General features: G+C 43.9%; 1 protein-coding gene and 1 long non-coding RNA gene across 2 annotated transcripts in view; one reads left to right on the top strand and one right to left on the bottom strand.

The window, feature by feature from the left end:
- Nucleotides 1-9,504, bottom strand: part of LOC121280953 — a 10,450-nt gene extending 946 nt beyond the window's left edge. Inside the window, exons 1-3 of the long non-coding RNA XR_005943774.1 lie at nucleotides 9,354-9,504; nucleotides 6,365-6,414; nucleotides 2,564-2,781 (exon numbers count right to left, since the gene is read on the bottom strand). This is a non-coding gene — a long non-coding RNA (uncharacterized LOC121280953). The remainder of the gene's footprint in view (nucleotides 1-2,563; nucleotides 2,782-6,364; nucleotides 6,415-9,353) is intronic.
- Nucleotides 9,505-65,147: 55,643 nt separating this feature from the next.
- On the top strand, nucleotides 65,148-143,925 carry pde6a (phosphodiesterase 6A, cGMP-specific, rod, alpha). The gene is made up of 22 exons (XM_041193610.1): nucleotides 65,148-65,615; nucleotides 81,211-81,363; nucleotides 89,931-90,020; nucleotides 91,875-92,015; nucleotides 92,123-92,197; nucleotides 92,281-92,345; nucleotides 102,500-102,566; nucleotides 102,717-102,764; nucleotides 103,996-104,145; nucleotides 104,224-104,367; nucleotides 104,484-104,549; nucleotides 106,949-107,095; nucleotides 115,168-115,275; nucleotides 122,562-122,671; nucleotides 122,770-122,857; nucleotides 126,875-126,975; nucleotides 127,098-127,205; nucleotides 127,496-127,559; nucleotides 130,686-130,760; nucleotides 130,968-131,051; nucleotides 141,756-141,912; nucleotides 143,628-143,925. Exons 1-22 carry the CDS (start codon nucleotides 65,148-65,150, stop codon nucleotides 143,684-143,686), a joined length of 2,568 nt encoding a protein of 855 aa, XP_041049544.1. The 3' UTR covers nucleotides 143,687-143,925.
- Nucleotides 143,926-144,179: the final 254 nt, after the last annotated feature.

The following is a 144,179-nucleotide window of genomic DNA, read 5'->3' as shown; positions in this document are numbered from 1 at the left end:
GTTTGAAAGGGATGCAGTCGCTAAAAGATAGACAGAATACAAAAGTGAATTGTGAAAAAGTGAAATGATCCAAATCAAGGAAGCTCTCAAGATCTACAGGCAAACAATGGACCAAACATTGTGATATCACAGGTAAAGAATACTTAGAAATTGATGAGTACAGGAAAAGCTCTAGGCATAGATGCAGTAACAACTGAATACCTAAAAGTCCTTAGAGAAACAGAATTAGAAGTGATAACAGAAATTTATACCAGATGATGCATTCTAAGTGACTGGAGGCATTCATTGTTCGTTAAGTTATCCAAGAAACTGAAAGCAATGGAGTGCAATCAATTTAGAACTGAGCTTAAAACGTCATCTCGTTAAATTGATCCCAAAAATCATAAAATTAAGCTAGCACATTTCTAGCACATCAGTACTTCTGGTTGTATTTTTTCTATTCCTGATGGACATGCTGTACTTAGAGCTTGAAGATCAACTTTCCTCCCTACAGTGATGATACCAAGCTTTACTTCTTGTCTCAAATCCTTGGCTACATCTATGCTGCCAGACAGCTCAACTCATATCAACTCCTGGATGGGTCATAACTTTCAAAAGTTGATCAGGAAGATCAACACCATTATCTTTGGTCCCAGTTACAGATGCTGCCCCCTTGCCACTGATTCCTTCTCCAGCCAAGCTACATTCTTTAGGCTGAACCCTGACTATTTGCATTCTTGACATCCTATTTGACCATGGACTGGACTTTAAATACTCACATGTAATATAAAAGAAACAGAAAATTCTGGAAAAACTCAATAGGTCTGACAACTCTGATTCTCTCTCCACAGATGCTAACGTTTCCAGTCTGTATGACGCTTCTTCAGAGCTAAAGAGAAGTAGAAATGTTATCAAATTTATACTTTTAAAAAGGGGTGGAGCAGGTAAAACAGAATAGAAGGTCAGCGATAGGTGGGGGCTAAGGAGAGATTGATAGAAAGGTCATGGACACAAGACAAAGGGAGTGTTAATGGTACTGGTAAAAGCTAAAGAAGGTGCTGATAGTGGCATAAAGATACGAAAGCAGAATGTGTTAATAACAGAACAAGGGTAAGCGCTCTGAAAGAGCAATATGGAACAAATAACGGATGGCCGTTTTGGTGAATGGGGAGGGGGGGAGGGGGCAGTGGTTGGGAAAAAAGGATAGAAAAAGGGATAAACAATATAAACAATGAATAAATATAAAAATAAGTAAATAAAAAAACAATTCAAAATGACCATGAACTCTCTCCTCAACCCTTTTTAAAATGTATTTTTTTTATTTATTCATTGTTTTATCCCTTTTTCTTTCTATTTTGTCCCCACAAATCGTTGACCTTCTATCCTGTTTTACCTGCTCTACCCCCTTAAACAGCATAAATATCATATTTCTACTTCTAATTAGCTCTGAAGAGTCATACAGATTGGAAACGTTAACTCTGTTTCTCTCTCCGCAGATACTGTCAGGCCTGCTGGGTTTTTCCAGCATTTTCTGTTTTTATTTCAGATTTCCAGCATCCGCAGTATTTTGTTTTTATCTTAGTGTTTAAATACTCACATCTTATTTATCATCAACACTGCTTTATTTAAAACATTGAAACGTTGGCTCATGAAGGGGCAAAGGCAGGTACTCTGCCACTGAAACCTTATGCAAGCCCTTTAATTTTGAAATAAATCTAAAAAAGTCACTCATTAGAAGGTGAAAGAGTCACCATCCACTCATTGGAAAATAGTTAACCAGCTGTCATTTGGACAAGCAACCAGACCTGTACCAATGATCAAATTAGAACCCAACATAAGAAATGTAGTTACAACTGATAAATAAAATATTATATGCTTTTAAGCTTTAGGTGGTTGGAATTTAACTCAATCGCAATGAATTGTTCTAGTTAAGAAAGGATATAATTGCTTTGGAAGCAGTTTAGAGAAGGTTCAGTCAGATTCCTGAGGTGAAGTGGTTATCTGAGAAGGAAAGGCTTCTATACACATAGTTTAAAAGAATGAGAGATGATCTTATTGAAATATACAAGGGCCTGAGGGCACTTGACAGGGTGGATGCTGAGAGGATGTTTGCCCTAATGAGGGAGTCTAGAATTCAGGTTTAAACATAAAGGAGGTCTCCCATTTAAAATTGAGATGAATTTCTTTTTCTCTCAGAAGTTGTTAATCTCTGGAATTCTCTTCCTCAGAGAGCAGTGGAGGCTGGGTCATAGAATATATACAAGACAGAGTTGGATATATTTTTCATCGACAAAGGGAAGTGTGCGCAGACAGGAAAGTGCAGTTGAGGCCACAATCAGATCAGCCACCATTGTATCAATTGACAGAGCAGGGATGAGGGGCTGAATAGTTCTGCTCCTAATTCTTGTGTTCTTGTTTAGACTGAGCTGTACTGGAACATTAGAACAAAATAATCTTTCAAGTCATGCCCCATAAAGCCTAAATACTTTGAGGCATATTGAAAGAAGAACATTTACAGTGGTTAATACACAGTTGCCTGAAATACAGTTGTCAGCTTGACCCAGTTGGTAGGTAGCCCTCTCACCTCAATCAGAAGCTCGTGGGATCAAGCGCCCATCCAGGATCCAGGCACTAAAATCAGGTCTTACACTCTAGTGCAATAATCAGAATGCTGCAATGTTGGAAAGTCTACCCCTTCAGCCTCAAAGCTCCATGCAAACAGTATAGATGGATGATGAAGGTTTCATGGAACAATTCAAATGATAGCATACAGCATTCCCAGGGTCCTGACCAACATTTCTCCTGAAAAGAATGTCACCATTTTCATCTCATTGCATAAATTGCTGAGAAGCAACGGTAATAATTTAAAACATTTACTTAGAAATTCTAGCAAGTACCCACATTACCAAATGTTCCTGGCTGGAGATAAAAACCTAACACTGCCCTAGTGTTTAACCTTCAGTTATATCTGACTGTGAAAATACTCAAGCCAAGAACATTCAGTAATGTTGATTGAATTTTGGACACGGACCAGGACAAGTTAATATTTTACTTTGTTACCACATTCTGATATTTGTACTCTGATGACATATTTTGCATATTGGAGATATTCCTGCATTCTTCCTTTTCATACAGACCTAATGATTTGGGTGCCAAATTCAAAGTCATTCTTTTCAGAGCAATTATCATTTTATATCCAGCACCAACAGTGATTTGTGTGTAATGCATCTGACTTGCTTAACTGGACAGGTTTACATAGGGATAAAGAATTTATCAATCTGGCAGCAAGTCATTAAATTAATGTATGATAGAAGTATGATAGCAATTGACTATTAACCATGAAACAAGTGCGATCTAGAAAATTCCATTTGTAATATTACATAGCACTTCAGTAACAGTGTACATTGATATATCTCAAAAAAGTCATAATTCTGCTTTTTCTTTGGCGACTTCAGTGTAAAAGAGCTAATGCATTCACAGAATAACTCTCCAGTTTACTAATTTTATCTTGCACCTTTTATGATGAGTCGTAACATGACATTGTGAATTTCTTACTAACAATACTCAAGTAACAAGATTAGCAAATGTCCAGTTATAAATCTTGCTAAGGTTTTGAGGGCCCAGTCTATATTAAATATCTAAAAAAAAAAGAAATTCCTTCTTTATACAGGCCTGGGATTTGGATTTGTAATGATGGCAAAACTGTCAGTACTTGCTGCCATTATGGTGTTCAATGAATCGCAATTTCTGGCATCTGCGCATGTAGCTTAACATGGAAATCTGAAGTCACTGTCAGTGATACGCTGCACCCCCCACAGGGTATGCTCTTGCTGTCTTCACAGATCCAATCAACACAGAACCAGTGAATTAATATTAAGCTCAACCTTTCTTTTCTCACTATTCCCATGGTTTTTCCTCACATCCCCCCAAACCTCCTGCCCCTCACCTTGAACTTATGCCCCCTTGTGACTGACCGTTCAAATACGAGGAACAGCTGCTCCCTATCCACCCTGTGCATGCCCCTCATAATCTTGTACACCTTGATCAGGTCGCCCCTCAGCCTTCTCTGCTCCAACAAAAACAACTCAAGTCTATCCAACCTCTCTTCATAACTTAAATGTTTCATCCCAGGCAACATCCTGATGAATCTCCTCTGCACCCCCTCCAGTGCAATCACATCCTTCCTGTAACGTGGCGACCAGAACTGCACACAGTACTGCAGCTGTGGCCTCACCAAGGTTCTATACAACTCCAACATGACCTCCCTAATTTTGTAATCTATGCCTCAATTGATAAAGGCAAGTGTCCCATATGCCATTTTCATCACCCCACTAATATGCCGCTCTGCCTTCAGAGATCTATGGACACACGCCAAGGTCCCTTCATTCCTCAGAACTTCCCAGTGCTATGCCAATCATTGAATACTTCCTTGTCAAATTACTTCCTCCAGGGACCCAGCACAGACCCCTGTGGTACATCACTGGACACTGGCTTCCAGTCACCAAAGCAGCCTTCTGTCATCATCCTCTATCTCCTACAACTAAGCCAATTTTGAATCCGCCTTATCAAATTACCCTGTATCTCATGTGCATTTTCCTTCTTTATAAGTCTCCCATAAGACTTTGACCTTGTCAAAGGCTTTGCTGAAATCCATATAAACTACATCAACTGCACTACCCTCATCTACACACCTGGTCACCTCCTCAAAAAATTCAATCAAATTTGTTAGGTATGAACTCCCTCTGACAAAGCATCCTGACTATCCCTGATCAAACCTTGCCTCTCCAAGTGGAGGTAGATTCTCTCCTTCAGAATTTTCTCCACTAGTTTCCCTACCAATGACGTGAGACTCATTGGCCTGTAGTTCCCTGGCTTATCTCTACAACCCTTCTTAAATAGCGGAACCACATTAGCTGTTCTCCAGTCCTCTGGCACCTCCCCCGTGGCCAGAGAGGAATTACAAATTTGGGTCAGAGCCTAGTTACAGGAAGAAAAGTTTAATTGTGGCTTACTTGGGTTTACTGATGCATTAACAAGTTCTATAGTCATGCTATAGATCACAAGTAATTGAATTACAAACCAACTAACTTACTGAAATGATCAAAACCATGGCAATTGTAAATACGATACACAGGAATAGTCAGCTGTAATCATCACAAGGTGGCAATACATTGTTGGAACTGCAGTTGGTTATGGTTGGGTTTTGTCTCAGTTTAATGTTTAGCTTTAATTTTAATTGAAGTTTTCCAATTAATTCAGTAGGTTATAAACTGTATTTTAATTTAATCATAAAATAATGCTCTAACTATACTACAAAATCTCTAAGCAGCAGCATCTGGATTAGCCTTGGCTCCCAGTGCTGTGGAACCACCCCAGTTATATTGCAGGCTGTTTCCATCATATCATTGGCAACAGACAAACAGCTGGACACGCCCATTGCTTAACAGTCAATTTTATTTTATGTTCACCAATCCTTTATTAATGGTTGAAATGATCCATATAGACCAGTGCTTGAGAAGTGAATTAGTGGTTGTACATCCCATCTGCCACCAGCATTCCCAGCAAAATTAATTTTGTTGCTGTTCTGGTGTTGCTGCCTCTTGCGAAGCAGACACCTTCAGGTGGGTCTGGTGCCCCTCAGAGACAGAAATACCACCTTATTAGCTTATGATTGCTTTGCTGCACTATGCATGCAAGCGTGTCCCTGCACCTTGTCTTCTTGTGTCATTCAGTCCACTGTTTGGGAACAATTAATCTAAAAATTACCTTGTTACATTTGATCTAACCCTTGGGTTGCAAAAATCCCAAAATGTTAGTGAATGGTTAAGGATGTTTCGGATAGAATTATAGCAACAGTTATGTCAGGTAAATTTGCAGTGAACAGCCAGCGGCTTGACAACAAAAGTATTAGAGATTATATCCTTTGATGGGGGGTTGGTTAGCCTAGTTGGCCAGACAGATAGCATGTGGATTAGGTTAACTCGGGTTTTGATTTCCATTCTGGCTGAGGTAGGCTTGAGATCTGCCCCCTTGCCCTACTCAGTTTGAAAAGAAAAAAATCACGACAGCTGCTGTGGTTCAACAAATAATTGCCAAAGGCCTGCCTTTGGGCCAAGAACTCGAGAAAAAGAAGAATACCCTCCAATGGCACACAGTCCTCCATAACACATGCAACTGAAGAAAGTTAAAGACTGTGGTTATTTGCTTAAAATATACTATTACAAAATAAACTTCAAAGGTTTTCAGGATTTACATATTCTATAAATTAATTGGGAGATTGAAAAGGCCCTCAATGGAAAATATTGGTCTAGCCTGATTTTCTGAAGCCATGGTCAGTTGTCTTTTACAGTATTACACAACAGTTGCCTTGATGGCAAAAGCTTACATTATTCTGGTTTGCACAAATGCTGGGATGTTAGCGGGACATCAGCAGGCCTGAAAACAAAAAATAGTTAGTGATATGACATGGGTGAGCATATCTACTGTGAAAATATTAATAAAATTTAGCAATAAAACAATTGCGTTAAACATAATATACAGAGCAACACAAACTTATTGCCTCAGCTGTGGTTCTTTTGGTAACATTCTCGCCTGAGTCACAAGATTCTGGGTACAAGTCCCACCCCATGATTTAAGCACAAAAATCAAGGCTAACTCTCAGTACAATACTGAGGGAGTGCTGCACTGTTGGAAGTGCTGTCTTTCAGGTGAGATCTTAATCCAAGGACCCATCTGTTCTCTCAGGTGTACATAAAAGATCTCCTGGCACTATTTCAAAGAAGATTAGGGGAGTTACCCCAGTATCCTGGCCAATATTTATCCTGCAATCAACACCACAAAAACAATTTATCTGGTTATATTTCACTTATCTCAACTAAACTGACTATTCCTGCAACCAGAAAAAGGTGCAAATGGTGTAGGCAGTGACTCAGTTGTTAGAACTCTCGCCTCTGAAACACAAGATTCCTGGTTCATGACACACTCGAGAATGAACACAAAAATAATTTGGGCTTAAATATGAGGGGCATGATTGGAAGATTTGCAGATGACACAAAAATTGATAGTGTAGTTGATAGTGAAGAGTATAGCTGTGGACTCCAGAATGATATCAATGGTTTGGCTTAGTGGGCAGAATATTAGTAACGGAATCCAATCTGGAGAAGTGCAAGGCATTTTGAGAGGGCAAAAAAAGTAAGGGAATACTCAATATACTGAAGGATATTGAGAGGGGTTGAGGAAGTAAGAGACCTTGGAATGCATGTCCACAGGTCCCTGAAGGTGGCAGGTAAAGTAGATACAGAATGCTTTTCTTTATTGCACAAGGTATTGAATACAAAAAACAGGGATGTAATGCTCAAATTGTATAAAATGCCGGTTAGGTCACAGCTGGAATTTTGTGCACAGTTCTGGTCACCACATTACAGGAAGGACATAAATCCCCTCTCTATTCTCCCCAGATCAATTACAAGAATGTTGCCAGGGCTTGGAAATTGCAGCTATGAGGAAAGATTAGGTAGGCTAGGGTTGTTTTCCTTAGAACAGAGGAGTGACTTGATTGAGGTCTACAAAATTATGAGGGGCCTAGACAGATCAATAGGAAAGACTGTTTCCCCCAGAAGAGAGATCAATTACCAGGGGGCACAGATTGAAGGTGATTGGGCAGAATTAGAGGGGATATCAGGAAAAGCTTTTTCACTCAAAGTGGTAGGTGTCTGGAATTAGCTGCCCAGATTGGTGGTTGAGTCAGAAGCCCTCTACACATTTAAAGAAGGTACCTGGATCTGCACTTAAAGTGCTGTAACCTGTAAGGCTACAGACCAGGTGCTGGAAGATGGGATTAGAATGGATGGCTAATTTTTCAGGTGGCGCAGATATAATGGACTGAATGGCCTATTTCTGTACCATAACTTTTCTTTGGTTCTATGGTTCTAAAAATGAAGGCTGATACTCCACCGCAGTAGAGGGAGCAGTGCATGGTTGGAGGTGCTGTCTTTCGGATGCTAAGCCAAGGTCCCACCTGCTCAGGTGGATGTAAAAGATCCATGGCATTATTTAAAAGAGCAGAGGAGTTATCCCCGGCGTTCTGGCCAATATTTATCCCTCAATCAACATCACAAAAACAGATTATCTGGTCATTATCAGATTGCTGTTTGTGGGAGTTTGTTGTGCACACATTAACTGCCTTGTTTCCTATATTACAACAGTCACCACACTTCAAAAGGTATTTCATTGGCTGTAAACTGATTATCACTTTTCATGACCCCAGGACGTGTACAAAGACAAGTTTTTTTTCTCTCCTTATGTCTGTGGATAACAGAGCAGCCTTTCAAGCATAGGCAATTGCTAGCTTTTCCAGAAAGTTACACCATTCCCTTAACAGCAACAGCCCTTCCCTTTAAACAAAGGCCAACTTTATTAACGTTATAAGATATAGTTCATACTGTAGGACCATATTCTCCATGTCCAACAAGCGTTCAGCTAAAGCCAGGCTTAGAATACAAATCACGTTTAAAATGCTTATTAAATATAAGTTTAGCACCATCAAATGGAAGACCAACAATTGCAGTACATCCCTTTAAAAAAAGCACCATTTGGGTTCCTAATTCCGCAAGGGTGCATGCGACAAAACTGCATTAACTTCAGCAATTAATTTGTTAGAAACCTTGTATCATCCTGCTTTAAGTGCACTGCAATATATAAAGAACCTTTATATGCTTCAGCCTATTGCTAAGGCTTCCAGTGGGGAAAGATCATAACATGCACACCGAGCTTCAATTCGCTTCCAATGGAAATGTCAACAGGCCAACCCGAAACTCCAACTCTGATGAAAGGTCATCGACCTGAACCGTTAACTGTTCCTCTCTCCACAGATGCTACCAGAGTTGCTGAGTATTTTCAGCATTTTCTGTTTTCTTTTAAAGGTTCCCTCTGGTTAGTTTCAATTTCACAGGGGCTCGCTAAAAGTTAGTTCGGAATTACCAACCACTTTCTCCTTAAAAAGGAGCCGTAAACAAAAATGCCAGAGGTCAATTTCTGGCAGCAAACCTCAATTAATGTCTCAAACTTTTCCTGTATAACAGGTACCTGCCACCTCACAAAAGAATCGACTGTTAAATATCACACCATCAAGCAGTTAGAGGGACGCCCACATTATCCTTAGCTTTCAAAATAGCATTTGACAGCAGGCAGAAATTGTAACTAAACCTATTTTGAGTGCCACAGAAATGAATTAGATCACATTAAAAAAAGAAACAATGAAATTATTGAGTAATTAACAACATGGAAAGAGAAGGCGCGATCGCAGTACTGCTCAGTCAATTTCAATGCAACCCACTCACTACATTGCTGTCTCGCTGCAGAATGAACTCACTCACCTACTAACAGGCTCCCGTTTAGCAATGATTACAATGTAATAGGTAACTGCACTTTCGCATGGGGCTATCAAGTGAAATAATATGATAAATTGTAGCAATATTCCTTCCAGTTGAGTATCACCCAGCGGGTCATTGGCCACGTACGGCGCCGCAATCAGGCGCCGTGAAACGTCACCGCCGCAAAGCGAATTAATTGGGCGCGGCTAATCAGAGCCCCACCCACGTACTGCGGAGTGAACCCCCTGATTGGTCAGAGCTCCGACCATGTGCTGCCACTGGAATCCTCGCGGACCTGAATGAGGACCGCACTGGATTGCTCTGAGTCCCAGCTACTGTGATCAGTGTTCTTTTGCCAAGTTCTCTAATTAATCAGTGTCTTAAGCACATTTACTGCAGCTCCATGTCCTTTGATGGAAGATTGAACGGAGATTTGTGTTGTTTTCAAGTACGTGTTTTGAAATACTTGAATCCCAACATGGAACTTAAATGCATGTCAGAAACTGTCGCCTGTATTGAACGGCAGAATTGAGTCTCACTTGTTTCCCTCCCAGGTCTCTTGGTCCAGTCAAGAAAGAGTTACAAACCAACATATTACCCATTAGAAATGTGATCTATTTGTGTGCATGCCATTGTACGCTCAGAAGTAAGCGCAACTCCATATGTTTAAATGAGTTTGCAATTTGTTGCCAGTCATAAATATTATTCAACCAATGTTGACAAATTTAGAAGGAATGTTGGTTGTCTGAGTTTAGAGTCTTTACTGCATTAGTCATAAAACCATCTTTGAAATTGACATTAATAGCTGGTGCACAGAACTGAACATCTGCCCAGTCCTACATCCCAACAGTGATTATACTCCATTTCATTTGCTGTAAAGCACTTTGAAACATCGAACAGTTATGAAAAGTGCTATATAAATGCAAGTCTTTCATTTTGTTTGGTGTGTAGGGGGCCCCATCTACACAGTAGGTGAGTTTCCCTTACAGTTTTACACTCGAGTAATATAGATCTCATTCTTTGAAGGGGAACAATTTTTGATTTAGGCACACAAAGTGACTGGTGGGTGTGTTGCCAGCTCTGGCCATCCTGTTCACCTGATGCATTTGTAAGGAGACCTGAACAATTACGCTGGGCAGGCCACATCAACATTGAATTGACAAGCTGCCAGCAAATAAATAAATTAACTAATAAGCAGATTAACTAATTAACAGCCCCTTAAAGGGGAACAGTAACAAAAAATCAAAAACTTTAACAGAAACTTATTAAATTAAAGTAACATTCCTGCGTCTCACGATGCACTGCAGCCCCTGCGGCATCCACCAGTCACGGAAGGACTCAAGCGTACAAGCGGACACCGCAAGCTCCCTCACCAGAGACACCTAGGCATGAACATAGCCACAGAAGAAAGGCGGACAGTCGGGCCAAGTGACCCCCTCAACCACCCACTGCCTGGACCTGTTCGTGGCTGCCTTGGCCAGGCCCAGGAGCAGGTTAACCAGGAGGCCTGCTGCCCTGCCTGCTGCCCCCACCCCTCCCCCATACAGAGTGGCCAAAGCTTAGGAGTGTGGGGCCGAAGTGCAAATAAAACTTGAGGAGCAGCCCCTCAAATAATGAAATAGGGGCAGCAACCTCGAGCCACCTATCTCTATGTGAAACATGGACTCCTCAAGGCTGCAGAAAATACAGGCCGCCCGGGAGTTCTTGAACCATTGCACAGGACGGATGTGTGCAACATCCTCCATGACAAATCCCTGATGGAAAAGGGGAGGACTTGTACATGAAGAACCTCAAACCAGGGGCCCCCACCACCACCGGTTGGTGTTGTCAGCATTTATTGTGCGCCTTAATTGCAGCTTGTTCACTGGGAAAGTGGGAAATCAAACCAAGCTTGAATGATAAAAGCAAAGAACTGCGGATGCTGGAAATCCAAAACAAAAACAAAAACAAAAATACCTGGAAAAACTCAGCAGGTCTGGCAGCATCGGTGAAGAGGAGCATAACTGACATTTCGTGTCCTCATGACCCTTCAACAGAACTAAGTAAAAATAGAAAAGGGGTGAAATATAAGCTGGTTTAAGGTGGGGGAAGGGACAAGTAGAGCTGGGTAGAGGGCCAGTGATAGGTGGAAATAACCAAAAGAAGTCACAGACAAAAGGACAAAGAGGTGTTGAAGGTGGTGATATTATCTAAAGGAATGTGCTAATTAAGGGTAGAAAGCAGGACAAGCAAGGTACAGATAGCCCTAGTGGGGGTGGGGTGAAGGAATCTAAAAAGGCTAAAAGATAGAGATAAAACAATGGATGGAAATACATTTAAAAATAATGGAAATAGGTGGGAAAAGGTGGGAAAAGAAAAATCTATATAAATTATTGGAAAAACAAAAAGGGGGAAGAAACTGAAAGGGGGTGGGGATGGAGGAGAGAGTTCATGATCTAAAATTGTTGAGCTCAATATTCAGTCCGGAAGGCTGTAAAGTGCCTAGTCGGAAGATGAGGTGCTGTTCCTCCAGTTTGCATTGAGCTTCACTGGAACAATGCAGCAAGCCGAGGACGGACATGTGGGCATGAGAGCAGGGTGGAGTGTTGAAATGGCAAGCGACAGGGAGGTCTGGGTAATGCTTGCGGACAGACTGAAGGTGTTCTGCAAAGTGGTCACCCAGTCTGCTTTTGGTCTCTCCAATGTAGAGGAAACCGCATTGGGAGCAACAAATGCAGTAGACTAAGTTGAGGGAAGTGCAAGTGAAATGCTGCTTCACTTGAAAAGAGTGTTTGGGCCCTTGGACGGTGAGGAGAGGGGTAGTGAAGGGGCAGGTGTTGCGTCTTCTGCGGTTGCATGGGGAGGTGCCATGGGAGGGGGTTGAGGAGTAGCGGGTAATGGAGGAGAGGACTAGGATGTCACGGAAGGAACGATCCCTACGGAATGGCGCCGGGAGCGGGGTGAAGGGAAGATGTGTTTGGTGGTGGCATCATGCTGGAGTTGGTGGAAATGGCGGACGATGATCCTTTGAATGCGGAGGCTGGTGGGGTGATAAGTGAGGACAAGGAGGACTCTATCATGTTTCTGGGAGGGAGGAGAAGGTGTGACGGCGGATGCGCGGGAGATGGGCCGGACACGGTTGAGGTCCTGTCAACCACCGTGGGTGGAAAACTCGGTTAAGGAAGAAGGAAGACATGTGAGAGGAACTGTTTTTGAAAGTGGCATCATCAGAACAGATGCAATGGAGGCGAAGGAACTGAGAGAATGGGATGGAGTCCTTACAGGAAGCGGGGTTTGAGGAGCTGTAGTCGAGGTAGCTGTGGGAGTCAGTAGGCTTGTAATGGATATTGATGGACAGTCTATCACCAGAAATTGAGACAGAGAGTTCAAGGAAGGGAAGGGAAGTGTCAGAGATGGACCATGTGAAAATGATGGAGGGGTGGAAATTGAAAGCAAAATTAATAAAATTTTTCCAGATCCTGACGAGAGCATGAAGCAACACCGAAGTAATCATCGATGTACCAGATAAAGAGTTGTGGGAGGGGGCCGGAGTAGGACTGTAACAAGGAATGTTCCACATACCCCATAAAGAGACAGGCATAGCTGGGGCCCATGCGGGTACCCATAGCCATACCTTTTATTTGGAAGAAGTGAGTGGAGTTAAAGGAGAAATTGTTTAGTGTGAGAACAAGTTCAGCCAGATGGAGGAGAGTAGTGGTGGATGGGGATTGTTCCGGCCTCTGTTCGAGGAAGAAGCGGAGAGCCACCAGACCATCCTGGTGGGGGATAGAGCTGTAGAGGGATTGGATGTTCATGGTGAAGAGAGGCAGCTTGAATGAGCCTGTAGCAGCACTTTAAAGGGTTTTAGAGGAGGAGCTATTAGGCATGAAAGGGAGCAGCAATTTTTAATGTCAGGGAAAATTGTTGTTTATAGCAACAAGATAAATATTAAGGTTCCAAGCACATAAGCAACCAGAGTAAACATGATTGTCAGACCTATCTCCAGCTTCCCCTTACATTCAATTGAGGATCACTTTAAACATGACTGGAAATGGCAACGAAGGTATAACAGGACAGTGAGTTGAGAAACTGGCAGTAGCGATTCAGGTAGAGATGGAAATTGAGTCAGATTGACCCCAATTTATAGCTATATATCAAATAAGCCCCCTCCCCTTCAAACCACTACCCCCCTCCTTCCAAGTAAGGCCTAAAATTAATTTTGGACTCCCCTTTGGGGCTGTCCCACCCTCCCCTTAGGAGCTCTGATTGTTGAAACCAAGGTCCACATAAAAATTGGAATGTATGGACAATCAGCAATAAATTTGCTGATCAATTCGTCATAAGATTTGGTGCTGTGACTACCCCATTTTTAGCTACATAGAGGGCAGTAACAGAACAAAACATGACGTAAAGGTTCCAAATCTGCATTTGCTTTAAGATATATATTTTTTTAAATCTTTTAAATTTGGCAGATCTGCCATTTATGTCAACTTCATTCAGTTGGCAGCTCTCTCACCTCTGAATCAGCAGGGTGTGGGTTCAAGATTCACTTCACAATTTGGAGCACAGAATCTCAGTTGAGCTGCCATCTTTCAGATGATATGTTAAATATTGGTCCAGTGTGTCACTTAATGTGGATGCTAAAGATCCTAATGATTTGGAGCAGGTGAAAAGTAAAAATGTTAAAAATTTCAAACCCCGCTTTGGGTTGTGACAGTGACAAACAAGATAACCAATCTGCTCTGAGGAGGCGGATCAGACACTGAAATTTTTAAGGAGATTTGTGCCTCCATTGGAACGTGAGTTTTATTTTTAACTGATGTTGGCTGTAAAAAAAGACCCAAGAAAGGCTGGATCCATTTACAGCATTGCTGTGGACCAGGTGGAACAGGTATGTTTCTTTCAGGATTAAACAGACTTCACAATCAGCATAACTAGCCCTCATCTCATCCAACCCTGACCTCGACTATCCCTGACCTCCACAATCCACACCGCACTGAACTCCACAACTACCCCTAGCCTGCAATATGCCATGGACTTTCTATTCGAAAGGTTGGCTGGCAAATGAGAAGCACTGCAGAAAAAAATTAAAAGATGTTCTGTTCATTTCAGCAGAATGTCCAGGAAATCCTCACTTATGGATTTTCCATCCAGAAACCTACCTGTCCTTTCTCTCCATGGCCTGAGTAAATACAGAGATAAGCAAGTTTAAAAGCAGAGAAATATTAAGATACTTTGAATTAAATACCGAGAATGATTTTTTTCTTCACCATTTAGGCAGTAAACATCCATTATAGAACGTGGTTAGAAGTGAAAATGAAAGTAAAAATACCCCCATTGTCTCAAAATGACATATAAGAAATATGCTTAACAATGCATTTTAGGTTTATATGATTTCTCTAGACTGAAATTTAATAAGAACATAAGATAGTTCAACAGTGCTGTTTTAGAAATATATGGTAAATTTCAAAGTCTTTTGAAATGATTTGAACTTTTTAATGTGCTTTCATCCCAATCCCTTAGCCTGGCATTCTCAACCCACTTCGAACTTTATGCGCTAAAATTTAACTGTTTAAGTAAACTGGTTCTGAGTGCGTTAGAATCTCACAAAAATATCTTCAACCATACCTTGGGTCATCCTTCCTAAATGTTTTACTGCTGCTGATTGTCTTTATTATTAATATAGTATGTGAGCATTCTAGGGTCTATTTCTTCATGTATTGTACCACACATTTCTGTTTAATTGAGTGAAGTGGAGACAGCACCCTGTGGGAGATGTGTGGAGGGTCCCTGAACATTCTTGCCATCCAGGACCCAAGAATTCTTAAGCTGGTTCTTTTTTTGAGGCCTAAAATGAAAAACAATGTCCCAACCTTTAAATTCACTGTTGCAGCAGCTCCCTTGCTGGGGGCAATTCCAGCCTCAGAGCCCATCCTTCATGGTAAATGTTCCTGACTCAAGAAAACAACTTGGGGTTATTAGGCTTTCCAAGAAGCCATCTTAAATATAGGGTTCTGAAGAAAGAAACCACAAAGAAAGACATAAAACTACAAGGAAGCCAATGTACATAAGGTGAGTGCAATAACATTTATAGATTGCAGACCAGTTTCACATGAACAAACAGCTAGGAATATGTCCAGCCATATTTGCCAGTCTGCATGAGTGTATTGTCTGACTGATTTTTCCTGCCCTTTCCCACAATCCTTTTATATTTAAATCCTGTCTGTGTGTAATATTCCAGTGATGCTGAAATATTAACAAAGCAGTTCTCTCCAAAAATGTTACCTGACCTGTTGAATGTTTCCAGCATTTCTAGTTTTCTTCCAGTGTATGTTAACCTGGCTGCTGTTGAAAGAGGCAACTCTTGTACATCAGTGAAGATCTAATCATTGAACCTGAGATTAAATTATTTGTCTTTCTCAAGCTCCCCACCAGTAATTTCGTTATATAATTCTGCACAAAATTACCAACACTTATTTACTTAACATGAGATAAAAAAGTAGAATGAGAACATTCAATAGAATGCAAACTTCAATCACCAACAGTTTATTTTATCAGTTGTCACCTCATAGCTGCTATCATTGTTAAAATAAAGTCACTTTGTACGGATCACACAGCAGCCAGGTTCAAATTTCAATTATTCAAGTTCCACAAATATAAATGTACTGGGGTATTGGAGGGGGTGGGGTAGTATTAGGAGGAGGATAGGAGCAGAACCCACAAATTTATAACATGCTATTTAGTGTCAACCTCAGCTCAGTGATAACACTCTCCCTTCTGACTCAGAAGATTATGGGATCCACACCCTCTCTGAAGACTTGAGCACATTCAAGTTGCTGTTGCTTCATTCCAGCATCGGAATACTTCAGTACTGAGGAGTGTTTCACTGTTTCAAATGCAGAGATTTTGGATGAGACACTAAACTGAGACCCTATCTGCCCTATCAGTTGGAAGTGAGGACCCCACTGCACTATTTGAAGTAGACCAGGAGCGATGTCCTGGCTAATATTTATCTATCAACCAACACCTCATTGCCGATTGTGTGCCGATTGGTTGCTGCATGTCCCTGTATTATAGCAGTGACTATGGACAAGATTTTACATTTTGATTCAGGACCCCAACAGCAGGGTCAAGAGTGGATCCTGACCCCACAATTTGTCAGAAGCAAGCACCTGACAGTGATTTTGCCAGAAATGGTAATTAATGGTCAGAGGGCAGGCCTGCCATTCAATTAGGGATGGTGGCTGGGGGTTCCTGAAGCTGGTAGGAGGCCTCCATTATAGAAGAAACTGGGCCTGCTCTTGCAGGTAAGGGAACACGAGAGTGCCTTCACATTTTGGTGCCCTCTCAGCAACTTTAAAAATTGAATATTAAAAAATAGTCACAGCTGCTGGGCCACCAACGTGGACAGAGAGCCCCTCCCCCCCCCAACCCCAAACCCACAGTAGGCAGCTCTGGCCAGATAGGTGAGCAGGTTCTCAAAGTCTGTCTGGAGTGTTGGCCCCTGGTCTGGCACTGGGAGGCCATGACCAGGCATTTGGTCTGTTCCTGACATTTTCTGATAATTGGCCTTAATTGGCCATAAACCTACCTTGACTGACTAGTCAAAACTTGTAAGCAGGTACCCCTTCCGCCTCCAGGAAAATGGCCCTCACCTGGCTGTCTCCATTCTCACCCCCATATGGGGGCTAAAATTCTGCTCTAAGCTTCAAAACGTACTTCATCAGCTGTAAAGTAATTTTGGGCATACTCAAGTCATGTAGGATGCTACATAAATGAAAAGGGATAGAAATTCATCTCAGGTAGTGGTGTAATAAAACAGGCTATATTAGATAGACAGCCTATAATACACAATGCTTGATAATAATTGCATTGCAGTCAATGGCATATCAGGCACTGCACAGATCCAAAACCGCCAGTTTTGCACTACCACCCCAAATGAATTTCTGCCCTAAGTTCTTCCTTCATGCATCCTAATCATGCCAATGTCCCAGAGATGAAGGGACAATGTTCTAATCCACTGTGAAACCCAAAATGCATTGCTTACACTTGTTAGCTTGTGGGAGACATTTTTCCCTTTGATCGACAATAAAGTGTAACTTCATATCTTAACACATTGACAGCTAAACATTATCAGATGTCACCTTGTTGGTGCTACAGCTGTTGTACTCGTGTTGGTTTCTCATAACAGTCACTGCACTCAAGAATTTAACGTGTGAAACGTGTGACGCATTTCAATGTGAAAAGAGATGATATATGAATGCAAATAAGGGGAGATGGTGGCGTAGTGGTGATGTCACCGGACTAGGAATCCAGAGACCAAGGCTAATGCTCTGTAGGCATGGGTTCAAATCCCACCACAACAGCTGGTGAAACTTGAATTCAGTTAATAAATCTTGAATAAAAAGCTAGCCTCAGTAATTGTGACCATGAAACCATTGTTGTTAAAGACCCATCTGTTTCACTAATGCCCTTCTGCCACCAGATTCCTGACAGTGGGATTAGGTTCTCTGATGGTTGAAGACGGATTGAGTTGGGAAGTTTTGCATGTACCTGCCTGTCATGCATGCTCAATAACAGTGGGAGCTTAAGGATCAGCTGGTCTCATGGGGAATTAATTGCACCTTTCAAGTTAAGTTCTCCGTGAGCAAGAAGTACATGCTTCCAGATTGACTGCAACATTTAAGTGGCCAGCAGCAGACAAGGTAATGTACTTGCTGGAGTTGGAGTGCATAGCTGCTGCTTCTTCCTCTCTGGGGAGCGTTCTTATGCAACAGGCCATGATTGAGATTGGGTGGCGGAAGGCAAAAGGGCAGGGTTACCCATGGGGGTGGGAGGGTGGGTGCATTCTAAGGGGCATGAGGCAGGGAGGCTGTCCGAGGCAGAGAAAGGTGGAAAGTAGGCTGTCTGAGGCAGGGAAGGGATGCAGGGATGTGCAGAGGAGGAGGGGCCTAGTATCATGTGTGTGTGGTGATCCTGTTGTTGGGTGGGAGAGGGGCTTTCCAGGTAGGGATAGTTTGAGAGCAATAATTCTAAAGGGCAGGGACAGTGCTGTCAATGGTGGGGTCCTGGAGGGTTGAACTGAGGACACTGGGCAGTGGAGGGAACAGTCACAGTCAGAGGGACTGGGATGCGGTAGGGTTGGGAGCTCCAGGGTCATGATCAGGTATTGGATGGTCTCATGTGGTTATGGAATCATACATTACAGGTGGTGCAGATAATGTGAGGAGTCAGGGTCAGGGCCAGGGTGGGCACGGGGACAATAATGGGTGTAAGCTCAGAAGGAAGAGAAGGCATGTGGAGGGCAGTGGTTATAAGATCAAAGGTAACAGAGGGAGCTTCAAGGCCAACAGAGGGGAGAGGAATGATTATAGTGGATAATCATGAGCTAAATGGATGGGAACTATGGTCAGGTGTATTCTCATCTCAATGGCCACTTTGAGAACACATTGCTGCCTGTCGCATGGGTCTCATCCAACTGCCATCCCAGCAAGATCAGAAGGAGGAGGGGGTATGCTAAAGAACAGCTCCTGTCGACTGAGGGAGGGAGGGATTTAGCAGACCTATGATCTCTTGTGGGAGACAGAAGGAGGATACTGTGCCAAGCAGATAACTTCAATGTCAGAAGACTGTATGTCCAGAATGATTGTGGAGAGCAAGGGTCATACTAGGATGGTTACTCCTGAGGTCCTGAGACTTGAGGGTAACTGTGAGAAGCTCAAGGATGACAGGGGTAGTACCGAGGTTAATTGGTGGCAGGTTGAGGGTTACAGGGGAAGCGGTGGGTGCGGTGGGTAGATGTACAACTGTGCGGGGATGAATCTTAAGGTTCCCTGATTGGTGGTCATGGCTGATAAGGAGGTGGAACTTATCTGAGGGCAAGGCAAGGATGTTGGAATGAAGTTTGAGGGTGAAGGAATGGAGTTCAATAATGATTGAGCACAGTCATGGCTTTCAATTCCAGGGTCACTGCTCCAGTGTCCATTCACATGACTCAATCAACAGGAAGTGCTCTCGGCATTGATCTGCAGGATGGTATTGATCATAGCGGGGTGGGTAAAGGCCAGGCTTTGCCCAGTACTAAGTATAGGGCTTCCTATTGGGCAAAATTGTTCAGGACAGGAGGGAGGGCTTCAAAGAATATGGTGACCCATTCAATCCCTGCAACTTGTTCAGAACACTTCAAGCAGACATGATGATGGGTCAAGTCAAACCAGCGCTTGTTCTAGCTCTGGTGCAGCTGCAGAGGAATGGGCAGAGGATGGCCCAGAGTTAGGCAGAACAGCAGTCAGAACAGCGACATGGTATGGCCAAGAAGAGCAGGATGCTGCTAACCAGCATCGAGCATTGGCACAGAATCGAATGTACCGCAGTTGGTGCAGTTACCTGTAAATGTGGGAGATGCAATGTCGAAGGTGGCTGAGGACGTCACAGGCTGTCATCACTCACATGTGCCAGCTCCTCCAGGAAGAACTGTGACCACGTGGATTGAGAGGCAATCCATTGCCGGCAGCATTGAAAGTCACCGTGGCATGAACTTAAAATGAAAGCAAAATACTGCGGATGCTGGAAATCTGGAATATAAACGGAAAATGCTGGAAAAACTCAGCAGGCCTGACAGCATCCTTGGAGAGAGAAACAGTTAACATTTCAAGTCTGCCTGACTGCTCTGAAGCAGGGCCATACAGACTCGAAATGTTAACTCTGTTTCTCTCTCCGCAGATGCTGTCAAACCTGCTGAGTTTTTCAAGCATTTTCTGTTTTTATTATGTGACATTAAACTTCTTTGCTAGTGGCTCTTTCCAGCATTCCACTGGGGTCATGTGTGGAATATTGCAGTCTATCACTTGCAAATGAATCAGGGAGTTTATGAATGCCATGTTCAGATGTGCTAATGAATTTGTAAGATTCACAACAGATCCTGAGAGCCAGGCAGCCAGAGCTGTGGGTTTTGCTGCCATCATTGGTTTTCCACAGGTACAAGGGGCAATTGATTGTACACATGTGGCGCTGAGAGCTCCCTGGGATCAGTCAGCAGAATTCATAAACAAAAGGGGTTTTCGCTCTCTGAATGTAGCGCTGGTCTGTGACTGCTGGAAACAAATCCTTCAGCTGTGTGCTGCTCAGAAAGCTCTTAGGGTTAATACATCCTCACTAACTCGCAGGTGCCACAAGTGTTTGCTCCCCTCCATCAACTGCAGTGTTGGCTCCTTGGTGACAGGGGATATCCACAGAAGACCTGACAAATGACACCAGTGCAGAACCCACAAAATGCGGCAGAGGAGAGGAACAATTCCACACATGCCTCAACAAGAGCAACAATAGAGCAAACTACTGGACTGCTAGATATGAGGCCCCACTGCTTGGGCCACTCGGGCGGAGCGCTGCAGTACTCACCAGAAAGAGCGTCCAGGATTATTGTTGGATGCTGCACCCTGCATAACCTCACTCAGCAAAGGGGGTAGGAATTTGCAGAGGGGGGAGAAGGAGGAGCCAGTTGTCTCCTCTGAAGAGCAGGAAATGGAAGACGATGCTGTTGATGAGGGAGTGCACGGTGTAGATACAGCGGAAGAAGCCAGGGCAATGGATTGACATAGCAGACAGGCCCATGACACCCCCATTACCACCAGATTCCAGGCCGAGCGAGCACCACAACATCTCGGCGCCGCTATAGGTCATCAATCTCTGGTGGCTGAGAGCCCAGTGTTCTCTCGTGGGAGCGAACATTTTGTTTCGGCATTGTACTTTTGTTTCGGTGGTTGCATTCAAGTTGACGTTTTCACCTTAATACTGCGGTTATTGTGACCTTGTGTATGTGCCAATCTGAGATATAATACTGGCGCTGGCTGTGCTTCTCAATTACTACATCAGTGCTAGCAGGACCGGAACACTACCTGTATAACACTCTATGTTGCTGCCACCTGGAAGAAAAAATGCTGCAGGCCCTTGGCACAAGCCAGCCCATATACATGATATATTGGAAGCCACTTGCACTTGTAATTTGGCAGGGAGTCACACATGTCTCACTGACACATTCTTCAAATGGGGACAATGTTTTGCAAAGAACTCTGCCCTGTGGACACCAACTAGACACGCAATGACCCAGCTGCTTAAATTATACAGAGAGCAGCCTCAGAGGGGTGATAACTGAATGAACCCTACCTGCTGGGTCGCCAGATGTGTTCTGAGCCCTCAATTTTACAAACAATGCCCAAGGTTTAATCCTACACATGTCAAGATATGTACAGATGTCATTACTGACAATGTGACACAATAAATGGTGTATCCATAGGCTCACATCATCCGAGACTGAATGGGAACAAAATGCACCCGACCATTGCAGCAAATAGCAACATAATGAAAACACAACATACATAAGTAAAATGAAATTTAACATAGGTTTGAAAGTAAATTTCACATTTACAATGGTTAGACAGACACCCGTGCTACCTTTGCGCTGTTATAATTTTTTCATATTGCTTTTCCTATCACTACATCAAGGTGCAGCCTCGACATCCACAGCTGATGTGGAGGCAACCTGCTGACTGCTATAACAAAAACAAAAATACCTGGAAAAACTCAGCAGGTCTGGCAGCATTTGCGGAGAGGAACACAGTTGACATTTCGAGTCCTCATGACCCTTCAACAGAACTAAGTAAAAATAGAAGAGAGGTGAAATATAAGCTGGTTTAAGGGGGGAGGGGAAGGGGGGGATGGGACAAGTAGAGCCAGTAATAGGTGGAGATAACCAAAAGATGTCACAGACAAAAGGACAAAGAGGTGTTGAAGGTGGTGATATTATCTAAGGAATGTGCTAATTGAGGGTAGAAGCAGGACAAACAAGGTACAGGTAGCCCTAGTGGGAGTGGGGTGGGTTGAAGGAATCAAAAAAGGCTAAAAGGTAGAGATAAAACAATGGATGGAAATACATTTAAAAATAATAGAAATAGGTGGGAAAAGAAAAATCTATATAAATTATTGGAAAAAGTTGGAGGGGGGGTCGGAAAGGAGGTGGGGATGGAGGACAGAGTTCATGATCTAAAATTGTTGACTCAATATTAAGTCCGAAGTCTGTAAAGTGCCTAGTCGGAAGATGAGGTGCTGTTCCTCCAGTTTGTGTTGAGCTTCACTGGAACAATGCAGCAGGCCAAGGACGGACATGTGGGCATGAGAGCAGGGTGGAATGTTGAAATGGCAAGCGACAGGGAGGTCTGGGTAATGCTTGACGCAAAATAGTCACCCAGTCTGTGTTTGGTCTCTCCAACGTAGAGGAAACCGCATTAGGAGCAACAAATGCAATAGACTAAATTGAGGGAAGAGCAAGTGAAATGCTGCTTCACTTGAAAAGAGTGTTTGGGCCCTTGGACGGTGAGGAGAGGGCAAGTGAAGGGGCAGGTGTTGCACCTTCTGCGGTTGCATGGGGGTGCCGTGGGAGGGGGTTCAGTGTAGGGGGTGATGGAGGAGTGGACCAGGGTGTCCCGGAGGGAACAATCCCTGTGGAATGCCACCAGGGGGTGTGAAGGGAAGATGTGTTTGTTGGTGGCATCATGCTGGAGTTGGCGGAAATGACGGAGGATGATCCTTTGAATGCAGAGGCTGGTGGGGTGATAAGTGAGGACATGGGGGACCCTATCATGTTTCTGGGAGGGAGAGGAAGGTGTGAGGGCGGATGTGTGGGAAATGGGCCAGACACAGTTGAGGGCCCTGTCAAACACCCGTGGGTGGAAAACCTCGGTTAATGAAAAAGGAAGACATATCAGAGGAACTGTGTTTGAAAGTGGCATCATCAGAACAGATGCGATGGAGGTGAAGGAACTGAGAGAATGGGATGGAGTCCTTACAGGAAGGGGGGTGTGAGGAGCTGTAGTCGAGGTAGCTGTGGGAGTTGGTAGGCTTGTAATGGATATTGGTGGACAGTCTATTACCAGAAATTGAGACAGAGAAGTCAAGGAAGGGAAGGGAAGTGTCAGAGATGGACCATGTGAAAATGATGGAGGGGTGGAAATTGAAAGCAAAATTGATAAATTTTTCCAGGTCCAGATGAGAGCATGAAGCAGTACCGAAGTAATCATCGATGTACCAGAGAAAGAGTTGTGGGAGGGGGCCAGAGTAGGACTGTAACAAGGAATGTTCCACATACCCCATAAAAAAACAGGCATTGCTTTGTCTGTGACATCTTTTGGTTATCTGCATCTATCACTGGCTCTCTACCCAGCTCTTCTTTTCCCACCACCCCTACCACCCCCCCCAAACCAGTTTATATTTCACCCCTTTTCTGTTTTTCCTTAGTTCTGAGTCATGCGGACTCGGAACGTTAACTGTGCTCCTCTCCACAGATGCTGCCAGACCTGCTGAGTTTTTCCAGGTACTTTTATTTTTGTTTTGGATTTCCAGCATCCGCAGTTTTTTGCTTTTATCAAAGTAAAAATAGAACAGAGGTGAAATATAAGCTGGTTTCTGGGTTGGTGGGACAGGTAGAGCTGGATAGAGTGCCAGTGATAGGTGGAGATAACCAAAAGATGTCACAGACAAAAGGACAAAGATATGTTGAAGGTGGTGATATTATCTAAGGAATGTGCTAATTAAGTGTAGAAAGCAGGACAAGCAAGGTACAGATAACCCTAGGGGAGGTGGGGTGTGGTGAAGGAATCGAAAAAGGCTAAAAGGTGGAGATATAACAATGGGTGGAAATACATTTAAAAATAATGGAAATAGGTGAGAAAAGAAAAATCTATATAAATTATTGGGAAAAAAAGGATCGAATCAGAAAGGGGATGGGGATAGAGGAGAGAGTACATGATCTAAAATTGTTGAATTAAATATTCAGTCTGGAAGGCTGTTAAGTGCCTAGTCAGAAGATGAGGTGCTGTTCCTCCAGTTTGGTTTGAGCTTCACTGGAGCGGCAATGCAGCAGGCCAAGGACGGACATGTGGGCATGAGAGCAGGGTGGAGTGTTGAAATGGCAAGCAACAGGGGGGTCTGGGTAATGCTTGCGGATAGACCGAAGGTGTTCTTCGTTTCATCCGACGCCTCAACAAGAAACGTCTCTTTCTTTCAGGTACAAAGGAGCGCAAGCTTCAACAACTCATTGACACCAACACCCATACAGGATCCTCCACCCCTGCCTGTCCCTCTGTCCCCATCCCATCTACCAGTCCCAGCCCCGACATGTATTCACCATATCCCCTGACTTTCCTTCTCTGACACTGAACGTTCAGTGCTCAGCAAAGGACTTAGTTTCATACCCTTACTCCCTCATCTCAATGAATTTAGGAGTCGGCATGATGCTGAACTCTTCTTCCGCCGCCTTCGTCTCCATGCTCACTTCTTTGGGCAGGAGTCCTCTCCCTGTTCAATGGAACCTTTTAACCGCCTCCAATATTCTCCCTCCACTTGGACCCCTCCCTCTGGATTCTTACCTTCTCTTGATATTTTCATTGAGAACTGTCGGCGTGACATTAGTCGCCTCAATTTCTCTGCTCCTCTCACCCACTCTAACCTGTCTCTCTCTGAACTTGCTGCACTCCGTTCTCTCAGGTCCAACCCTGACATTGTCATCGAACCCGCTGACAAGGGTGTTGCTGTTGTTATCTGGCGCACTGACCTCTACCTCCAGAGGCTGAGCGTCAACTCGCAGACACTTCCTCCTACCTCCCCATGGACCATGACCCCACCACTGAACATCAAGCCATTGTTTCCAGGACTGTTACTGACCTCATCTTCCTTCCACATCTTCCAATCTGATAGTCTTCCAACCTCGGACAGCCGGCTTCTACCTCCTACCCAAAATCCACAAACAGGACTGTCCTGGCAGATCGATCATGTTAGCCTGTTCCTGCCCCACGGAACTCAATTCTTGCTATCTTGACTCCATTCTCTCTCCCCTTGTCCGTTCCTTCCCACCTACACCAGCGACTCCTCTGACACCCTACATCATATCAGCAATTTCCAGTTCCCTGGCCCCAACTGCCACCTCTTCACCATGGACATCCAATCCCTCTACACCTCCATCCCCCACCGGGATGGTCTGATGGCTCTCCACTTCTTCGTTGAACAGAGGCCCAAACAATCCCCATCCACCACTACTCTCCCCCGTCTGGCTGAACTTGTTCTCACACTGAACAATTTCTCCTTAAACTCCTCTCACTTCTTCCAAATAAAAGGTGTGGCTATGGGTACCTGCATGGGCCCCAGCTATGCCTGTCTCTTTATGGGGTATGTGGAACATTCCTTGTTCCAGTCCTACTCCGGCCCCCTCCCACAACTCTTTCTCTGGTACATCGATGATTACTTTGGTACTGCTTCACGCTCTCATCTGGACCTGGAAAAATTTATTAATTTTGCTTTCAATTTCCACCCCTCCATCATTTTCACATGGTCCATCTCTGACACTTCCCTCCCCTTCCTTGACATCTCTACTCAATTTCTGGTGATAGACTGTCCATCAATATCCATTACAAGCCTACTGACTCCCACAGCTACCTCGGCTACAGCTCCTGACACCCTCCTTCCTGTAAGAACTCCATCCCATTCTCTCAGTTCCTTCACCTCCGTCACATCTGTTGTGATGATGCCACTTTCAACAACAGTTCCTCTGACATGTCTTCCTTTATCCTCAACCGAGGATTTCCACACACAGTGGTTGACAGGGCCCTCAACCATGTCTGGCCCATCTCCCGTGCATCTGCCCTCACACCTTCCTCTCCCTCCCAGACACGTGATAGGGTCCCTCTTGTCCTCACTTATCACCCCACCAGCCTCCGCATTCGAGGATCATCATCCACCATTTACGTCAACTCCAGCATGATGCCACCACCAAACACATCTTCCCTTCACACCCCCTGGTGGCATTCCGCAGGGATCATTCCCTCTGGGACACCCTGGTTCACTCCTCCATCGCCCCTACACCTGAACCCCCTCCCACGGCACCTTCCCATGCAACTGCAGAAGGTGACGCCTGCCCCTTTACTTCTCCTTTCCTCACCAAACAAGGGCCCAAACACTCCTTTCAAGTGAAGCAGCATTTCACTTGCACTTCCCTGAATTTAGTCTACCGCATTCGTTTCTCCCAATGCAGTTTCCTCTACATTGGAGAGTCCAAACACAGACTGGGTGACCGCTTTGCAGAACATCTTCAGTCTGTCCGCAAGCATTACCCAGACCTTCCTGTCGCTTGCCATTTCAACAGTCCTCATGCTCTCATGTCCACATGTCCATCCTTGGCTTGCTGCATTGTTCCAGTGAAGATCAACGCAAACTGGAGGAACAGCACCTCATCTTCTGACTAGGCACTTTACAGCCTTCCGGACTGAATATTGAGTTCAACAATTTTAGATCATGAACTCTCTCCTCCATCCCCACCCCCTTTCCAATCGCCCCATTTTTTTTCAATAATTTATATAGATTTTTCTTTACCCACCTATTTCTATTATTTTTAAATGTATTTTCATCCATTGTTTTATCTCTACCTTTTAGCCTTTTTCAATTCCTTCACCCCACCCCCACTAGGGCTATCTGTACCTTACTTGTCCTGCTTCTACCCTTAATTAGCAAAATCCTTAGATAATATCACCACCTTCAACACCACTTTGTCCTTTTGTCTGCGACATCTTTTGGGTATCTCCACCTATCACTAGTTCTATTTGTCCCACCCCCCCATTAAACCAGCTTATATTTCACCTTCACTTCTATGGATACTGTGAGGTAGAGGTGACTGGGGACAAAAATATAATGTTTTGTTACGGGGAGAGGACATGACTGAAATATTGAATGAGTACTTCGCATCTGTATTCACAGAAATAATGAATAAAGTTGGTGTTGAAGGACAGGGACAGAATTTTACATCCCATGGGTGGTTGTGCACCCGACCCAAACGGGTGTGAAATTGTGCGAGCTGAAATTTGGCAAGCGTCCCAATGTCATTGGGCACTCGTGCAATATTTCTCTTGGCAGGCGCATGCAAAAGTTGGAAGAACGCTGCCGACAATTAAGTGGGCAATTTAGCCCATTAACCTCCCAGTTGTCAGCGACTTTTCATGGCCTGTCTAATCTTACATTGGTGGACGGGCCAATCGGCCAGGCGGGCTTCACATTTTTGATGAAATCTCATCCTAGGGTGGGAAGAAATTGCTGTCAGGATTTAAAATAAAAAGAAATACCTGGGGACATTTTTTTATGAGGTCCGCTTGCAGGTACTTGATTGTGCTGCACAGACATATTTTGCAGCATTTTTGGGCTTTATTTCCTTATTTGCAGGTGTACAGCTTCCTGAGGCTGCTGTCTGTCTCGAAGCACTCACCCATGCCTTCGGTGACATCGGCGCCCGCCCTCTTCCTGTCCCCAACGGCAATGCTGAGCCTTTCTCTGGGCATGTTTCACACTGGCTGGCTGCTTCCAGGGCCACCAATCTCACGCGATTGTCAAGCGCAAAATTCAAGCCCAGGAGTTGGAAGGCAGTAGTAGAAATAGGATTAAAATATATAGAAAGAAGATGGTAAGTATGTTGGTTTCACTCAAAGTCAGTAAATCATTTAGTCAAGATAAAGAAAAAAAGAAAAACTTTCATTTACATAACACCACACCCAAAGTGGTCTAGATCCAAGGACGTACTGATGAAATGTAATCACGTTGAAAAGGGAGGAAGGCAGAAAAATTTACATGCAACAAACTCCCACAAAAAGTATTCTGATAATGACTAGATAATATGTTTTTGTGATGTCAATTGAGGAATAAAATTGACCAGGACACCAGGGAGAATTTCCCTGCTCTTATTTGAAATGGTGCCACATGATCTCTTATGCCCACCTGCAAGAGAGCAGACAGGGACTTGGTTTAACATATCATCTGAGAGACAACACTTCAGTACAGCACTGGAGTGTTAGCCTAGAATTTTTCACTCAAGTTCTGCGTGGGAATTGAACCTACAGCCTCAGAGGAGACAGTGATACCAACAAACTTGTGCTCTACTGTTTTTACCCAGCTGTGGTAGCTTAAAGGAGCTGATTTTTGCACAGCCTGTGCAGGAACATTCAGGTTGTGTGCACAGCTTAGAGGAAACAATGCCACCCACCGAGTTCCAGCTGACAGGAATGCACTATAGATTATTGAGGGAAGCTCACAATCTTTACATCTTCCTTGGTTATAGGAGTGGTGCCACAGAGGACTGGAGGGTTGCACATGTTACATCTTTGTTGGAAAAGAATGAGAAGGTTAAATATGGTAAATGCAATCTAATGTCAGTGTGAAAAGACTACCAGAGATCTTTGTCCAGGGCAACATTAATTCTCATTTGGAGAATGCAATATCACTTATACCTGTTTTAAGGTGCCCTCTCTGTCCCTTGTCACCTTCTTTAATTTAATATATTTGTAGATTCCTTTAGTGTTGTCCGTTACAAATTAATTATTAGGTTTCCTTTTTGTGATTACCACTTTCTTTGTATCCCTTTGCTGTTGCTTATATCACTTCCAGTCCACAGGATCTCTATTGTTCTTTGCATTTGTGTAAGCCTTTTCTTTTAGATTGTGATGATTAGAAAGCCATTTCTGCAAAGCGCCCTTTACAGGGAATCCTAGAACTGTGTGAACAGGGCAAAGAATTGGGCTGAAAAACAAAATACTGCGGATGCTGGAAATTTGAAATAACAATGGAAAATGCTGGAAATACTCAGCAGGGCAGGCAGCATTTGTGGAGCAGACACGCAAACTCTGATTGCTTCCTGGTGGGTTGTCCGGAGGTGCCTCCTTCATTGTCACTCCATGGTCCATGGAGGGGCCCCTGTCAGCAATGGCAGATCCCGTGGTTATTTTGTCACCACTGGAAGGTGCATCACCTCAATCGTTAGGGCCTGTTTGCCTGGGCCTGGACAGTAAGAATAAAAGATTATCTTGTGTCTTTGAGGGCCCCTTGGCATGGAGGTGCCCTCTCCTCCTTCCAGCAGCCTCAGTCGTTGCCAGCTCTGACAGTGGCATTGCCAAGCTGCTGGCTCCCTGTTTGGGCTGGCAGTGCTGGGAGATGAGTTACAGATCCCAATTGGATAGTGGTCCTGGGGCAGCCTCCTAACCAGCCATAACCAGTAAAATGCTGCCCAGGGTCCCACTGCCCAACAGCTCACAGTTGGGTCCACTTTCAATTTCCAGACAACCCTATGTGAAAATTCAGCCCAGAGTTAATGTTTCAGGTTGATGATCAACAACTGTGTATCTCCTCAACCAGTCAGATTGCAAAATTGTTAATGAACAGAGCAGTATTTGAACCAGTGGGTTGAATTTTAACTGCAGGCAGGGTCCCCACCCCCTCACCCATCATAAAGCCTGCCTCCGCTTGACTGTCTCACCCTGCGGCCATTTAACAGCCATTGGGCTGCTAATTGGTTTGAGGCAGGATTTGCACTTGCATCGAGGAGGAAGTCCTGCCTCTGAGAGATGCCGACCAGTCAAATGGCCGGCTCTTGTCTTGACAGCACCATCATGAGTGGAGGCCACTGCTGGGACTTCAGGTGGTCCCAGACAGGAACTTTGAGCAATGGAGCCAGTAAGGGTTCTTCAGGATGGGGTGGGGAGAGGAGTAACCAAGTGTGGGGGAGAATTCCCTTGAGGGAGGGATCTGATAGGCACAGGGGGCCCGACAGGCGGCTTCCCCATTGGTTGGCCACCAGTCTGCCAGATTTCACATTTGGCACTGGCCTCCCCTGCCGCAGGTAAAACCCCAGTGGTAGCAGGAGGGTATCCTTAGTGGCCATTAATTGGCAACTTAATGGCCTCAATTGGCCCACAGGTGAGCAGGCCATCTGACACCTCCCTTGTAAATCGCAGCAGCAGTGGCGGCTGGGTCTGCATTGGCAGCAGGGATGGTGCCACTGCTATAGCAGCCAATTTTTCATCCCCTCCACCTTGCCATCCCTCCTTTTTGGGAGCTGTAATATTCCGGCCAGTGTTAGGAAATTGAGAATCAGAGAATCTTTCGACACAGAAGGAGACTATTTGGCCAGTCATGCCTGTGCTAACTCTTTGAAAGAGCTGAGCAATTTACCCAGTTTTTTCTCCATAACCTGCAGTGTAGTCTTTATTAAGTAAATCTTGTTGACCAATATGGAATTACATGGTCAGGTATGATCACACACCAAATACAGGTTGATGGAATAGTAGCCCTTGTGATTCCTGTCCCTCTCTCCATTTACATATGAAGCCCAAAAAAGCCACATGCATGCAGTTGATGGCTATCTATACCACTGGGCATCCTGCTACCTGGCAAAGCCACATGCCCATTGAACCTGCATCTCTTTAGTCTGACAGAAGACAATTAAGTCCTCTCTCCTGATATAAAAGACTTCCCACACCTTCCTAATGCAATGGTGAATGGTGAACTGGGAAATGTTGGCTCCCACCTCGAAGGATCTGCTTCTGGAGAGTTTGAGGGCAACAGTGGCCTTGATGGCATTTGACAGTGCTGTCCTCACCATACTATGCAGCCTTAAGTCCTGTTGAAGGAGGTGGCATAGTTCAGTGATCGCCTCTTTGGTGAATTATAGATGTCTCATACATTGCTCCTGGCTGAATTGGAGATAGGAGAAGTTTTTTTTCTGAAGACCCTTGGTCGGCAGGGCCTTTTCTGCAAAGCCCTCCTCTTCCTTCCTCTGTGCACATACATATGTTCAGCTGGGAGTGATTAGTACAGGGTGTTAACCAGACCAATGCAATCCAAAGTGGCAGAACATCTGTCCAATCACCTTGAGTGGCTGTTTGACAATACAATTTGCCCAATCTGCAAGCTCCCATCACATTGAACGCCTCTGTGAGCATCCTCATATGTGCTGCATGGGAAGTGGCTGGAAGAGATATGCCTGATTAATGGCCATTTAAAGGTTAATTCCTGCCCCAGCCACGATTTTTTATGGTGGCAGGCAGAGGCCGGTGATGGATAAGAAGCCTGGCAGGTAACACTGCTTGGGCTTTGATGAGAAAGTCGGTGGGGGTGGGGTGGTTGCATCCTTTACTGGTCCCCTTTTTCTGTTGGAGGCCCACGCCCCCAGCAGCAAACACCCTGAGCTATTGCTTCTTCCCTGCCCTGCCCACCCTGGCCCCCAATCCCCCTCACCCCTTCCACCCTCTCGATGGAACTTGCCAGCCTAGCTCTAGTGGTACACCCCTCCCCCCCATGACACTCACCTTATATTAAGCTCCAGTGTTGACAGCATTGGGGACTGGATGCAATCTGAGCATTGGCCACTGCTACCTGTGATGCTGCTAAGACCATAGAGCTGTCAGCCATTTGATTGGCCAGATGGGGGTGGATGTCTTGCCCTGAGCTAATCAACCCCTCTTCAAGCCTCAAATGGCCTCAGAGTAGCCCAACAGAAAGAGGGAAAACTCACCCGCAACTATTTTTGCAGGGCAATGGGGCCCATGGTGCCCATAAAATCCAGCTCTACGTGATTAGTCTGACATGGACAATGATAATTGGTTTTCCCCCTCCATTTAAATTCTCTTTCCAGCCATATCAATGTATACCCTACCCTGGCACCAGGTAGGCAACATCAGGTTATATTCCTATCAAATCTATCATGTTGATCCCTAGCTCTTCTCTTTCCAAAACTCAGGCATCTCCAGAAAACAGGTCTGGCTTATTGTATTTTCAACACTCCTCAGTCTAAATGTGTCTTGTTCATTTAACATAAAAATGGTTTGCCTCTGTTGTGTTCTTCTTAGCATTTTGGAAACATTCATAAGTTGTCATAGAGAAAAAAATAAATGCTTATAGCAACAGGTTGGTGCACCTCTCCATTCCAGACTGGTTAAAAAATGTGAAAATGCACTTCATCTGAATTCTGCAGCTCTGTGCTGTATCTGTTTTCTCTGTCACTGTAGCTAAGTCTTCATGAACCTTTGCCTGTATAGATAAAAAGCTGTCCTTGAAAAAAACTTATCTTTGTGTCACAAAATATTTTATTGCCGAGTGCACATTTCTGGGAAAGTTCATCTTATCCTGCGTGTATTTTTTGTTGCTGTTTGCTTTGTTAATCTTAAATTGAGGAATAAGTTAATGGCATTCACACTCATGGGGCTGAATTTTACGTGGGGATTGGGTGTATTACTCACTCTCCACATGTGTCCCCCCTCCCCACTGACTCCTGGAAGAAAGGTCGATGCAAATCGACCGACTTTAATCAAGGCCAGCCCATAGCCATACATGCTGCTGGCAGCCTAAACAAACTGAGGGTCAGGCCTCTGCACCTCAGTGGGGGGAAGTTCTGCCCTTGAGAGCTGCTGGCCAATCTGATTGGCTGGCAGCCCTAGCAGTCCCACCAGTGCCAGAACTCAGTAGTGAGCACTACTGGGACTGTAAACTGTTCTACAAAGAAGACTCACCAGAAGTACCACCAGAGACAGCTAAGTTGGGCCTTTTAGGGTGTGAAGTGATCAGGGAGCCTAGGGAGGAGGGTGAGGGTGGGGCAGAGTGGTTTTTGGAGCCCAGACCAGGTGGCATAAAGCAGGGTTATGTTTTTATGGGGTTGCCCATGATACACACATGGCATCCCCCAAAGGACCCAAAGGATCCCCCTTGCTTCCCAACGTTTTACCAGCTTTGGTGAAATAAATGGCCTTCCCACTCTTGCCTGCCTTCCACTGCCCAGGATTTATGGCAGTGGAAGTAGGCTGAGGTCCTTAAGTGGCCATTGCCCAGAAGGAAAAAGAAACAGTTCAGAACATTACTCTTATTTTTACTGGTGTTCCATTTTAAGATATACAAGGCCAGTTCGGACCAGTATTCTTATTTCCCAGATTTTACTGTTTTTTTCTTTCTGGGTAATTGGTCACTTAAGGGCATCAAAGGTCTAAATGGGGGAGTGAGGATGGAGGTGGTGGGGGCTGGGGGCTGGTGTGGCTAGTGGGTAACTTACATGCCCCCCATATTATTGGGACCAGGTCAGACGTGGGTGGAAAGGCGGTATCCCCCCATCACCGAAAACACGCCCAATTGCCGGGCCATAAATTCCAGCCAAAGGATCCTCAATATTCAAAATATATATTATTCTTCCATATCAACACCCAGTACCATGTGAAAACAGCCTGACCCCAGGCACATACTAGTTCATTCTGTGGAGGATTGTTGAAACTGAACCCTGCTCACATCTCCACCCTGTGGAAAGGAGATGGCTGCAATTTTAGTGAAGTTGCTTACGCTTTCACAGGGACCAGGAAATTCCTCAGGTTGGCTCACTTTTCACCAGAAGTGGGATTGAAACCTTGTTTACATGCATAACATATGCTTGCGAAGCAGGAGCATATCCAAGGACTTTCCCAATAAGCGAGTTCTAGTGCTATAACATACTTAATCGTATTTAAACTCAAAAGTGTGAATCAGCAGAATTAAAACAGCTAATAGAACAAAGCAGCTACATCTACAATGGCATTAACTGTGAAAATATTAATAAAACCGCAAAAACTTGTAAATTACCACTGGCTGGTGTTTATTTTGATGAACAAATCTTTCTAATCAAGATTTTATTGCTTTTTGAATATCTAGGATTAAGAACTCACAAAAATTTGGTTATGAAATTTTGTTAATATTATACTCTGGGAAGTTGAAATAAATAAATGATTTCACTGGAAATGAAAATTGGTTATTTCTATAATAGTGGCTGATCCACAATGCTTGTTTTATTACTAGGTGGCAAATTGAAAATCCATCCCATTGTGTTTCTGTAACAAAACCTCATTAGCCTACAATGTATCTTTTTAGCTCAAGGCAACTGTTATTATGTTACCAAGTTTGAACGTACTGCTTGACACACTTGGATATAAAAAAAATTGAGCACCAGAAAGACAAGTTACACAGGTATAAAAGTATTTTTTAAATGTTAGCAGAGGCAGTGTAATGACAGAGATAGGCAACAAATGCTGGCCTAGCTAGCGACATCAACATTCCATGAAAGAATAAAAAATGTATAACATTTGAAATCAAGCCATTTAATACAGTCATTGAAGGAGCTAGGGAGAAAGCACTGTGAAGAGTTGTAAAATAAAAACAACCAAACCTCAGGAGATGTGGAATTCATCATGATTTTTCTTAAGGCATATATCAGCTTTAAAACAAACCACATAACTCCAATGGGACACAGTACAGGAGGTTTGATCATGTGACATTTGGTTACTCAGAGATTTACCAGCTCTATGCATTGTTATTGTATTTATATTATAAAGGTTGGGTTCCCTGCAGTTGATTGTCATAATCCTCATAAATCCTCAGATTGGAAGAAACACTGACCTGGAAGTGACATTAAAGTCTCCATTTCAATTGCTGGAGGGAATTGGTGGGTTTTAACATCTCCAGGCAGGTGTTAAATGGCAAAAGTGGTAGAATTACACTGAAGATATTATTCATGGAAATGTGGAATTATGACACAGATATGTCATGTGAGGCTCCCATGATGTACCTGATCAGCTGCTGAAAGTCTCTCTGTAACTAACTGGAACAGAAAGGAGGAGACCCAGTTAAAAATTGTCTACATTAATTATGATTCTCAGTGGTGTGGTCTGAAAGATTTCAATCCAATTATCAGACAGTCCTTCAAAAGTGTTTTTTTTTTACCAGCTCCTATCTAATGTAGCTTTCCAAAGTCCAACACTGTAGCAATAGTAAGGAAAATTGCTTTGCAGACACTTTCGCATGGAGAATAATAAGGTTTCCTTTTTTTTGCACTGGGTTAGGACATTATTATGTTATGATTAGATGTGTGCCCTTCAGACCTCAGTTATCTTGAAAAAATCAATTTCTTCAAATTTTTAAATCTCTCTTCAAAGCCATGATACTGTATTGATTTTTCAGTGTTCTTCAATTATTCATTTTTTGATGAAGCAGCTTTCTCAATTCACAAGATATAACTATTTCATACAACATTATATCAAAATCTATATCAGTCTGATTTTAATTACCAGCATCAACAATTTAATTTCCAATAGCTGAGCTCCAATTTCCTTGCTTAGCTAATCTGGACTCTGCTTATGAAGTTTAGTATTGTCATGTTACGAACTGGGGTCACAGCATACAGTCATTGAAGGAGCTAGGGAGAAAGCACTGTGAAGAGTTGTAAAATAAAAACAACCAAACCTCAGGAGATGTGGAATTCATCATGATTTTTCTTAAGGCATATATCAGCTTTAAAACAAACCACATAACTCCAATGGGACACAGTACAGGAGGTTTGATCATGTGACATTTGGTTACTCAGAGATTTACCAGTTCTATGCATTGTTATTGTATTTATATTATAAAGGTTGGGTTCCCTGCAGTTGATTGTCTTTGCTTATAGTTTCTTTCTTCTTAAACCTATATTTTTGATACTTGGGCTTGCTCCTCATTTCCCACTAAACTTCTCCCTTAAAATCCTGGCCCTTTCCTTGACTGGGCTATCAGTGGGAAACTATTGTTATGACAAATGCCAAACTAATACTAATAATTGTCACTGGCTTCTATGTCCCACATCGCTAAGATAACATCAGATTTCACACGCTAAGTGCAATGCAATATTGAGAAAAATCAGGCAGTGATTTACAAGCGACATGAAACATAAAAGCTGGAAAATTGCCCTGTTATTGACTGTACAGCAGAATCATCCCCGAATTGCACCGAGTGCGGTAGCGGACGTGAAAAACAATGTTTTACCTGCTGGCCGCAATGGACGGTTTTCGCACCATATTGTCTGCTTCCCACCTCATTAATTATGCAGCCACAGAAACATGCCGTCTCACTGGCGGGTGGCCTCGAATTGCCTGCCATGCCGTTACCTCACCGTTACCTCACTCAGGGTGCTATATCTAAACTGCAGCTGCGCAGGACTACTCCAATGAAGACATGGCCCTGGATGCCAAGAAGGAGTCCAGTGAGCTGTCATTGGAATGCCTTTTGGAGGCCCGCTGTGATGTCCTCCATCCCCATTGTAGCTGCAGGCGGTCCAGCAATCTCGCAACTCTGGCTTGGGAGGTGATGGCAGTGGTGGTCAGTGCCAATACTGCACAGAGGAGGTTTGTCATCCAGTGCTGAAAAAGGATGAATGATTTCATCTGTGCCACTAGGGTAAGGCAACCATTTCATCACTCTAAACTCTCACATTCACAAGCCCATCAAACATTCACTAGCATCTCACTCACTGCCAGCTCAAGGGGCATCATCGCTCACTCTCTCATACACACCCTCACATGTCCATCTGGCCTCATCTCCTCTGGAGACTGCCCCCTCAGCCCTCAACATTTTGAGGCCACTTGTACAGATCAACATGTGTCCTCACACTAACCCTGGGATTCTCTCCTTCCCCAGTACAGTCCTTGCCGTGCAGCATCTTTCCCTGTCTGAGACCACTTCTCCCCTTTCCCAAAGCAAGACCTATCCCTGCAGCCACACAAAACTACCCCTGCATTATGGCTGGTCTGGTAGGTAGAGACCTACCCATGAGCACCCCCTAAAAGTGATGTGGTGCTGCCTGTAAAGCTGGCCAAAGCAAAGTAGGCAAACAAACCTCATACAAGGATACAAACAAGGAACAAGGAGTAGGCCATTTGGCCACTCGAGCTTTCTCCACCATTTAATAAGATCATGGCTGATCTGATAGTCACCTCAAATCTAGATCCTGCCTAAAGTATTGAAATTAGGTTCACAACATACAGAGGTGGGAAACGCGGCCTGACGTTGATGGGTGGAGCGGATGATCGCAAACTGGTTTCATGATGGCGCAAACCCGATCTTTGGCCTTGGCATATTGTCCACTCACACTCGCCATGACACCCACCGACAACAAGACCGGACGATTCCACTCTACCAATTTCCCAGTAGCTACTGAATTGACCCATTTAGAGCTATATCCTTAAAGGGACTAGGCTTAGACTAGCAAGAAATGACACAACTGTGCACAAGATTACATTCTCAGTGACATTGCTTGTTTTGATTTACTTATTCTGAGCTTTTCCAGATTTCCTGGAGTGTGGTGATGTGGCCTCCATGTTCAGGAAGGCCTAGAGATGACCATCAACCCAAGAGGTAACTGCCCTCTATTGTGATTGAAGATCAGCTCCACCATCTCCACCCTATTGAATGTGAAAGCTTTTATAAATTCCTGTGAACCCAAAGTAGTGATGCTTAGCATAAATATTCAAGTAAATTTTGTCAGACAGACCAGGAATTTCACAAATTTGAGTCAACTCGTCTAAGCCATGGTGCCACATCAAGGGTGCCACATTCAGCCTCAGTTCTGCTGGATAAGATAAGGAAAAATCAGCTGTGCTTTATCACTAGCTAAAAGGTGCATTTATGGAGGTGTTAGATGAACAATGAATTGGGCTTGGCTGTGTTACTTTGCAGCCTATAGACTGTTACAGGCTGTATGAAAAATGGATACCTGGGGGAAGGTGGTGCTTGCAGAATTGTACTTCACTGAGACTTAGTGCCTGTGGAACCATGTTCCAGCCGGAGTCAGTGCAATGAAAACTGTATACCCAGTGAGAGCCAATGCCAGGAGGACTGTGGTCCAATTAAGAGCCAGTACCACATTGAGGACCAGTGCTAGGGAAACCATACTGTCAGTGAGAATCAGTGCAAGGGAGACCAAATGCCAGCTGAAGTCAGTGCAGGAGAACCAGGCACCAAGTGACAGTTGGTGCCAAGGGAACTGTACTCCCAGTAAGTGTCAGTCCCAGAGTACCGTACTCCCTTTGAGAGTCTGTGCCAAGTGAACTGGACTGCCAGTGAGAGTCAGTCCCAGGGGACTGTACTGCCAGTGAGAGTCAGTCCAAGGGGATTGTACTGCCAGTGAGAGTCAATCCAGGAGCTGTACTCCCAGTGTGAGTCAGTCCCAGGAGACTGTACTGCCAGTGAGAATCAATGCCGGGAACTGTACTCCCAGTGAAAGTCAGTGCCAGAGGACTATACTGCCAGTGAGAGTCAGTCCCAGGGGTCTGTACTGCCAGTGAGAGTCAATGCTGGGAACTGTACTCCCAGTGAGAGTCAGTGCTGGAAGCAGTGAACCGCCCTACCAACCTGACAGGCAGTGTCTGCCTGATTATTTATGTCGGTCAAGGGGAATTCTCCTTTAAATCCTGGGCTTTTTACCTATACAGGGTTCCTTTAAAAGCATTATGTTGCTGACCTTTCTGAATGCGGTTCAAAGAGTTAGTATTGTTTGTCAGCACCTGAAATTTGCTGATTCAAATTTTTTCTTCCTTCATGTAGGTCTTCATGCAGACCTTCCTGGACTATTTAAAATTAGGGTGGAAATTTAAGTTTCAGTTATTTAATTTAAAAAGAAGATTGCAATCTGAAATGCAAAGTGGGTATTGTAATATACCATAGGGCCGGCACTGAATTTTATGATGCATTATGGGAGTCGTAGCCCAAAGCGATACACAGGTGCATTCTGGGAATTGTGGCCTGCTACCTGGTTGAAGCTGCCTATCAGCAGAAAGGATGATGCAATCTCTAAAAATTAACCAAGCTCACTACTTTTAGCTCATTATCTTTAGTACTATATCCTTAGTTTGCTGAAAAAACAAGACAATGGCTTAAAACATTCGGAAAAATACAGATTTCATTGATCCCTTTTCCTTACTGGTCATATGTAGCTTTTACTAGCTGCTCACTTTGATTGATAGTCGTTTTGTCCTTTCTGGCTCTTTGTTCTCTCTCCATTGTTTCCTCTCTCACATGTTTAAACCTGTTAATATTTGAACTAAGAGAGTGTGATTAAATTCCACATGCCTACATTGTAAGTGCTTCACAAGCGTGACAGTGACGTGCACCAAACTATTTTCCCACACTCATACATGCTTGATGCAGAGTTTTTAATGATTTAGTTAATGCAAAAATTAAACTGTTTACATAGCTTTAAACATAAACATGTATGACACCCAAAATCATCTTCATTGACGATCATTTTGAGCTAGTCTGATGGAGAGAAATTTAAGATGGTTTTAATTTTGCTTTGCCTCAAAAACCTTTCTTCTGTGACTTGCTGTTTCTGATGTTCCTGCCATTACAGGGGATGATGAATGGAAGAATCCATTCATTGGTATTAGAAATTATCCAAATGGCTGTGACTAGGTATAATAGACATCATTGTCTCTGGAATTGCTGTCTATATTGTAAACAGCAATTTGTTACTGTATTTGATTCCGAAACAATTTGAGCTGTATAATCTCAGAAGAAAGTACAGAACTGGAAAAGGTTATGGCTGCAAAGTTTGGCTGTTTTGTGCCTGTTTTTTCAGTGCTCCAACTGCTGTTTTGGCTCCAAAATGGCACTTGTGGCATGCACACACTTCTGGTGCCAGCTGTGCCAGATGACTTATTGGTAAGGATGATAGCCTGCACATAGGAACCGCTTGCCAGAAGTATGCAGGGTAAGTGGATTGCAGCATTAATTAGCATACAGCACAAATTTGACAAAAGCACTGCCATTTTGGAGATCAGCACACCAGTTAACACCAACTCTTATACACGCACAGCTGAACATGTGTACAGCAGCAGGAAGGGCACTGCCCGACACTAACACATCCCATCAGTGCTATTTAAAAGTTTTATTAATAACTTATGGGCCAGTTGTTGATGAATTTTTATTTGCCTTGCTGCAATTGTAGAAATGATTTGTGGTCTCTAGAGTTTTTAAAGGTTGCTAAAGTGGTGTAGCACATGCTGAAGGACTTTGTCCTGACTTCAAGCATTCTGCACACACCACTTGCTCCCATGTGTGCAGTAGTATGCAACCCACTTAGCCAACAGAATGGGGAGGAGGATAAGCAGAGACAGCACAACGTAGGACAGGCTGCTGGAAGAGAGGAGTGAAGGGCTGTCAGCAGGAGGCTATATTTGCCCAGATAATCCAGGGAGCAATTCACCAACCTGAACCTCAGTGAGGAACAATGTGTGCGGCATTGACCTTCAATAAGTACATTCTCACTGAAATCTGCCTGCTCCTGCAGCCACAACTGTAACCTCAGAACAGGTTGAGGAATATATACCAGTGGCTGTAAAGGGGGTCGCAGTGTGAAGCTGATGTGCCATATTATGCAGGTCAATGCCCGATATCCCAGCAGCAGTCATGATGTCTTCATTCTATAGCAGTTCACTGTGCCAGCTGCATTGCAACCACTGCTACAAACCAGAGGGTGGCTATTGGTTGACAAGAGCTATCCACTGGTCACCTGGTCATGACTGTGGTCTGCAACTTACACACTCGTGGGCATCATGCATATGATGAAAGCTGTGTTGCCACACGAAATGTGCAATATTGGCATGCTGAAGTAGAGCTTCCATTACCTGGACCGCTCTGGAGGAGCCCTGCCATACTTGGCAGGGCAGGTATCAAGAATCCGCTTGAAGGAATCTGTGTAAATAAATTGGCCATAATGAAGGGTTATAAGGGTAAAATAGTTATTTCCCTACAAATAAGAGCTTAAAGTATTTGAAAATAGTTTTTTTTTTTAAAAAAAGGGTAAATACAGTTCACGATACCCGACTACAGGACTCTACATGTAAAGACTTTGGTCTTCTTACAGCAGTAAGAAAATCCCTGAAAAGATACCAAAATTGCAGAAAACCAGCACAATGTAGTATTTGAGTTTATACTGATAATACTAGATCACAGTGTACTGTGTTTTTTTCATACAATGCTTGAGCTACATTATAATCTTAAAACACAGACTCATGACTAATGAAAAAAAATTGACTATCAAGAATTCTGGCAAGCTTGTCCTCTCTAGAATCAATAAGGGTATGGCCTTTATTGGAATTTAACAATGATATAAACTTACTTAGAATCAAAGAGAGCCAGACCTACTTAGAAATTAATGGTGATCAAAACCGCATTTGGAACATAAAAACATTGATCCTAATTACGATTAAGATACCGTCCTTAAAAGTAAGAAATTAGTTATACAGCCCAAGAGACAGGATTCATTGGATTTTAAGATTTTCTGAATTCACTCCAGTGCCTCTCACTGTAATGGTACAGCTGCTAGAGCAATGATAATTCTCTCCTTAAATGGGGCATCTCGCTACCTCTGTAGCCTTCACTCCGGGATTAAGATAAATGTTACTTTCTATGTAAAATATTTTACTTTAGCAATAACGGAATCTAAAAACTAGGTTCTCTACTAGAAACAAGATTTTCTTTTCTCTTTTTTCCTAGAACTATTTTAAAATGAACTCCTTCCTCTCTCTGCACTGTTTTATATTAACTCTTTCCTCTCTCTCCATGCTGTTTTAAAATGAACTCTTGCCTTTCTCTGCGCTGTTTTAAAATTAATTCTTGCCTCTCTTCACACTATTTTAAGATGAACTCTTGCCTCCCTCTCCACGTTGCTTTTAAAATTGGACATTGTGGACATTTACCATTGTGCTTGGCTGTTGTCACTACACTGTTAATTACATGTTCGGTTCATTAATAAACATCTATATATTTTAGAATTTATATTGTCTCAATCTTCTGTATCACTAACCCAACCCTTTCATTGGGGGGGAGGATTCATTGCTGATGAGTTACACTCGGACCCTAGTAATATCCGTGAAACTATAATCTGGCTAAAACTTGATAAAAATACTATCCAGAGGATGGAAATAAACTTGGGGGCTTCCTTCCTTTGGGACAGATAAATTGGTCCTTAGGACCAATTTAGCATCTTTAGGATCTGATCTAGGGTTGTCCCAAAAAGGGCCTAGGATTATAATCCACTGCAAAGATTCATCGTGGTCTCCTGCATGCTGCATAATCTCGTCTTTGGCATTGGGGAGAGAATTCAGAAATCTGGAGTGCAAAGGGACTTGGGAGTCTTAGTCCAGGATTCTCTTAAGGTTAACTTGCAGGTTGAGTCGGTAGTTAGGAAGGCAAATGCAATGTTGGCACTTATTTCGAGAGGACTAGAATATAAAAGCAGGGATGTGCTGCTGAGGCTTTATAAGGCTCTGGTCAGATCACATTTAGAATATTGTGAACAATTTTGGGTCCCATATCTCAGGAAGGATGTGCTGGCCCTGGAGAGGGTCCAGAGGACGTTCACAAGAATGATCCCAGGAATGAAAGGCTTAACATATGAGGAACATTTGAGGACTCTAGGTCTATACTTGATGGAGTTTAGAAGGATGAGGGGGGATCTGATTGAAACTTACAGAATACTGAAAGGCCTGGATAGAGTGGACGTGGGGACCATGTTTCCATTAGTAAGAGAGACAAGGACCCAAGGGCACAGCCTGAGTGAAGGGAAGACCTTTTAGAACAGAGATGAGGAGAAATTCTTTAGCCAGAGAGTGGTGAATCTATGGAATTCATTGCCATGGAAGGCTGTGGAGGCCAGGTCATTGAGTGTATTTAAGACGGAGATAGATAGGTTCTTGATTGGTAAGGGGATCAAAGGTTACAGGGAGAAGGCGAGAGAATGGGGTTGAGAAACTTATCAGCCATGATTGAATGGTGGAGCAGACTCAATGGGCCGAATGGCCTAATTTCTGCTCCTATGTCTTATGGTCTTATGGTCTTATGGCATCTGCCGTCATGGTAGCAACAGGGCTGAGCTTGTATGGCAGCAAGGTGAGCTTGCAAAGCTTCAGTCAGCTTCAACTGCACTAGTTAAATGTTGGCTGGCCCCTGCTGGTGCTTCATTGGAAGTTGGGACATCAGCCATCACACACTGCATCAGGATGTGTCTGCAAGCATGCTGATTGTGATGGCCAGCACTTACACGTTTGAAAGAATGGGCTCCAACCTCTGCACAAAGCGCTATCTATGCTCCTTGACATTGCAGGCAGTATTTCCAGTAGTCTTGCCAAAGCACCACGCATTTGATTGTGCATACCATCAGTCTTCTTCTGTATGTTTCCCATTGATGTGCTCATCTGAGTCCTCTGCAATGTAACTCCTGTGCAACCTTGCCCTCCAGTGAGCTAGTAGCTGCACTACTTGTACACTACCCTGTCTCTGCAACTGGGTAATCTGTCTCACCATGTATAGATCCCAACTCTAAACTATTAACTAAACAAATGTAGTGTCAGTATTTGAGCTGGTAACTAGGAGTGTGAAATCGAGTGAGAGTATTTCTTCATCTTCTTGCTCTTCCAGCTCTTGTCCTTTTGCCATCAGGTGCCAATTCTTAGGTAGCTGAATGAAGGAAGACACAAGGGTAAGGTTGAGGTGATGGGCTGGGGAGGAATGTAAGTGATGCATGCTTACATCGTGTGCAGATTGTACATTAGAATAGACTGTGAGATGACGGGGCGTTGGGATGCGAGAGAAGGATTAGCCATGAGCATATCGTCATCTTTAATACTTTCAGCTCAGTCACTGGTCACGGCCTCAGCAATGGCTGCTCCAATGATAGTGACCACCATCTCCTCCATGGGGTTAAGGACAGATAACATGCGAATTAGTACACAGCATAACGTTGGTGTTCTGCTTGTACCAGAAGCAACGGGTATGATTTTGTTGCTTATTGTGATCCTCACATTAGTTTACTGGGGCTGTCAAATTTTTCTCCCTTTGTCGTCTCTGGGCAACCCAAAAAAATTCTTTTCACCAAACCTCGCTCAAAAAGCTATCTAATTCATGCTTAAATATTTCTATGCTATTTGCCTCCACTGCTTATCTGGGCATTCCATTCTCCATGCTGTGCACCCTTTATGTGGATATGGTTCGGAGGTACAGGGGGATGCGTTAGAAACTGGAAGAAGCAAGTGTCTATGGTGCAAAGAAAACTGGGCATGTGGGAGCGACGCTCCCTCTCCATTGCAGGTAAGAACCTGATCATCAGGTGTGAGGCACTCTTGCTGTAGCTATACGTGGTGCAGGTCTGGCTCATTCTTCACTCCTGTGCGATGGCAATTACCCGAGCTATCTTTCGCTTTATCTGGAGGTCGAAAATTGATGGTGTCTGCAGGACGCGATGTACAAGCCTCCAGATAAGGGGGGAAAAAACGTGCCCAACATTGCCCTCATCCTGATGGCCACCTTTGTGTGTGGCTGCATCAAGCTGTGCGTAGACCCTCAGTACGCAAACACCAAGTGTCACTATGTGCTGAGGTTCTACCTGTCCCCGGTGTTGCAAGGATGGGTCTGGCCACGCTGCCGCGGAACGCTCCAAGTAGTTGGACCGTGCCATACCACCTGCCCCTTGTGGAAAAATTTATGCAGAGAAACACCTTTGACCACAAGTCCATCAGGCAGAGGTCGGCAAGTAACGTCTTAGAGACCCTGCGGGAAAAGGAGAGGGTGGATCCTGTGGGATAGTTCCCCGAACAGACTGTCAAAGTCATTTTGCAGAATGCCTCATCGCCAGAACTTTCCAACAAGCACCAAGATGTAGTTTGGCTGGTGGTGAGAAAGGCCCTCCCCGTCAGATCCTCTCAACATGCCATGAGTCTCACCCCCTCTGCACGTTGCCCTTGAGGTGGCTGTGGTGGGAACGAGACCGTTGTTCACCTCCTTGTGGATTGTGCCTTTGCAAAGAAGGTCTGGAGTGAGATGCAGTGGTGTTTGTCGAGGTTCATCCCGAGCAGGGCTGTGACACTGCTCTACGGGCTGTTCCCAGGGACACACACCGAGACAAACATCAACTGCAACTGGAGGATCATCAACATGGTGAAAGACGCTCTTTGGTCTGCCCGAAACTTCTTGTTCTTCCAGTGCAAAGAGTTGTCCCTGACTGAGTGTTGCAGACTGGCACATTCTAAAGTCTAGGACTACATACTGAGGGACGCACTAAAGCTTGGGGCAGCCGCCACAAAACCACAATGGGGAAAGGTCACTGTCTAACACCTTTCTGCCATTGTGCACCGAGCGGCTGGGAATTGTCTCAACCCCTCGGGCTGTACGGCTCAGAGGCAACATGAGGTCTGTTGATAACTCCAATACCATTGCACTGTCTGAGTGTCTGTAATAACCATATTGAAATTATCGTAATATTCATTGATTGTATTGAAGCACCTCGTGATCCATGTGTAAAAGTTGAATCTGATTGCACTTTTTGTGATGGCGATTTAGAAATATTTTGTAATGTTCTTCCAGATATTTTATGAATAAAGTATATTTTTCAAAAGAAAAAGTAGTTAAATCAAAATTACCTGTGCACCATTCCTCTTCTAAGCTCAAGCTTTATCCCTGGTTCTGGAGTTTGTGGCAATCTTAGCATCATGGCTGCTACTAAAATGTTGCTTTTAATTTATGCAGCATTAAATGTTGGATAAATGGATACAAGTGTAAGATCATGCATGGTTTATGGGTTGACTGCAATATATTGAGTGTTTTTTTTTAAACAACAAGTGTAATGTTACAGGGCGGACACTGAATACAGTAAATTAATTCAAGTATACCATAGCTGCAGTAGACACTGGCTTTCTTGGTGCGAGAAAATTATAAACTAGTCAGTCAGAATCATGGTTTATGTTGGCCACAAGTCTTCAACTCAAGGCTGCTTTACTACAATACTCCTTACAGTTTCACAACTTATCATGACTCAAATGAAACACATGGGTGTTTTTGGCTCATAATTGAGTGTATAGGAAAAGCACTGCGATTCATGGTTCTTGTTACCAGCAGGGGAATGCTTTGCCTTGTCACACTGAGAAAATCAGCTTATTTATTTAAAGCACTATACTGTTCATTTGGTCACAGAAGCAAGACGGAGAGACAAACATCCTAAACATAATTTATTCCCTATATCCCAGCAAGTTCACAATTAGAATTCAAAGGTAAGTGTATTACACAGGGAATGTATGATGTTAACAGTGTTTAATATTGGCATGATGAAGTTTGGTCAGAATCCTAATATATAAAATAGAAATCTATGGGACATACTTTCTACTTCCAAGAAACATTGTCATTGACAATGAACATACTGTACTCAGTATTGTGAAATCAGAACCTAATCTCCTTGAGAATAACTTGGAAAAACATTTTTTGGGGGGTTGGAAAAACTAAAAGGATTGCAACCTTGGAACGACTCCAGGTTTCAATTTGTACTTTTGTAAGGAAATTGTGTGGTTTAGTTCGTGTCTCAAAGTCTGAGTCAAGAGTTTGTAAGGAATGGAACTCACTCAATAATTCACAGATTCAAAGTTTTAAAATAGGGCTATGCCTATAAACAGATCACCAGATTAAAACTGATTGCAGTAGATTTAGTGTTCATGAACCCATAAGCCTTTTGGTATGAAAACTATATTTTTAAACTTTGTAATTCGCTATTACCCCTTTTCCACTACTGCACAAAATCAGGAGTAATCCCAATAAGCCTGAGTATCCTGTGAGGAGGAATAAGTGCTGGTGGTAGCTGAAATACAGGCACCTATTGCTCAAAAGGTTCCTACTTCTGCTGCAGATCTTAAAGGTTCAGGCCTCACAGGATCTGCATATAAAAAATACTTTCTGTCTAAGCAGGACTCTCTACATGGGTCACTTGTGTCTGTGCAAGGTCTGGTGAGGGAATACAGGAATTCAATAGCCATATGTTTGTAGTGATAATGAAAGATTTCCTATACTGCACACTATCATGGTGCATAGCAACTCCTGAATCACCTCTAGTGGAGTCCTTAGAGGTACACATCTTACAGGCATGGAGAAGCAACACTGCTAATGATCAAACTCTTGTTGTAAAAGCCTCACCCTCCATGGAAAAGAGGATTGGTTCTTTATCTGGCTGCAACATGCATTATATTTGTTCATGGGATATGGGTGTCGCTGGCTAGGCTATCATTTATTACCCACCCATAATTGCCCTTGAGAAAGTGGTGGTGAGCTGCCTTCTTGAACCACTACAGCCCATGTGTTGTAGCTACATCCACAGTGCTGTTAGGGAGGGAGTTCCAGGAATTTGACCCAGCAACTGTGAAGGAACAGCGATATATTCCCAAGTCAGGATGGCGTGCGGCTTGGAAGGGAACTTCCAGGTGGTGGTGTTCCCATGTGTCTGCTGCCCTTGTCCTTCTAGATGGTAGTGGTTGTGGGTTTGGAAGGTGCTGCCTAAGGAGCTTTGGTGAGTTTCTACAGTACATCTGGTAGATGGTACACACTGCTGCTACTGAAGCAGGGATTCACAATCTTCAGAGCAGTGGACATGCTGAGGTATGCCCATTAGCAGCCTGGGGTAGGCGTTGATAAGGCCATCTCTTAGGGTAATGCCAGATCAAGAATTCCTGTGTAAGTGACAGTGCATACATCATAAGGCAGTAAGGTCCAGTCAGCTACAGAAGTAGTTGATGTGACTGAAACAGTTGCAGGACCATGGTAAGAAACAGTGCAAAAAAAAACAAATAAGGCCTCTGGAATTCCAGCTAGCTGTCACTGAAGCCAAGGGAAAATGAGTTTGAAGAAATGGTAGGTTAGTGGTTACCCCTGGTATACTGTAATGGGTTAATGGAACGCATATGCCACTGAGTGATGTAGATGATGATGTATCACTGATATCAGTCAGTCATGCACTAGACTCTCTCTCTCTCTCTCAAGAGGACGGAACATACTGTGCTCAGGAGCAACATATCTACTCTATAACCTGCTTAGATGTTTTAATAAACTAGTTTAAAGCAAGTACCAGAGTACAACCACAGTCCAAGGGAAGATAGGTCACACACACCAGCAACCAATAATCCACAGATCATGGGGACTATCCAAAACATGGTGGCAGCAGTGGCGACAGCAATGTTAAAGAAAACATTGGGTGGAATGTTTTGACAGCGGGGTTTGACGTTCCCGCCGAAGTCAATGGAGTTTAGAATAGCTCGCCTCATTTTAAAGTTCCGGACATTGGTGTCATTGACACCATCACAGCAAGAGAGTGAAGAAAAGACTTGGTAGCAGCTCATACTTACACACTTATAGAAGGAGGAAGATTACTGGAAAGAGGTAATAATGTTCATACCTGCCGAGCAGTCCCTGCCCCTATTCCGCCCATTTGAATGTTTTGAGGGCTGCAGAAATGTGTTGGGCGTTGTGGAAGAGACACTTTGCCTGCCACTGGACTTAATCGTCAGAACGGAAAATAAGTCATAGCTTTCCAGTTATATTAGTTATACTTTATGAGCTGATTCCGATCTAAGGACAACTTTGATAATAGACGCTGCTTCTATAAATTCTGTGCTGCCAATGCTTGAATCCTCAGAGTAATAGTAGTAGTGGTAGACACCTTGCTATTATAGTTCTTCCAAATCTATAAGTGACTTCAAAGAACAAACTTTTACAGCTAAACCTATGCTAAAGAATTTGATTATAGCGCAGGAAGGGTGTGTGCTGCTGCCCCCACTCTCTTGGCTGCTTTCACATGATCCCAGTGGCAAGGAGGATTCAAAATGTGTGGATATCTTGGCAGCTGCAGTGGATGACCAGCACAGTCCTTAGCTGCAGTCCATGTTATCACTATGGGGCAAGGAGAGGAGGCTGGCCAAAAGAAGTACCTCAGCCAGTCCAGGGATTGAACCCAGGCTGTTGGCATTAATCTGCACCATCTCTTAGCCAACTGAGCTAACTGGCCCTATCTGCATAGACTTGGCTATAGCTACATAAAGTTACATAAATCAGAGAAACAGGCCATTCAACTCAAAAGCATTCACGTTTTACGCGAGCCTCCTCCCATCTCATTTCGTCTCACCAAATCACCATATCCTTCTACTCCTTTCTCCTTCATGTACTTACCTAGCTTCATTACTTATATGTCTATGCTTTGTCTCAATTGTTCCATGCACTACTGTAGTAACTAGATGTATTGTCCCTCCCTCCTGTCACTCACTCATCATGTGATGTGATTACAAGGGTTTTGTCCAATGAGCTTATTGTATGGATAATCATGTGGGTGGGGCTCCCGATGGAGAGATTGCGTCTAGCGTGCAAGCAACCCCAAATGACTCCTAAATAAAGTTTAGCCCTTTCTTCAGCAAGTCTGCTGCTTTGTCAAGTTATTACATTTGGCAACAAGGGTACAACCAACTTTTGTCGTACACTTTGCCCTGGTTGATGTGAGTAAAGCGAAGTTGAACAATATTTACCAGTCATTTCGCTGTTTGGAAGAATCGATTCATATGATGCTAACATCAAAGATTGGAGTCAGCATGTTGAGCGACTCGGGTTCTATTTCTTTGCGAGCGAGATTACTGCTGAGGAAAACGTAAAGCTATCCTGCTGATTGCATGTGGAAGCAAAACATATAACCTGATTTGAAACCTGACTGCCCTGAACGTGCCCATTTCTAAGTTGTATAGTGGGTTAATGGAACTTGTGAAATCTCTCTTTCAGCCCAAACCGCTTGTGATCATGCAGTGTTTCTAGTTTAATTTGAGAGTTCCTGCCCCATGAGAGTCCCTTGTGGTGAATCTGAAACAGTTAATCGAATACTGTGAGTTTGAGGATGCCTTGTGGGACTGACTTATATGCGGAGTAAAGGACGACGCCACACAGGACTGCTTGCTAGCTGAATCCAACATTGATTTCAAGTGTGCCCTGGAACTTTGTCTCACTATGGAAAGTGCCGCAAAATACTTGCAGTCTTTGCAGCGTGTGGGTAATGGTGCTGTACTCCATGTTTGGCAAGAACCTGCCACTGAGCGTGGCACGAGAAATAGAACAGCAGATTTTAAATGCGTTTCTATGCCCACTACACGAAGGCTGAGGAAGCCTAATGGTAACACGTCAGCTAATAAGATATGCACTTGCTACAAATGTGGGGGAAATCACGGAGCAGACATTTGTAGATTCAAAGAGGCAGAATGCAATTATTCCCACAGGAAAGGGTACCTGGTTAGCCAGTGCAGAACAAAGGATAAGCATACAGCAAAACAACAAACATATCCAATTGAGCTAACTGATACAGCAAAGGCTGAGGCTGCTACTACTGATGTATACCCTCTGTATCATGTGACTGCTGTTAAATCTAAGCCCATTGCAGTGACAGTGCAAGTGAATGGCAAGCAATTGCAGATGGAGGTGGATACCGTTGCTTCAACTGCTGTTGTTAGGGAGCACATGTTCAAGTACCTCAGTGAAGGGAGTCAGTCATTGACATTGGAGCAGATGTCTGCCAAGCCGAGAACTTACACTGGAGAATCCATTCAAGTGAAAGGCATTGCTACCGTCCCAGTCTGCTACAAACAACAAACAGCCCAGCTGCCTGTGATCATCGTAAAGGGGGAGGAGCCCAGTCTTTTGGGTCGAGATTGGCTGCAGAAAATAATAATTGACTGGTCAGAAATATTCTATTTATAGTTGGGTGGAATTCCAGAGCTCTTGAAGAAATATAACTCTGTTTTCATGACGAATTGGGAAAACTGAAGGGCATGCAAGCTAAAATGCACATCGATTACCAGGCAACACCACATTTCTTCAAGGCCAGTGCCTTACTTACTAAAAGAAAAAGTGGAAGCAGAGTTGTGCAGGTTGGAAAACCTGAGAATAATTCATGCCTAGCAACAATTGGAATTGGATAGCAAGTCAAGAGAATATATGACAATAAAGGCTTCTATCAACACACCCTATTATCTTTTGGACTTTCATCCGCATGCACTATTTTTCAGCGAACCATGGAGAGTCTCCTGCGGGGACTTCCACGTGTGGTCGTGTACTTAGATGACGTACACATCACTGGACATTTAGCCAACCTTGAGGAAATGCTGAGAAGATTTATGGAGGCAGGTATGCGTTTGAAGTGAGAAAAATGCACATTTCAAGCATCAGAGGTAACCTACCTGGGCCACAGAGTGGATGCTATGGGGTTGCATCCTGTTAAAGACAAGGTCCAAGTAATTAAAGATGCACCATCACCCTCTAATGTGACAGAACTTCAATCTTTCCTAGATATGATTAATTACTATAGCTGTTTTTTACCGAATCTATCTACTGTACTGGCACCACATTTGTTGCGAAGGAAGAGCCAAAGCTGGTCATAGGGTTCACAGCAAGAAGAAGCCTTTGTAACAGCGAAGAAACTGATTCAGTCATCACGCTTGTTGGTACATTACGACCCATCTAAAGAGCGAGTGTTGACATGTGATGCTTCTCCTTATGGTATATGAGCTGTTCTATCACATCAAATGGAGGATGGAAAAGAAAGACCAATTGGCTACAGTTCAGAACACTTTCCCAAGCTAAAAAGGGCTACTCTCAGTTGGAAAAAGAAGGATTGTCGGTTGTATTTGGTGTCAAGAAGTTTCAATAATACCTCCATGGATGACATTTTACAATTGTGTCTGACCATAAGCCGCTGACAGGTTTGTTCAGCGAAGACAAAGCTATTCCACCTCTAGTTTTAGCGAGACCCAACGTTGGGCTTTGATGCTATCAGCTTACGAGTGCACATTCATGTACCGCCCTGGCTCACATATAGTCAATGCAGATGCACTTAGTTGTCTTCCGTTGCCGGGTAGTCTTGTCAATACACCCATTCCACAAGAATTAGTGTTATTGTAAAATTTCTTAAATTCATCATCTGTTTTTGCCAAACAGATCAAGAATTGGATGAGCAGAGATCCAGTACTGTTCAACGTTTGTTTTATAAGGATGGCCAAGAAAACTTGTGTCTGATGACTTACGACCATTTTATTGCAGAAACATTGAACTGAGTTGTCAAGACAGAATCTTGCTGTGGCGTTCACAGTACTCCAAGTGCAATGTCAGCAATGTCCTGTGCAATTGCAGTTAGAATTCTTAATTCTTATTCTTCAGTCACTTTGTGATAAAGGCTAGCTTAATATTTGTTTTCCTACTGTAGATATTGACATAGAAGTCCACCCAGCATGTAAGACAACCCCATACTTTCAGTGCCAAAATTCATGTTTAGGCCCATACTCGGGCTATAAGCTGACACCCCCCCCCACCCTTTCTGCTAAGAAATGCTTTACTCGCATTAGGAGTCAGCTTCAATTTTTCACCTCAGAAATGTACGTTTTACTCATTTTATAAGTTGGCACATGGGATCAAACAAGGGATGCAGGCTGTTGCCAAAAAGATGTTCAGGAGTTTAAGCCACCCACACAGGGCAGACGGCACATGACAATTGGCAAACAAAAATGGGTCCCCTGGCAAAAAAAGGAATGAAGCACGAAACTGGTTTCAAGCTAAAAGTTGTAACATTTGCTAACTCATCAAACAACTGTGCCACGGTGAGGCAATTCAGTGTTAGTGGAAAAACTGGTGCGAGAATGGAAGAAGAAGGAATCACCCCTGAAGAAGATACCCAAGACCAAATGCATCATGAAAACAAGGAGCAGACACTGGCTTGATCTAGAGAATCATATATCGAAATTGTCAGAATGCATTGTCACCAGAAATGTAACACATATATACGCCCTCACTTGGGCTTAATCCAACACTGAGTCCAGCAAAAATTTCAGAGCAAAAGCTATATGGTGTAGCTGCTTTATAGAACGGAAATACCTAGCGTTTCAAAAGAAGGCCTAGATCGCTCAGAGTCTACCAAAAGTCCTTGATGCCAAAGTTACCAATTTCCAGCAATTCATCACCAGACAATGGCAAAAACAAAAACAGCTACTAGGTCACTTCGGCAACATGCATGAAATGCCCATGAATTTTAATGTGCCCAGCAACAAATTGTGGAGTGGGAAGGTTTGAAAACAGTTCCAGCAAAAAACTTAGTGCATGAGAAGACAAGATTCACAATGGTACTTGCCTGCATGGCTGATGGAACAAAATTAAAGCCTATGGTGATTTTCAAATGTAAAAGCATGCTGCAAATCAAGTTCCCTGCAGGAACTTGTGTGCATATCCATGACAGTGATTGGATGGATGAAGATGGAATGAATTTGTGGATTGATATTGTGTGGAATAGGCACCTGGTGACCTATGTAAAGAATGCAGCTTATTGGTGCAGACATGTTCAGAACTAATATAACTAATGAGATCAAGAGATATCTGTGAAGAAATTACACCCAAATTGCAATTATACCAGGGGGTCTAATATCTATAATTCAACACTTGGATGTGTATATCAAGAAGCCATTCGCGGATCATGTTCACAGTGAATGGAATAGGTGGTTGGTTGATGGAGAAAAAACCTTCACAAGGAGTGGGAATATGCATTCTGCCCTAGCTGGTTGATGTTTTCATCACCAAATCATGGGATGCCATGAATGCACAAACTGTCAGATGGACTGCAGCGGTTCAAGAAAGTGGCTCACCACCATCTGAAGGAAAGTTAAGGGAGGCCAACAAATGCTCGCCTTGTTAGTGACGCCCAATTCCTCAGAAAGAATTTTTAAAAATTGATCCTGAAATTAACTTCCTAATACATATCCACACCATCCCTAAGACCACCTATTTTCGCCTCCGTAACATTGCTCAATATCAAACTTGTCTCAGCTTATCTGCCTCATTGATGCCTTTGATACCTCTAGACTTTTATTCTCCTCTATTTCTCCCTACACATTTTAAGGTCTGCATGTAAATAAATGTTTATAATCCCGCATTTATCACCCTTTCTGTAATGGACAGAACTGCAAGCACTTCAGCGCCAACATGAAAAACAAGTCGACACCACATCTGCAGTCTTATAATATCTTTGAATGGGATGTTTTGCAATTCACAGGATCGTTGGAAAAATAAAAGGGCAGCAATGAGTGATTAACAGAAGAACTAAGCTCCATGCTCTGCTGACACCCCGCAACCCATACACTTAAAGGTCAGTGCTCATTTCACAAAGCTGTTATATGGGTTTGTAAAATTATAAAGATGACGATGTTAAAGAAATCTAACTAATGGAAACATTGAAGTACTGCAGTCTTATCCTTTACTGGTTATCTGAAAACGAGCAGTTACCCTGCTTATAAATAAAAGTATTGGAACCTGGATGGCTACAGCAGCTTTCCTGCAATCTTTGGAGGTGGCATGGCATTTAGAGTTATTTTATGGTCCCATTCCAATTTCAATAACCTGTAAAATCAGCAAATGTGACAAATCCAACTAATGTTTCAAATCTAGATTACAGAAACAATATTTGGCTGAAAACTTTGAATGGAATCTTCAGAGAAACACAAGACAGTTTTCCATAAATTACAAAAATTTTAGTAAACAATATTTTGATATGCCACAGGATGCAAGTTTATACAATTATCTGGACCCTGTACCCTTTTTGTTATGATATTTTCCCGCATTATCTTCGAAGTGATTACAAGAAAGTATCTGTTAATTCTTCAAAGACTGACAAGAACAAGTTCCAAACTATTAGCAAACATTAAAACTCATTTGTAATACATTTTCATTAAAAAAATTTAAACACTTAAAACACGAACAATTAACGTGTTGGATCATTCATATTTTGCAAAGTTTGCAGCCTCAGAAGTGTCAAAGGATGGCCTCGGCTTAAACTTGCAAATTAAATATAAAAAATGTTCAAGAGAAACTACGTTCGACTAATCGATGTTATTAATTTGTAAATGCTAAGACTGACTTGTATTAGTAAAATGTGTGAATCACTGAAGCATTACTGTTCATTTATGTGAGTATAACATATTAATTTGGCATGAACAAAAAAAGATGAATGAAAATGTTGGACAGAATTTTGCCCTTGGTTGGTGGGCGGGCAGCTGAACTCTGCTGCTGAAACGGGCCCCGCCGCCATTTTGAGTGGGCGGGTCAAATAAGGCCCACCCAGCGGCCTGCCCGACGGGAAGTGCTATGCGCTTCCTCTTCCAGGGTGGGGGGGAGGAATTCCCCAATTGTCAAAGTACACTTTTTCACGCGCATGCGCGAGAAAGAGCGCACTGCTCCCTGAGACTAAATGGTGTCTTAGGGAGATTACTGACATTCTAAAAAACTTTAAAAATAGAAAAATATAAAAATTATTAACATGTCCCCCTCATGTGACAATGTCACACAAGATGGAACATGTTAGTAAGAAGCACATAAGCTTTATTAAAGTTTATAAAATTGGACATGAAACCTCGCCCCGCCAGTGGATGAGGTTTCTTGTATTATCAGAAGCCCGCTGGGTCTCCTGGCCTGACCGCCAGCCTTAAGGTTGGACGGGCAGGACATTTAACTATCTTAATTATCCTGCCAATGGCCTCAATTGGCCATTGACAGGTCAGCGGGCGGACAGCTGATTTCGCTGTCCACCCACCTTCCTCAATATTTAAATGGACCGGGATGACATTGGGGGTTCCTCCCAACATCATCCCGCATCATTTTCCCGTCGGTGAGCGGACCCCACCCCCAAATCGCCGACGGGAAAATTCAGGCCGTTGTCTTTAAATACGAAGTGCAGATGAAGGGTTGAAAGTAACAGGCATGCCCGATAACTCAAAGCTACCAGTTCAAAAGGAGAAAATACAGCTGTGATTATTTGTGCGGCACCATTTTTGATCCTGGCTGCTGCTGACTCCGTCGCTCTCTATGGCGTAATGGAGCAAAAGTATCAACTGTGCATACCCGGCATTGGGTGCGGTGTTGTCAGCAGACATAGTCTTCCTGGACAGTTTCTTAGAATAACACTTTCTGGAGCCGACCGAAGAGCAGGCCATACTAGATCTGGATTAATTAATGACCTTATAGTAAAGGCATCCCTAGGTAGCAGTGATCATAGTATGATTGAATTTCACTTTCAGTATGAGGGAGAGTGGAGCGGATTAAGATTAAACTTAAATAAGGGCAATTATGAGGGCATGACGACCGAGCTGGCTAAAATGAATAGGGAAATTAGGTTAAGGGATAGGTCAGTAGAGATGCAGTTGCAGACATTTAAGGAGATATTTCAGAATACTCAGTGAGAAAGAAAGACTCTAAGAGAAAGATGCACCACCCATGGCTAACTAAGGAAGTTAACGATAGTACCAAATTGAAAGAAAAAGCATATAATTCCACAAAGATGAGTGGCAGATCGGAAAATTGGACAGAATATGAAGAAGAGCAAAGATTGACTAAAAGATTAATAAGGAGGGAGAAATTAGAGTACGAGAGAAAACTAGCTAGAAATATAGGCCAGAATTTTACAGTTGGCGTGCGGGCTGGGTGTGAGTGGGTGGGGGCGGTCAGGAAGCCAACCGCCGTCTGTGATCGGCTCCGCTCCGCCATTTTACGCGGGCGGGCCAATTAAGGACCGCCCAGCATAAGACACAACAGCAGCAACAGGGAGAAAGGACGGGTGGGGGCGAGAGCTCAATGTCTGCTGGGTCCAATGGCGACCTGGCGTCCGATTCAAAAGCGGCTGCGGCAGCAATGCGAAGGTTGCCAGCAAAGCAGACGCACCTCCTCATGGAGCTTGTTACTGGTGAACAGGTCAGCGGGGCAGTGGGCCCTGCGTTTTTCTGATGAGTGTCTCACTGCCCTACTGGTGGAGGTGGCAGCACGGAGAGAGATCCTCGTCTCCAGGGACGGAAGGAGGAGGCCCCCCCCCCCACCACCACCCCACCGCACCCACCCACCCCCCCCCCCCCCCCCCCCCCCCCCCCGCACCCCCCCGCCACCCCCCGACCCCCTCCCCCCACCCCCACCTCAGCAAAAATGCCTGGGAGGAGGCGCCATCCAGGGTGAGCTCCCATGATGCGGTGAGGTGCACGTGGGTGCAGTGCCATAAATGGTTCAATGACCTCCTGCGATCAGGAAGGGTGAGTACAGTGTTGGCATGGGTCACTTAGCACAGCAGTTAGGAGCCCTCCCTTGGACCTCAGAGTTCTTAGAGTGTGAGTGGCAAATGTCAATGAGGTGGCATCTGAGCAAGAGGGTGAGCCCTGGCTGCTTGGAATGAGTGTCTTGTGGCTCCAGGTTCACGAATTGGCTGAGCCCTGTGAGTGTTCCAAAGCAGGGTTGGCCAGGCTGCAATGGCAATGCAGGTACAGGATGGATTAATCAATGCTCCTCCATCCTTTCAGGAGAAGACATCCCATAACAATGCCAAGAGGTTTCAGACTGGTGGAGGACTGCCCCACCTCCTAATTCTAACTAGATATGAACAGGAGGCCCTGGAGCTGCAGAAGCACCATGCGCCTAGGTCAACCGGCCGCAGTGAGCTTGGGGTGCCACAGTGAGGTAAGAGCACAGTGCGCTGAGGTCGGAATGTCTGTAATAGCAACCATTCACTGTTGTCTCTATATTGATATGAGCCTTGAACATGGAATCCCCATTGGTAATAGAAAGACGAGGGCACCCTGCTCCAGGTGCCAGGCATGCACAGTAACAGGGTAATGACTTCAACTAATGACATGTCCTTGTTTTTCCTTTCAGGCTCACCAGTCCCTCAGGGAGAGGAGCCTGAAGACCCAACCCTGAGCCCAGAGGACAGCAACCATCATATCGCACCTGTGTCACACCCACTCAGCCAGGCAGACACCAGCGCAGATACCAGCACCTCGGTGGGAATTAGATTGGTGGCTAGTATCTCGGTGTGCAGCGGTGAGGGCACTTTACGCTCGCTTGAACTGCAGGTGGGAGCAGAGAGTACCCAGGGCGCCAGCAGTTGGAGTACTGCTGGGAACCAGGAACATGCTCAGTTGGTGGCTGATGATGAGCCTCTGGAGTTGTCCCTGAGGCAGCAGATGCTGGAAGTGCAGGAGGATCTGGCGGAGATACATGAGCGAATCTGTGCCATGGTCTCTGTTGCGGAGGAGCCCTTGTGGACCATGATCAATGCAATGACCCTCATGGCTGAGCACACTGCCTCCTCCATGGAGGGTGGTGACTCTCATGGAGAGGCTCCTCCAGGAGCTGAATCTAGGGTTCCTGGGGATGCATTCACACCAGCAATGACCTCAGGTAGTCAGTATCAGCATGGGAGATAAATTGGGCAGCATCCATCAATAGTGAGCAGGGAGGTCCAAAGCAACCTCACATTGTTGCACGAGCTGCTTGTTGTTGCTGCAGGCTCCTCTCAGGGCACTCCGGAGGATGGCAGCAGCTCCTCTGCCCCTCTGCCAGTGACCTTGACATCCAATGAGGCTGCGGCGACTGGGAAGATGCCAGCCTTGGCACTGGCTGCTCCCTCCCAGGCAGGGCCAGCACAGGCTCCATGGCCACAGGACACCCACCAATGTCATCAAGGCCAACAGCAGAGTGAGCAGGCTGTCTCCAATGCCAGTGCCAGCGAGGGGGGTGCACCTAGATGTAGTACCCGCAAGCGAAAACTTAATGCACCTTAAGCACAACATGGGTTTATACTGATGATATTTTTCCCCCACTTTTATGTTAAATATTATTTGGTGTGATGGATAACACGTTTCAATTTAATTTGTATTATGTATGCCAGGCACCACAGCATTAAATGTGTTTGTGCTCATTAGTTCTGCAGGTGCAGGGTACCCATGATGTTATGTGTGACTTTTTTTTCATTGAACTTCATTGAAATGGCACATAGTGCATGTTATTCACCAAGCAAATGTTCCTGTCAGGTATCGAGTATGGAGCCTGCAGACCTGGCATGTGCTGGTGGTTCTTATTTGGTAGGCTAGCTGAAGGAGCATTGGATCAAAGCCTCCCAGGTGTCCCTGACTCCCTGGAGGTTGCCCAGGTCAGTGCCTATCCCCTCAGCATTCTCCTGACCGTGCGTGTCCTCAGACTCACTACTGGACTCGTCTGATGCCAGAGCAGCTGGGTCAACATCTTCTTTCTCCACTGTCTTCACCCCTTTCCTGCACCAGATTGTGGAGAATGCAGCATGCAACCACTGTCAGTGACACATGATCTGGGGGGTACTGGAGTGCGCCCCCTGAGCGGTCCAGGCATCGGAAGCACATCTTGTGAAGACCGATGGTTCTCTCTGCCACAGCCCTTGTGGAGGCATGGATCCTATTGTACCACTGCTCAGCTCCTGTTCTTGGATGGCAGAGAGGCATCATGAGGCACCTTCTGAGGGGATAGCTCTTGTTGTCCATCAGCCATCCATCAAGCCGGGCTGGAGCACTGAAGAGCTCCGGCACCTGGGAGTGTCTGAGGCTGTAAGCAAAATGGGAGCTGCCTGGGTACCTTGCACAGACTTGTAGAATCTGCATCCTGTGATCACACACTATCTGCACGTTTATAGAGTGGAAGCCCTTCCTGTTGACGAAGGTACCAAGCTCACCTGCTGGCGCCTTGATGGCCACATGTGTACAGTCTATTGCACCCTGGACGCAGGGGAAGCCAGCAACCACTGCAAAGCCTCTGGCTCGCTGTGTCTGGCTGGCCTCGTCCGTGCGGTAATGAATGAAAGTCAATGCCCACCTGAACGTATCTTCTGTCACCAGCTTGACACAACTGCGGACAAATGATTGGAAGACTCAACAAAGATCACCCACCAACCCCTGGAAAGAGCCGGAGGCGTAGAAGTTGAGGACCACTGTGACATTCAGCGCCACTGCATTGAGTGTCCTCCCACACTGTCAAAGTTGATCTCAGGGCCGATCATCTGACAGACAGATGTCACTGTCTCCCTTGAGAAACAGAGCTTCCATCGGCACTGCACCTCAGATATATTGAGGTAGCTGCATCACCGCCCGTAAACCCTGGCAGCAGGATAGTGGCGTCTTCTGTGGCCCCTTCCACCTTGGACTTCCTGTTGGCCCTGTGCCCTTTGTGCCTGTGCCTGTCCTCCCACAGGTCACTCCCCTGGAAGCTGAATAGGGACACCTGGCCTCCTTCCCCTTTAGGACCTCCCTTCCTCCTCAGAGGAGGTGCCTCCAGTGGAGGCCACAATCCCCATTCCCAGGGTAAGGGAAATTTTTCTGATACCTGGAAGGCTCCAAGTGGTATGACTCCTCTGGAGTCCTGAACTGAAGCCTCTTATTTCTGTCAAAGCAGCTCTGAAAGTGAAATGAAGATGTCCTGTTCCTGCTCACACAAGCAAGCAGCAACAGCGTATAAGCTAAAGTACCTACGACTCGCATTAGCAAGTCTACTCACCCTCTTATCCAGCTTGCGGATGAGGTTTTTGAAAATGTGGCCTACCCGCCTGCCCATTGCACCTGTGCGACGCCCTGAAAATCGTACGGGCTATGTAAACTCCAAGACAACTGGAGCCTCAAGGGCCTTAACTGGCCCATTAATTAATGGCGGGCAAGCCTCCATTTTCATCGCACACCTGCCTAGCGAAATACCATGAGGGAACACGGTGACGTCGGGACACATGCCTGACGTCATCATGCATCATATTACACTCGGGCATGTCGGGTGCACGTCCAACATAAAATTGTGGCCATAAGAACAGATTGTAAGAGTTTTGACAGGTATTTAATAGGATAAAAGAGTAAGCGAATTGAGCATTGGTCCTGTCGAGAGTGAGAATGGGAAACTAATAAAGGAAAGTAAGGGAATGGCAGATGAATTGAACAGATGTTTGCATCTGTCTTCACTGTAGAGGATACAAATAACATCCCAGAAATAAATGTGAATCAGGAGGTGAAAGGGAAGAATTTAAAACAATTACAATCACCAGGGAAAGAGTACTGAGAAAATTATTAGAACTAAAAGCTGACAAGTCCCCAGGCCCTGATGATCTTCATCTTAGAGGCTTAAAAGAAGTAATTGCTGAGATAGTAGATGCATTGATTTTAATTTTCCAAAATTCCCTTGGTTCCATCATTGGAAAATAGCAAATCTGACTCCACTATTCAAGAAAAGAGGGAGACAGAAAGCAGGAAACTACAGGCCAGTTAGCTTAACACCTGTCATTGGGGAAATGCTGAAATCTATTATTAAAAAGGTTATAGCAGGTTGCTTAGAAAATCTCAATGGGCAGCATTTTCTGCCTGCCGGGCCAGTGGGCCCGACCCAATCTCTGGTGGGTGGGGAGCCGATCCCCGCCGGAGAAGCGGGCCCCGCCGCCATTTTACATGGACGGGCCAATTAAGGACCGCCCAGCGAGACGTTCGGTGGGAAGAGCTATGTGCTTCCTCTGTGGGCGGGGCAGGATTCCCCAAAAGTGAAAGTGCGCTCCTTAGCGCATGCTCACGAAAGAGTGCACCTCTCCCTGAGGCTAGGTGCTGCCTCAGGGAGATCACTTACACTTCTAAAAATATGAAAATTAGAAAAAAAAAATTCCCTAACATGTCCCCCTCATGTGACAATGTCACATGAGGGGGACATGTTCATAATTTACATTATAAGTTTATTAAACTTTTTAAATCCCTACATGAAACCTCATTCCACCAGTGGATGAGGTTTCATGTTTTCTCTATTTGCCGCCAGGGCTCTTTAATGTTGGCCAAGCAGGTCCTTTAATTGTTTAAATGATCTTGTCAATGGCCTCAATTGGCCATTGACAGGTCGGCAGGCACACAGCTGATTTGGCTGTGCCCTCACCTTCTTGAAAATTTAAATGGGACGGGATGATGTCAGGGGTTCCCCCCGATGTCATCCAATGTCATTTTACGCATTGGCGAGCGGGCCCCGCCCCCTGTTTGCTGACAGCAAAATTCATCCCAATATAATTAAACAGAATCAACATGATTTTGTGAAAGGAAAATCATGTTTGACTGATTTATTGGAGTTCTTTGAGGAATTAGTAAGCAATGTGGATAAAGGGGAACCTATGGATGTGCTGCTCTTAGATTTACAGAAGGCATTTAACAAGTTGCCACATCAAAGGCCACTACACAAAATAAGATCTCATGGTGTAGGGGTAACATATCAACAATGTATAGAGAATTGGTTAGCTAACTGGAAACAGAGAGCAGACGTAAACGGGTCATTTTCAGGTTGTAAAGATGTGGCGAGTATAATGTCACAGGGATCAGTGCTGGGGCCTCAGCTATTTACCATTTCTATCAATGATTTGGATGAAACGGCCAAATCTATGGTTTACAAATTTGCTGATGACACAAAGTTAAGAACGAAAGTAAACTGTGAATAGGACATAAGGGCTGAGATTTTCTGGCCCCATCATAGAATAGAACTAGGGGAAATAGTTTAAAAATGTGGTCTCCCGTTTAAGCTGGAGGTGTGGAGAATTTTTTCTCTCATGAAGCTGTGGTACTCTCTTCCCCAGAGAGTGGTAGAGGCAGGGTTAATGAATATTTTTAAGGCAGAGAGATATATTCTTGACTAACAAGGGAGACAAAGTTTATCATTCGTGTGAAGTGGAGCTATGGCCACAATCAGATCAGTCATCATCTTAATGATGGTGGAGGAGGCTTGAGGGGTCAGATAGCCTACTCCTGCTCCTAATTCATATGTTTGCATGTTCATAGGAGCACAGACACTAAAATAAATGTTGTAAAAGTGTTTTTATGTCAAAAATATACTTAATTTACTCAGAAGCTGACAATGTATGCCAACATAAATTTTAAACGGTTCAGTGGATTTTTTATTAAATCATTTTCAGTGATTTGAAATAAGGTTCCTCGAAGGATACTCTTATTAAAAATGCTTGTTTTAGTTGATAAACCTATTTTCAATGCTAATAAAACTGCATGAAGGACTGAATTTTGCATAGGAGCGGGGTCCTCACACAGCCCCACGGCGTAACAGTCGAGCGAGCCCACCTGCACATGGTTGGCTCACCCCGCAGACAGTTAACAGTTATTGGGTCTTTAATTGGCTTCAGACAGAGCTTCCCCTCCATCAGAGAGGAATTCCTGTCTCTGAGAGCTGCCGGCCGATCAAATGGCGGCTCTCTTGTCCCAGCAGCACCACCAGTAGTGGTGGCTACAGTTAGGATGAGAGGCTGTGGGGCACAGTGTGCCCAAAAAGGAGATGGCCCCCAAATTGGCCACTTGGACAATTGGCATCAGCCTCTCCCATCATGAGCAGCATCCCAGCAGCAAGAGGAGGCCTTAAAAAATATCCATGGTAGTGGGCAAGGGCAGGCAAGCACTAAGCAAAGCATGGAAATACTGAGCAGGTCTAGCAGCATCTGTGGGGAGAGTTAACTTTTCGAATCCGTATGACTCTTCTTCAGATCAGCTCAATTCAGTGCAGAACAATTGTTATGGCCGTGCAGTTGGTACAGCGGCGTTATTTAAAAATCCCAGAGGGAAACTTTAAATAACTGTCATAACCTATAATTTTAAGTGTTATGTTTGAGGTGCAACTCTAAATTCAGGAATCAGACCGTCAGCTCTCTTAAATTAAATGAAACATTTTTTTTAATTTACGCAGGTTAAAATATATATACACATGGCTACAAATTACTACTACCATAACTTCTAACAAATTCCCAAACTAATCTTCATTAAGGCAACAGCAACCCACCAATGCAGCTGGACCTGCTGAGTTTTTCCAGCATTTTCTATTTTTCAGATTTCCAGTTTTTCAGATTTCCAGCATTCGCAGAATTTTGCTTTTTCTTTTAACAAGCAAAGCATCGTTGCCATGATGTCCAATTGACGCCCCCTTCATCTGCCATCTCACCCCCTGAGGGATGTAAAATTCAGCCCAAAGTTTCCGCTCTTCTCAATTATGCCCAAAACAGAAGTTTTACACTTGAGCATTCAGTTTAGGTAAGTAAAGGGCGGGGCAAGGGAGGGGGAACATCAGGAAGCTGATTTTGTAGCTCAAGAGTGTGGTGGAAATCTATTATTCAATGTAGCACTCAGGTCCTAATGACTTTTGGTGCTACAATTGAGTGCCCCTTTAAATCCAGCTTCCAGTTATGTTAGTCAGCCTGTGAAGCCGATCCCACTTGGCTTTACTCAACAGATTTGCCACTGGTTGGCATTTCTGATGTTTTAAGCTGTGCAGAAATTTAAATCCTGCAGCAGCATGTGCTTTCCCACCATTTGTAGGTAAGCATCCAAACATGGGGCTCACCACATTATTAAAATAAAGCTGACTCCAGACTTGGGGGTTAGGTCAACACGGCTATTCTGGAACTTTGTGCTGCTATCTTGGCCCCTCAACAGTTGAGTGCATAAACTTGGGCGTACAGCACGCATGACTTTATGACAATCACTTTTGAAATAGTTGGAACGTATACCTGAGTTTCTAATATGCCCACCCAATAGCTATTACAGCTTAAAAATTCCCCTTTTGCTTTTGGCAAGTGTGATACCATTTATGCCTGATGGGATAATCTGCCCTGTGGTGTTCAAAGCTGTAGCTTTAATAACTTTCATTGTCCTGTTGTGAATTAGTGTGAACACTGTGAATTGTTTCAAAATACATTGTAAATTAATGATTATGTAAGTATGTAATTGTTTAGATCTTTTCACTACTGCCATTACAAGAATAACCTTGTATCTGTAAGGCCTACCTACAAACGTAATCCTCAGATAAAGATGCCTTCATCCCATTATAAGCATTTAAATCAACAAAGGATGACAGGTAGATTTTCAATCTAAACCTGATCCAAATATCTTCTATTCTTTGTTTGGTAGATAATGATTCAGGTTTTAATTCAAGGAAAGTGCAAGCAGAATTTGAAAATCTGTCCCTACATAAACAATGCAATATGTAGGAATGGAGCTTCATTAGCTTATTCCAATTTAAACAGGGTTTCATAAAAGGTTCTCTTGTGCTACAGGAGCTTACTGCTTACTAACAGAATGAGTTTTTACTGCACAAGATTTAACAAGTTTACATACAATTGTTTTCAATTCTTTAGTATAATTAAACAGATATTGGGGATTAGCCCTTAATATTTGATCTATACAATTGTTCATCTCCAAAATTGAAATAAAGCTCAGCTTGATTAGTTCTAGGCTTAATCAATGATCACGTGATCATAAATTGTAATCCTACTTTCACCTTCAGCATCACTGAACAAATGTAATTGAAAGCTGTTAAGTGGTGCACGTAGCCTTGGATCTGAGTGGTATAAGCAAGCCTACTTTGCATGAAACATTGAAACTCCATAAACTCCGGAATGGAAGGAATGATCATATATTATTAGTTTATTTCAGAAATTTATTTTGCTATTGTGTGTAAATAAGGAAAGGAAATACATATTCCAAAATGAGTTCAACCAAGGAAGATGTGGAGAAGTTCTTGGACAGTAATCCTGCCTTTGCCAAGGAATACTATGACTCAAAACTACAATCTGTACATGTTGCCAACTTGCTGGGATCTCAACAACCAAATATCGACTTCAGTACTTTCCGGGAAGTAAACTGTGTTGAGGAAAGTGAAATCATTTTTGAGCTGATTCGAGACATGCAGGATGTTAATATGGAAAAAACAGTGTTTAATATACTCAGGAGGATTGTTTTTCTCATTCACGCAGATCGCATGAGTTTGTTCATGTACAGATCCAGGAATGGCATTCCTGAACTTGCCTCCAGGCTGTTCAATGTTCAGAAAAATTCTGTTTTCGAAGATTGTTTTGTTCCGCCAGATTGTGAAATCGTTTTTCCTCTTGACACTGGGGTCATTGGATATGTGGCTCACACTAAGAAAACAATGAATATCGTGAATATACATGAGGTACTAGATGTATTTTTTTTAAATTTCAATGATGATCTAATTTAATGAAAGGTATTTAGGGGAGGTGGTGGAGTAGAGGTATTCTCACTGGATTGATAATCCAGAGACCTAGGATAATGTCCTGTGGTCTTGGGTTCAAATCCCATTACAGTAGATGGTGGAATTTGAATTCAATAAAAATCTGGAATTAAAAACCTTATGACTATGAAACCATTGTTAAGTGTCATAAAAACCTATCTGGTTCCTTTAGGGAAGGAAATCTGCTGTCCTTACCTGGTCTGATCTACGTTCAGATCCACAATAACATGATTGACTCTTAAATGCCCTCTGAACTAGGGCAATTAGAGATAGGCAATAAATGCTGGCCTAACCAGTGATGCGCACATCCTGTAAATGAATAAAAATAAAAGAAATTTACATAAGCCATGTAGTTTTTCTATATACGTTGCATTAATTTTAAAATGTTTATAGAAACTCTGTTGCCAAGCAAACGCAAGGGAATTTACTGTACATTTATTTTTCAATGTTTATTCTCCTCAAACGATTGTATGTCAATTAGCAAGAGAAATCAAAATATCCAAACTGAGTAAAGCAATAAAGAATCGTGTATGGAAGGCATACTGAAGAAGTACAAGATGTAAAGAGAAGATAGGATAAAAAGAGAAGAAAGGAGAAGCTAACAGGAAGATAGAAAGAAAGGGTAATCAAGGTCATACAGAAATGATGACAAGCAAAAACATGCAAAAACAAATAATGAGTGAGAAAATAATTGAGAGAGAGTGCAAAAGCAATGAGAAATTGATTTATGGATTGTGAGAGAAAGTTGCAGGAAAGAAATACACAAAGTTATCAATGAACAATGTCATTAGAGATAAATTAGTTCTAATTAAAGTTAATTAAGTTAACTCTTCTAGGACAAAGTTAGGTGTGTTTATTTCACACTTAAGAAGCAATAAAATTGAAGCGGAAAGTTAAAGAAATGTAAATTTTTGTTACAGTGCAATTTTGTTATCAGGAATAAATAGGTAGTACAGCATAAAAATAGTTCTTCAGATGGAGGGTCATTTGCTTAACCCTCGAATACAATTATTACCTATGATGAAGTTTCTGCTGGGACCAGGCAAAGAGCAGTTATATAGGATGAAAATCCAATTAAACCATCAGCATTTTGTAGCAGAAAAGAACTATGGGCTGACTTTTTAGATTGGTGTGCGGGTGTGTGCCTGATCCAATCGGATGCGAAATTGCACAGGATGATGCGATATTTCGGTTGGAAGGCACATGCAAAAGTTGGAAGCGCGCCTACTGACTTAATTGTCTATTAAGGTCATTAAAGGTGTAATTGTCTCTGATTTTTTGTGGTCCTTCCAATGTTATGGTTGGAGGACAGGCGAATCAGCCAGGTGGACTTTGAATTTTTCCTGAAACCTCACCCAAGGGCAGGATCAGGTTTCTGTTATTAAATTTTTAAAAATGAAGATCTATGGACAGCAATTTTATGATGTAAATGTTCAGGTGACTGATTGTGATGCTTGGACATTTTTGTCCTGATTTTATAAACTTTATTTTACTGTTTTCAAGTCTTCTGCTCCTCGAGGCAGCTCTCTGCCTTCAGGGATCTTTCATTCAGTGCTCACCCACGCCCGTGCTTACATCAGCACCTACCCTCCTCCCGCCCCCACCCCACCAGCGCTGAGCATTTCAGTGCGTGCTTCATGTTGGTTGGATGTTAATGATTTCTAATTTATCACATTTGCAAATGATAAATTTCTACTTATAAATACAGGCGGTCTAAATCAAGTACCAACTGGTTTCCACGCAGTTACTGTATGTAACAATAATAAACCTGTCCTCTACCAGTAACAATTAGGACCTACAGACCTACTATTGGACCAGTGCAGCACCACCTGTAAACTAGATATTTTAGCTTCTTGTATCTCTACATTTTAGACTCAACTCCTCATGTAAAAGGAATATACAATATAATGCATCACAATATATGTTTTCATGAGAGCATGGTCAAAATATTTTATTTACATAGCTCCATCCAGTTGAAAAAAGAAACCTGACTTTATCTAGAAGAACTTGTTGCACTTAATGCCTGTCAGACCAACATAAGCATAGGCATAATGCAGCTGCTGAGCTCATTTCTTTAATTCTATCTGCAGATTTTGTATAATTGATGCAATGCGTGAAAAATACTTTTGGTTTTGCAATGTAATTAGAAGAGATGCTATAGAAGGTTACTAAAATGTGGAAAAAGTTGTTACTTGAAACGTATTGGGAACATTGTAGCCCAATCTTGAATTCAAGTTTTAAGGTTTTGGATCTATGATTGCTTGGATGTTTTATTCTCCCTTTATCATGTTATATTTCAGAAGTTAGATACTGGTAGTTGATACCATATTACTTGCAATAAATATTGCAGAAATTTACCCCAACAATGTCATCACTGTGCTTATTTAAATAGAACTGAAAATGTATTTTATAGTTGGCAAGGAGAGATATTTTAACAAAACATTAATGGATGAATCTCAGGGAGAGCAATTTGCATTTTTAGCATTGGTCTGTAACATTTTTTATTCCAAAAGAAAGATAATGGTATATGTAAAATGTTAGCAGTCCTGAAAAGTTAAACTATTTAATTAGTAGTTACAGTAATTACTTTATAGTAATTAGTTGTGGAACAAAATCCGCTGGAAATACACAGCAGGCTAGTCAGCAATTGTAAAAAGACAAGGCAAGTTATTGATATTTCACATTTGCATAATACACAAGGTTATACTGTTTTGATAGTTGTTTCATGAAGACTTAAGTATTAATATGAAATTACCAACCAAACTAATCCTGTCACACTTATAGCTGCGTGGATTACTTTGTAGGTCACGCCCTACAAGCTGATTTAATGGAACATCTTTGTCAGCACAGTTACTGATTGTAAACTGTAATTTTTTGTAACATTTTGCATTTTATAATCTGAAAATTAAACTACATAATAACATGATAAACTACATTTTTCGAAAGAGTACTTTTCAATTCATTAATTTCAAAATAAACTTTCAAAAGTAAAAGGACAATGTAGTCAAAACCCATTGTACTTTTATGTCTTGAATCTAATGCTGTCAATCTCAGCTATTAGATATATTTTCTTACTCAATAATATTATCAAACACTTCTAATCGAGAGATCAGTAACTCATTATTAAATAATAGAATGGTATAGCAAGGCATAGAAAAAGCCATTTGATCCAACAAGTCTGTGCTGGGATTTTTCTACACAAGAGTTACTTTCTCCTTATATTCTTGCTTGCTCCCTATATATACCCTTTAGCATTTATACTTTCCAAGGTATTTAGAGATAGTCACTAACTTTTGGGACAGTTAGGAAAATTCATAATTAATATTTATATTTATAATGAGGGATATTTACTTATTTTTCTGTGGGTGATATTCACTATCATGCTTTTTTATATACCTGAGCATATTCGCTAATATTAGCCGATATAGTTGGGGATACTTACAATAATTTTATGTATGGTTGGGTTTTTTTTTGTTTTAGTTAAGGATAGTTATTATCATATTAGCTGTTTTAGTTTTATCTTGTTAATGCAGGATATTTGCAAAATTGTCTTCCAATGTGGTTGTTTATGTGAGAGAGGGTGATTTCGGTTTCATTTTGAAGTGTAAATGTGTTTGCTCATTTCTAGGTACAGATGTGTTTTGCAATCATGTTCACAGCATTTTGTAAAATATAGGCCAGAATTTTATGCTCCCCCACCGGTGGGCTTTAGGGGGGTGGGGAGGCACACCAGTGGGATCCCCTCCAGATTCCCGCCCACCATGACCATCCAGTGATTTTACACTCGGGCGGGCAAGGCCTCAGACAGGAAACCCACCCTTGTCCTAGTTGAGGCCCTTAAGTGGCCAATTATTGGCAGCTTAAGGGCCATTTCCTGCCCAGCCTCCATTTTTTGGCTGGCAGGAGGATTGAAGTTGCATGGGGAAGAATGAAAATCAAAAGCGGTCTGGGGGTGAGGGGTTGCATCTCCATCAGAAGCCCCCTTCTGAAGTCGCATGCCCCCTCCCTGTTAAGGGCCTCTAGACCTCCCTCGCCCCAGGCCTCTCCCCAGCGACCCCGATCGCCCCCTTCGCAACCTCCCAGGTCTTCTCTACCCTCCCTGCCCTGGAAACCCTTGAACATACCTGGGCCTCCAGTGCCTGGACTTGGGCTCCAGTGTCCTCTTGCATTCCTTCTTCTATTCATGGCAGCTCTTGGCCAGCAGCTGTCTAAGGCAGGACTTCCTCCCAAGGTGTGGGTGGAAGTCCTGCATGCAGCCGCTTAATGCTCATTCAAGCGTGAAATTGCTGTGGAGTACTTGGAGTTTTCAGGTGGCAGGAAGTGAGACCCCTCATTTAGGCCATAGTAATGTTTGGGCTGTTACTGCATTTAATGGGGTAGAAATGTAATTGGGTAGGGGGCATTGAAAAAAGAGGACACTGTGATGGCAATGGCCCAAATTCTGGATCAGAGCGTTGGGTGCAACTTTTTTTATGTTGAGAAATGAGCACGTGAATCCCTTAATGAAAGAATATGTGGTTCTACTTGAGCTCCAATAACACAATATAACTTTCTAACAGTTGTGACAGGACACTTCAGTATCTAACAACATGCCATTGATAATGTTGCATGTCTCAGTCCATTGTTAGACATTGTCACTTCATTACTGCTGATAACAACATCCAGTGGAATGACTGAGTTATGATTGCTTAATATTTTGTGCAAAATCACCCAAATCTGTGATGAGGGACTGTAGAGAAAAGAAAATATTTGTGATTATCTAGTCATGTCATAACCCATGCTTGATGTCATTGCCAATAAGATATGTAACCAGGTTATATTCGAAAATATTTTCCATAGTCTAATTATTTTATTCAGTGGGGAAGTACCTTCATAGCGATATAGGTTATGAAAGATCTTTTAACCTACTTGAAAACATTCTAGGACTACTGTCCTCCACTTCAAGGAGGTCTGATACTTTAGGCATAATTTTAATTCCACTGGTAGATGAAAATTATAGTATAACGGGTTAACAGATGGGATATGCTAATGTATGGTGTACATGATGATGTGTCATTGACACTAGTTAGTCATGTGTTGGACTCAAGAGAGAGAGAGGTTGGAATCATGCCCAAGAGCCTACTCAGTAACTTGTTTAGTAGTTGTACCAATAAGCAGATATCAGAGAATGCCTACAATCTGTCTAAGAACCAAGTCCTAGGCCTGGAGTCGAAGACAGAAGGACCCAATCTCAGAACACGGTGGCAGCGATGGAGACATCAATGTAAAAGACAGAAGGCGGAATTTTATGGACACATCCTGGCGGGGTGGGACCGTAAAATGTGGCAAGCCATTCAAAAGGCCATTGACTTTAACTGGACCGTTAAAATCCTGCCAGCATAAAATTCCACCACATTGGTGTTATCGAAGGAACAACAGAGTGAAGAAACCTTTGAAAGTAGCTCAAGAAATTTCAGCAGTAGAAGGAAGCATACTGGAGAGAAGAATGACCTGGTATGAAGTCCCTGACCTTGCCCCTCCTGTGTGGCTGCCTCAAGGACCCGCAGAGAGGCCAGCAGTGGGAATTATGGCAATACCATCTTCTCTGGCACTGAGCAGCATTGTGCCTTCACAAAAAAGAACAAAAGCTTCAAGTTAGATCCTTTCTTTATGCAGTGAGTCCAGTAGCACATGATGTTCTCTTAAGGCAGAAGTGCAGGAGGCCACAGGAGATTTTTGACTCTATCATTAAAGCCTTTGATACCTTTTTAATCCATCATGGAACCCCATTATTGAGCAGATGGTTCAGCGTCCAATGCAGCCCTAACTCTGAGCTCCAATTTGGGCTATAATTTGGGGCGAATCCATAGCTTTACATGATTCTGTTGACTGGGTAGGTCCACAGGCAGCAACTCCTCCCGCAAGAAAGCTAGCCAAGCCATGTTAAAGGGCTCATAAACATGGTGGTATGAAAAACAAGCATAGACACCAAGACTGTCCAGCAGGTGATGCGGAATGCTTTCAGTGTGGCAAAACTGGTCGATGACCTTCACAAAAAAGAACAAAAGCTTCAAGTTAGATCCTTTCTTTATGCAGTGAGTCCAGTAGCACATGATGTTCTCTTAAGGCAGAAGTGCAGGAGGCCACAGGAGATTTTTGACTCTATCATTAAAGCCTTTGATACCTTTTTAATCCATCATGGAACCCCATTATTGAGCAGAAGGCACAAAAAAGGCCGATGACCTTTTATCCATCAGACATCAACTTACAAGATCCAGTCAGCAGAGACCTGCCACTCAAAGGCAGAATTACTGATGCTGTCAGCTACAGGGACCGACACATCGCTGATTCTCTCCATGTTCTTCACAATCAACATACATTGCTATTGAGTGGTGATGTTGCCATACTTCTAGGAATCTTAGTAAAACCAGATGATGATCATAATTTGAATGACTCACTGTGTTTCACACAACAGTCTTCAACTTTTTATCAAGACGCAGTGGACATTCAGCCTTCAGAAGTTGAGAAAGTTTGTACACTCAGCAGTAAGTCCCTTTCTTTCACAGAGACACCATCCATTATACCCCGGACAGAGATTGAAGTTATGAATCTCTCAGTTCTTCATGAAGTAAGGCCAGAGGTGGTGGATACAGCAGATGGTGCAACTGCAGCAGATGGTGCCCATTCCCATGAAGACCTGTTAGATCTGAAATGACCCCTCCTGGAAAGTGATGAGGAAGAATCCCTTGCATCACTGGGTGATCTCTTGGAGGTTGGGGTTCTCGAGAATGGTTCATCTTTCCTGTTGATGGGTATGGCTTATGAAGTCCCTGCTGTCTTTTTAGAAGATTCAGTGCGCTTTTAGCAACTGAACAGCATTCAGGGGCTGAATTTTCTGGCTGGCGGGGGGGCGGAGCAGGAGTAGACGTGGACCTGATCGCCGTCCACAATTGGGTCCGCACCGGAATTTTACGCGGGCCCGCCCAGTGTGAATCGCGGCTCCCGAGGACAGTGGGAGTGGGCGGACAGCAGCGGGACTGTAATGACCACTGGGTCCAATGATGACCCGGCGGCTTGTTTTAAAAAGCTGCTGCAGCCTTTCCAAAGCTGTGAGTCATGGCCAGTGGAAGGGCTCCCCAGAGCACTGCTGGTGAGCAGGCCAGGCAGGAGGGTAGGGCAGGAGGGCACTGTGCCCCTTGTTTTTCCGATGATTGCCTTACTGCCCTCCTTGAGGAGGTGGCAGCAAGGTGGGAGTCCTGGTACCCCAGGACGGGAGGATGAGGTCCCCCCCCACATGACGAAATGTGCCTAGGGGGAGGTGGCAGAGGTGATGAGCACCCGCAACATGGTGCGGCACACCTGGGTCCAGTGTCGCAAGCGCTTCAACAACCTGTTGTGCTGAGGAAGGGTGAGTACCATGTTGGCATTGGTCACTTAGCCCAGGTAGGCTTTCCCCCCTGGTGCCCCCCCCCCACTTACTCTCCAAATCTGAGTGTAGTGACTGCATTGGACCATTGACAGCATGTGTCCTTCGCTGACCCACATTACTGTTTTGGGGGCAACCTGGAGGAGCTGCACCTAGGCGCAGTGCTGGAACTCCAGGACCTGTCCAAGTCAGGGTGATGACATGCTGGGAGGGGAGCTTCAAGGTGGTGTGGCATCGATTGATCTGCTGTCCTCTGCACTCCACGTGCTTGCACCTCCTTGCAATGGAAGGTTAGACGGTGTGGTGCCTAATGTGATGTAGGCAGCATTTGGCTAAGGGGGTGAGGGGGTGGGGACAGGCCTAGCATCTTTGTGTGAGTGTTCAGCAGCAGCGGGGTGAGGAGGCACTGGAGCCCTGCAACGTCCCACTCTGGTTGGGGTGGGCCGTCCACAAAGAGGGTCCAGGTACAATTAGCACTAATCAATGCTCTTCTCTCCTTTTCAGGAGAAGAATGCACAGAATGCCGCCGAGCGGCTGGGGACTGGCAGCGGTCCAGCACAGTTAGCAATTCTCGGCCGTTTGGAGCAGGAGGCCCTCGATCAGGAGAGGCGCCATGAGCCCAGGTCCACTGGTGTCAGTGAGGCTGGGGTGTCCCAAGCAGGTATGTTTGCCCAGCATTGAGATCAGCATTGTTCTCCCAACAGTCATAGCAGTACTGAATGTTCAGTGATTGAAGTTTGCAACATGGCTTGACCATTGCTTATAGAAGAATGAGCGCATAATGATCTGGGGGACAGGGATGCACTTTGACATTGTCTCCACGTTAACTGATCCAATGTCCTTGTTCTTCCTTTCAGCATCAGCAGAGCAGGGCCGGGAGGAGGAGCAACAGAGGCCCCCTCTCACACCCAAGGGGCCGGAAGTCTCACCAGTGTCACACCATTTCTGCCAGGCAGGCACCAGCACAGATACTAGCATCTCGGTGGGAATTAGAATATCAGCTAGTGTCCCGGGGCACAGTGCTGAGGGCACTTCACAGTCGCTGGAGGAACTGGCAGAGACAGAGAGTGCCCATGACACCAGTAGTCGGAGGACTGCACGGGACCAGGCACATGCTCAGTTGGTGCCTGATGATGTGCCTCTGGAGTCGTCCACGATGCAGCAAGCACAAGAAATATGGCTGGGTACGTGGGAGCATCTGGGGGAGATACATGAGGCTATGCTTGGCTTGGTCTCCATGGTGGAGGAGTCTACGTGGACTATCACTGAAGCAATGAGCCTCATGTCTGAGCGTCATGCGTCCTCCATGGAGAGAGTGGCAACTCTCATAGAGAGGCTCCTCCAGGAGACCCATCAGTGCTTCCAGGGGATGCACTCAGATCAGCAAACCTTCACATCGGCATTGACCTCAGCTGGTCAGTGCCAGTGGGGGAGATGGTCTGGGCACCAAGATTCCCAGCTCGGTGCCCATCCATCCATGGTGAGCAGGTAGGTCCGAAGTGACCTCATGACGGCGCAGCAGCTGCTCGTCTCTGCGGGCTCCTCTCAGGGCACTCCATGGGCCAGAGGACAACCCACTAATGTCGTCGAGGCCAATAGGACAGCAGAGTCAGCAGGCTGTCTCAGGTGCCACTCCGAGTGATGGGGCAGCAGCAAGATGTAGCACCCGGAAACATAAATATAAGGCACCTTAGGCACACCATGGGTTTTTCATTGGTGCTTTTAAGTTGGCCCGCAATGAGGTTTTCATGAGTTGGTGTGATTTTTAACACCTTTTTCATTTTGTTTCATTAAGTTTCATTGGTTACAAAAATAAATTCAGACATGTCACCATGGCTGAGGTTGCCTCTTTTGTTCTGCAGGTGGATATTAACCAATAATGTCATGTGTGCTTTGTGGGACATTCAGCTTTTTAAACAAGGATCAGTTAATATTCCTAACCAGGCAGATTTTGCACTTACATCTCGAATATGAAGCATACAGCCGAGGCTTGTCCTGGAGGTCCATTTGTGGTGTGCTAGCAGAAGGTTCATTGGACTAAAGACTCCTGGGTGTCCCTGCCTCCCTGGAGAATGCCTGGGTCAGCGTCTAATCCCTCAGCATTTCCCTGTGCGTGCTCATCCTCGGACTCACTGCTGGACTCATTGTGTGCATCCGCAGCCAATGCGTCTATGTCTTCATCGTCCACAGCGTCCCCCCTTTACATCGCAAGATTGTGGAGAGTGCAGCATGCAATCACTATCACCGAGACATGATCTGGGGGGTATTGGAGTGCGCCCCCTGAGCGGTCAAGGCATTGGAAGTGCATTTTGAGAAGACAAATGGCTCTCTCCACCACAGCCCTTGTAGAGGCGTGGCTCCTATTGTACCGCTGCTCAGCTTCTGTTCTTGGATGGCAAAGAGGCGTCATGAGCCACCTTCTGAGGGGATAGCTCTTGTCACCCAGCAGCCATCCATCTAGCCGGGCTGGAGCACTGAAGAGCCCCAGCACCTGGGAGTGTCTGAAGGTATAGGCGTCGTGGGAGTTGCCTGGGTAGCTTGCACAGACTTGTAGAATCTGCGTCTTGTGGTCACACACTATCCGCACGTTCATGGAATGGAAGCCCTTCCTGTTGACGAAGGCACCGGGCTCATCTGCTGGTGCCTTGAAGGCCACATGTGTACAGTCTATTGCACCCTGGGTGTGGGGGAAGCCAGCAATGGCCACGAAGCCTCTGGCTCGCTGTGTCTGGCTTTCCTGGTCCCAATGGTAGAGGATGAAGGTCAATGCACGCCTGAACAGAGCTTCTGTAACCTGCTTGACATAAGTGTGGACATAAGTGTTTGAGAGACACCGCAAAGATCACCCACCGACCCCTGGAAGGAGCCAGAGGCATAGAGGTTGAGGGCAGCCATGACCTTTAGAGCCACTGGCATGGGGTGCCCACCCACAGAGTTAGCGGAGATCTCAGGCCCTATCTTCTGACAGATGTAGTTGACTGTCTCTCTTGAGAGACGGAGCCTCCTTCAGCACTGCACCTCAGACATAATGACGTAGCTGCTTCACCACCTGTATAACCTGGCAGCAGGATAGTGGCATCTTCTGTGGCCCCTTCCACCTTGGACTATCTCTTGGCCCTGCGCCTCTTGTGTCAGCGTCTGCCCTTCCACAGATGGCTCCCCTGGAGGCTGCATGTGCACCCCTGGCCTCCTCCCCTTTCTGGCCCTCCGTTCCTCAAAGGAGGTGCCTCCAGTGAGAGTTCAGCTCCCACTCCCAGGCTAAGGGAAGGATTCCTGAAATATGCAGGCCAAAAAAGATTCCTGACTGCAGAGTGCTGGCCTGAAGGTTGTGAGTCCAGTCCAAGCAGCTGGTATGCACTTTAAAGTGTTGCAGATCACACAGGCAAGTATCAGAAACTTTGAGACATCAATATTTAACAAAGCACACTCGCAACCCCACTGAGCCCTCTTATCCCATCCTGGATGAGGCTTATACAAATGTGCCTTACCCACCTGCCCCTTGTGCCTGTGCACCGACCCAAGGATTGCATGCGCACCAAAAAATCACTGCCAATTGAAGCGTCAAGGGCCTTCAGTGGCCCATTAATTAACGGCGGGCGCATAACGGAGAGCATCATGCGCCCACCCAATGAAATATCGTGATGGCACGCTGTGACGTTGGGATGCTTGCCTGACATCATTGCACGTCACTTTATGCGCATGTGCACAGGGCCCGCCCCCGCACATCAATGGGAAAATTCTGCTCAAGATCTTAGTTCCACTGAATCTACTGATTTATTGCCTACTTTATCTCCTGTTGTCCATGAAGAGTCTTTCACAGAGGATGCCTGAGTCTAGGTCAAGAGTCCATAGAGGATCACACTGTTAGAGAACTGGTATCTTCCCAGGGTGAAATTCAATTGACACCCATACTTCAGTCCCAGCCGAAAGACTTCTTCCCTTCAGAGCTGGGGGTCAGCACAGAAGCTGTGGCAGAATCTTTAGCACTTCTGAAACTGTAGAATCCTGTACAGGAATCTTGCCCCAAGTTGATTGCCTACAGGAAATTCCTCTCATTACAGAAGATGAGGCTGTCTTGTCTCCATATTCTCAGCAGTTCTTCCCATTGCCCGTAGTGGAGCAACCTTGTACAGAGAGAAGTGTGGCTCTCTTACCACTGCCTGCAAAAGGTAGATGGTCTGTTTGAAATATCATTGGGAAATCATTTCTTCTTCTTTTCCTGACAGGCTTACAGGAAGTTGGTCATCTTTTCTTTCCTTCCTCATCTAAGTTTATTGAAATCTCAGATCTTTAATGGATTTTCGGTCTTTGATGCGCTAGTGGATGATACTGTTGCAATAGTTTTCCCAGGAGTTGAATATTATTCCTCCTTAGAAGTTTCTTCCCAGAGTCCTTCAGCGGAGCAACAAATTCCTCAGAGTGTCCTGAATTCTTCTCTTCTAATTCTGGAGCGTCTAAAGGTTGATTTTTTTCAGTTTCCTCTTTTGAATCAGTCTTCTGTTGCAAAGTCTTCATTGTTCTTGCAGTTCAGTCATCCTGCAACCCATCTATGCTGACAGCAATGCTGATAAAGTGTTGTCCTATTCTGCAGATGGTGATGGCCTACCAGATGCAGAAGAAAACCCTTATGTCTCCAAGCCGCCTTCCCTAAGAACCAAGTATACTGAGGGAGATTGAATCCCCCAGAATTGTGATTTGGGGAGTGGAAGACTAGGAGTTGGAGTTGAGTAGAGTCTGTAGTTGTAAAAAGTAAGTTACAGAAAAGTAATGTAAATAGTTAAAGACATAGTTTCATGTTGTTGTTAAAAACTAAGATAGCATACTTGGGGGGAGGTGTAGTATAAAGGGTTAACAGATGGGAAATGCTTATGTATGATGCAGATGATGATATATCACTGTACTAGTCAGTCATGTGTTAGATTCTCGAGAGAGAGAGAGGTTGGAATCATGCGTAAGAGCTATGTATCTACTCTGTAATCTGTTTAGAAGTAGTACTAATAAATAAGTGTTAAGCAGGTACCAGACTATGTCTACTGTCTGTCTAAGAACCAAGTCCCATGCCTGGAGTCCAAGACAGAAGGACCCAATCTCAGAACTGAAATGTGGTAGAACAGGACTTATATTCTAAGCGGTGGTCTTATCGTTCTTTTCCCATCCTGTAGCTATTTTAACGCCACTGATCCTTGGGCTGTTGTGCTTGCTTGAATAAATTTAAATGGGGCCTTATCATTTAATTTGGATCCAAATTCAATTTTAATTGGCTGCTGAGCTGAGTCTTCAGCATTGTTTCTTTGCCCAATAAAACCCGACAGGCACCCAGCAAAGCTCTGGGGGCAAATTGAGCACACATTGCCCACAAAGGAAGTTCGGGCCATTGCCATCATGGGTGTCTTTAACAACATCCCCTTCTCCCACCCATTTCAAGCTATCATACACATCTCCCCGCTTCTGGCTCCCTCCTCTCCCTTGGGCTTAACTGAATTCCATTCAGCCTTTCTATCATTACAAGCTCAAAGCCATGGCCCTGAATTCAGATGCCCAATTTGGTCAGGCAGCTGGTCAGTTTAATGAGGTCCAGCCATTAAAATAGACTGGGCCTTGCATTGCGGCTTCTGAGAAGACAGTCCATGTGTTCCCTGAGCTTTCCATTCTTGAGTTCAAATTCCCCCTTTTGGTCCTGGTGGAAGCCCATGTACACACTAAGGTGACATCAAAGTCAGATTAATCAATGAGTGCCACCATTTACTCAAGGGATAGTTAATGCCTATTGAAAGCTTTCAAATGTTAAATAATTCAATATACCTGTGTAATTCATTGTCCTCAGTTAGTACTCAGTGATTATATTAGTATTTAGTGATTAGTATTTAGTGATTATAGTGTTGAATTGGCATCAATAAATAAAAGCATGCCAATGTACATTGATGACAGTTGATTACAATAATTAATTCTTGCAGTTGGAGAGTTTTTATTCAAGACTATTCAGTCATTCAGTGATGCCTATATGACAGCCTTGAAACTATTTATAGCCCACTTTCATTCACGTGTCTTTCACCAGACTTGCTATTTTAAGAACTGCCAGCTGTGGAATATTACCCAAACTGGGATTCAATTCCAACATTCCTCTATTGCACACAAGGGATTCAGGATTGCTCCGGTTTTCACACAATTTAAAGAATCCTATTTAGTAGAGATTCATTGGTCTGCAAGCCTTGGAATGATTGCTGACAATATTTTAGAGAATGAGACCTTATTATGTTCATATATCCACTCTTTTAATGCCTCCATTCATTTTAAATGCTGTAGTGAACAGAGGATTTTCATATGGAAAAGTAAGCAGGATCTGCCTGTTCATATTGCCGACAGTAATTTCCAGTTTTTTTGTGTAAAAAGCTGAGCTTCCATTCACAACTGTTCTCTCATGGTGTGACTTAAATCAATAGTTCACCATGTAGTGAATCAAAGGCACAGTGGATGCAGCATCTGGAGAAAGACCCTCAACTAAGATACTGCTTGGGGGAATAGTTCTCAAAAAAAGTTAGTGAGTAGGATTCCTATTGAGTATCCTGCCCTTTTAAAAATTTCAATCTCCTATGGAAACATTTATCTAAAAGTCACCTAGTAGCTATGAGGAGAGATTGGATAGGTTGGGGTTATTTTCCTTAGAACAAAGAAGACTGAGAGGTGACTTGAATGAGGTGTACAAAATTATGAGAGGAATAGATAGAGTGGACAGGGTAAAATTGTTTCCCTTGGTGGAGAATTCTAGAACCAGGGGACATAGATTCAAAATAAGCAGCAGAAGGTGTAAGGGGGACATGAGGAACTTTTTTTTACGTAGAGGGTAGTGGGTGTCTGGAATTCGCTGCCCAACTTGGTGGTAAAGGCAGAAACTTTAAACTCTTTTAAAAAGTACCTGGATCTGCACCTTAAGTGCTGTAAGCCGCAGGGCTATGGGCCGGGTGCAGGAAGGTGGGATTAGAAATGACACCTGGGTGTCCTCGGGCTGGCATAGACAAGATGGGCTGAATGGCCTCCTTCTGTGCTGTAATTTCTCTATGGTTCTATATTTTGTTTAATCATACCAGATGTTTTAATGGCACAATACTGGACAAAGTTTAAGCCACATGTCAATTATGCTTTGCTTAAGAAAGCAGAAACATTATTTGCAAACTGAAAGTTCAATGAAATGTTTCTCATTGAGGGATTCAAGAGCTGCAGGTGCTCAGTCACTGGGTATATTCAAGACAGAGGTCAATAGATGCTTGGGTTCTGAGGGAATTAAGGGATGTGGGAGTGGCACAGGAAGGTGAAGTTGAGGTAGAAAATCAGCCATGATCTTGTTAAATGGCAGAGCAGGGTCATATGACCTACTCAAACTCTTATTTCTTATGTTTTTATAGTTTTTCAAATGAAGTAAATATGGATCTTCACTCAAAGTGCTGAAAATTATTAGGTACATGGTAAATATTGGATATTTTTTTAAAAGGTTTTTTTCTGCTCTTGGGCTGTGAACAAAATCAATTTATTACAGCGAGAAGATGATAGCGAACCTTTGCCTGGAACAGCTGCAGTCCTTGCAATGATGGTGATCCCACAGTGGTATTAGGCACAGAATTCCATGGGGCGGAATTTTACGGCCCCATCGTGGCAGGGGCGGGGCCATTCAATTCAATTCATAAAATGAGGAGAGCCATTCAAAAGTCCATTGACTTTGACGGGACTGTAAATTCCAGCCGCCGTAAAATTCTGCCCCATGATTCTGACCAAATGTCAATACAGGAATGTATGTTCAAACCAAAATGCTCTGTGACTTGAAGGAAAACCTGGCGCTGATGGTGTATCCCCATTGACCTTCTTCTTCTTAGTGATAAAGATATATTAATATATTAAGTTAGGAAAAAAATCATTCAGTATTAGGATCAGATGTAGTAATAATACTTAGTGGAGGTTTGAGTCATAGATTTTGTGACATATTTTGAGAGGGTCCAAATGGCTGTAACTTTCACATGTAGTTGTTTAGCTAGTCACAACTGGATTAATTATCAGCACAATGGGGTATGACCTTTGAAAATTGTGCTCAATTATATTGATTGACCATCTTCTGTTTTGTAGGACAACCGTTTCTGTAATTTTGTGGATGCCCTTACAGAGTATGAAACAAAAAGTGTTCTGGCGACGCCAGTAATGAATGGGAAAGATGTCGTTGCTGTTATAATGGCTGTAAACAAAGTAAATGGACCAAATTTCAGCACAAAGGATGAAGAAGTAAGAATCTTTGAGCTTCTTTTTGTACAAATATACTGTATATACTTTTACCTACATATATTTTTTGAAAATTAAGTCTTTGAAGTGCAACTCTTTTTCAGCACTACTTGTAACACCGCAGTGATTTTCTTTTTTGATGACTGAGAAATTGGGCAAATGAAAATTAATGTTTTAACTAAAATATTTAGGGGGTTATTTATAAATAAGGACAATCGTCATTGGAGTTCTGAAAACCCATGAATTGTGCTCTAAAGCACCAGGGGTAGTTACTCCTTCAATTTATTGGATAGAATTTTCCATGCCCGCTGGCAGCGGGTGTGCTAAGTGTTGTGAGCGGACACTAAGGCACTATCGGTTTCACGATGGCGGGAAGGCAGGTCATGATTGTCCACTTATGGCAGGCAGCGTCTCCTGCCATCGGTCATTGGGAACCTCATTTTAATGCATCAGCATATCATTACCAGGCCAACCCGCCAGGTTCTTTCACCCCCCACTGGATCGTCCATTCATGTTGGCGGGAAAGTACGCCGACGTGTTTCACAACAGCACAGAGGCAATATTCACGTGGCAGCCTGCACTTTGGGTAAACTGGAGGTGAGTGCGCAGCAAAGTTCTGCAGAGCTGGCCAGGTTCGCCTGTTGCTTTGCAGGCTTTAGGGGTGCTGGGGGGTCAGGGTTAAGTGCCGCCCTGCCTCGGAAGCAACTTGTGAGGGTGAGGGGGAGCAGGGGGACAAGTGCCACCCTGCCTCGGAGGCGCCTTGAGGGTGAGGGGGAGAGGGGTGCAAGTGCAGCCTTGACAATGAGGTGACTTGTGAGGGTGAGGGGTTGGGGTTGTGATGTTTAAGGGCAGCCCTGCCTCTGAGGCGGCTGGTGGCAGGGGTGGGGGGTGTGTGGGCAGGTGTGGGTGTGTGCCAAGGGCAGCCCTGCTGTTGAATATAGCACACAAGCATTCTGGCTGGGGGGTAGAGTGGGTGAGGGAAATGGCCATGCATTTGGGAAACTTGTATAAAGTGACCATTCCTCTGCAACTGAGACAGTTCAAGCACAGCCACATTGATATGATTGGGGTCGGGCTTTTAGTTTATCTGCCCACTCAAGCAATGCAGAGGCATCAAAGTGCCAGCAAGTTTTCCAGAGCACCCCCCTCCCACCCCTCAGCACAGACTGCAAATTCATGAGCACTTTAGTGCACTGCAGCACAGTTGGACTGCACACATTGTACAATCTCCTCGCTAAAGCTGGCCATGGAGCAGTCACTGCTGGAGACATTCACAGCCTCCTGCAATGTTAGCATCCCAGTTTGGACCAGTCCTCCCCATGGTTCAAGCTAACTGTGCAGCTGTGCAGCGCACTAATCACTGGCCATCTAAGTGGTGACCGGAGCTCTCTGTGAAGCGTTAAAGGGCTGTAACGCTTAACCAGGACAGGTTCTTAGTACACTCATGCTAACCACATTTCTCTCTCTTTCATTCTGCAGGAGGAATACATCAGGATCATGGAGCCTGGTGAACTAGCTGTATGCCTGGTGTCCTTCAGAGTGCGATAAAGATGGAGGAGAGAGCGAGTGAGTCTCCTGGCTGCACAGAGGCAGGAGCAACAACCTCAGGAAGGAGGGGTGGCAGGCTGGGGCTTACAACCACGTCACCCAAGAGCCACAGTGAGCCATTGCTAGTCGGCACCTAGCAACACCCAGGGTTTATAGATGCCACCTTTCATTCCTGCAGATAACAGAGAACCAGTGTCAGTGAAGACTGTGAATGTCTAGTGAACTGGTGGCTCACACCTGCCAGTTACTGCAGGATTAGGCGCCAAGGGGACATGGAGGGCATCCACTGCCAGTGGCTGTGAAAGTGACTGTGGTGTTCAATTTCTATAGCCAGTGGCTCCTTTCAGGGCTCCACAGGTAACCTCCGTGGGATATCACAATCTGCCACCCAGAAATATATCCATGAGGTCACGGATGCCATCTTTGTGAGGGCACACAACTTTGTGCATTTCGCCCAGGATCAGGACAGCCAGGATGCAAGGGCCATTGGATTCCCCCAGATCTCAGGCTTCCCACAGGTGCAGGGTGCAATTGACTGCACTCATGAGGCGCTCAGGTCTCCATTGCAACACACAGTGGACTGTATCAACAGCAAGAGCTTCCACCCACTGAACGTGCAGCTGGTATGCAACCAGCAGAAACGCAGGCTGCAGGTGTGCGCACGGTTTCCAGGGAACGTGCAAGATGCCCAGTCGGTCACAAATCCCTGGAGCCTTCCAGCATCCTCAAAAGCTGCAGGGATATCTCCTTGGGTACAAAGGGCTACCCACAGAGGCCGTGGCTGATGACACCTGTGCGGCGGCCTCAGACTGCAGCAGAGTGACACTATAATGAGGCTCATGCTGCAGCTTGGTAAAGCAGACCATCGGGATTCTGAAGATGAGGTTCCGGTGCCTGGATTGTCTGGTGGAGCCCTGCAATACACTCCATGGAGGATGTCACCCATCATCACTCCAACAGGGAAATGAGCTGGCTGAGGAGGAGATGGAGAGGCTGGAGGTATCCATCAAAGAGGAGGACACTGACAGGCATGAGGGTGAGGAGGTCCTTGGAGGTGACGATGATGGGGATGAGGCCCTAGCACTGGCCAGACAAAGCAGGCATGCTTGGGAGGCCCTCATAGCTACTATATTTGTGGAAGTTAATGGCGACATGAAGGATGCCTGCCAGGCCAGATGGCCCCATAGTTCCTCACATTGCATTTGTGAACGTTTGACTTCACACTTGCTCATGGCAGCGCGAATACCTTCTATGAGAATGCTCCTGTCATGGAGACATGGTGGAGACCCCAATATTCACTCGATTGCAGGAGGATGTTGACGACATGCACTGAGGTCAATCTATAAATCTTCATACAGCCTCTGAGAATGTCTGACTCCTGTTTGGCTGAGGGCAGCTCGTTTGTGCTCTGTGATCAGGGTCATATCATAGAGATGCAGCCATGAAACCTTAGAAGCATCTGATCCTTTGCCAGCCATCAGCAACCTCAGCTCTTCAGGAATTGGAGCACAGCATCACTGGTCTCAGGTACTGAAGAGATGGGGGCCAGCCCCACCATAAAGACACAGAGAGCACACCGAGAGAAGGAGAGAACTCTGTGACACCTGCCCACTGCATTCTGGCAGCAATGACAAGCACCGCCAAGATGCAGGCATCAGTAATGTTTCCAGGCAGTGTGAGGCTGGACCATCACTTTTGTCTGAAGGCTGCACAGAGCACAGGGAAGAGGCCCTGGACTGAGACACCTGTCTTTATCTTGTGCAGAAAGGTTTCCCATTTGAGTGATAAGAACACTGCTCATCAGAACAAGGAGCCTTAGGCAAGGAGACATTCTTGAGAGTTTATTGACAATAGTAAACAGTATGTACAAGCGATCACCGTCCATGCCCAGGCTGTGCAACTAATTCACCTTAGCCATCCTAACCCTGCCGCTACGACTTGTTGCTCCCTGGACATCCACAGCGGAGGTGGAGATAGCTTGCTGACTGTGACGCCCTGCCTGTGATGACTTTGGCAGGCGTCCTCTGGAGGGCCGAAGCTTGGAGGGTCCTGGCCTGCTTTCAGAGTCCTGCTGTGTGGTAGTGGCACTCTCCTCAGCCTGTGGAGCTGGAACTGCTGAGATCTCAGGAAGAGGGGTGTTGGATGGGCCAGACACTCGGAGTCACATGGATGAATGGCCCTGGAGTGTGCACCTGCAGATCCTTCTCCCTACGGGTGCCCCAGGGGCTCCACGCTGACTGACTCCTTAAGGAGCAGGGGTAGCTGCAGTGAGATCAAGCTGCTCGGCACCTCTCTCATATACGCACTGTTGGAGGCCAACTATGGCATCAGTGATGGAGTTGAGCCCACGCAGCAGTGCAGGAGTGACGTCCTGGACCAAGGTCTCCATGGCGGTCGCCATCAAAGCAGTGTTGATCTCATTGGCATGCCAGCGTTATCACCTCAGAGTGAAGGTGGACGGACTCCTCCATCGTGCCTTGCAATCTGAGGAATGCAGCAGATATCCCATCCTGATATTCCCTAGCTTGTCTTTGCTGCTCCACAACTGTGGCATAACCGAGTCCAGGGGGTCATCATCTGACTCAGACTCAGCAACATTCTGGCCTCCAGCAGTCCTGTAAGTACCGGACATCTGGAAACTCCCTGCCGCTGCCTGCAGTGGATCAGACAGTGTGATGTGCTCACCAGATTGTGACCCTGAGGCTATTCTAAAGCTAAGTCTCACAGAGGTGTCTGCCTGTGCTGGTGAAGGGTGTGAGTGAGCACTGTGATGGGACTTCAAAGAGGGTTCTTCCAGATTCCCCTTCAGTGGTTTCTTCAGGGCTTGATTGGAGGCCCTGGGTCATGGACTCTGTCGGATGTTTCCCAGATGTGCTTGCGAATGCAAGGAGAGATAATTAGTGCATGGCAGTAGCCTTTGAAAGAGGACACATCTCACGGCATGGTCGTTTGATGGATGTCACACTGCTGGATCCTCACTTGGTAGAGCAGTGCTGACCTCACCATCAGCACAGGACTGGCCCAAATCCTCACCAGCCAGCTGGATGGCTCTATTTTCAAAGTCTGTGAGGACCTTGATCTCAGGGATTCCGCTGCCAGTCTGCGATCCTTCCCTCTTGTTGTGAACCGACTTGTCCTGCATGAATAAAGATGGAGAAAGTGTAAGCAGGATGCCTGTCAGGCCAGATGACAAGTATGCCTGGCCCTTGTGGCTTTTGAGTGGTGCCATGGACAGAATGAGGACAATAATGGTGTGTGTGAGAGAGTGAGCGGTGATGTCTCTTGAACTGGCAGTGAGGGAAGGCCCTGTGGATGTGTAATAAGTTTGTGAGTGTGTGCATTGAGCATGATGAAAAAAGTGACATACCCTGGCGGAACAGAGGAGATCATTCATCCTTTTGCAGCACTGGGTGGTTGTCCTCTTCTGAAGGACATTCTAACCACTGCTGCCACTGCCTTCCAGGCTGGAGTGGTCACATTGCTGCCCATCCTGCAATCACAGCGGGGGTACAGGACATCCCAGTCAGTCTCCACAGCATCCAGCAGTCACTTGGGGGACCCGTCATTAAACTGGGGTGTTGGAGTCTTCTTCAGTTTCAGGGCCCTGTCTCCTGGGCTGCAGTGGTGAGCTGTAAGCACTGAGATGCATGCAGGTGGCTAGACTTTAAACATGGCACCTGTCGTGATATGCGGCAGGGTGATGGCCGACAGGTGAATGAGACCCCACGTGTCATGGAAACGGCATGTTTCCTGGGAATGCATAAATAATGAGGCAGGTTCAAGATGACACAGTGCGAAAACCTGTCATTGCAGTCAGTTTTACTCACTCGTTACCGCACTTAGTGCAAATTTAGGAAACTTCCGCTCAATGTCTTTCACCCAGCTGTCTATCTTTGCCTTTTTCACTTATCCTAGCTGCTCCCAGATATAGCCTCAGGGTTGACCGATCATGTGGTAATCAAGATTCATGGGATTTCGGCAGTTTTTCTATCATGGCAGCTTGGTACTGGAAAGGAGCTGCTCCCCACTGCTTCTTTGAAACTTGTGTCTCAGCAGCCAGGTGTTGCCTCTGATGCGCCATTTGCGCAGTCCCCTGAGGCTGACAAATGGCAGCTTTATGTTTGTCTACTCCTGTTATCTGCATTCCAGTGAGTCACGAATCTGTGTCCTCATTGACCACCAGGCTGGTTGGTGTTATGACTGCTTTCCTATCCTGAAAGCACTAAGAGCATGATCACATGCTGGCCTTCAGAAAGCCTGTATGTAGGATGCTGTCTAATCTGGTGTGCCAGAGTAGCAATCTGTGCTTCCATGGAGTTGGAACAACTGATTCCTGACAGCTTCAGAGGTAGACAGCTGTCACAGATGCCAGTGCAAATGCAACATGCTCCATCGATTCCTCCAATGATGAGAAAGTTTCCTTGATGTTACCACAAATGAGAGCCACAGCTGTCAGGTACCAGGCATACTGAGAGATTGACCTAAGTGTCTGCATGTAGGTGTGATTTTCCTGGAATATCCTACTTTTCAGGCTTGTGCTTGTGACTCTAAAGCTAAGAGTAGCCTAGCAGTCTGGTTTTGTTGGGAAGCTGGTGCATCCTCACTCCCTCCAAACTCCTCTTGCTCTCTTACACTCTGTGAATCATCCAATGTCACATCCTCACACTTTCTAACTCCGCCCAGGAGAAACTGAATTGATGCACTAGTGCGAAAAGCAGGTGATGGAGAGGACGGCATCAAGGAGATTCAGGTGGAGGAATATGAAGCAAGATCTTGGTCCCAAGACACCTGTATGAACATCCTCAGTGTGCGCTTCCTCATTGCTATCATTCTGGTCCACCAGGAAAAATGATGGCAAATACTTGACCTGTTCCTCTAAAGGAAGCAGCTCTCAAGGTCTGTACAGCTGGCTGCAGTCTCTTTGCCCTTCCATATTACATATGAACATATGAACAAGGAGCAGGAGTAGGCCATTTGGCCCCTCGACCCTGCTCCGCCATTTAATGACATCATGGCTTATCTGATGATAACCTCAAATCTGCATCCCGCCCACCTCCAATAATCTATCGCCCCCTTGCTTACCAAGAATCTATCCACCTCTGCCTTAAGAATATTCAAAGACTCTGCTTTCACCACCTTATCAGAAAGAGAGTTCCAAAGACTCACGATCCTCTGAGTGAAAAAATTTTGCCTCATCTCTGTTTGAAATGGGCGACTCCTTATTTTTAAAAAGTGACCCCTAGTTCTAGATTCTCCCACAAGAGGAAACATCCTCTCCACAGCCACCCTGTCAAGACCCCTCAGGATCTTATATGTTTCAATCAAGTTGCATCTTACTCTTCTAAACTTCAGCGGATACAAACCTAGTCTGTTCAACCTTTCATCATAAGACAACCCACCCATTCCAGGTATTAGTCTGGCAAACCTTTTCTGGACTGCTTCCACTGCATTTACATCCTTCCTTATGGATCCTTAAGGATTTTGTGCAACTTGCTTTCATAACAAGATTGAGGGAATTAGCTAAAGGCTAACTTTTGAGGGATTATTTTCCAGGTAGTATCAGAAAGCTGATAGAACACATACATTGATATATAGATATATTGGTATCATTCTGTTAAAGCAGAGTAAGGGCATTTTTCCAAAGGATTTCTGATTTTTTTTTTCTCTCAACAGTTCCACATTTGCCATTGTTATCATATAGTTCATTGGTTATGTGCACACTGGGTGAATGGGAATGGAAGGGGCATGAGTTTGACCAAATGTGGTATCAAGGAGCCCTAGCAAAACTGGACTCAATGGGAATCAGGGGGAAAACTCTCCGTTGGTTGGTGTAATACCTAGCACAAGGGAAGATAGTTGTGGTTGTTGGATCTCAGCTCCAGGACATCATTGCAGGGGTTTCTCAGGGTAGTGTCCTGAGCTGTTTCATCAATAACCTTCCTTATATCATAAGGTCAGAAGTGGGGATGTTCACTGATGATTGTGACTCCTCAGATACTGAAGCAGTCCATGTCCAAATGCAGCAAGACCTGGACAATATCCCGACTTGGGCTGACAAGTGGTAAATAACATTTGTGTCACACAAGTGCCAGACAAGATAGTGTAACCATCTCCCCTTGACATTCAATGGCATTACCATTGCTGAATCCCCCACTACCAACATCCTGGGAGTTATCATTGACTAGAAACTGAACATATAAATACCGTGGCTACAAGAGCAGGTCAGAGGCTGCGAATTCTGCAGAGTAACTCACCTCCTGACTCCCCAAAGCCTGTCCACCATCTATAAGGCACAAATCAAGTATGTGATAGAATACTCTTCACTTGCCTGGATGAGTTCAGCTCCAACAACACTCAAGAGCTCGACACCATCCGGGACAAAGCTGCCCACTTGACTGGTACCCCATCCTCAAACGTTCACTCCCTTCACCATCGACATACAGTGGCAACAATGTGTACCATCTACAAGATGCACTGCAACAACTCATCAAGGCTCCTTAGGCAGCACCTTTCAAACCCATGACCACTACTATCTAGAAGGACAAGGGTGGCAGGCACATGGGAACACGACCACCTGGAAGTTCCCCTCCAGCCCACTCACCATACCAACTTGGAAATATATCGCTGGTCCTTCACTGTCACTGGGTCAAAATCCTGGAACATCCTCCCTAACACCTCTGATGGGCTGTGAAGCATGAATCCTGGAGAAGTTGGCCGACTGCAAAAACTGCAGGAGCTAGGAAACCCTTACCTCCACAATGGAGCCGGCCAGGTCCAGAGAGCAAGGTGACAGCTCACTACCCGCATCCTTATCCCATGCCAGCAAAAATTTGGGGCATGGGGAATGGGGGTAGGAATCCCAGAATCAGGTCCTGCCCACCATTTTTAAATGGCTCTGGAGTTATTCCAGCTCTTCGAAAATCCGGGCCCTAGTGTAGGGAAAATAGACTGGTGGAGTTTTGGGACCGATGTTTTTTAGTTTTAGTCCGTTATATTGAAAATGCTTTATTTTTCCTTTACAGATTATGTTAAAGTATCTCAATTTTCTCAACTTAACACTCAAGATCTACCAAATGAATTACCTCCATGGGTGTGAAACTAGGAAAGGGCAGGTAAATCTAAACAATGTTCTCTTGACAAAGGGTTGGGAATTTCTGTGTAAATTACCTATTTAATCCAGGAACAAAAACAAAAATTGCTGGAAAAACTCAGCAGGTCTGTCAGCACCTGTGGAAAGGAAGACAGAGTTAGCCTTTCAAGTCCGTATGACTCTTCTTCAGAACTAAAGAGAAGTAAAAATGTGGTGAAATATATACTGTTTAATGAGGGTGGAACAGGTGAAGTGCATAGAAAGCCAGTGATAGGTGGAGGCAAAGGAGAGATTGCAAAAGATGTCATAAACAAAAGGGGTGTTGATGGTGGTGATACTGGCTAAAGGAGGTACTAATGGTGACATTAAGAGTAGAAAGCAGGATGAGCCAGTGACAGATGGCCCTAGCGGCCAAGCCAATTATCCCTTCTTTACAAATTCCCCAGCTAAGTAAGCCCAAATGCTGTTTAATGGCTTCATGTCTTCTATTCTGACTCTATTAAACAAACGTGGGTAATCTTCTGAGCTGCATATTCTTTTAGGTGTTCTGGCAATCTCTAAAGCCCAGCATTTTAGTTACTTTACCCTTTACAACATTAATTTTCCCTGATATAAAAGCTACCTCTAATATTTTAATATTAACCATGAACTACATATTCGCAACAACGCTGAGTGTAAAAGTGAACCAGTGGCATTCGTGTGGATGGTTGCCAATTTGAAAGGTCATTGGTTCTAATGAAAAGAGTGAACATTTCTTAAACTCCCACACATTATAGCTACACAGCCCTTATTGCCTGCTTGATTCCTTGCACTCAGTTATAAGGTGCCAGTAAGTAAAACCTGCATTTGTGGGGTGAAACATTGAGCCTGACTGCTAAAATAAGTATAGTATGTCATGGCTAAAAAGTGGGGTCTACTTATATGCCACAATTTATGGTAATAAAGAAAATCCACCATTATTTCTCCTATGTACACTCAGGAGGCTGTATAACACAGTTTGGGAATCCATGCTTTAGATATAGAATCAAGAATTCTAAATGCGTTTCTTAATGACATTATCTACTTGCACTGCCATCTGCTTTTATTATTCATTCATAGGGTGTGAGCATCATTGGCAAGGCCAGCATTTATTGTCGATTCCTTATTGCCCATGACCCACCTTCTTGAACCACTACAGTCCATCTGGTGTAGGTACACTCACAGTGCAGTTAGGGAGGGAATTCCAGGATTTTGACCCAGTGGCAATCAAGAAGTGGTGATATAGTTCCAAATCAGAATGGTGGCCAACTTGAAGGAGAACTTGGAGAAGTGGCAGTGATCTGCTGTGTCTGCTGCCCTTGTTCTTCTAGGTGGTAGAGGTAGCAGGTTTGGATGGCACTGTCGAGGGATCCTTGCCATTTAGCTGCAGTGCATCTTGTAGAATGTAGATGATCTCTATATCTGTAGGCCAAGGCTCCACTGCTCCTCTACTCCATTAAGGTGTGCTTTTTTTCTCTATTGTTATTTATAAAACTTTGATAAGTTTTCACTATAATGAACTGCAGCTGCTACCTAACTTCCTGCTGGACTAACTACTGTATATCCTTGTCAGTCATTCCTGATCTTTGTCACAATTTACAATGCCTTCAATTTGGCATCATTGGAACATTTTGATATTGTTTCCTCAATTCCTAAATCCAGATTATTGATGTATATAGTAAGAGTACCAGCAGCATTATTGCCACACTGTTTGTTTGCCAGAAAAAAGTTGTTGCCTGCATTACAATTAGCCTATGTCTTACAAGTTAAATCTGATTAATTTTTAGGTTTGAATAGTATGGGAAATGTGCTAATGTTCCTGCATTTACAATTAAATCTGCATGCATTTATTCTACAGATTCTTTTATGGTCTGCAAGCAAAGTATTTGAAGAACTGACTGATATTGAGCGTCAGTTTCACAAAGCCCTTTACACAGTGCGCGCCTTTTTGAACTGTGAGAGATACTCAGTTGCACTCCTGGACATGACAAAGGAAAAGGTCTTGTATTTTCTGTATCTATACTTTAAAAATGGAAGCATTGACTTGACTATGAAATGTGTACAAATAACTTCCTTTTTATTTTGTTTTTGTCCTTTCAACTGTAGGAATTTTTTGATCTTTGGCCAGTACAAATGGGTGAAGTACCACCATATGATGGCCCAAGAACCCCAGATGGAAGGGTACGATTTAGATGAGTTTCAATCAAAAGTTACTGCTTCTGTTTCAACATTTTCATTCTTACATGCTTTGTTTTTATCCGTAGGAAGTAAACTTCTACAAAATAATTGATTACATCCTTCATGGAAAAGAGGAAATTAAAGTCATCCCGTAAGTCTGTGTTCAATAAAAGGCTGAGGAAAGGATGCACTTCTCTGAGTTAATGCAATTTATTTCTCATGTTCACATTTGGATTCACCAACAAAAGAAGGGAAGAAATGGATTGGGAGAAAGGGATTTGATTGTTTTGATATTTAGAATGGAATCGTGTTTAGAATTTTCTTCCAGGGCAGGATTTTCCCCTCATCGAGTGGGCCCGGGAACGGCTGCGAGTCCGAACGCTGCCCGCAATCGGGCTCTACCATGATTTCATGCTGGCTGGCCAATTAGCAGTGGGAGGAGCACGAGTGCTGAAGTGTGCACATGCACAGGGGAGCGTGCACAGACAGCTCTCTGAAGGCACAGATCTGCCTCAGGGAGCTGAAGGATTTTAAAATGAAAAATAACCTTTTTACAAACGATATGAACATATCCCCATATGTGACTCAGTCACAGGGCCATGTGAAAAAGGACATTAAAAATTTTTTATTGTTTTTTTTAAGCAACCGTTGGGAACCTCATCCTGCACGTGGATGAGGTTTTATTAAAACTGCAAAGGCCACCTGCCTTATTGGCCCACCTGCCAACCAAACGGTTGGGCAGGCTGTGAAAAATGCTACTTAATTAATTACTTAGGGCCTTAATAGTCCTCTTAATTGTCAACAGGCACACTGCTGCCTCTCATGCGCGCCTACCAACCAAAAGATCACGAGAGTACGCGATGACGTCGGGATGTTCACCCGATGTCATCGCGCGTCATTTTACACTCCAATGGGTTGGGTGCGTACCTGCCTACTCAGCAGACATTTCTGCCCCCAGTTCCACACTGAGCAAGCAGAAAGAACAAGCCGCCTGTCAACACATGGCAGTTGATGTTTTGTGAGATCAATGAATGTTTAATTAGTGTATTTATAGAGTGGGAATTCAAACAAATGATAGAGATTTTATTGCTGGGATGGGAAGCTACATATGCAATGTAGATGGACAGAAGGCCATATATTCACGGAGTTGGGAAGATCCACAGACCTTTAAAAATGGTGCACAGGACCCAGATTCAGAAATCCCACCTCCATTTTAAACAGGTCCAATCTTTGCTGATGGGGGAAAGGGGAGTGGCATGACTCACACAGGAGGGAAACCAGAACTAAGTCGGGCCAATTGAACTCGGTGTGAGTTCAAACAGACCTCATTTTGGCTGTTCAAAGGGCCTTAACCAGCAGTGTTAGAGTCACCAATTGATGGAGTAGAGATAAGTGGCCTCGAAGGACAACTAAGTTCTGTATAAGTGTCATAATCTGATGTTTTTTTAAATGTCCCACTCTAAAATTTAAAAACAAGGTTGCAGCTGTCAGTGAGAGTTTAACAGTACCATCTGCTGGATTATTTTGATCAACAGGCATAGGTTAAAAATAAAAATTAACATCTGGTCATGTAGGTTCAATAATGCTCTTTGTTGAAATTTCTCCAAGTACTATCATTATGTCATTCTGAACACTTGGCTGAATTTCAAAAGCTACAATTGTCTTAGCAGGGGGTCCTGAGTTTACAGTTTAATTAACTGTTAAAAAATTTTAATAAAGGATTAGCTATCTTTGATGTGGGGTCTGAATATAAGTTTGGTTTTGTAAGAGATTAATCACTTAAGGAGATTTAAAAGCTTTGAATGGGTTCAATGAGTGAGAGTTTTTCACTATCAAGCTTGTAGGAATGAGGGCTGTATTAGATTATTAAAAGTTTACTTTTTTCATCTTCACATGGCTCCTGAGGTCTGCCATGATCGATACTGGGTGAACATAAGAACACAAGAAATAGGAGTAGAATAGGCCTTCTGCCCCTTGAGCTACTCCAGCAGTCAATAAGGTCATGGCTGATCTGATGTGGCTTTAACTCCACCTTCCTGTCTGTTCCATAACCCTTGATTCCCTTATCAACAAAAAAATGTCTAGCTCAGCTTTGAATATATGAAATGACAAGCCTCACTGCTCACTAGGGGAAAGAATTCCAAATGCAAATGACCCTCAGAGAAAAAAATTCTCCTCATCTCCATCTTAAATGGGAGACCCCTTATTTTGAAACTGTAACCCCTAGTTTTAGATTCCACTGCCTCCTAACAACACTCCCCCCCCCACACACCAGAGGAGCAACATCCTCTCAGCATCTACCATGTTAAGCCCCCTCAGAATCTTATATGTTTCAATAAGTTCACCTCTCATTCTTCTAAACTCCAATAAGTATAGGCCCAACCTGTACAAACTTTCCTCATAAGACAAACCCTACATCCCAGGAATCAACCTACTGATTTTTCTCTGTACTGCCTCCAATGTAAGTATGCCCGTCCTTATGGAAGCTGACTAAAACTGTATGCAGTATTCTAGGTGTGGTCTCACCAATGCCCTGTACAGTTGTAGCAAGACTTCCCTATTTTTATACTCTATCAATCTTGCAACAAAAGGCCAACATTCTGCTTGCCTTCTTAATTACTTGCTATACCCTCATGCTGCATATTTTGTGATTGATGTACAAGGACACCTTTGTTCCTCTGTAATGAAGCACTCTACAGTTTCTCTCTATTTAAATAATACTTTGCTTTTCCATTCTTCCTGCTGAAGTGGTCAACCTCATATTTTCCAGCATTATACTCTATCTGCCAATTTTTTTCCTCACTCACTTAACCTATTTATATCCCTTTGTGGATTCTTTGTATCCTCCTCACAACTTTATCTATATTTGTATTGTCAGCAAATTTGGCACATTACAATCAGTCCCTTCATCCAAGTCATTAACATAGATTGTAAATAATTGAGGCCCCAGCACTGATTCCTGTGGCACTCCACTAATTATAGTTTGCCAACCTGAAAATTACCCATTTATCCCAACTCCTGTTTTCCTGTTAGTTAGCCACTCCTCTAACCATGCTAATATATTACCCTAACACCATATACTCAAATCTTTTGTAGCAACGTTTGATGTAGCATCCTATCAACTGCCTTTTTTTTAGTCCAATTATGCTACATCTACTGGTTTCCCCTTACCCAGCATGTTTGTTATATCCTCAAAGACACTAATAAATTTGTCAAGCATGATTTCCCTTTCATAAAACCATGTTGACTCTACCTGCTAAATTTTGATTTTCTAAAGGTCCTGCTATCACATCTTTAATAATGGATTATAGCTTTTGCCCAATGACAGATGTTAGGCTAACTAGCCTATAGTTTCTTGTTTTCTGTCTCCCTTCTTTCTTGGACAGAAGTGTTACATTTTCAGTTTTCCAATCCACAGTGAGCTTTCTAGAATCTAGGGGATTTTGAATGATTACAACCAATGCTTTCGCTATCTCCGCAGCCACTTCTTTAAAAACCCTAGGATACAGGCCATCAGGTCCAGGAGACTTCCCAACCTTAGGTCACGTCAGTATTCCCATTACTGTAGTAGCTATGGAGGTGATATGGTGGTATAACGGGCCATAGATGTGGATGGGGTAAATGAGTTGGCATTGAGTTGGCATGGAGGGTTTTAGGGGCCATAAGGGATGGTTGGGGTTAAGGGATGAGGGATACAAGACCTAACAACTTTTAAAGCAACTGGAATGAGGCCCCAGAGAACTGAGGTGGTCCTTCTAACCATCATCCCTCAACACTCTCCTCATAAGAAAATTCCTCCATGCCCAGGATCAACCCCACTGAACCTTCTCTGGACTGCCTCCAATGCAAATATATCTTTTCTTAGATAAGGGGACCAAAACTGTTCACAGTATTCTAGGTGTGGTCTAACTAGTGCCTTGTACAGTTTTAGCAAGGCTTCCCTATTTTTATACTCCATTCCCTTTGAAATAAAGGCCAACATTCTATTTGCCTTCCCTATTACCTGCTGAACATGTATGCTAGCTTTTTGTGATTCATAAGCAAGTACCCCAAAGTCCCTCTGTGCTGCAGTTTCCTGCAATCTTTCTCAATTTAAATAATATTCAGTTCCTCTATTCTTGCTGCCAATGTACATAACCTCACATTTTCCCACATTATATTTCACCTGCCAAGTTTTTTCCCACTCACTTAAGTTGTCTATATCCCTCTGTAGACTCCTTGCATCATCCTCACCACTTGCCTTCCCACCTATTGTTGCATCACCCGAAAACTTGGCAATAGCACATTCACTTCCCTCATCCAAATCATTAACATACATTGTAAATAATTTTGCCCCAGCACTGATCCCTGTGGCGCTCCATTAGTTATTGGTTGCCATTCTGAAAATGCGCCCCTTATCCCAATTCTCTGTCTCCTATTAGTTAGCCAATCCTCTATCCATGCTAATATACTACCCCCAGCACCATGGGTTCTTACCTTATTAAGTACCCTTATGTGCGGTACCTTGTCCAACACCTTTTGGAAATCCAAATATATTACACCTACTGGTTCCCCTTTATCTATCCTGCTTGTTACCTCTTCAAAGAATTCTAATAAATTTGTCAGGCATGATTTCCCCTTCATGAAGCCATGCTGACTCTGCTTGCTTAGGTTATGCATTTCTAAATGTTTTGCTATCACATCCTTTATAAGAGACTAGCATTTTCCTAATGACGGGTGTTAAGCTAACTGGCCTATAGTTACCTGTTTTTTGTCTCCCTCCCTTTTTGAAAAAGGGTGTTACATTGGCAGTTTTCCAATCCTCTGGGACTTTTCCAAAATCTAAGGATTCTTGGAAGGTTACTACCAGTGCATCCATTATGTCTGTAGCTACTTCCTTTAATATCCTAGGATGCAAACATTTAGGTCCAGGGGACTTATCGGTCTTTGGCCCCTTTAGTTTCCCTAGTACTTTTTCCCTAGTGATAGTTATTGTATCTACTTCTTCCACCCATTTTTCCTCTTGATTATTTAGTATTTTTGGGATGCTATTAGTGTCTTCTACCATGAAGGCTGGTGCAAAGTATTTATTTAACTTCTCTGCCATTTCCTGGTTCCCCCTTATTACTTTCCCAGCCTCATGCTCCAGGGGTTCATTCTTGCCTTTCTCTTCCTTTTTATATATTGAAATATACACATATATTTGAATATGTTTTATATGTTTATATATTATATATATATATATATATATATTATATATTCATGACCTCATGTCAGATGTCATTCAGGCATATTGCTAAGAAAAGAGATCTGTTGAAGCTTTTTATCTTGCACTCATCAGGACACTTCACAAGAATACCAACATAGAGTATAAACAACATATGACAATCTAGACCCACCGCCATTGCGTGAATCAGTATTCTATGAACTAGACAATTTGCGCAGTTGAGTTCAGTTTTAATGACACCATGTATGCCCAAATAGATGGTGTTGCCATGGGTCCCCTGTAGGTCCAGCTCTCACAAACATCTTTGTTGGGTTCCCTGAGAAATGTGTCTTCGATTGAATGACACCCAATCTCCTACCCCTCGCATATTTCCAAATGTGGATGATATATTTGCTATATTTAAATCCACAGCTGCATATAATAATTTCCTACATGTCTTAATGGGCTTGATCCTGTGCTCAAATTCACCTTTAAAATGGAGCAGACAAATGAACTCTTACTAGTTGAGAAATCTGCCAGGGGGTTCTCCACCATGGTCAACCACAAGCCTACATTCACTGGTCAATATATGCGTTGAGATTCTTACAGTTCCACACACTATAACAGTGGTCCAACTGGCAACCTTGTAAATAGGGCCTGAGCCATTTGCTCACCATGCAATCTTGATGCTGAATTACCGTGCATAAAAGGCATCCTGCGGGATAATGGATACCCTGATCGGGTCATTTTGCCTAAGGCCGCTATTTTTAACCCTGAAATGTGTCCAGTCTATCTCAGATTACCCGGGAAGGGCAAAACCTTGAGCAATAGGCGTAGCTAGCTGCTTCATGCTGCTACTATACAAAGCAAACATGAGTGGTATTGGCCACTAACAGGATGCTGCCGGCAAGCCAAAAAGATGTTCTGCCTATCACACGAATTAATAATGTAGTATATGAACTTCAGTGCCAGTGTGATGCTAGGTATGTATGCCATACATCCCAAAGACTGGCAGATCATACCAAACAGCATGTCCCAGCTGCTGTTCACCATGGGCAGGGTACAGATCGTACCCAACCAACCCGTGCTTTCAAAACTCAAAACACAGTATCCAAAGTTAGATGTGATTCCATGATTGGACAACATTTGCTAAATAATCCTCAGTGTATTAAGAATTACACTGACGACCAATTTAAGATTGTCAGTTGGGCTCGCAGTGTTGTGTATTTGAGTATACTGGAAGCTACATATATTAATACACAGGACCCTGTTCTTTGCAGACAGAAAGAACATGTACACACATTGTGCCTGTTTCAGCTAAACAAAATAAATGACAGCTATTCGCTGACTCATTCCTCAGGACAATGCCTTAACCAATCAGGATCAGGCTGCCTGATTTAAATTTCAAACAATGCTTGACAGTTAACTGTCAGTCACCATCAACTAGTGCATTCTCCATTGGAAATGCCTCAACCAATCAGAGTCCACTTACCAATCAATCAGCACACTCTTCTTATACAGTATAAATTGTTGTTTTCCCCTATATTGGTATTCTTGTAAAAAGTCCCGATGAGTGCGAAACAAAAAGCTTCAACATGTCTTTTTTCAGCAATACTCAAGTTCTGTACCACCAAATGACTTTTTATAATTTGGATGATTCAGTAATATAATGACATTACTAAATCAACAGACAGGTTCTGGATGTTGACAGTAAATTTATTATTTTAATAAGGGTACATATCTGGAGCTATTATACACAGGCTTTGATTGAAGGTGGGCTTCATTTTAGGAGGATTAGTGAAAATCCCAAATAAGCTTGTAAACTTTATTGGTGGGTGCACGGCAGCATATTGCTTGTATACTAGGTTTAGTAACCCAGAGGTATAATGTCACAATCCCACCATGACAAGTATGAAAGTGAATGTGATAAAGCTGTTACTTTATGGACACGCACCAGGAAAGATGGCCTCAAATGATGTTGAAATTTTTTGTAAAACTGGTTAATTAATATCCTTCAGGGAAGGAAACCTGTCATTCCTACTTGGAATCCTATATGAGACTCCAGCACCTATTTCTACACCACCCTACATCACCGCCGCCTCAGTTCATCGTCGAAATATTTATCCATATCTTTGTTATCTGGACTTGACTATTCTTGACCGGCCCTCCTTGTTCTACTGTCCATAACCTTGAGGTCATCCAAAGCTTCGCTGCTTGTATCATAACTCACACCAAGTCCTGTTCACCATCACCCCTGTACTCACTGATCTACATTAGAACCTGGTTAAACAACACCTCAATTTTAAAATTCTCATTCTTGTTTCAAAACCCTTCAAGGCTTCGCTCCTCTACACTCCTCTAACTCTGGTCTCTTGAACATGCTTGATTTTAATCTCTGCACCACTAGTGGCCACTTCCGAGCTGCCAAGGCCGTAGGCTCTAGAATTCCCTCCCTAATCCCCTCTGCCACTCGACTTCTCTTTCTAGCTTTAAGACACTTCTTTAAAACATACCTCTTTGACCAAGATTTTTGTTACCTAAATTAATATCTGCTTATCTGGTCTGGCATTAAATTTTCCTTTGTAATGCTTTTGCTAAGTGCTTTAGAACATTGTATTACATTAAAAACACTAAGAGAATACAAGTTGTTATTGTCCCACATTTTAAGATTGACACCCAGGGTAACTAAGGATTGATTCAAAATTTCTGCATTCCCCAAATCCAAAGAACATTTTTTAAAAAAGCTTTTAAATAAAAGAGTGATTTTAATGTTTTGAAATTAGTAGGCACACTGCAGAAAATTGTTATCAGTTCCCTTCCTTAGCCATGCATTCCCCCTGCCTCTCTCTTTTATTGTCAATGTTTTAAGTGTCAGCCTTGGCTCAGTTGTGCCATTCTTACCTTCAGAAGATTATGGTTTCAAGCCCTGCTCCTGGGAGTTGTATGTTTCAGAGGGACAGGTGCTGTCCTTCAAGCAGATGTTAAATGTGTCCAATGAGATGTGAGATTCCAGCTACCACCAGGTGATGTAAAAGACCCTATGGCACTATTTTAAGAAGATTAGGGAAGTTCTTCTGCTATCCTGCCCAACATTTACTCCTCTGCTAATATCACTGAAACCAATTATCTGGCCGTGTTTCCAACTGCTGTTCATGGGGCCTTGTATGTAAATAAGGTGCCTTGTCTGTCCATATTGTAAAAGTTCTTGACTGGTTGTGAAACACTTTGGATGTCCTGAGATATAATAAGTGTCACATAAATATTCAGTTCTTAGTTTTCTTTTATTTCATCTGTTTGTCCCTTTGCTCTCTTCTTCATTGCTTTCAGTTTGCTTCTATCCCTCTCATCTTCATCCTTAGAAATAGGAGAGCAACTGAGAGTGCTACAGTATAGTCAAGTCCAGCAAAATAAAAACAGAATGTTGGTCTGTATTGTTTTTTCCTTTTCCATCTCCCTTCATTTCAATTAGTTCCGTTGTCCTGTGCCTTTTATTACAATCTATCTGTCCCTTCCTTCTCACAGGAAGGGCAGAATTTAATCCAGGTCATTGGGATCTTGCCCACCAGCTAGAGAGCCAGCAAGAGCCTCACATTGCCTCTTTTGGGGAAGGCCCACCTTATTAAGCCCCAATCATACACTTAGGTGCTGGTAGTGGGCCTTTCCCAGGGTTAAGGACCACCCCCAGCCCAAGAGCTGCCAGCCAATCAGAGGCCGGCAGCTCCTCATTTCCATCAAAGCCATTGGGGGAGAGGTGGTAGCTGCCAGGAAAGAACCCACCAGAGGCACAGGATCAGTGAGAGATGCAGACCACAGGTGAGTATGGTCGTAGAGTGGGGGTTGCAGTGGTGCAAGGGTGGGGCATCGGAAGATTGGAAGAAAGGGCAGGAGCGTGACTCTCAGTAGTGGTTCTTATCCCTTCGCAATTCCGGGTCCCTCAATCAAGCACTGAGTGCCTGACAAAATTTTGCCTTTCGGGCTCCCAGCGTGGCAATTGCCCAGCCACCGCCAGTTGAATACCAGCAGAAGCTGGACGAGGCATATACCCACTTAAGGACATCACTTGGCATTGTGACAGGAAGGCCATCAATGAGCCTTCCCACTCCAAATTGAATCAGGACAGAGGTAGGGAGAAGGTGGGGTCCCCACCTCACATCCTGTAGCCCGATTAAATGCCCTCCATACATTTGAGACGCACCTCAGAGGAGGGCATTAAATTTGGCCTAAAGGTTTTATTTTTGCTTACCTTGGACATGTGTGTGGTGCAAGAATGGAATTTGATTATAGCTGAAACTGGGATACATCCCATAAGAAAACTGTTTTGGGGCACTGATTCTTGCTTTCAGATGGAAATAGTTACGTCTGTAATTCAGGAGGAATTATTATTTATTCAACTTACTTAAGCTTGATGTTTACTAGGAAAAAAGAAGGGCCACTAATGCGGGTGTCATTGTTGGCACTGGGGTGTGCATTCCATGTACTGAGTGCTTGACCTGAATGTCACCACCTACCCCTCTGGAAATGCAAATGAAATAGTTTAAATATATTTAGTATGAGATAATTGCCATGTTATCTAGTTAATTAATTAATTTGTTTGTTTGAAGCAAAAGAATAGCATTTTCAAAATAGCAGCAGGAAAAAGGAGAATGAGGGCTCAGACCCCAATCTCAAAACAAATAACGACAGGGTTCATCAAATTCTTCATCAGTTATTTCTAACCAAGTTCCTTCTATGCGAATAGGGATGGAAAGAGGTGATGACAGTAGGCTAAGCTGACTTTCTCCCCAAATTTCTTCTCCCATTTCGGAGACCAACAACGCTGCAAAATAAAGGACAAATTGAACCCTATACTGCATTTCAAGAATGTTTATTAGAATATTTCTTTAAAACTTGAAATGGAATTTACAGTATTTGAGGCATTTTCAATCCCAACGTTTTCCACTTTTATTGTTTTTGTTTCAGATAACCTGCAGTCAGAGTTTTATTTTTCTTTATCTTATTAAACATTGGACTTATATGGCTTTACTTATTTGGGCATTTAGTTGCAAATAGAAAGAAAATAACTGCAATTACCATTTCAAGTTAAACCTTCTCATCTAATTTAGGTGATTTATTTTCTTCAGGAACCCGACTCCAGACCATTGGGCCCTAGTTAGCAGATTGCCAACATACGTTGCAGAAACTAATCTTGTAAGTGTTTTAATCCTACAGCACGTGCAACAGTAATTTGCTATGTTTGGCGTTATATAAATGCAAGCTACTGTTACAATGCAATTCGTCTATTGCAGTAGAAAGAATTAGGATTAAGGGGAAAAAACATCTATATTTCATGTTTTCCAGATATGCAACATTATGAACGCAGCTGCAGATGAATTCTTTGCATTTCAGGTAGGAAACAGCAAAAAAAATGGGTTGGATTTTGTGGAGCCCACTTGATTGGGCAAGGTGACAGGCAGGCATGGAGAATTGCGCAGGGGGCTGCGCATCAGACTCCTGGTGGCAGGAAAAGTGTAAGCGATTAAGTCGGAGACGGGAAGGTAACAAAACAGGAAACTCACCTATTAGGAGCAGAAAGCTCATTGACATTCTTAATTGGGTGCTTGCAAGTAATTTAAATGCAATTTGATACGATTTAATCCTGCGTCCTCAATTTAATGAAACTCGCACATGTCTCTCGTGCCTTCAGTAACCCGCCCAATGAAAATGGGTGGCTTATATGTGGCTTTCTTGGCTCACTGTGAGAGTCCTTTGGACTTCCAGGAGAATGGGTCATATGGCACTGGACTGATGTTGCAGATGTTTTCTTGGAGGTGTAAAAACTAGCTGAGCCAACACTAAGAGGGGCTCAGACGGGTAATTCAAAACATAGAAGTGCTAGGTCCAAAATTCAAAGGGGCAGTGCACAACAGAGGTGTAGAGTGGCCAACCCTTGAAGTGGCATCACAAATCTGAGTCCCTAAGCAAAGGACACTTAGGAGGCTTCCTGAAAGTAAAAGGAGAGGTAGTGGCAGCATGGGAATCATACACCCCTTCCTTTTTTATCCTTGAGAACTGAGGAGGATGTGTTGGCTTGATTGTGATATCTCAGACCTCACTTGAACTTGTTGATGCCTCTGAATGATCTTGTGTGATGGGGGAGGCATCTTCTCCCTGGATTTTGGGACATTTTTTTGTGATAGAGCAGCAGAAGTTCAAGTGCTGGAGATTTAAACTGGAAAACTTTCTTAAAAAGCCTGCAATACAATTTCTAACTCTAACACACGGCTAGCTGCCCTTTGTAAATGGCACCAGTGATGCAGGATTCCTGATGCCAAAGCTACTTCTGCCATGTAATCCAGGGGCAAGCCCATCTCACCTGCATTCATGAGCTTGTCGCAATGTAATTGCATTCAGATGACTGCTACGGAGCTGTGCCAGATCCCCAGTGACGTTTGGGCCTGCCAGTGGGTGTCGCAACAGTCCGACTAGTTCCAACTCAATGTTTCTTTGTAAACATATTGGTGTTCACGTGGATGGATAGATCCAAAATGAAAGTACGGTTTCTCAGACACATTATTACATTATTGCATTAGCCGCAAATTCTGATGTGTCTCGTAATCAAATTCTATAACACTTACAGAAAGAGCCACTTGATGCTTTGGGATGGACAATTAAGAATGTGCTATCGATGCCAATTGTGAACAAGAAAGAGGAAATTGTTGGAGTTGCCACCTTTTATAACAGGAAGGATGGAAAGCCATTTGATGAGATGGATGAAAGTCTGATGGAAGTAAGGTTCAATCTGGTATCAATAGAACCCTAACAAACTACAAAAAGCTACATATTGACAGCTCTTTATCTTTTATAGGCCTTGACACAGTTCCTGGGGTGGTCTGTTTTGAACACTGATACATATGACAAAATGAACAAACTAGAAAATAGGAAAGACATTGCCCAAGACATGGTGCACTACCATGTTAAATGCTCTAAAGATGAAATACAGGACATCCTGGTATGTTGGAAAAATATTTAAGAACTTTGTTTAGTAATATTATGTAATATTGAAATTAAATTTCTTTCAATTTTATGATTCTGAAAATAAATCACACAAACCATTAAATTTACCAGAAAACCAGAGAACGCATTGGTAAAGAACCAGAAGAATGTGAAGAAGAAGATCTTCAAGAAATATTGGTGAGTAGATTGAGTTGGAGCTAAGATTATACAACTATTTCATGGGCAGGATTTCCCCCCTTCAGGTGTTAAGTTGAATGGAGGGCATGCACAGGCACACCTCTAATCAGCACCCCCGATTGGGGGCACGTGCCATTTTACGTGGGCAGGCCAATTAAGGCCTGCCCACGCAATGTCCGCATGGAAGCGCTATGCACTCTCTGTGCAGGCGGTGGGTGGTGGGGGCGGAATCCCTAAATCGAGAGTGCGCTCTTTCGCACATGTGCACAAAAGAGCGCACTCATCTCCCTGAGGCTAAGTGCTGCCTCAGGGAGATCGGCTGTTTTGTGACAAATATTAAAAATAGAAAAAAAATACTCACACTGTCACATGAGTTGGGACATGTCCATAATTTTTACAAAAACCTTAATAACATTTTTTAAAACCTACATGAAACCTCATTCCTCCCGTAGATGAGGTTTCATGCTTTTTCTAATTCCCGCAAGGGCTCCCGGCCTGCCCACCAACCTTAAGGTTGGATGGGCAAGTCCATGAATTAGCTAAATGACTCTGTCAATGGCCTCAATCGGCCATTGACAGGTCGGTGGGCGCACAGCTGATTTTGCTGCACCTCGCCTAGCAGAAAATTTAAATGGGGCGCAGTGACATCGGGAGTTCCACCTGACCTCACTGCGCGTCATTTTATGCATTGACGAGTAGGCCCTGCCCCCCTGCTCGCCGACGGGAAAATTCTGCCACATATTTTTGTTACATTTTGAGATGTAAGGAGCAAATTTTTGTAATGAGTAAATAAGAAGTCTGAATGAAACACTCAGAACAAAATTGCATCTATAAAGATAGATGCAATAATAATTCAAAACAATGGACTGCAGTGAGAATCTATACTATTTTTTTCAAAAAGGCATTTTCTCCCTACCCGTTCTGCACATTTACCTATACCCCTTTGTTACAGTCAGTCCTATAAACAGGTGAAAATTCAAGATCACTAGGAGGATTTTGGCTACCAAGGCGGCTAGCTCAAGCAGGGAAATTTACTGGATTGCCGGACCCACCTCAGTAAAAAGTTCCCCAAAATGCACAATTTTAGCTCTGATGAGGTGGGGAGGGTTGCTGGGTGGGATAGAGTCGGGCTGGCTGACCCATGAAGCAAAGCATAGGCAGCAACGGAGGTTGCCAAGTGCTGAGGCAGGCTGGTTAGAAGAACTGGCTCAGTTCTCTGGGACTTTGTCCCAGTTTTTAAAAAGATTTTAGACTCTCTAGCCCTCATCCCTTACACCCCTTCCTATCCCCCATGACTTGCCCCACCCCTCATGGCCACTCACCCAGTATCCACCATGGGCAGACTTCAGGAGTGATGTGAAGATGAAAAAAATAAACTTCTAACAATCTAATTCAGCTCTCGCTCCTACACACTTGATAGTGAAAAAACTCCCATTCATAGAATCCATTCAAAGCTTTTAAAGTTCCTCAAGTGGTTAATCCCCTATAAAATCAAACAAAATTCTATTCAGGCCCCACATCAAAGACATCTAACCCTTTAATAGACTCTTTAAACTGTCAGTCAAACTATGAGCTCAGAAACCCCGGCTGAGATGATAGTAGTTCTTGAAACTAAACCAAGCATTCGTAATGACATAATAGCCCTTAGAAAAATGTCAACAAAGAACTCCAATGAAATTGTGTGACCAGACGCTACTTTCTTCTAACCTACACCTGTCAATCAAGGCAGTCCAACAAAGGTTTTTTTATCTGTCACTGACAGTTGCAGCCTGTTTATTTTCAAATTTTAAAGAGTGGGGCATTTAAAAAAGCCTCAGATCATGACAGTTATACAGACATTATCCACCCTTCAAGAGCATCTACCCAATCGATTCAGGACTCCCAAACTGCAGGTTAAGTCCATTGCAACAACCTAAATGAGGTCCATTTGATTTAAGCACTAAATTCAAATGGCTCTGCTGATTTCAGGTTCCCTTCCTATGTGATTCACACCCTGTCCCCTTTCTCCTAATGGCAGAAGTTGGATCTATTGGAAATGGATCCACACTCAGATTCCACTCCACCCCCCCACCACCACCACCCCCCACCCCCCAACACCCCACCCCTACCCCCAGCCCCCAACCCCTCGCTATTTTTGAAGGGCCATAGATCCTTCAAGATTCAGTGAAAATCCAGTCCTTATTCTCAGATCTGACCATTGCTGTTGCAAAGTTGCTACTTGAAGCCTTACCGGAGAACTTAAGGTGACTGTCCCTCTGCTTGCACCATGCCAACCATGGTCATCTGTCATCTCTTCTTGGTTTCTACTGAAATAATGATAAGAGCTCAGAATAAGACCTTCAGAAATTCCACTCCACTGTCTATTATTAATCACCTCCTTGTTTTGTCTTATTTTTAAGGTTGCAGAACTTCCAGATGCTAAAGAATCAGGAATCCTTGAATTTCACTTTTGTGATTTTGAATGGTCTCCATTGGAGCTTGTGAAATGTGGAATACGGATGTATTATGAACTTGGTGTTGTTGAGAAGTTCCACATACCACAGGCGGTGAGTAATTTTATACACCTACACTGCATACCAATTAAATGTGATTTAAAAAGAGTTGTTGTAATCTATTGCTGCTTAATGCACACATTATGAATTTTGTTTTGTGTGCAAGTAGCCAATGAATTTTGTATGTGTGGTTTAGCAGATTATAATTGTAACTTTATACTTCAGTAATGATTCTGCAACATTGTGCAGAATCTTTCGTTCTCAGCGGATGTCTCACTCGTTGTCTGAAAAAGCAACAAGACTTCCAGTCTGAGTCTGAGGAGAGGAAGGCCCACAGTACCTTTTGCCCATCAGGCAGTTAAACAGACAGCAGTGGGCCTTCCACCAGACTGAGGACTATAACAGATGACTTCCTAAACAAAAACAAAAACAGAATTCCCTGGAAAAACTCAGCAGGTCTGGCAGCATCGGCGGAGAAGAAAAGAGTTGACGTTCCGAGTCCTCATGACCCTTCGACAGAGTTCTGTCAAAGGGTCATAAGGACTCGAAACGTCAACTCTTTTCTTCTCCGCCGATGCTGCCAGACCTGCTGAGTTTTTCCAGGTAATTCTGTTTTTGTTTTTGTTTTGGATTTCCAGCATCCGCAGTTTTTTTGTTTTTAACAGATGACTTCCTGCCTGCTAAGACCTGCCGGCCAATCAGAAGCTGGCAGCTCTTGCACTCAGCACTGCCACAGAGGAGGCAGTGGCTGCTGCAGGAACAATACCCTATGGAGTCCCAGGATTGCAGAACACCCAGGAAAACAGTAAGTGCTGTTGCGGGGGGGGGGGCGGGGGGGGGGGGGGTTGCGGTCTCGTGGGCTGGGGATTGGCAGCAAGGGTATGGGTGTGGCCGCTGGCAGCCAGCCCATGTCCATGCCCTTGATCATGCATATATCAGTGTGGATTGAAGGACCACCACCACCCCCGCAACCTTCCAGCGACGTACAGCCCGCACAGTTTTACCAGTTGTGCAGGCCACTTAAGGGACTCAAATGGAGGCAGGCGGGATGGTCGACCATGGGCCTTCCCACCTAAAACTTACTTCCAGTGGAGGCAGGAAGTTGTTGGGTATCAATCCTGATGCCAGCCTGCCAAATTCTCAGGCCCACCTGCCTCCTTCCTTGACTCCTACAGGGGAAGAAGATTTCAGCCATTATATGGTTGAAGTATCATCATTCTTTTTTAATCCTTTCAATTTGAGAAGAAATGAGTGAATTTTACCATTGGCTGTTCTCCAGTTAAGATCATTGGATGTTGAGATCAGTTGGAGAAACCAATAACTATCTAGATTAGCAATGAAGAAAAGGCTTCAAAATAACTATAATTTTCATATAATCTAGGTTATGGTAATCCACTCGGTATACTTCATATATTTTAAATTTCATGGTAATGAAATGTAATTTTTCTATTTCTGCAAAAGCTTTCCGGGATATTCAGATATGGATCTAGATTTTCCTCTTTTAATCTGCACCCTAGATCAGGCAAGATTTAAAGGGAAATAACAGGTAAAGACAAACCTGATTTCCTTCCCTCCTCCTCAAACTCGGAACCACTTCTGATTAACAAAAGCAAATGCTGGTGAAGATGTGGGGCCCAGGTTTCCAGCTCATTCTGCTCCTACCTAACCAGCACAATGCTGCTCCCTAGGACTGCTTGGCTAAGGTGGCAGTAGGTCTGAGTACTGAAAGCAATGGTCCTACATTTTAAAAGAAAACAGAAAGGGGCTAATAGAGGATTCCTCCTTCTCTGCCTTTTCCAATACCTACTGAAAGCCTCAATCTCACAAGGGCTCCTTTAATGTTTCCTTGCATATCTTCTGGTGCTAGAAGGGTGGTCCTGTCTCTGCAACACCTGGATTTTCCTGGGGTCAACTAGTGAGAATTGGTTGGGAACCTATCATGATTACATATTGGCCTCAAGCTCAGGGAATTTGAGCAGGATTGGGATACAGTTAGGTAGTAGGCAGAAGTCCTGCCAAGACACTATGGTCGGGATTTCCATGCCCACTGGCATTGGGCGTGTTCGATGGTATGAGCAGACAATATGGCACGATCAATTTCATGACGGCATGAAATCAGTTTGTGATCATCCACTCAGCCCGCCAATGGCGAGCCTCGTTTCCCACCATCAGATGTCAGGAATCTCATTACAATACATCTGCATATCAATATTAGGCCTGTCCACCAGAATCGTCCCCCCTGCTGGATCATCTGCTCACGTCGGTGGGAAAGCATGCGGACATGTTTTGCAACAGCACTTAAAAGGCATGCACTTGGCGGCTTGCACTTTGAGGGGAACACAGAGGTGAGTAAACAGTAACGTTGTACAGCACTCGCCAGGGTCACCTGTTGGACTTCAATCTTGAGGCATGTTGTGGGGGGCAAGGGCAGCCCTGCAGTTGAGGTGACTTGGGGCAGGGGGCGTGGGGGTGGCAAGGGCAGTCCTGTGGTTGAGTGACTTGGGATGGGGGGGCCGGGTAAGGGCAGCCTTGCAGTTGAGGCGACTTAGGCTGGGGTGGTAGGGCTGCCTTGTGGTTGAATGTAACTCACAAGCATTCAGGGTGGAGGGTAGGGTGGGCGAGGGATGTGGCCATGCATTAGGGAAACTTGTATAAAGTGACCATTCCTCTGCAACTGAGACAATTCAGGCGCAGCCATTGATATGATTGGGGTTGGGCTTCCAGCTTATCTGCCCACTCAAGCATCACAGAGGCATCAAAGTGCCACCAAGTGCTCCAAAGCTTTTCATCTCTCGAGCACAGACTGCAAAGTAATCAGCGTTTTAGTGGACTGCAGAACAGTTCAATGACTGGGCATGTTGTACAATCTCCTTGCAAAAGTTAGCCATGGAACAGTCACTGGTGGAGGCGCTCACAGCCCCTTGCAATGTTTGCAACCCCTTGCAATTCTGGTTTGGACTAGTCTCCCTCATGGTTCAAGCTAACAATGCAGCCTTGCAGCACGGGTTAGGAGAATGTCTGCACCTGAGCTGAGAGCACAACAAGCTGTCCAATAGAAAAAGCTGCCACCAATCGGTCAGGTGGAGTGGTGTGGAGATGGGTGGCGTTTCAGGCAGCCACGCAGTGCACTAATCTCTGGCCATCCAAATGGTGGCCAGGACTCTCTGGGATGCATTTAGAGGCCTTCACACTTAACCAGGACAGTTTCTTAGTGCACCCATGCTAACCCACCCTCTCTCTTTCATCCTGCAGGAGGAGTACATCAGGATCATGGAGCCTGATAACCTAGCTGTATGCCTTGTGGCGTACAGAGAGCAAAAACGATGGAGGGGAAAGTGACTGAGGGGTCTGGCTGTGCAGAAGTGGCAGCTGGGGCTCCCACACATGCCAACAAAGAGCCACAATGAGCTATCACTGGTCGGCGCTTAGTGACACCCAGCATCTATAGACACCGCCTTTCATTCCTGCAGATGTCCGAGATCCAGTGTGTCCGGAGACTGTGCATGTCTAAGGAACACATCTGCCACCTGCTGCAGGATTTGGCGCTACGGGGACATGGAGGGCATCCAATGCCAGTGGCCATGAAAGTGACAGCAGCACTCAGTTTCTATCCCAGTGGATCCTTCCATGGCTCCACAGGTACGTACCACATGGCTCTGTGGTATGTCACAAGCCTCCACCAACAAATACATCCATGTGGTCACAGATGCCATATTTGCGAGGGCACACAACTTTCTGGGTTTTGCCGGGGCCAGGACAGTCGGGACACAAGAGCGATTGGATTTGCCCAGGTCTCGGGTTTCCCACAGATGCAGGATGCCATTGACTGCACCCACGTGGTGCTCAGATCTCCATCACAATGCGCAGTCAACTACATCAACTACAAGGGATTCCATTCACTGAATGTGCAGCTGGTGTGTGACCACCAGAAACACATCCTGCAGGTCAATGCATGGCTTTCAGGTAGCGTGCATGATTCCTACAATCCCAGTTGGTCACAGATCCCTGGTGTATTCCAGGGTCCACAGAAGCTGCGGGGATGGATCCTCAGGGACAAGGGCTACCCGCATTTGATGTGGCTGATGACGCCAGTGCGGCGGCCTCAGACTGCAGCAGAGCAAACGTACAATGAGGCTCATGCTGCAACTCACGACTTGGTGGAGCAAACCATTGGGATGTTGAAAATGAGATTCAGGTGCCTGGACAGGTCTGGTGGAGCCCTGCAGTACAGTCCACAGAGGGTGTCACACATTGTCATCTTCTGCTGCACCTTTTACAACCTAGTGCTTCAACAGGGAGAAGAGCTGGCTGAGGAGGAGATGGAGAAGGTGGAGGTCTCCTTTGATGAGGAGGATGCCTATGGGGATGAGGATGAGGAGGTCCTTGAAGGCGACTATGATAGGGATGAGGCCCTCACTCTTGCTAGAGGAAGCTGGCGCGCTTGGGAGGCCCTCTTAGCTGCTAGATTTGTGGAGGATAATGCCGGAATGCAGTGAGGAGACACCATAGATCATCACATCGCATCTGTGAACGTTTGATTCCAGTCTGGCTTATGGAAATGTGCATACCCTCTGTGATAAGGCTCCTGCCATGGAAATGTAGTGGAAGCCCTAATAGTCGCTCGATTGCAGGAGGATGATGATGACGTACAGTGAGGACACTCCATAGATCTTCACTCTGAGAATGTCTGAATCCTGCCTGGCTGAGGGCAGCTCTCTTGTGCTCCGTGATCAGGGTCATATCTTAGAGACGCAACTTTAGAAGCACCTGATCCTTTGTCCGCCTTCAGCACTTGACTCCTTCAGGAGCACAGCGTCACTGGGCACAGATGCTAAAGAGATGGGCGTTCTGCCTTAAAGGTGCTGAGAGCACACAGAGAGAATGAGAAAACTCTGCAGCGCCTGTCCACAACATCCTGGCAGTAATGACAAGCACCGCTGAGGTACAGGCATCACTAATGTGTTCAGGGAGTGTGAGGCCGGACCATCACTTTGCCCTGAAGGCTGTACAAAGCATAGGGAAGAGGCCCTGGATTGAGACACCTGCCCTTTATCATGTGCAGAGAGGTTTCACATCTGAGTGACATGAACACTGCTCATCAGAAAAAGGAGCTATAGGCAGGGAGACATTCTTAGGAGTTTATTGACTATAGCGAACAGCATGCACCTAGGCTGAGCATCTAATTCCCCTTAACTGTCCTAACATATTTCTCTACGTCTAGGTGCTCCCAGGACATCCACAGTGGAGGTGGAGGCAGCCTGCTGACTGCTTTGCCCTGTCTGTGTTGACCTTGACAGGCGTCCTCTGGATGGCTGAGACTTGGAGGGCCCCAGGCTGCTTTTGGGGTCCTGCTGTATGTCACTGGTGCCCTCCTCAGCCTGTGGAGCTGAAGCTGCTGAGATCTCAGGAAGAGGGGAGTTGGATGGGCCAGTCAAACCCCCAGAGGTTCCTGGATGGATGGCCCTGGGTGGGTGGTGGTGGGGGGGACACCTGCTGATCCTCGCCCCTATGGGTGCCCAAGGGGTAGCTGGAGTGAGTTCGAGCTGCCCCACACCCCTCTCGTGTACACAGTGTTGGAGGCCAATTCTAGCATCAGTGATGGAGTTAAGCCCACACAGCAGTGCAGGAGCGACGTCCTGGACCAAGTTCTCCATAGCGGCCGCCATCCTTCCGGTGTTGACATGCCAGCACTATCACCTCAGCCTGAAGGTGGATGGACTCTTCCATTGTGCCTGGCAATCTGAGGAGTGCAGTGGATATCCCGTCCTGATGTTCCTGAGCTTGCCTTTGCAGTTCTAGCAACTGTGACATGACTGAATCCAGAGGCTTGTCATCTGATTCAGGCTCAGCAAGATTCTGGCCTCCAGCAGTCCTCTAAGTGCTAAGTGGGAAGTCCATTCTGGTGCCTGCTGTGGATCAGGCAGTGTAATGTGCTCACCAGATTGTGATCCCAAGGCTATCCCAAAGCTAAATCCCACATAGGCATGTGTCTCTGCGCTGTTGGAGGCTGTGGGTGAGCGCTGTGACAGAACTTCAAGGAGGGTGCCTTCAGATTCCTCTTCAGAGGTTTCTTTGGGAGTTAATTGGAGGCCCTGAGTTGTGAACTCCATCGGCTATTTGGCAGATGTGCCTGTGGAAGCAAGGAGAGATAATTAGTGCATGGCAGTGGCCTGTGAAACAGGACACATCACTCACAGAATGGTTGCCTGACATGCTGCACTGCTGGATCCTCACTCGGTAGAACAGCGCCGACCTCACTGTCAGCACAGGACCGGTCCAGATTGTTGCCAGCCAGCAGGATGGCTCTGTTTTCAAAATCCATGAGGACCTTGATTTCAGACATTCCTCCACCATCTGCAACCTCTCCAATTTGTTGTGTGCCAGCTTGTCCTGCATGAATAGAGATAAGAGAGTGTAAGCAAGACACCTGCCAGGCCAGATGATAAGTATACCTGGCATGTGTAGGCGGTAAGTGGTCCCATGGATGGAATGAGGACAATGAAGGTATGTATGAGAGATTGAATGTTGATGCCCCTTGAACTGGCAGTGAGTGAGATCCCTGTGGATGCGATTTGTGAGTATATGAATTGAGAGGGTGAGGAGAGTGACTTAACCGGGTGGAATGAAGGAGATTATTCATCCTCTTGCCGCGCTTGGTGTCTGTCCTTTTGAAGGGCGTTGGCCAAGTTGTGCCGCTGCCCATCCTGCGGCCAGAGGGCAAAGAGGACATCACGGCGGGTCTCCACAGCATCCAAAAGGTGTTCCAGTGATGTGTCACTAAACATGAGGGCTGAAGTCTTTTTGCCTTTCGTGGGCATCTTTGCTGCAGCAGTCATGGGCTGGAAGCACTGAGAAGTGGGCACGCAGCTGGACTTTAAGTATGGCGCCCGATGTGCTGAAGTGGTGAGGTGATGGCATTGCAGGCAAATGAGGGCCCGCTGCCTTGGAAATGATATGTTTCCCAGGAATGCTTAAGTAATTCAACATGCTTGGGATGATACGGCGTGAAAACCCGCCATTGCAGCCGGCGGGAAAAACGTTGTTTTACCTGCCCGCCACCATACTTAGTGTGCATCTGGGGCGATTCCACACTGTGAGAAACAACTTGCATTTAAGTAGCACAATTAAAAACTTTGGAATGTCCACAAGTGCTTCACAGCAAATTAAATATTTCTGACTTGTCATGCCAGTTTTTCGTATTTGAAATGGGAATCAGGAGTTTGGAATTTTCCCAACTCCATGATCCCGACTCCATCTTGGCAGTGTATTTTTATCCCAAGGAAGCAAGCATGTGCTGAATGCTTGGCTGAGCTACAAGAATGATTAATACATTCATCCATGTGGGGGCCGTTTATGCAATCTGAAGGGTACTGCTAGCTGGGTTTAATTGACAGTTTTATTAGCTTGTAAGAATTTTATCTTCCTTTGAAGTGTTTTTTTCAATGCTTGTTTGTTTATCTGTACATGATTAAGATGTGCTAAGAGAATTAAAGGTTTCTTCAATGGGGCTTTCACCGCCCATGTTTGATTGACAGTTTCATGAGAATATAAGCGGGGAAGTGTTTTTCAAAGGGATTTTTGAATGGCAGTTTTCTTTTTATTTCATGAGCATTTCATAGACTTGGCAGTGTTATTATATGGCTCATTGGTTCTGTACAGGTTCATGACTCATCTGAGGAGTCATAAACCACGTCTCCTGCAAAAGTCGAGCCAACTCTATCAAAATCAAAGAGGTCTAATAACCCACCCTGGAATGGAGCCAGCAAGGTTGGATGTGCTGCATGCGTATTTGCAAACTGCACCCTTATCACCACTGCCGTAAATTGCAAACAATAGGAATGGAGGCAGGAATCCTGGAATTGGGTCCCGCCCACCATTTTTACAGCCCTTTCGTCTCCATTCTGACAGGGACGGAGGCAATGAAAACCTGGCCTGTAGTAACTGTTCTAATGTAAGGGTTGCTTTAGAGAAATACAGTTCAGCAGAAAATGACTTGGTCTTTTGGAAAAATGGCCACAAATCATGGCAAACATACTCAGCTGATGTGAACTTGAAGATCAACTTATCTCAAAAAGTAATGTTTTATTAAGAATAAAGCAGCAACAATTTTTTTTTCCATGCTGCAGGTATTGGTCCGTTTCATTTATTCTCTGAGTAAAGGATACAGAAAAATCACCTATCACAACTGGCGCCATGGGTTTAATGTTGGGCACACCATGTTTGCACTGCTCATGGTAAGAATTTGTTTTGTTGGTTTTCCAGATGAAATCAGTTTTAGAATCATACAATGGTCACAGCACAGAAGGAGGCCATTCAGCCTTTTATGCCTGTGCTTACTCTCTGTAAAACAATTCGTCCAGTCCTACTCCCCTGCTTTTCCCCTGTAACCCTCTAACCTGAATTAAATCACTTAATTTATGAAATGCAAATGGAGACATTAGCCTTGACATTGACAAGGGTGGGTTTCCCCAGTTGATGAATCAGTACTCCTCCCTGTTGAACACCATTAGAAGAAGGACTGAAGGTAGTAAGGGCACAGAAGGTATTCTGGGTGGGGGATTTTACTGTCCAATACCAGGAGCAACATTGTAGCACCACACTGATAGAGCTGGGTAACTCCTGAAGGATATAGGTGCCAGATTGAGCTTGTGGCATTTGGTGAAAGGATCAACAAGGGCTAAAACTTTACCTAAGTTCATCCTCTCCAATCTACCTTTCACAGATGCATCAGCCCTTGTCAGCAATGGTATGAGTGATTACTGCACAGTTCTTGTGGAAACGAAGTCCTCTCCACACAAAGTAAAAACCCTCCCATTGTGTTGCATGTCACTACCACCATGCTAAATGGGATAAATTCAGGGCAGATCCAGCAGCTCAAAGCTGGGCATACATAAAGTGTTGTGATCCCTCAGAAACAGCAGAATTATTTTTCACTGTAATATGTAACCACACGGGCCAGCATATCCCTCACTCTACCATAACCACTAAGCCAGGGACCAATCCTTACTCGATGAGGATGGCAGAAGAATACATCAGGAGCAGCACCAGACTTACTTAAAAATGAGATGGCCACCTGGTGAAGACGTAACACAGGACTGTGTGCACAATAAATAGCATGCTAAGACAGCTAAACAATCACACAACCAATGAACCAAATCAAAGGTCTGCAATATCAACAACAACTTGTATTTAAAAAGTGCCTATAATGTAACAAAACATTGCAGGAGCATTATGAAGCAGAATTTGACACCAAGTCACCTAAGGAAATATTCAGACAAATGGTCAAAAGTTTTGTCAAAGAGGTAAATTTTAAGAAATACCTTAGAGGAGGAAAGAAAGAGGTAGAGAGACAGAAAGGCTTATGGCCTAGACAGTGGAAGGCACGGCCACCTACAGTGGAGCAATTAAAATCGGAAATGATGAACTTGGAGGCCAATACTTTGAAGGGTTCTGGAGTTGGAAGAAATTACAGAGATAGAGAGGGGTGAGGCCATAAAGGGATTATAAAACAAGGATGAGAATTTTAAAAGTGAGGCATTGCTTTACTGATAGCCAGTGGAGGTCAACGAGCACATGGTTGATGGTTGAAAGGCACAAATAAGAACAGGGGCAGCAAAGTTTTGGATAACCTCAAGTTATGGAGGGTCGAATGGGGGAGGCTGTCTGAAGAGCATAGATTAGCCAAGTCTGGAGATAACAAAGGCATGGAGTAACTTCAGCAGCAGTTTGAGCTGAAGCAGGAGCAGAGTTGGCTGATATTACAGAGGTGAAAATCAGCGGTCTAAATGATGATGCAGATATGTTGTCAGCAGCACATCTTGGGATCAAATATGACACAAAGGTTGTAACAGTGTGATTTATTCTCAGACAGTTGCCAGGGTGAGGAATGGAATTAGTCGCTATGGAATAGAGTTTGGAGCAGAGACTGAAGACAAAGGCTTTGGTCTTCCCAATATTTAATTTGAGGAAATTTCTGATCCTCTAGCACTGGATGTTAGATAAGCAGTCTGATTTTTTTTTAATGAATTCAGGGAATGTGCGCTTTTCTGGCTAAGCCAGCATTTATTGCCCATCCCTTTGATTGCCCTTGAGAAGTTGCTGGTGAGCTGCGTTCTTGAATTGCTGCAGTGCATGTGGTGTAGAAACACCCACAGTGCTGTTAGGGCGGGAGTTCCAAGATTTTGATCCAGGGACAGTGAAGGAACAGCGAAATATTTCCAAGTCAGGGTGATGTATGACTTGGAAGGGAACTTCCAGGTGGTGGTGTTCCCATTTATTTGCTGCCCTTGTCCTTCTACATGGTAATAGTCATGGGTTTGGAAGGTGCTATCTAAGGAGCCTTTGTGAATTCCTAAAGTGCATCTTGTAGATGGCCCACACTGCTGCTACTGTGTATCAGTGGTGGAGGGAGTGAATATTTGTAGAAGGGGTGCCAGTCAAGTGGGCTGCCTTGTTCTGAATGGTGTCAAACTTCTTGAGTGTTGTGGGAGCTGCATTGGTCCAGGTAAGTGGGGAATATTCCTTCACGCCTTGTGCCTTGTAGATGGTGGCCAGGCTTCGGAGACACAGGAGGTGAGTTACTTGTCACAGGATTTCTAGCTTCTGACTTGCTCTTGTAGCCACAGTATTTATATGGCTAGGCCAGTTCAGTTTCTGGTCAATGGTAACCCCCAGGAGGTTGATAGTGAGGGAATCAGTGATTCTAATGCCATTGAACATCAAGGGGTGACAGTTAGATTCTCGCTTGTTGGAGATGGCCAATGCCTGGCTCTTGTGTGGCACAAATGTTACTTGCCACTTGTCAGCCCAAGCTTGGATATTGTCCAGGTCTTGCTGCATTTGGACATGGACTGCTGCAGTAGCTGAGGTGTTGCGAATGGTGTTGAACATTGTGCAATCACCAGCGAACATCCCCACTTCTGACCTTATGATGGAAGGGAGGTCATTGATGAAGCAGCTGAAGATGATTGGGCCTAGAACACTACCCTGAGGAACTCCTGCAGTGATGTCCTGGAGCTGAAATGACTGACCTCCAACAACCACAACCATTTTCCTTTGTGCTAGGCATGACTCCAACCAGTGGAGAGTTTTCCCCGATTCCCATTGACTCAAGTTTTTCTCAGGCTTCTTGATGCTACATTTGGTCAAATGAGGCTTTGATGTCGAGGGCAGTCACCTTCACCTCACCTCAGGAGTTCAGTTCTTTTGTCCATGTTTTAACCAAGGCTGTAATAGGTCAGAAGCTAAGTGGCCCTTGCAGAAGCCAAACTGGGCATCAGTGAGTAGGTTATTGCTAAGCAAGTGCTGCTTGATAGCACTGTTGATGACCCCTTCCATTACTTAACTGATGATTGAGAGTAGACTGATGGGATAGTAATTGGCCGGGTTGGATTTGTCCTGCTTTTTGTGTACAGGACATACCTGGGCAATTTTCCACATAGCCGCATAAATGCCAGTGTTGTAGCTGTACTGGAACAGCTTGGCTAGGGGCATGGCAAGTTCTGGAGCAAAAGTCTTCAGTACTATTGCCAGAATATTGTCAGGGCCCATAGTCTTTGATGTCATGTGGAGTGAACTGAATTAGCCAAAGACTGGCATCTGTGATGCTGGCGACCTCCAGAGGAGGCCGAGATGGATCATCCACTCGGCACTTCGGGCTGAAGATTGTAGCAAATGCTTCAGCCTTATCTTTTGCACTGGGGTGCTGGGCTCCCCCATTATAGGAGATATTTGTGGAGCCACCTCCTCCAGTGAGATAATTAAGTGCCCACCACTATTCGTGACTGGATGTGGAAGGGCTGCAGAGCTTAGATCGGATCCATTGGTTGTGGAGTCGCTTAGCTCTGTTTATCACTAGCTGCTTATGCTGTTTAGCACGCAAGTAGTCCTGTGTTATGGTTTCACCTGGTTGTAACCTCATTTTTAAGTATGCCTGGTGCTGCTCCTAGCATGCCAGAAGGGCATGCACTCTTCATTGAACCAGGGCTGATTCCCCTGGCTTGATGGTAATGGTTGAGTGGGGGATATGCCAGGCCATGAGGTTACAGATTGTGTTTGAGTACAATTCTGCTGCTGCTGATAGTCCACAGCACCTCATGGATGCCCAGCCTTGAGTTGCTAGAGCTGTTTGAAATCTATCCTATTTAGCATGGTGGTAGTGCCGCACAACATGATGGAGGGTATCCTCAATGTGAAAATGGGACCTTGTCTCCACAACAACTGTGCAATGGTCACTCCTACCTGTCATGGACAGATGCATCTACGGCAGGCAGGTTGGTAAGGATGAGGTCCAAGTATGTTCTTCCGTCTTGTTGGTTCCCTCACCACCTGCCACAAACCCTGTCTAGCAGCTATGTCCTTTAGGACTTGGCAGCTCAGTCAGTAGTGGTGCTACCGAGCCACTCTTGGTGGTGGATATTGAAGTGCCCCACCCAGAGTACATTCTGCGCCCTTGACACCCTTAGTGCTTCCTCCAAGTGGTGTTCAACATGGAGGAGCACTGATCATCAGCTGAGGGAGGACGATACATGGTAATCAGCAGGAGGTTTCCTTGCCCGTGTTTAACCTGGTGCCATGAGACACCACGGAGTCTGCAGTCAATGTTGAGGACTCCCAGGGCAAATCCTTCCCGACTGGATACCACTGTGTCGTCACCTCTGCTGGCTCTGGCCTACAATCTGCTGTGGTGGGTTTCAAACCCTGGTCCTCAGTGCACTACCCTGGGTTTCTGGATTACTAGTCCACCAGCAATATCACTACCCCATCTCCTCACCCCAAATGATTTAACAACAGTGAAGGAATGGAGAGAGTTAATGGTTATTGGAGAGATGTAGAAATAGATGTCATCAGTGTACATGTAAAAACTAATGCTGTGCTTTTGGATGATGTCACTAAGAGTCAGCATGTAGATGAGAAATAGGAGGGGGCCATGGATAGGTCCTTGTGGAACCGCAGTTGTGACAGTGTGCAAGTGGAAGAGAAATTATTGCAAGGGATACCCTGATTACAATTAGATAAGAATGGAATCAGGGAAGTGCAGTCTCATTCAGTTGGATGACAGTGGAGAAGCAGTGGAAGAGGATGGTGTGGCCAACTATCTCAAAGGCAACTTGAGAAGGAAAAGAAGTTGTAAGTTACCTTTGTCAGAGTCACATGGGATGTCATTTGTATCTTTCAAAAGATCTGTTTCGATACTGTGACAGGGGCAGAAACCTGATTAGAGGGAGTTCTGTGAAAGTTAAGTATGCATTTGGGAGATAACACGTTCAAGAAGTTTGGCAAGGAAAGGGAAATTGGAGATGAGATAATAGTTTACATGAATGTGGGGTCAAGAGTTAGGATGGATGAGAGAGGGATGGATGATGGCAGTTTATAAGGACGACAGTACCTGAAGAAAGAGAACTATAAACAATATCTGCTAATACAGGGTCTAGGAAGGGAGCTTGGGTTTTTTTTAAATTCATTCACGGGATGTGGGCTTTGCTGGCTGGGCCAGCGTTTATTGCCCATCCCTAGTTGCCCTCAAGAAGGTCATGGTGAACTGCCATATTGAACCACTGCAGTCCATGTGGTATAGGTATACCCACAGTGCTGTTAGGAAGGGAGTTCCAGGATTTTGCCCCAGCGACAATGAAGGAACAGTGATGTATTTCCAAATCAGGATGGTGAGTGGCTTGGAGGGGAACTTCCAGGTGGTGGCGTTCCCATCTGGCTGCTGCCCTTGTCCTTCTAGATGGTAGTGGTTGTGGGGTTGGGTGGTGAACAGTTTAGTGAGAATAGGATTGAGGGAGCAGGAGGTTGTTCTCATGAACCAACCACATCTCGTTATGAATGTTCGTGGACAATTCAGCATCTACTGGGAGGAAGAAGCTCCTTGAACACCTCTCTTCTCAGTGATGGTGGAGGCCAACATGTGAGTGCAAAAAACAAGGCTGAAGCATTTGCAGCCATTTTCAGATAGAATTGTAAGTGGATGATCCATCTCAGCCTCCTCCTGAGGCCCTCAACATGACAGAAGCCTGTCTTTGTCAATTTCAAGAAACAGCTGAACACACTGGATTCAGCAAAGGCTATGGGCTGCAATAACATTCTGGCTTCAGTGCTTTGAACTTGTGCTCTGAGCTGGCCACACCTCTAGCCAAGCTACTGCTTTATAGCTATGAGACTAACATCTACTCTCCAAGTCACACAGCATCCTGACTTGGAATTATATTGCCATGCCTTTGTTTTCGCTGAGTCAAAATCCTGGAATTCCTTTCAAAATAGCATTGTGGGTGTACTTACACCACATGGACTGCAATGCTTCAAGAGGCAACCCACCACTGCCTCCTTGAAGTCAATTATGGATGTAGGAACATAGGAGCAGAGGTAGACCATTTGACTTGTCGAGCCTGCTCCACCATGCAATTAGGTCATGGCTGATCATCTACCTCAACACCATATTCCCGTGCTATCCCCATATCCCTTGATATCATTAGTATTCAAAAATCTATTGATTTCTGTCTTGAACATGCTCAATGATTAAGCTCCCACAGCCCTCTGGAGAATTCCAAAGATTCAGCACCCTCTGTGCAATAAATGCTGGCTTTGCCAGCAATACCCACATCTCATAATTGAATAAACAAAAGTGGGAGTTACCACCTAATGTGCAAAATCCAAATTGGCAGTGATTTGTTCATAAGCACTTATTTAAAACAAGTGGGAAAGGTTTGCATTACACTGCATTTTAATTTCGGCTCAGTTTTTCTTAAATATTATATCAGTAGTGGCGCTGCAGATGCTATCTAGTGCAACCTTTTATTAGTATTGTTTAGTTGTTATGAAAACAAAACATATATTTCATGTTGTCTGAACACATTGGACCAGATTTTCTGGAAAATAATGAATTTATGCACAGACTATGATTAGTGTATAATTGTCCAATAATTTGTGCTATGTTAGAGTTATCCCATGAGTCCCAAGTCATTGCAAATTGCTGGACAATTTGTGCTGTTCCTTCATTAGTTTCATTTAAACTAACTCACCTCTACATCCTGTGAGTCTCAAGAAATTGATGCATTTGTGCAGTAAATACAATTAAACTTATCAGAAAAAGTTCAGGCTGGCACTTAACATGAAGAAATGAATGTTCCCACAATGCCATCCACCTCTTTGACCCAAGTGGGAAGCAATAAAGCTGCAGTGTTCCATTCCTTCAGGTGGGAAATTGTTGTTCTAGGTTCTTTTTTTTCCTTTTTCTCTCTCTATTCATGCAATCTTTCTTCCCCTCTTTATTTTTCTTTCTGTGCTTATTTTGACTTTAATTCATCATATTTCATGCTCTATTCTGTTTCTTTCACTATCCTTAAATATCTAGGAAAAGACTGTTGGTCCACTCATTCACCAAGTTCCTAGGTGCTCTGTTGCCCTCGCAATACATTTTATTGAGCTAGAACGTGAGGACCAAAAAATCTAAATCATGGAGCTACCATGTACCAAAGAATTCTGGACCATTAACACTACCCTATGAACTTCCCTTTAGACTGGAAAACTAAAGCGCTACTACACAGATCTGGAGGCTTTAGCCATGGTGACAGCTGCATTTTGCCATGACATTGATCACAGAGGAACAAACAACCTCTATCAAATGAAGTGAGTAATCATTAGTAAAGGTGGTTGTCATGTGTTATTTTGACCACTATGCTATTATAAGAAATAGTCTTATTAATTACATTTCATGAATACAATAGGTCACAGGATCCATTGGCAAGACTTCATGGCTCGTCCATTATGGAACGCCATCACTTGGAGTTTAGCAAGACTCTGCTCCAAGATGAGGTATGTCACAACTGTGTTAATCCTCAGAAAACAGAAGTAAAGGCAAGAAGTGGTGGAGAAGAAGATGGTGGTCCTAAAACACAAGTTGAATATGTTTTACAAATTTAAAATATTTTATTATATTAAGAGATTATTATGTCAAAAAATTAGAGAAAGTCAATATACAGAGATCAGAAAATGAGATTACATATGATTTTACATACAAGGATCATTGGAAAAAGAATGCCAGGAACATGAATTGATGGTGCTTTTAGGCAGCTGGCATTTCTATGGTTATTTTCATTAACACTTTCAATATTAACCAGTGGCTTACACAAAAATAGAGGGAAATTCTTATTATATTCAATTAAAATTACACCATCCATGTAGGCTATTTCACATTTAATGCATGCAGAACACCACACTTTTTGGCATCGATACCACACTATTTTCACTGCCTTTGTGCTAAACTTAATCTTGGAATCTTTGATGTAAGCAAAACTACCTGAAAGACATGTTTATTTTTGGCAAATATAATAGTCCTCCTCTGTTCTTTTTCTACTTTCTATTGATACTAGGGTGGTGAATTTCCTTGCCATTTTAGCAGAGTTACTGCAAGTTACCCTCCAAGCCACATGCCATCCTGACTTGGAATTATATAGTTGTTCCTTCCTGTCACTGAATCAAAATCCTGGAACTCCCTTCCTAGCAGCACTGTGGGTGTACCTGCACCAGATGGATTGCAGCAGTTCAAGAAGGCAACTCAGCACCACCTTCTCAAGGACAACTAGGGTTGGGCAACAAATATTGGCATAGTCAGCGACAGCCATATCCCATGAAAAATGAAGAAAAAGTAGGAATGGTTCAGGTTTTTTTTTGCTGCCCAGCAAACACATCAGCTCTCTTTGCCATTACCATGCCAATCATCATTAACTAAACAAAGATGTCAGCAACATATAAGTGCACCCTTTCCTGTATGATTTTAACCTCCATCATTAACTTAGCAATGCACATTAACTCCAGATGTACTTACAAAAACCTCTTAGTTTCTACACTCCTACAATCTTAATTTCATCTGAACCTGCCTAAGCAGTATAACCTTTCCCTATACACTTGGCTATCCGCTAGCTGACCGTAAGGATCAACATTTGAAGGATGCCCTCTTCTTTTGCCTCCATTGAAATGCTACCACTGCACAAAGGTTCAACTGTAGTACTTTCACCTGAGTCAGATAGTGGTATCATGCATCATTCTGGATGCTTGAACACAAAATTTAGGATGACATTGCAATGTAATACTGAGGATGTGCTGCACTCTCAGAGGTGCCACCTTTCATATAATGTGATAAACAAAGACTCCATCTGCCCTCTGAAGTGGTTGTAAAACATTCCATGATAAGGCAGTTGTTCAGTTGTTTAGTCTAAAACAATTCATCAGCCTAAACCATTCAACAGATTACTTGGTCTTTCATCATATTGTTATTTGTGGAACTTTGCTGTGCAGAACTTGATTGACATAGTTCCCTAGATTACAGTAATGACTACACTTCAAAAGCATTTCATTAGTTTTAATGAATGTCAGGTACTGCGTATGATGGGCAGCCAGTTTGATACCACCAGTTTCACTCCATCACTTTAATGAAATTCTATCTCTGACTTTAGCAGGGCTAGTATATTAGTCTCATTGTTATTGTTCTGTCACCAGCTAAGCTTCAGGAAGAATAGTGGAATGATTGATGTTGGAAATGTTCATATCGATGGTAATTTTAACTCCCATTAAATGGAAAACAGATGAGTTCAGGTTGTGGAAAGTGATATAGGGAAGGGTGCAAAATGGTCAGTCAATGAAATCCTATAAGTTTACTGCTGAGAGAGTTAAATTAAAATTAACCCACCATTATTGATTAAGTGCTGGTGATCTGTTGGTGGAACTCAGGCGCAATTTTAGGGCATCTACCCCATTACACTATGCTTCATCTGGGAATGCTTAATGTTGCCACAACATTCAAGAGATATGCAGCACTGATATCTTTTGACTTGATAACAAAAGAAAAATATTTATCTTTAAAAAGAACTTTATTGTCAAGTGGCACGGTTCTTTGTAACACCAATTCAGACTCTGACCGATTGTCAGGACAGAGGTTTAATCACCCATCAGGAACTGTACCCAATTCTGTCCAGTTTCTAGGAGAGGCAATCACCAAAGAGTAGATACTTCCCACTGGAGGGTAAGAAAAATCGAAGGACACGTGTCATCAGGGTGAACCTGTAACTCTTTCGAGTACAAACACGCTTCCATCTGTTCCTATTCAGATGAAGTTACATTGTTTCATAGTTTGCCATTGTGAGATTTGAACTCTTGATCTCTTGATAATCTTTTAAATGAAAACCAAATCAACAAAATTGGGATAAATCAGGCACAGCCCCTAATTCAGGTCAGCTGTAAAACCAAGAACAAAGTTTAAAGGAAACTTACAAACTTTAAATCAAAATGTGATTAAAGGGGTCAACAAAACACCCCAGTCCCCGCGGTGCCCACCGAGCACGGAAGGCCTCGAGAGTGCCAGCAGACACCGCGTGCTCCTTCTCCAGGGACATCCGGCAGCGAACGTAGCCACGGAAGAGGGACAAACAATCGGGCAGGACTCCCCCATCGATTGCCCGCTGCCTGGACCTGTTAATGGCCAACTTGGCCAGGCCCAGGAGCAGGTTCACGAGGAGGTCCTCCTCCTTCCCGACCCCCTTCCGCACCGGGTGCCCATAGATCAGGAGCGTGGGGCTGAAGTGCAAACAAAACATCAATAAAAGGTTTTTCAAATAACTAAAAAGGGAGTGCAGCCTACAACACCCTATGTATACATGGTCCACGGACTCCACAAGACCGCAAAAAGGGCATGTGTCCTGAGAGTCCGTGAACCTATGCATCCTCTTATTATAAGGGACTGATGCATGCAACACCCTCCAACCCAGGTCCCCGATAGAAAGGGGGAGGACACCTCCATAGAGGGCCTCCCATCGGGGGCCTCCGCCGCCGGACGGCAACAAGGCACGCCAGGGCGTGTCCGGTCGACGGACAAGGGCGAGAAAATGGAAGGTGTGCAGCAGCAGTCCATACAAAAAGCCCCTCTTTGCCGTGCCAAAAGGCACAGAGGGCATGTCCCCGAGGCGGCTCATATTGCGGGGCACTAGCACCCGAGGGAGGGTTCAGGGCTTGGGGCCAATGTGGAATTCTGTCCGAACAGGGGAACGCTCAGACGGAATAAGGAGATGTAACTCTTTCGAGTACAAACATGTTTCCATCTGTTCCTATTCAGATGAAGTTACATTGTTTCATAGTTTGCTATTGTGAGATTTGAACTCTTGATAATCTTTTAAAACTTTTAAATAAACACGTTTCCATCTGTTCCTATTCAGATGAAGTTACATTGTTTCATAGTTTGCCATTGTGAGATTTGAACTCTTGATCTTGGGGTTACAAACCCAGTACCATAACCACTTGGCTATTTAGGCCAACCTGTATACTTCTTAACAATTGGTTTAAGACTGGCTTTTGTTAATAGTATGTTAATTACATTACCAAGGTTAAGCATACACAGGTGAGGGGCATCATTTACTTGAGTATCTAGAGCTCTAGAGCACATATAAATAGAGACTACTGGGACATATGGATGATAGTAGTTGGGAGGCAGACATATGTAATGCTTCATTCTGTAAATAAACATATTATCAGGGAAAAGGATTGGCGTCTCGTTTCATATTTCACCACCTGACTCAGGATCCAATTAACAGCTTTCTCTGAAGCACAGAATCAAATCATTTTCCTATCCCACTGCCATAGGAAACATATGGATGAAGGTAATGATGGAGAAAATAATCAGGAAAAAGTAAAGGTAGACTAGAATGAATTTTGAAAATAGTTAATAGTGTGCTCCAAAATATTTTCATTTTCACATGGTTTCTACAACAATGTAGATTAATGTAGATGGTGCCAATTTGGTCTCATGTTTTTGCTTTGTGGGTGTTATTTGATTTTTAACAGGATTTAAATATTTATCAAAATCTCAACAGAAGACAGTATGAACATGTATTACATCTGATGGACATTGCCATTATTGCTACAGATTTGGCACTTTATTTCAAGTATGTTTCTCAAATACCTTAAACACAGATTGGAATTTTATCTAATTTTCATTAGAAATAATCAATTAAATGTAAACTTTATTAACTTAATATTCGATTGGTGTGTTTCTATGTCATGACAGAAAAAGAACAATGTTTCAAAAAATAGTGGATTTGTCTGAAACATATGAAAATGCTGATGAATGGGTGCAGTTTATGATACTGCAAACAACCAGGAAAGAAATTATCATGTAAGTACACTTGCAGTTTTTTTTTTGATGGAATCTCTTTGAAATTCCAAATCTACAAATAGGTTTTAAAATGTGATGAAGAAACATAGCGTTAATTAAGCTTATACAATCTGAAATTTTTTGGCTTAACATTTTTACAACTTAACATTAATTATGCTATGCTTCCATCCAAGACATTTGCCATAATTCTGATACCTTGGTTACTTGTAATTATGGTACTAATTATTATTGTGATTATAGTACTGAGTTTAATTTATGTTCTATATATAATCATGACATCATTAATTTAGGGCCATGATGATGACAGCATGTGATCTATCTGCCATCACAAAACCTTGGGAAGTGCAGAGCAAGGTAAAAAAAATTATATAACTTTCAGTGTTATTTCTGCTTAAGTGTTCTTTCTTTGAATAATTTGCTGAGGAGTTGATTGAAGCATTATGAATCAGAATAATTCCCCATTTAATCTCTTGTACCCATTTATATTGATGCCATATTTAGGAATGGGCAAAATAACAATGATTAGAGTTCACTGTGTAATCATTGTGGATATGTGCCAACATCCCAAACAATCTTTCAAGCGTTCTTAGTTATGGAAATTGTGCCAGAGGACTGGAGGATTGGCAGGTTAACACATTTTAAAGAAGGAAGAAAGGGATGAACTAGTTAACTACAGATCATTTAGGCTTGATTCTCTTTTCAGGTTCATACAATAGGATAAAATTAATACTCAGTTAGAAAGTCATGGATTGCAGGAGAACAGTCAGCATGGATTTGCAAAAGGCAAATTATGTCTGATAAATTTAATAGTTTCTAAAAGCATTTTCCACTCACAAGCTCATCTTCCTCATGGCGGTTATGCACTGCATTCAGAACATGTATCCTGTCCTCTTTGTCAGGTACTACACCAGCAGAATGAAGGGAAAAAAGGCAGGGGAGAACATTATGGCCAGGATGTTTCAGTCAGCGTGTGGGGGTGGGCCCGACACGCTGGCATGTAACATGACGTGCGATGCTGTTGGGCATGCACTGTCTTGTAATGTTTTGTTTGTTACCGTTGGCAGGCAGGCGAAAAGGCCAAGTAGCCTTTTTCAGGAAACCTCATCCATGATCGGGATGAGGTTTTCTAAAGCATTAAATAAAAAGTTTTTCTGAAAAATAAAAACATGCCCCATCTCATGTGACAGAGTGACATGAAGGAACATGTTTCATTAAATTTTTATTGCATTCATTTATCTTTTTCAAAAGTGCTTCAATCTCCCTGAGGCAGCCAAGTGCCTCAGGGAGATTAAAGTGCTCTTTCGTGCATGTGCGCGAAAGACTGCTGGACCTGATTCTCCCTCCTCCCCCCGCCTGCACAGGTAGAGCTCAGCACTACCGCTCACGTATTACACTGGGTGGGCCTTAATTGGCCTGCCTGCATAAAATGGTGGCGACCCCGCCCAATCTCACTGAGCCCGCCAACATGGGAAAAATTCAGGCTTATATATAAAAAAGAAAAATGGAGGAGATTGTATAATTAAAAGCAATGTGCAAAATTCAGCCAATGTATAAAATTCAGAAAAAGGGCCCAGCCAGGAAGTAGAGGCAGAAAGCACAGGAGAAATATTTGTTATTCCTGTTCTTCTCTGAAAAGCATGACAAGCAAATAACCTCCCATGGAAAGTTTCCCAATCAGAAAAGCCACAGGGTGCAATACGTAAGCCTGGATTTTGACTCCCAGGTCAGGAGTGCAGAATTCCATCTCCGCAAACCTGACCCGAGAGAAAGTGCCCTGGAAGTTGGAATTTTCATTCTGGAGTGGCGGGGTTCTCTGGAAGTCAGGCTGGGAAACCCTAGAATGAGTACAGAGGCTGCCAGGTGTGGAGGTGAGCTGGGTGGAAGGCCTGCCTCTGTACCCCGGCATTGTGCTGAAGTTTTTTTTAAAAAAAGCTCTCACCGTCAAACCCTCAAGCACTCCCCACGTCCCAACCATGCAAACCCTTTCACTTCACTCACCCCTGACCTCTCATATGCTCCATGCCATCTCATGTTCCCCCTATCCACCACACCTATGACCCCTCATACACTCCATGCCAACCTTTGCCCTTTTGCCCAACCCCCTGGCTCTTTATAGTACCATGCCAACTTAGTGCCAACTCATGTCCACCACCCTTTACCCTTACACCTACCATGCCAACTTGCCCAGTATCCACCATTGGCAGACCTCAGGGGCCACACTGAGATGAAATAAAATGAGGTTCTAAGTGTCCATTGTAGACTTTATTTTAAAAAAAAACTTTCATTTATAAAAATCCAATCACTACACTTACATCCCTTCAACAATATAATCCCTTATGAGAACATAATTTCATTGAAGTGCACAATCCCTTATAAAAATAAGCATTGGAATTCATAGCCCCATGCCAAAGAATCTATAACCACTTGGATCTGTCAGTCAAACTGTGAAATGGAAGGCACCTTGGAAGGTTCTGAAATCAATTATGCAGCATTAATCCAATAATAGTAGACCTCAGGCTTATGTCAACAGAGTGAAAAAGCAAGCAATGATTTTTACAAAAAACACTCCAGGCATTTTTTCAAAGATTTAAAGGATAGTTGTAAATGGCTTAACAGTTTGATAGCTGCCTTTTGATGCTTCCAATGAGCTTGACAGTTAATGAGTATGCATTTTTACACCTACTTTTAATAACCCTAAAGAGCACCTGACCTCTCGCAAAGGGCACCTGACCTCCCCCAATGGTATCCTGGGACTATATCTAAAGGGGTACCCTATCTCTCCAAAAGGCCATCTCATTGCTCCAAAGGACTCCACAAATTTAGACCTGCTCCTATCAGGTCTAATCAGCACACATTATGTTTCACACACCTGGGTCACCAAAATTAGAATTTACTGGAGGAAGCTGCTTATTTATATGAGCAGCTGCCTCCATTGAAATGCGCATACGCAAGTCTCAACCCAGGCCCATTCCTGCGTAAGTGGTAGGTGCCATGACTGTGGGTAGGATTTTCGGATTTTAACTTTTCTTCGCTTTTCACAATGTTGGAGAAGCTGTCCAGCGTTACAAAAATCTAAGCTTTAGACTCTGGATTTCCATCACACTATCCTCATTATCCTAAAACCATAAAGACAAATCCACCCAACATGATCCACTACGCCAAATGCACTTTAATTAATGTTTGTTAAAGTGCTGGGGACATGTTTCTCACTCCCAATATTTGCCACACCTCCATGGTAATCATCAACTAGTATGACCAGACACTTCCTAGGAATGACTGGATGAAGTCAACTGCTGTCCCCGTGACCCCATGATGGCAATAATAGCCAACTATTAAATAGATGAACTGAACAACATTTCTTACACATCAAGATGCTTTACAATTATGAGAAGCCCTATATTCCTACATTAAAACTGATGGCAGCCAATTCCGTGCTGTTACACTGTGTCCCAGAACTGACATTTTCTCTTTCCATTCAAGGTAGCTCTTTCTGTAGCAGCCGAATTCTGGGAACAAGGTGATTTAGAACGAACTGTATTAGAACAGCAACCTATTGTAAGTACTGATACAATGACTTAATGCAAAATGATCGAATAATATCTTGAACCTTTTTGTTGCAAGGTATTTAACAGGTTGTAATTCAATAATTAACTTGAAAAACTTAAGAGCAATGAGAGACAAATGTCAGAATGAACACATTTTGAACTGAATGGTGTTTCTGGTTACGTAAAATATTACATAGTCTCTTCGTGACTCCTTTAGCCCATGATGGACAGAAACAAGGCTGCTGAACTTCCAAAACTTCAAGTTGGCTTCATTGACTTTGTCTGCACATTTGTATACAAGGTAAGAATATAGGCAGTAAAATATTTAAGGATTTCTTTAAATATTATTATGGAAATGTTATTTAAAACATGCAAATTTATTTTATAAGTAAGTGTGAAAATGCCCTCCAAACAAAAGGTTTTGAGACCTATTTCCCTTATCTACCAGACCCAAATATGTTCAATTAAGCTCCATATTAATGAAAAAAACATTCATGTTTAAAATGAATGCGTGGTTAAAATATAACTTCTATATACAGAGGGTTGTGATTATGTGGAATAGTCTACTTAAGAAGGCAGTAGAAATGAAGGAAAGTATAAATTACAGAAGGATGATGGATATTTTTTGTTGGAAAGGCAAAATGTGTGAGAAATAGTTTGAGAAGTAGTGTGAGCCATTCAAATCCAGTGTGATGCAATGGAAATGGTCTTTTCCAGTCCTGTACAGTCTACAAACATTTACAGGGACTTGGAGGATAGGGGAAGAAAGAAGGATAGTTAAAGATGTCCAGTGATGCATTATGATAACATTATGATCTCCTGAGGCAGGGTTATTTGCTATAGGGAGTTAGAGGAATTTCCCAGTTTTTCTTGAACTTGACCATAAGTGCTTTGTTTTCCATGTATTTGTTTTGCAAGGAGTTAACGTTACTAGTGACTGGGCATCATGATGTACATTATGCACCTTTTAACAGATAGCATGATAGTAATTGGGCTGATAGGGCAGGATCTTTAGGTCAGTGAGCGGGCCGCGTCCCCCGTTCGCCGACGGGTAAAATAATGCGGGATGATGTCGGTTGGAACTCCCGACATCACCCCGTGTCATTTCCATTTTCATGTCGACGGGGTCACAGCCGAATCAGCTGTGCACCCACTAACCTGTCAACAGCCTATTGAGGCCATTGACAAAGTCATTAACTTCATTAATGGACCTACCCATCCAACCTTAGGGTAGGCGGGCATGTTGGGAGCCCGGGCGGGCTTCAGAAAAAGCATGAAACCTCATCCACGGGTGGGATGAGGTTTCATGAGGGTTTTTTAAAATTTAATAAATGTTTGATTTAAAGTGATGGACATGTCCCAACTCATGTGACAGTGACACATGAAGGGACATGTCAGGGTAATTTTTTTTTTGTACCTTTACCATTTTTACCTTTGGAACCGATCTCCCTGAGGCATCATTTAGCCTCAGGGAGAAGAGTGCACCGCCTGCACAGGGAGCGCATAGTGCTTCCTGACAGATGTCATGCTGGGCGGGCCTTAATTAGCCCACCCACGTAAAATGGCGGCACACCTCCAATTGGGGGCACTGATTGGAGGCACGCCTGCCCGCACCCACTCCTGCACTTCCTCCCCCAAGTGGGGGGGGAAATTCTTCCCATAGTCTTTTCTGACTCGTTTTGTGCACATGCATGTCTTTTTTGATCAATCTGTGTTTTTGTGTTTTACGATTATCTTACTAGTTGATTATCTAGATTGACGTTTACAAGTATACAGCCCAAACTACCCTGCAGCTGCGTTCTAGTGCAGTAAACAGTTAAGCACACCATTATAAGAATTGAAATTCTATTTAGGTTGAATATTAGAATCAATTTTTCAGGATCAGGAATGTTGCAAATCCTGTGAAGTTTAATGGAACACAGTCAAAGGCAGTTTTTTATGTCACCCAAGGAAATCTTTCTGGCTGGAAAATCCAAAATGGCACATTTGGAGATGATTACTCTTTCACTAGTAGACTGGAAAATATTTTCTCTAAAGGATTAAACATTTTACATAACCTTTCTGGATAGAATACTTTGTGACAGTACTTCCCCTCCAAATAAATAGGTCATTGCAATCCGTACTGACGCATAAGTCTAATTGTTGTAACCGATACATTGGTCCTGTTTCGGATAATATGAATCTCTAAATGATACAGTGTAAATTAAATTACAAGCATTTTTTGCAATGCAATACCCTGAAGATGGGAAGTCAGAGAGCCAGCACATATGGATAATCCTGGACATAAGCTTAGGATTAATCAGCTTGTTCCAGTTGCATGTAAGGTTCTGCTGACTGAGTGGAGGATTTACAGAACTTATAGCTTGCCAATATTGTGATAATTTCAAAATTGTTTCTAGGGATGCCATAAGGCGTAGGAGCAGAAGTAGGCCATTCGACCCATCGACCCATCGAATCCTCCATTCAATGATATCATGGCTGATCTGATAATCCTCAGCTCCATTTTCCTGCCTTTTCCTTATAACCCTTAATCCCCTTACTGACTAAAAACCTGTCTATCTCAGCCTTGAATATTCTTAACGACCCAGCCTCTACAGCTCTCTGTAGTAAAGAATTCCACAGATTCACTACCCTCTGAGAAAAGAAATTCCTCCTCATCTCTGTTTTAAATGGGCAACCCCTTACTCTGAGATTATGCCCTCTAGTCCTAGGTTCTCCCACAAGGGGAAGCAACCTTTCAGCATCAATCCTATCAAATCCCCAAGAATTTTATATGTTTCAATAAGGTTGCCTCTCACTCTTCTAAACACCAATGAGTACAGGACCAACCTATTCAACCTCTCCTCATAAGAAAATCCTTCCATACCCGGGATCAACCTTGTGAACCTTCTCTGGACTGCCTCCAATGCCAGTATATCTTTCCTTAGATAAGACGACCAAAACTGTTCACAGTATTGCGGGTGTGGTCTAACTAGTGCCTTGTATAGTATTAGCAAGACTTCCCTATTTTTATACTCCATTCCCTTTGAAATAAAGGCCAACATTCCATTTCCCTTCCCTATTACCTGCTGAACTTGTATGTTAGCTTTTTGTGATTCAAGCATGAGGACTCCCAAACCCCTCTGTGCTGTAGCTTTCTACAGTTTTTCTCCACTTGAATAATATTCAACTCCTCTATTCTTCTTGTCAAAGTGCATAACCTCACATTTCCCCACGTTAAATTCCATCTGCCACGTCTTTGCCCACTCGCTTAACCTGTCTATATCCCTCTGTAGATTCTTTGTGCCATCCTCACCACTTGTCTTCCTTCCCTATTTTTGTGTCATCCACAAACTTAGCAATAATACAATCACTTCTCTCATCCAAGTAATTAATATATATTTTGAATAATTGTGGCCCCAGCATTGATCCCGGTGGTACTCCACTAGTTACAGTTTGCCATCCTGAAAATGCCTCCTGTATCCCAACTCTCTGTCTTCTATTAATAAGCCAATCCTCTATCCATGCTAATATACTACCTCCAACACCATGGGCTCTTATCTTATTAAGCAGTCTTATGTGTGGTACCTTATCGAAAGCCTTTAGGAGATCCAAATAGATTACATTTACTGGTACCCCTTTATCTATCCTGCTTGTTACCTCCTCAAAGAATCCTAATAAATTTGTCAGGCATGATTTCCCCTTCATGAAGCCATTCTGACTCTGCTTGATTAGGTTATGCATTTCTAAATGCTCTGCTATTACATCCTTTATAATAGACTCCAACATTTTCCCAATGACAGATGTTAAGCTAACAGGCCTTTAGTTACCTGTTTTTTGTCTCCCTCCCTTTTTGAATAAGGGAGTTTGCATTGACAGTTTTCCAACCCTCTGGGACTTTTCCAGAATCTAAGGATTTTTGGAAGATTACTACCAGTGCATCTATTACCTCTGTTGCTTCTTTCTTTAATGTCCTAGGATGCAAACCATCAGGTCCAGGGGACTTATAGGCCTTTAGTCCCATTAGTTTCCTGAGTACTTTTTCTCTCATGATAGTTATTGTATTTATTTCCTCCCTGCCTTTTGCCCCTTGATTATTTAGTACTTTTGGGATGCTATTAGTGTCTTCTACCATGAAGACTGATGCAAAGTATTTATTCAACTCTTCTGCCATTTCCTGATTCTCCATTATTATTTCCCCAGCCTTGTTCTCCAAGGGGCCTATGTTCACTTTTCTCTTCCTTTCTATATATTTGCTGTGTTTTCCCGTATGAAAGAAGTTGAAGAATACACAAACTAGTCTGCATCTCTTAAATGGAAATGATTTGTCTGTTTATGCTACAGATCTCCCTGAAGCCAAGTGCTGCCTCAGGGAAATCGGCACTGGTTTGAAAATTTCAGTAAAAAAGGGGAAAACAATTACTGACATGTCTAGTCATGTGCCACTGTCACATGAGCTGGGACATGTGAATTTCTTTCATTTAAACATTTTATAAAAATTTTAATAACCTCATGAAACCTCATCCAGCCTTCAGGTTGGACGGGCAGACCCATTAATCATGTTAATTACTTTATTAATGGCCTTAATAGGCCTTTGACAGTGGCTGCATGCCCGCCGAACTGAAAATCTAAATGACGCGGGGTGACATCAGGACGCACGCCTGACCTCACCCCACTCGCCGAACAGAAGATTCTGCCCGATATCTTTAAAAGACAGAGGGCTGCATTGTATGTGCCCCTGGCAGACACATTTCCGGCAAGGGGTGCCCCCGGGGTGGGTGGGTGCCCCACCACCTTCCCACCCAGCCCTGAGCTCACCCCCATAATACGGGGGTTGGGCAGATGCTGAAATCAGCAGCCCACACGCCATATTCAAATAGGTAATCAAGGGTCAATTGTTACCAAGCCAAATGACCCTGATAATATACTGCCTATGCCATAAAACATTTGGCGTCGGAAGCCAGACAGGAGCAGGCAGCCCAACCTTTTGTTAAAAGGGAGCCTACAAAGGGCGGGAAGGAAGGGAGCTGTCAATAATTTGTGGCTGTCCTTTGTGGATCAGGCCAGCCCTCTCGAAGATCAACCATCCCCCATTCTCCCTAGCCACACCCCCCACCCCAGCCTTAAGCCACCCCACCATCCTTGATCAGCTGAAACCCTCCCTGCCCAAGACACTGGACTTACCAACTTTAAGGAGCCCCAGGCCTTTTCCATCTTCTTCTTGCAGTCCCAGCACCACTCTTGGCTCTTGGTGTTGCTGGGACTGATGGAGCTGCCTGCCAGTTGGATTGGCCGGCTGCTCCAGAGGACAGGAATTCCCCCCCAGTGAGAGATGGAAGTCCCACTTTGGCCTTGCTAAGCCCACCAGCAACATGTCATGGCTGTGGGGCAGGCTGGTGTGGAACCGGTTAGCTCCTCGTCATGTTTCTGGAAGTTCACCCCCACCAACCACCCACCCCCCCAATGTTTATTCAGCCCAGAGGAACAAAAAAGGAAAGGGAAAGTCTTTTTTAGCTTGCATCATGTTAGTTTCAACCAATTTAAATACACTCAAAAGTGCATAGTGAGTACCTGCATGACTTCCAATGTGCACCTCAACAGTAACAAGCTCAAAGAAATCAAAAGCTGTCAGTTCCACCAACCAAGTAATGTGTTTTTTGGGAGTGTCTTTCCTGTTGGCAAGATTCCAGCAGGCGGATGTTTATTTACAATATATGTTAATGACTTAGTTGAGAGAAGTGAAAGTACTATCGTCAGGTTTGCGGATGACACAAAAATAGGTAGGAAGGCAAGTGGTGAGGATGACACAAGGAGTCTGCAAAGGGATATAGACAGGTTAAGTGAGTGGGCAAAAACTTGGAAGATGGAATATAATGTGGGAAAATGTGAGGTTATGCACTGGCAGGAAAAATAGAGGAGCTGAATATTATTTAAATGCAGAAGGACTGCAGAAAGCTGCAGCACAGGAATTTGAGAGTCCTTGTGCATGAATCACAAAAAGCTAACATACAAGTTCAACAGGTAATAGGGAAGACAAATGGAATGTTGGCCTTTATTTCAAAGGGATTGGAGCATATAAAAATAAGGAAGTCTTGCTAAAATGATACAAGGCTCTAGTTAGATCACATCTACAATGCTGTGAGCAATTTTGGTTCCTTTATCTAAGGAAAGATATACTGGCATTGGAGGCAGTCCAGAGAAAGTTCATTAGATTGATCCTGGGTATGGAGGGCTTTTCTTATGAGGAGAGGTTGAGTAGGTTGAGCCTGTATTCATTGGAGTTTAGAAGAATGAGAGGCGATCTTATTGAAACATACAAGATTCTTCGGGGGCTTTACAGGGTAGATGCTGAGAGGTTGTTTCCCCTTGTGGGAGAGGCTAGGACCAGAGGGCATAATCTCAGAGTAAGGGGGCACCCACTTAAAACAGATGAGGAGGAATTTCTTGTCAGGGTAGTCATTCTGTGGAATTCTTTACCACAGAGGGCTGTAGAGTATCGGTCATTAAGTATATTCAAGACTGAGATAGACAGGTTTTTAATCAGTAAGGGTATCAAGGGCTATGGAGAAAAGGCAGGAAAGTGGAGTTGAGGATTATCAGATCAGACATGATCTCATTGAATGGTGGAGCAGACTCGATGGGCTGAATGGCCTTCTTCTGCTCCTATGCCTTATAGTCTTATGGATGTGTAGATCTCCTCCTTCTTACTAGAATATTGTAATAACATTGGCTATGTCCATTATAATAGCCCAGTGCACCACCTGGTGTAAAAGTAATAGAGATGTTTCTCATTTTAGAAATCTCACTATCCTCAGCTAGAAATGTTGGGCTATTGCTAAAAAATTAAGAAACTTTTCTCAAGGTCATTTGCCCATTATTGTCACCCTCAAGTAGAATTAAGAAAAATAAGCATTGCATGATATTATCACTAGTGTTTCTGCCCCACGCAGAAGCCTCCTTCGTTTAACCTCTTCACCATGCGCTTTTTATTCCAATCTTCCTCATGTGTTTATTTAGCTTCCCCTTAATTTATCTATGCTATATGCCTCAACTAATTAATGTGGTAGAGAGTAAAAGGTTTCTCTTGAATTCCCTTTTGGATTATTAGGGCAGAGTTTTAACTGCCAAGTTGGTGAGGCAGGGGCAGGGGGTGGAGTTAAGACATAAAAAAGTGGCGATGAGTCACGACCTGATTGATCCCACCCACTTCTCAGCTTAACCCAGGCAGGTTTGAGATGAATGGGAAACTCCCATGGGGCTTTTGAGCATTTAACTACAATGTTTAAATACCCACCTAACTAAAGATTTAATGGGGCATTCTGAATTTAAGAGCCAGCTTTCCCGAGCTGTGTGGGACTCAGCAAGGTCAACCATGCAAGAACTCAGCACGGCAAGCTTCTTCAGTGAAACTGGCAGGTTGGGAAGTCTTCAAAGAATGAAACTGAATAATTGCAGCTGCACCTAGGTGAGCGGCTGCTGTTCATAGCACTTCATCTCAGAGTGCTTTCACTGCTTGACAGGCAATTTCTAACTTTTTGGAAGTCAGTTCACCTGTCTTGAAATTCACTTACCTTGATCTTCACCTTTTTTATTCATTCATGGGATATGGGCTTCTGAGCGTGCCTCTATTGGCCATCCCTAGTTGCCTTTGAGAAGGTGGTAGTGAGCTGCCATCTTGAATCACTACAGCCAATGTGGTATACATACACTCATAGTCCTGTTAGGGAGGGCGTTCCAGGATTTTGACCCAGCAACAGTGAAGGAACGATGATATAATTCCAAGTCAGGGTGGTGAGCGACTTGGAGGGGAACTTGCAGACGGTGGTGTTCCTATCCATCTGCTTCCCTTGTCCCTCTAGATGATAGTGGTCATGTGTCTGGAAGGTGCTGTCTATGGAGAGCCTTGGTGAATTCTTGCAGTGCATCTTGTTGATGGTACACACAGTTGCTACTATGTGTCAGTGGTGGAGAAAGTGAATGTTGTGGATGTGGTGCCAATCAAGTGGGCTGCTTTGTCCTGGATGATGTCAAGCATCTTGAGTGTTTTGGGAGCTGCACTCATCCAGGGAAGTGAATTGTGCACTCCGGAATTGTGCTTTGTAGATAGTGGACAGGCTTTGGAGAGTCAGGAAGTGAGTTACTCGTTGTATGATTCCTAGCCTCTGACCTGTTCTTGTAGCCTGTTATGACTGATGCAATTGCTAAAGTGGAGCTATTTAAATCCCAGAGGGAAACTTTAAACAACTGTCATGACCTATAATTTTAAGTATTGTGTTAGAGATGCAACTCTAATTTCAGGAATCAAACCACCAGTTCTCAAGATTTTACATTAAACTAAATGAAACATTTTATTAATTAACACAGCTTAAAATATATATTCACATGGCTACAAATGACTACAATCATAACTTTTAACAAATTCCCAAACTAATCTCCATTAAGGCAACAGCAACCCATAGACTTAACCAAACACCAGGCAAAGCATTTTCACCTTACAAATTCAAAATGAGGTTCTTTTCACTTTGGTTCCTTGCAGACAAAGTGGTAGGCTTACAGGCTTTGATCTTACATTGCCTCTGCTCTGCACACCCAAAAACTACTGAAGTTATACCTATCATCACTGATTGAATGCAAGTTCTCATTGCCTCACCAAGCTCTTTGAACTCCATCTTTTAACAATGAAACACCTTTCATAGTACCAATTTTATTAGTAATATAAACATATTGCTTGGTCGTTGCTAGATAGATGTCCATTTTCACCCTACTTCTTGAATGCTCTATTCAAAAAATGTGAATGCACACTATCTCTCTTACATATTAAAACTAGTACATATCAAAACACCCAGACTAGCTGGCTTTAATCCAATTAATACACACCCACAGACTAAACCTCTATTTTAAAAGAAAAATATTTTCCAAAATATTATATACATTAATAGCTTCATGACATAGCCCCAGTATCTATATGGTTAGTCCAGTTCAGATTTTGGTCAATATTAACTCCCAGGATGTTGATAGTGGGGGATTCAGTGATGGTAATGCCATTGGAAATCAAGGGGCGATGGTTGGATTCTCTCTTGTTGGAAGTGGTCATTGCTTGACACTTGTGTGGGGCGAATGTTACGTGCCACTTGTCAGCCCAAGCCTGGATATTGGCCAGGTCTTGCTGCATTTGGACATGGACTGCTTCAGTATCTGAGTAGTCGCAAATGGTGCAGAACATTGCGTAATCACAAGCGAACATCCCCACTTCTGATCTTATGATAGGAAGGTCATTGATGAAGCAGCTGAAGGTGATTAGGCTGAGGACTCTACCCTGAGGAACTCGTGCTGTAATGTCCTGGAGCTGAGATGATTGACCTCCAACAACCACAACCATTTTCCTTTGTGCTAGGCATGACTCCATCTAGTGGAGAGTTTTCCCCCTGACCCCGATTGGTTCCAGTTTCCCTAGGTTGCTTGATGCCACACTCATTCAAATGTGGCCTTGATGTAAAGGACTGTCACTCTCCCACCTTGGGAGTTCAGCTCTTTTGTCCATGTTTGAACCAAAGCTGTAATGAGGTCGGGAGCTGAGTGGCCCTGGTGGAACCCAAACAAGGCATCAGTGAGTAAGTTATTGCTAAGCAAGTGCTGCTTGATAGCACTGTAGATGACCCCTTCCATTACTTTACTGACAATCGAGAGTAGACTGATGGGCCGTAATTGGCCGGGTTGGAGTTGTCCTGCTTTTTGTGTACGGGATATACCTGGGCAATTTTCCACATAGCCGGGTAGATGCCAGTGTTGTAGCCATACTGGAACAGCTTGGCTGGGGGCGTGGCGAGTTCTGGAGCACAAGTCTTCAGTACTATTGCAGGAATGTTGTCGGGGCCCATAGCCTTTTCAGTATCCAGTGCCTTCAGCCATTTCCTGATATCACAAGGCATGAATTGAATTGGCTGAAGGCTGGCATCTGTGATGCTGGGTGCTCTGGAGGAGGCCGAGGTGGATCATCCACTCGGCACTTCTGGCTGAACATTGTAGCAAATGCTTCAGCCTTATCTTTTGCATTGATATACTGGGCTTCCCCATCATTGAGGATGGGGATATTTGTTGAGCCAACTCCTCCCTGCTGTCAGCCTTCACTGCAGCATGGGTGCAGTTTATGCAGCTCTACTTTTGACCTCTGAGAATCAAGGCGAGGAGTAACACCAACAGCAGCAGCACCAGAAACAGATCAGCACCAGCCACCTCCTGCTCTCCACATGCCACTTGACAGGACAGAAGAAATGGACATGGCGATCCAGCTTGAAGGAGGCGAGACCCCAATCTGAGATCTACAGTCAGAGAACGAGCTCTCTCAACATGTCTGAGCTCAGGCTTTTGCAGCAGGCCATTGCTGACATCTGCAGCCTCCTAGAACAATACTTCCTTCCCAATGGACCAAATAGGCATAGATTGCCAATGGCCGATGTTTGTCATGGGAGGTCCCTGCTACCTTTCTCTGCCTCTCCAGGAGTTTTGCAATCTCTTCTCCAGTAAGGAGAAAATGAAAGCTGTGAATGTGAGAAATGGATTGTGTACAGAGATGGAAGGAACAAAATTTGGAGAGGGTGACTGAGACATGGGTGTAAGATGGTGCAAAGATGAAGGTGACTGTAAAGAGTCCAAGATGCATGTTGGTAGGAAGGGTAAAGAGGGCATGTACTGCTTGGAAGACAAGTGTTTAAATGGGGTAGAGGAACAAGGGGATCACAGGTGCACAAATCACAAAAGTAGCTTGCAGGTTAATAGGCCATAAACAAAGCACTGGAATTGATTTTAAATATTAAAAAGCTGACAATTTATGTTAAACTTATATACAACCTTGGTTAGATCCTGCATGGAGTATTGTTAATAGCTCTGGTCTCCAAATCATAAAACAAATACAGTGACCTCATTTCCTTTCCTGCCTGCACGTACCACATCACGCTTATCTATATTGAGAACATTTGATTGTTGTGAATATGCATTTGCACTAATAACAATACTGCTGTTATATCAGGAATTCACCAGGTTTCATCCTGAAATTCAGCCTATGCTCAGTGGTATACTCAACAACAGAACGGAGTGGAAAGCACTGGCTGATGAACATGAGGCAAAAGTGAAAGCCATCGAAGAAGAGAAACAACGAAAGGAAGAAGAACTTGCAGCAAAACAAGGTTAGACATCGGATGCCAAATGAGTTAGATGAAATAGGAAGAGGTTTGTGTGCAGCACAAACACTGGCATAGACCATTGGTTCAAGTTACCCAGACCACTGGTTCAAGATTCCCATTTCTATGCTGTAAATTCTATGTAAAATAAATCAGTACAGATACAAGCCAGTGCATCTTGAAAACCCTTAAATTAGACAAGTAGGGATGGATTTCCCACAGAGCTGTATCAGATAGCTGGTCAGCAGCTTATGGTCAGAATCCTAGTGCACTGAAGCCACCCGCTAGCTGCTGCAATATCAGATGGTCTATTTGGCCTTTGGGTCAGCAGAAGATTGGCTTCCAACATGGGTTGGGGGAGAAGATGATTCTACAGGAAGAAAGGAAGAAAATTAGAGCTGTCCAGACTGGAATTCTTGGGCCAGGAGGAGGATTCTCAAAAAAAGTACAGGGGCTCACCCTGTCTTTGCTGAACAGCCACCTAATCCTGGTCAGATCATGTGCTGTAGCTCTTTTAAAGTCAACCAATTAAACAAAATTAACAAAATGAGGGATAAAGTAAACACAGTAAGTTAGGTAAGCTGTAAAACCAAAGACAAAGTTTAATGAAAACTTACAAACATCAAATCAAAATGTGATAAAGCACCCCAGACCCCCTGGTGCCCACCAGGCACGGAAGGTCTCGACGGTGCCAACAGACACCACGTGCTCCCTCTCCAGGGACACCCGGCTGTGAACGTAGCCGCGGAAGAAGGCCAAACATTCGGATGGGATGACCCCCTTGATCACCGCTGCCTGGACCTGCTAATGGCTAACTTGGCCAAGCCCAAAAGCAGGTTCACAATGAGGTCCTCCTCCTTCCCATCCCCGCTCATGTGCTGTAACTCTTTTGGAGTTAAAACAATTAAACTAAATTAACAAAATAAAGGATAAATCAAGCACAGCCCCTAAGTCAGGTCAGCTGTAAAACTAAGGACAAAGTTTAAAGGAAACTTACAAACTTTAAACTAAAATGTGATCAAAGGGGTCAATAAAACACCCCAGTCCCCGCGGTGCCCACCGAGCACGGAAGGCCTTGAGAGTGCCAGCAGAAACCGCGTGCTCCCTCTCCAGGGACACCCGGCCACAAACGTAGCCGCGGAAGAGGGACAAATAATCGGGCAGGACTCCCTCGTCGATCGCCCGCTGCCTGGACCTGTTAATGGCCAACTTGGCCAGGCCCAGGAGCAGGTTCATGAGGAGGTCCACCTCCTTCCCAGCTCCCCTCATGTGCTATACATGCACAGGCCAGAAGAGTCCATAAATGGCAATCAGATCCTATTGACAACATTGGACCCTAATTTCCATTTTAAACAGGCCTACTGCTTATCTTAGAAGAGTAGTATGGATACCGAGCAGTAGGCCCCTGATGAATTATTGTGCAGCCATTCTACATCATTGTTCACCATTTTTGGGGTGTAACTACTGCATATCTGCCATGTGAAGCCACTCAAAATTCATCCTATAATATGTTAAAGGTATGAGTAAATTGAAAATAAGAAACAAATATTCAGATTCTTTAAGCTGCTGCCAAGAGCTGATGTACCTACACATAAATTATATTTGTGCTTGCAGTAAGTTTTAAACTATAAGTTAAATATTATAAGACTATTGATCTAATTTTATCATAATCAAACCGGACTTCATTTATTGTGCAATTTTTTCTCTTTTTCAAATTGCAGCTAATGTTGAATCACAAAAGGCACAAGGTTCTCAGTCTAAGACATGTTCTCTCTTGTAAACTACAGCAAGAAGAAATCAATAACAATTTTTGGAATCTTCATCAGCACTATAATACAGACATATAGAGAAAAATAGTCAACTTTTCAAAATTAATTACATCCTTAAAATTGAGTTCAAAAATAGCAAGCATGGCAGTTAAAGTAAAACCTTTAAACTTCCTTAGTTACAAGAGCCTCATGTTATATATTAGAAAAATGGATTTAGAAATATCAGGTGAAGAATTGTGAAGAATTTATTATTTTACCTTATGAATTATTGTATAAAAATAAATATGAGATACAGAAAATAAAAATCTGTTTTAGAAATGGACAAAGAAATTATTTTCGACCTTATACTGAGGGGGTTAGTTTATGCAACAATGTGTGAGATGAATTTGGAGTGTCAGTCTGTAGATGCATTGATACATTCAGTGTTTGATTAGCCCTGGCATTACTGTGTTCACAAATGAGACCAAAGATTCATTCTTACTGTTTATGACCTTGATTGAAAGG

This window comes from Carcharodon carcharias, chromosome 8, assembly GCF_017639515.1.
Source record: "Carcharodon carcharias isolate sCarCar2 chromosome 8, sCarCar2.pri, whole genome shotgun sequence".
Classification (NCBI taxonomy): Eukaryota; Metazoa; Chordata; class Chondrichthyes; order Lamniformes; family Lamnidae; genus Carcharodon; species Carcharodon carcharias.
The sequence above is the reverse complement of the archived record's forward strand: the minus strand, read 5'-3'. Positions and strand labels throughout refer to the sequence as shown.

Bases quoted from the DNA above. Each gene is read 5' to 3' on its own strand.
- pde6a (XM_041193610.1), top strand. From the start codon at position 65,148: ATGAGTTCAACCAAGGAAGATGTGGAGAAGTTCTTGGACAGTAATCCT. The intron at 102,567-102,716 runs GTAAGTGTTTTA...CATGTTTTCCAG, and splicing joins ACGTTGCAGAAACTAATCTT to ATATGCAACATTATGAACGC. The intron at 107,096-115,167 runs GTGAGTAATTTT...TCCATGCTGCAG, and splicing joins AGTTCCACATACCACAGGCG to GTATTGGTCCGTTTCATTTA.